Genomic DNA, 144,179 nt, shown 5'->3' with positions numbered 1-144,179 from the left:
GACCCTTCAGCCAACCATCTCTGACACTGCACTAATCCCATTTCATTCTCACCCCCTCCCCATCAACACCCCCTAATTTCTATTCACCCATTCACACATTAAGGATAATTTATGTAACAATAACCAATTAACCTGCCAAAATGCATATAATTGGGATGTGTGTGACAAAACTGGAAAATCCAGAAGAAACTGCAAACTCCACACAGACAGCCCCTGAAGTTAGGATCGAACCCATGCTCCTGGAACTGTGAGGCAGTGGTTGCACCTTTATGCCACCCTCAAAGGTCACTCTCATTTCACCTCTGGATTTCATTCCCTTTGATATATGTTTGGACCAAGGGTTTATTGTGAGGTGGACTCGAGCACGAAAAACACAAACAGTGGAAGGTCCTTGAAAAGTACGAGGTGTTGGATGGCACCTTCCATCACGTTATTGATCAATGAAAATAAACGGGCGAGAATTAGGCATTGGGTAAAGAGCTTAATGCCTGTCCAGTGTGGCCTAAACCTTGGGCGTCTGAAGTTTTACAGTAAACCCATGACCACAATTATTCTTAACATGTCACTGCAACTTGATATGCAAAATATGCATCAGGCATGCAGACATGGATCGAGCCAGTCAGTGACTGGTTAAAATTCCAGAGTGAGGATCAATGACCTAGAAATGATCATTAGCACATTTCAATCTGTTGTAAGTAGATTTTCAATTACATAGGGCTGATGTAAATAGCACTGCATGATCTCATTTCCAAGCCATTTGTTTTTGCGCTGTTTGCACTGATGCCAAATATAGTACAGGGGGGAGTGAAACATCAGAACATCATTTGGGATTGCAAAGTCAAAATTGACACTAATAGATAAATATTTACATTCGAGTGTGAATTAGAGTATACAAACGTTCATTTAATGAGAAAAGAAAGCTCAGATTCCAAGTGTCTATATAAATACGTGAAAGGTGCTAATGTGGGAGATAAACTTGCCTTTGTATGTCCTCAGAACTCTTCAGAATACAAGTTTGGTTAATGTCATGTAGGGCATCCAACAAACAGCAATGAAAACATGTCCTGTTTATATTAAGGATAGGGAATATCCCCAGAACTACTCCCTGTATAATGCAATGGCACCATGACTCTATAAATCCAAAAGTTTATTGCATAAATGCAATTCTAACTCTTGGATGCAATAAACTTTTGGATTTATAGAGTCATAGTGCCATAGCGTTATACAGCTTGAATAGAGGCCCTTCAGCCCAACTTGCCCATGCCATTCAACATGGTATGATTCAGTCTGAAGAAGGGTCTTGATCCGAAATGTCACCCATTCCTTCTATCCAGAGATGCCGCCTGTCCCGCTGTTACTCCAGCATTTTGTGTCTATCTGCACATTTACCTGATCTATTCCTCTCATAATTTTGTACACTCTCATTATTATGTAGAGTGTGGTCTGATTTGATTGGATAGCATGCAAGCAAAGATTTTGACTCCACCTAGGTATGCGTGACAATAATAAACATAACCCTAAACCTGAATCTAAGCTCTGTTCAATGGCCAGAGATTTCAGGAAGACAACTGGTTTGTAAAAAGCAGATTAGAAACTGACCTGAAACAATGGGCTTTCAGGAGCCATACAGAGTATTAAGATATTTCTTGCACTCTGCTCAATTTAAGTTGCACTGTGCTGAGGTTTTTGAATCATCAATTTTACCAATAATATGCTTATCATTCTCAATTTTCCACTAAAGTATTTGAGAATGATGTGTTTAGGTTGCACAAAGCAGTTCAAACCCAACAAGTCTGAGAATATCACCAAAAAAATCAGCAAAACAAAATGCTCAATAATTTTACAACTTCAGTCTTCACACCTTCCCCAGCCAACAATGGGCCCACCAGGACACCATCCTGCCTGAGGTCAATTGTGGCTAGCATTGATTGAGCCTGGTCTGTTCTTGTTTCCTGCTCCACCCCCCACCCCAACTCCCTACATTCAGGTTGAAGAAGGGTCCTGACCCGAAACATCATCTATCCTTTTTCTCCAGATATGCCTCCTGACCTGCTGAGTTACTCCAGCATTTTTTTTTCTACCTTTGGTGAAAACAGCATCTGCAGTTCTTTATCTTTGTACTTATGTGTCTGCTCCATGTAACCCCATTATGGTTTTCTGCCTAGGCTTTTCCAATAATAGGCTTTGATTCCAAACAAAAATTCAGGGCCTTTATATAGGCAAATAATACACAGTAAACCAAATGTAATGGTAACGGTTTTTGTAGTATCCTTTGCATTACTAAAATTAAAACTAAACGTTATTCCCTTATCATGTATCTGTACACCATGGCTTGATTGTAATCATGTATTGACCGGTTAGCACCCAACAGCCTTTTTCACTGTACTTCGGTACACGTGACAATAAACTAAACTGAATTATTCAGTTACCTGGAACAATCAAGAAGGCAGCTAATATCATCCAGAATCCGCACCATCCTGGCTGTCCCCTCATTCCATTGCTACCATTGGGAAGTAGGTGCAGGAGGCTGAAAACCATTACTCCAGGGTCAAGAACTTTCCATCAATCATCAAGCTCTTAAAGCACCCTGCACATGCCCAACCACATCCCTAATCCCTCTCTCAACACCAAGCTACTATGAACTTTGTATAAAGTTGCACTGCATATCTCTGTTTGCACCGTTACAGTCTAGTTACCTAATATCAATGACCATTTATTGTCCATTATATATTTCTTGGTTGTGTGCAACATTCTCCCCTCTCCCCCTCCCCCTTCCCCCCAACCCCTTCCCTTCCCCCCCTCCCCATCCCCCCTCCATCCCCTCCCCCTTCCCCTCCTTCCCCTCCCCTCACTCCATCCTCCTCAACCCCCTTATCCTCCCTCCTCCCCCCTCCCTCCATCCCCCCCTCCCTCCACCCCCTCCCTCCCTAGGAGATCGATTTAAATTTGAAAATGTGAATAACTTTAAAAATATAACACCGATTTCAATGAAACATCTTCCATTAGCACCAAAGAGACGACGGTGAGTAAAGTGGGCCTAAAATTGTTGCGCTATCGTGTACCGTTTTGGCTGTAGTTCAGGAACAAACAAACAAACAAACGAGAGTTTTAGATTCTACATATTAAAGGCATACTGTACAACACACTTTAAAGCAAATGGAACATAATTCCAGGTGTGGAATTCAACAGGTATAAGTTACAACATTGTGGATATAATGGAATCATAGGTCTATCCTCCGATCATTCAAACAAATGTATCTTATTAGTACAACGTCCATTTACTGTGTATTTAGATATTTTGGTCAAAATAACCTGCCCATTCTTCTCTCTATTCGCACAACATTAAGAAAATGAAGAGATAGTGAAGATATAATTTCAAAAATGTGGTTGATGTGTTGGCTGCCTACATTTTTCTCTTCTATTTTCCACCTTTTATTTTGTTACATTTACACATTTTTATATTTGATTAACTATGTATGAAATGAGTGTTTAAAGGTAATTGAGGTAACTCTCAGGCCATTCAATGAAGTGCAATATCATACTGTAGATTCCAGGGTTTCCGCTGTATATTGTCAAACCAAATAGTTAAAGGAAATAGAAAAAATAAATGGGCACAAGCAGCTTTCTTGCTGCAGCATAATAACAAATATGAATCAAACATTGACTAATTCATCAAAAGCCTCATAGATAAGGGAAATCATATCTTGAAGTAACATTGGAATGTGAAGTTTTGAAAGTAGGTTCAGATTTCGCAATGTACGAACTTTTCATCTTATCTGATTCTCAAAGGATTTGCTATGCCTTAAGTAGATCAGGAAGCTGCAGCAAATACTTTGCCAAGGACACAGTCACCTCCTGCAGGTACCTTTCTTGTTACTACATTTGTGTTGGGCTCTTGGATCTGTAAAAATTACATAGATTTTCAAGTTCAAATTGAAGGTCACTGTGATAAATATGAACAGCAAAACAAAATACAAGGTCTTTGCCATCCTGAAAGCTAGGAAGGACCTAACCAGGTGAGATTATTTTTGTTATGAAATGTAATAGCAAAATTATGCTAAATTAAAATAACCACATAAATGGTAATGTTATTAACATATTAGCGTTCCTTGTGTAAACTATGAACAAAACATTTTTAAAAACATTTTATTTATCTAGATTTAAATGCAAAGAACATATAATTGCAAAATAAAATTTGGCTCTCCTTTAGATTTTAATGAACATTTTATAACAACCAAGTACACACTATTGTGGAGTTAGAGATAATAGGGACTGGGAGACGTTAAAATAAAATCACAAGACAGATAGAACTGATTAGTCCATAACTAGAAATTAGTTGTTCAATCTTTGTAGAGGATCTTGGCTATAAATAGAAATGTTAGGAATCTTGAATGCTATTAGGTTAAATAATATGACCTCAACAGGATATGTTTAAATAAGTGTTTTAGTATTTTGTTATTGTCATGTTTTTCTGTTTTGGTTTTTCTACTCCCTGATAAAGACTTACACTTCTCAGTAAAACTCACTGGCTGGCATCCAGATAAAGACTTGACAATACATAAGGATCATCACTGAAATGAAACAACACCATCTGGATGCTCATATCACAAATCACGTTGTAGCGGCACTGGATGCCTGCGGCTAAATAACATTTTCAAAAACTGAAGTTGATCTAAGAGCATAACAGTAGTCTGAAGCTCTGCGATCTTAAAACCAAGAATTGGCCTCTGCAATGTAAATTAAATATTTGTTGCACCAAAGAAATAATAAAAGCTGAACTTCAAAAGGAACTGTGGCAAATCTGACAAGAGGAGTTCAAACTATAGCTCCTCGTCCCTGAAAAGAAATTCAAATATTGGAAGCTAAATGCCTGGGAGACAGAGGCAAAAACATTTTTAATCTACAATGTCAAATGAATAACTACACATTCCTTTCTGAAACAAGGGGGTTGAGAAGAAAGGTGAACTAGAATTTAAAATGATATTAATAATGCAGGTAAATTTGAATCCAGGTTGTCCTCTGTGAAATAATGTTGCAACATGCTAATTGCTGATTGTAATTGACACTAATTGACAGTGTTTTTCAAACTTGAACTGATTATCATTTTTATCACTCTTCTACAAATGTGGGATGGAATGGAATGTAGTTTAGTTTAATTTAGTTAGAGAGACAGCGCAGAAACCGAGCCCTTTGACTTCGGCCCACCAAGTCCACATCGACCAGTGATGCACATTTTTAACACTATCCTACAGACACTAGGGGCAATTTTAACGTTTATACCAAGCTAATTAACCTACAAACCTGTGAGTCTTTGGAGTGTGAGAGGAAACCAAAGTTCTCGGAGAAAACCCACGCAGTCACGGGGTGAACATACAAACTCCGTACAGACAAACACCCATAGCCAGGATCGAACCCAGGTCTCTGATGCTGTAAGCGCTGTAAGGCAGCACTGTTAGTACCACTGACTTTATAGGCATTGACACTGCCTAGAAAATATTAGAAAATAGTGACCATGTAAACATCTGACATGGAGCACACTGGATATTATATTTATAAAGGGTTCAAGCACATCCTCTCAATGATTGTCCATGGTATGAATGGCATCAGTTGGTGCATCACCGATGGCAAACCAGCATTACCTTCATTGAGCGTGATGCCCAAATTACACCAACCTTTAATCTCATACAGCAGACCGCAGGAGAGAAAAATATTTACAAGAATGATCCCAGGAATGAGTAGGGTAACCTATGACGAGCATTTGTCGGCAGTGAGCCTGTACTCGCGGGTGTTTAGAAGAATGAGGAGGAACTCATTGAAACATACAGAATAGTGAAAGGGTTGGATAGAGTGGATGTGGAGAGGATGTTCCCACTAGTGGGAGAGTCTAGGGACTAGAGGTCATAGCAGAATTAAAGGACGTTCTTTTAGGAAGATGAGGAGAAATTTTGTTCATCAGAGGGTGATGAATCTGTGGAATTCTTTGCCACAGAAGGCTGTTTTGTCAGTGGCTATTTTTAAAGCAGAGGTAGATAGATTCTTAATTAGTACAGGTGTCAGAGGTTATGAGGAGAAGGCACGAGAATGTGGTAACAAGGGAGAGCTAGATCAGCCATGATTGAATGGCGGAGTAGATTTGATGGGTCGAACGGCCTAATTCTACTCCTATCACTTATGACCTTATATGTGGGCCTTCCCATCAGTCATACCTAAAGTAGGGTTGCCAACTATCCAATATAAGCCGGGACATTCCGTATATTGGGCTGAATTGATTTGTCCCATAGTAGGCCCGGACAGTGTAGGTCCGGACTGTGTAGGCCTGCACACTATAGGCCCGGACAATGTAGGTCCGGACAGTGTAGGTTCAGACAGTGTAGGTCTGGAGGCCCGGGCGCCGCCTATCGGAGGTTGCAAAGCAACCCGCCTCCCAGCCCGGGCCGCTTCCATTGGTGGAGCGGAAGCACGTGGCCGCTGGCTGGGTGAGGTCACGTGGGGCACGGGGCGGTGACGTCACCTTGTCCCTTATTTGGGAGTGAGATAGTTGGTACCCCTAACCTAAAGACACCATGAATGCTGCTCGGTTCATTACAATTATTTATTCTGGCTTTTTGTGCTTTTGCATTCGTCTAAAGTAGCAGTGGTCTACATGGGGCAGCTTGGCTAGTGATAATATCTTTGTGATTTAAAGCCTTGGTTTCATTTGAGATGGGTTTCTGTGCCATCATTAAAATTACATTTTTGCAATTTTGTAGCATCTCTATTCACACAAATGATATGATGCCCTTTTATGTACCTTTGGTGGTCCTGACCTTCAATAGTCTATCTTGCTGATCACACTCATGATCTATACATTGTAAACCCATCACTAAAAGCTCTGATCCCTGTGTCTGATCTTGCACCAAATCCCATCACTCAATATGTAGGAAGAAACTGCAGGTGCTGGTTTCCCCCACCCAAGTCGCACCAGGTTCTCGTTTTCACCCAACAAAACAACCTGTTTCCTTTCTCATCGTTACTTTTTTGCATATCTTTCATTCATTTGTTCTCTACATCACTGTCTATACCTCTCATTTCCCTTTCCCTTGACTCGAATCTAAAGAAGGGTCTTGACCCGAATCGTCACCCATTCCTTCTTTCTAGAGATGCTGCCTGTTCCGCTGAGTTACTCCAGCATTTTGTGTCCATCACTCAATAGTCTTATTCCCACCAATCTACACTTGTTGCAAAATGTTATACTTATGTTCAAATCCTTCAATTGGCTCATTCTGCCCATCTTCTGTAGTGATGTACAGCCTACAACCTGTTGAGATTTTGTCTCCAATTATTGGAGACAATATGGAGGGCTTCACGGTTGTCCCCTTATACTTTTGTTCCACAATTGGTGGCCATCTCTTACGCTGTCAAAAGCTAAATTCTGGAATTCCCTCCTCAAAATTACTGCCTCCTTATCTAAAGATATTCCTTCAAACGTACTCTTTGAATAAACATTTGACCATTTGCAAAGTTCCTTATGTGGGCTCTTTTTTTTAATGATGATCCTGTGGGCTGTTTAACATTATTAGAAATCTGCAGCGATTAACACCTGGTGAACCAAAATTGACCATAGATTCCATCCCAGCTTTCCATGAGGAATCCAGACAGTGGGTGCTGAAGATTTTATATGTTTAGTTCAGGGATACAACGTGGAAACAGCCTCTTCAGCCCACCAAGTCCACAACGACTAACGATCACCTGTACGCTAGTTCTATGTCAGCCCAAGTTCACATCCTACACACTAGGGACAATTTACAGAAGCCAAATAACCTACAAACCTGCACGTCTTTGAAATGTGGGAGGAAACCAGAGCACCCGGAGAAAACCCACATAGGCACAGGGAGAACATACAAACTCCATAAGGACAGCACCCGTGGTCAGGATCAGACCCAGTTCTCAGGTGCTGTAAAGCTGCAACTTTATACTGCAACACTGCCTCCCTGAAAGGGACAAGCTGGGAGGAAATCCTGAGGAACCTGTTCATCAAAACTCAATCATATTGTTTTTGAACCATACAGTATGACTATCATCATAAATAAACAAGTCAATTTATGAGAAACAAATTATTGCTGAGCAGTCTGATATTGTCCCCAACAGTCCTAGAGCGTAATAAACATTAGATTTGTTACTAGAATGAAATCCTTTCACCAAGCTTTGAGAATTTTGATAAGCTCAGCATTTTTCCCATCAAAGCATCTTTGTTGTGCTAATGTTTGAACATCAAACATTTCACATATCGGGCAGTTCATGGTCTTACAGCTGGAAAACAGGAAGACGGTGAAATCAAAGAGATAATTTGCATCAATTAAATTGTCTTGTTTGTAACTGCTGTATTGTAAAATAGGAAGCAAATGCAATGCTAGCGTTTATTTTGAGAGGACTAGAATATAAAAACGGGGATGTAATGCAGAGCCTTTATAAGGCACTGGCCAGACCTCATTTTGGAGTATCGTGAGCAGTTTTGGGCCCCATATCTGAAGAGGGATGTGCTGGTGTTGGAGAGGGTCCAGAGGAGGTTTATTAGAATGATCCCAGGAATGATTGGGTTAATGTACAATGTGCATTTGGCGGCACTGGGCCTGTACTCACTGGAGTTTAGAAGGATTAGGGCGGCCCACATTAAAACTTATTGAATAGTGAAAGGCCTGGATAGTGGAGAGGATTATCCCACTAGTGGGAGAGTCTTGGGCCAGAGGCCTCAGAATAAAAGGACGTACCTTCGAAAGGAGATGAGGAGGAATTTCTTTAGTCAGAGGATGGTGAATCTGTGGAATTCATTGCCACAGAGGGCTGTGAGGCCGTCAATGTATGTATTTAAGGCAGTGATTGACAGATTCGATGAGTAAGGGTGTCAGGAATTATGGGGAGAAGGCAGGAGAATGGGGTTGAGAGGGAAAGATAGAACAGCCATGATTGAATGGCGGAGTAGACTTGATGATCTGAATGGACTAATTCTGTTCCTAGAATTTATGGAGAGATGAAGGCAGACTTAGCAGTGAGCTGCTAGCTGCAGGTGGAGCTGATTGCCCATACAGAGTCAAAGAGTGAGTAATACCTAAAGTTAATGAACAGATTGCAAGAGAATTACAGAAAGGGGAGAACTTCACGGTATAATCTGAGAAGTATATGTATGGTTCCTTTCGTGGGTTTAAGTCTGAGTATGGTACAGAGTACACAGTCATTGTAGTGTGCAATTATTTGCTTTAGTTTATATCATGCAATCTTTGGCAATCTCATATAATGGTGCCTGTGTTTATATTATTTTATTTGTGGTGCATGTTTGGTTTTAATAGCTCACTCACTTATTTAGGTTATGCTGCTCAAGGAAGCTTGGCTAATTTTACCCCACCGGGATGGATTTAAGCTGAATTCTGGAAATAGGTTGATGAGAAAACCACCCATAACATGTTAAAAAGTACAACGTAAATGGAAATAATTGATAGAAGCCACAAATTGCTTCAGGATGCAAGTGAAGAGAGTTCATGCAGTGGAGGGCAAGCCGAGAGAAAAGAGAGGAAGATGGAGTATAAGAATAAGAAGCAAAGCCCAATTCTGCCCAGTTCCTGGTTTGGTAGCTGGAAAACTGGATGAAGACGGGAAAATCAGAGAGAGAATTTGCATCTGCAGTCCAATTCTGCCCAAGTTATGGTCTTTGTAATCAAGTACTACGTGAGTTATACCAATGTCTTCACTGATAGCTCATGTATCATGTGCTTCTTACCTTTTCCCCATTACAAGACATCACATCAATTTATTTTACATTAAGCAGAAATTGCTAAATATAATATAAAAATGCAAATTCCATTTCGAAATAAAATCACTTACCATATATGGAAATTACATGAAATAGCTTTGTGTATTCCCTGTCATGTTTCCTTAGGCAGTGCATCTCCTTTGTAGGAGGAAGGCTCTGACTTTCAAAAGGTGAGCTGCAGATGTCCTTCAGATGGAAGCTGAGGTGTTACACATCAAAAACATCTTGGTTTGTCCATGGGTGAACATGAGGAGGTGACCATCCTTCCCAAGCTGGAAAGGAAGAAGTTCATATTCTGCACAAAACTGGACATCTCCACTTTCCTTAACATTGAAAACAGGCAGTGAGAAATTCAACCATTTTTTTAGACTGTGTGATCATTATTGGTCAAATGCTTTAATACCACAATGCTTGCTTTGGAACACTGTAATATAATCCTATGCTGAGTTTTAAATGACACAAAGTGCTGTAGTAACTAAGCAGGTCAGGCAGTACCTCTGGAGAACATGGATGGGTGACATTTCAGGCCGGGACCTTTCTTCAGACTTCGGGTCCCAACCCAAAAGTCACCTGTTCATTTTGTCCAGAGATGCTGCCTGACCTGCTGAATTGCTCCAACACTTTGTGTCCTTTTGTGTAAACCAGCATTTGCAATTCCTTGTCTCTACTCAATGCCGAGCTTTGCCCCTTTGCTCTCCCTCCTTGCACAACCCAATCCCTAAACTGCAATCTTGCTCCTGCTAATTTCATTTTGTTCATGGTCCCTCGAACATTTGAGTGTCTACATCTGTGGGTATTTTCTGCAACATGGTTTATAAAAGTCCTCAGCTGAGGCCTCTGCAGTAGAATTCAGTCACATCCTCTGGGAAGCAGGCACCCGCGCTAACTTTCCCCCTTACCTTGGCTCCTACCCTTACACACTTTTCCAATGTCTCACCATGGAGCTCTCCCCTCTATCCTTGCCTCTAAAATACCTGCACTGCCCATATCTGAGCAGCAGTTATCTCTTTTTTTTTCTTTTCTCATCCTTTAACTCCTGGGCAGTTTCCATTTTTTGAAGACCTAAAAATGAGGAAAAACAAAGTTTCAATTATGTAGAGATGCAGTGGCTCAGTTGGGAGAAATTGTGTGATGAGAGAAAAACGGAACAGGGAGAGGATTAGGTGTGTGGATTTATAGGATGCTCACAGTATAAGATCTTCTGGAGATGCGTGCAGACTCTGCAGGCATGCTAACTAATTGCAGTTAGCGTTAATTTAACATTTCTGCCTGCAATTTGACAAATCTTGCTTTCGCCACCCTCTTTTCAAACAGAGCTGATTCCACTTGTACAAATTTAGACTTTAGACTTTACTTTAGACTTTAGATTCAGTGTGGAAAAAGGCCCTTCAGCCCACCATGTCCACGCCGAGCAGCAATTACCCCCATACACTTGCACTGTACTGCACACAAGGGGCAATTTACAATTTACAGAAGCCAATTAACCTACAAACCTGTACAACGTCTTTGGAGTGTGGGAGGAAACTGGAGCATCTGGAGAAAACACACGATGTCACAAGGAGAACGTACAAATTCCATCCACAGACAGCATCTGCAGTTGGGATCGAACCCGGGACTCTGGCACCGTAAAGCAGCAACTCTACTGCTGTGCCACTGTGCTGACCATGCCACTTCCCACTTGCCATGAGATTTGCCACTTTCTTTGGGTACTTTCTCAGTAAGAGCCATAGCTGTTTTAAATCTCATTGTTAGAGAAAGGCACACTTTTGTTTTTCTTTTCTGTGAGAAGAAGCAGTTTCTATAAGCTATTTCCAACAAAACATTCTGTCCCGAGACAACATCTCATTCTTTACCTAAAAGTTGAAATTTACAAATGATGTTAAAAACCACCAAAGCCTTTGTCACTTTTAGCAACTTAACTCACTTGCCTGCAACATGCTACTATAACTTTTTAACGTTTTTAAAGTATAACTTTTAAAAGCTATAGTATATACAAGGTACTTGTATCTTCAGTACATTCCTCTTTGGTTAAGAAGACTGGATCATCTTCTTCACGCAGGTGTGGAGTTTGCACAACTTGCACATTTAATGTCTCGGTGAAATCCTTGGAGATACCTGTGACCAAAAGATCACCAAAAACAAATCCCTGGGTTGGTGATCTGATCATCTGCCCAAATGATCAATTTAAATTCCCAACTTAGAGCAATGCAGCAAAGTCAGTGGATGGAACTTTCTTTTGTTACTTCAACTGGACAGATGCTTGATAGTGGGTGGATGATGTGTAGAGATAATCGTCTGCTCCTTTTGCTTTCTCTTATTTTCTCTTTCTCTTGGATAATGTTGGTTAGATATGAACTTACATTCTCACAGGCTTGGATAAACATCACATAGGGTTGAGTAGGACATCAGACCAGGACCTATGTGGGGAGAAGGAGAGGGGGGTGGGGAAAGCATGTATCTACCATAAGAGGGTCAGGTTCCTTGTACTAGGGTGGGATCTGCTCAGAGAGGCCCCATTAAATCAGTTACCATCGCTACTAAAACCTGCCCAGCATTAAATGTATTTCAGTTCTCTGTGAACAAATTTTCCCATCAAGGCACAGTGAACAATATCATTAAGTGCACATCTGATAGAGGAAACATATTATTCATGCAAGAGTGATTTCCCCAGTCAAATTTCCAAAGTGGTACAATTCAACACTGCAAAAGGAAAATAATGGTTTTCATCCAAATAATACTGAAAAGAAAACAGCTGCATACATCTGATTTTCTAGGCCAGGATAGGACATCCCAAAGCATTTCAGAGTTCAAATGTATAATAGGCAAGCAGAAAAATAATTGTATAAAGTGAGGCCTTCAAGATGGAGATACACCGATCAGCCAAAACATTATGACCACCTGCCTAATATGCTGTTAGTCCTCTGTGTGCAGCCCCATATGCAGCAGGGTGCGATGCACTGTGTATTGTGACACATTGCTTCCATGACCACCATTAAAATTTTCTGTGATTTGTGCCACAGTAGACCTTCTGTTGGTTCCGACCAGAAGGGATAGCTTTCATTGCCCTTACGCATCGATGAGCCTTGGGCGCCCAACACCCTGTCGCCGGTTTGTGGTTTGTCCCTCCTTGGACCACTGTCGGTAGGTACTCACCACTGCTGACCGGGCGCACCCCACAAGCCTTGCTGTTTCAGAGATGCTCTGACCCAGTCGTCTGGCCATAACAATTTGGCCCTTGTCAAATTCACTCAGGTCTTTACTCCTGTCAATTTCTCCTGCATCCAACACATCAACTTCAAGAACTGACTGTTCGCTTGCTGCCTAATATATCCCACCCCTTGATAGGTGCCATTGTAACAAGATAATCAATGTTATTCACTTTGCCTGTCAGTGATCATAATATTTTGGCTGATCGGTGTGTTTCAGCTGTAGTCTAGGTACATAACATCAGGGAGAAAGGTAGGGAAATGCAAGACAGAACTCCATGATGACCATAAAGTTAGTAATTAAGAGCAGTGGAAAAAAAACAAGCATATGACACTTACTAAATTGTTTACTCGATTGAGAACCAGACTGATTACAAAACCTTCAAAGGGAAAATAAGAAAGGAAATATAATAGAAAAAAAAATGTGTGAAAAGACTGGCACTCAACATAAAAGAGAATCCAAAATTACTTCACTGGCATGGGAAAGAGATCAAAAGCAGAGACCAAAGAGGAAACATACTCAATGAAGCAGAGAACATGACTGAGGTACGACACGAGTACTTTACATCAGTCCTCGCTGAGGAAGGCAATGCTGCTGGAGTCTTAGCAAGCCAAGTTGCAGTTGGGATTGCAAGTGGGTTAAAAAGTCTTAAAAGTGGAGGGCCCAGAAACATTAGTTGCATTAATAATGCAATTAGGATGCTGAAGGAAGTAAGGGAAGAAATTGCCGAAGCCCTAACCATCATGTTTCCACACATGGAGAGATTCAGCAAAGGTGCCCTCAACCAAAACAATACAAACGTCCTAAATCAGCATATGGGGATAAAATCAGTAACAATAACCAGTCAGTCTAACTTTGCTGGTGGGAAGAAATCTAAAATCCATAAGCAGAGACAAAAAAAACAATCATTTGGATAATTGTAGATTGATTAGGGAAAATCAGCATAGATTTGTGAAAGATAAATTGTGTCTAGCTAACTTGATATATTCTTTATTGATAAAGTTGATTGATAAAGGAAATGCAGTTGGATATGGATGTCCCAAAGCCATTGGAATATCCATGGAACATCCAAAGCCATGATAATCATGATTCAAGCCCATGGAAAAGAGGATTTGGCAGTATGGAGAGAAAATTGACTCCATAGCAGGTAACCAAGTAATAATGAAAGAATGTTAATAAGACTGTAGGAACATTTACAGTGGAAGTCCTCAGGACTTGGTACTGGGATCATTGGTTTCATTAATAGCTATTCACAATTCGAATTTGGGTGTACTAGACACATTTACCAAATTTGCAAATGTTACAAAAATTTGAAAACATAGTAAATAATGAAGCTTCATTGCTGAGAAATGCAACATTTATATTTTGCTATGGAGAACAGGAAGAGGTCATTTAAGTTAGAGGGCACAATATTAAAAGTGATAAAAGAGCAGAGAAATCTGCGACTTTGTACACAGTTTGGTGAAAGTGCAGGGCAGTTGAGAAAACGGTTAAAAGAAATTGTGTGGGATCGAGAGCTTTATTAAGTTTAGGGGTAAAGAAATTATGATGAAGAATCATAAAACCTTGGTTCAGCCAGTACCTTGTCTGGTTCTGGACTCTACTCTGGGGGACCGGACAGAAAATGTTTACCAAAATGATTCTGGGGATGTGGGACTCTAGTCATGTGAGTACACTAGACAAATTCAGATTTTCTCCTTGGTACAGAGAGTTACGAGGGGATCCAAAAGAGGTGTTTAAAATATAGATAGAAGAAAGAAACTGTTCCCACTAGCATGCAGGTTAAGAATTAGAGGGCAGATGGTGATTAAGTATTGAACAAAATTGAGGCAGAATTTAGTTTTTTACTTAGCTAGTGGTCAAAATCTGGAGTGCTGGCCAGGGACTAATTAAACTTACATTCAAAAAGAGTTGGATAGGGAATGAAAGGAAAGAATTGTCAGAACAATGGGGACAAAGTGAGGAGAGAAGCTGGCTGGATCGCCTTCACTCAAAGCTGGTATGTACTTCAAAGGTCTCAAAGGTCTTTTATTGTCATGTGTCCCAAATAAGCTACAGTGATATTCCAATTACCATACAGCCATACTACAAAAAAGCAACAAGACACACAACTACATAAAACTACTTGATGGGCAGAGTGGCCTCTACATTTGCTGTAATCACTGTGATTTTGAGCTGCTGTTTAAGGTGTGTCTTAATTTATTTAAGCCACCAATTTCCACAAAACAAAGTCCAGCCAAGCAAAAAAGGTGAATAATTACTTTAACTGTTTTGAGCCCCATTGAAAAATTGGAGATTAGGATTTCTAGATATTTTGTTGAACGGTGACATAGGATCTTTAGCAATTAATCGAAAAGGGAACATATATTTAATATCTCACTCTGAAAATAATAAAATTCTCAGAATCCCTTTCCACGATATCACATATCCCATGTTGCACTTAACGTCTCATGTTACACAAGACATTTGTTGGTTTTGTAGGGTTGCCATAGGGAATATAACGTCATACAACCAAATTTACTCTTGCATATAGGTATAGGAATGTTGCCTTATTTCTTTTAATACAAATTAGGAGACATTTTGAGACAAAATTCTCAATGAAAGTACAGTACTACTGGTTCTGATGACCCCTGCTACAAACCATTTTGCATTATTCAGGGCGAATCAATAATTTAAATAGCAGGTGTGCTACTCCAGTTAGCACATGCCAGTGTTATCAAGAAAGGAGCAACGGCTTATTCAGTTGTCATGAATTAGTTGTTTGATGCTACGCCCATTTGCCATAAATCCCTCTATTTACCTAGGTTGAACATAGGCAATGCCAGACTTGTCAAATATTAAACATCTCTCACATCTGTCTCTCACATTTCCTCTGTTGCACTTTGTTAGTAATTCTGATATCATTTCACAATTCTGCCAAATCACTGAGCACTGTACCAAGAAATATCCTAATCTCCTGTCAAGGATACCGTGTCAAGGATGGAGTATGAACTCCACAAACAGGTATCATGCTTATACATCATCCATGTAAAAAACTCTGTGCAGATATGCAAGATTGGCTCCAAATTCTCATTCATGTAAAAGCAACAAAGCTCAATTAAAATAGCCTTAAAATCCATCTGCTAAGTTATTTAAAATAAAACTAGACATTCAAAAATAGTTATAGGTGTAAAAAGTAAAATATTTGATAGTCTTTCGTGTAAAGATTAATGCACCATTTTCTTATGCATTTGCAGTTTTTATTTATCTACATCATAATAATTTCAGGCAGAAGATGACCTGTGTTTATTACTTTTTTATTTCATTGCTCTAACAATAATATTTTCCAGTTACTCCTTACAATGAGTAAAAAATCTTTTTTTTTTTTTCAGGTGGCATTTATGAACAATTATTTCCACATCATTTCATTGCATCTCACTAGTAGTCTCACACTAGAAGTCACCAATTACTCATCATAAGCAACACCGAGAAAGTCTTCTAGTAATAGAAATTAAACAATTAATTGATTCCTAATATATTGGCATAAATTTAGTACCATAAAAATAAATTCTTCGCCACTTCTCCTCCTTTCATCAATTCCTGCGAACTAAAAACCAAGTTTCTTATAAATAAAGAAACAAGGAACTGCAAATGCTGGTTTGCACACAAAAAGACACAAAGTCAGACAGGGGGTCAAGCAGCATCATGGGGAACATGAATAGGTGACAGATCAACTCTGAAGAAGGGTCACGACTCAAAATATCATCTACCCATGTTCTCCGGGAATGCTGCCCAACCTCGCTGAGTTACTCCAGCACTTTGTGTCTTTTTTTATAAATGATATTATCGATAATTGATGAAATAGCTAGGTGTTTCATTCATGGAATCAGACTTTCACCAGCCATTACAATGCGGCAACTTAGAAGCAACATTTTTATTAAACATTGAAATGCATCATGCTATAGAAAGTCTTTGCTAAATGTTATCAGAGCTGTTCCACACTCCACATTGAGTTGCCAGATTGCTAAAGGGAATGGAGCTTTGGTCAAATACAATTCCAGTTAACATATTAAAAAACGCAATACAAAGCACATTCAACAGGGCTGGGTATTTGAAATGAAGCGGCAGGGAAAATGATTACTGCTTGCTTGCGAATTAAGAAATGGATTGATTGATTTGATATTGAAAACAAAAATGAGAAATAAACAACATAAGGTTAGACTGGGTAAATAAAAGGAATTGGGAAAGCTTTTGTAATAACTAAAGGCTGTGCTGCAATGATGGAACTGAGGAATTGGAGGTGTGGGTTGCAGGCTAAACATGAGTACAATGATGCCAAGAGAATATCTTGAGGTTAATGTCAGAAAATGAGGAATTGTCCACTTTGGCAGGAAAGACGAGAAAAGAGATAATAATATAATTTGGAAACAGGCCCTATGGCTCCACTTGCTCACACCGACCAACATGTCCCATCTGTGCTAGTCCTACCTGCCTACATTTGGCCCATATCCCTCTAAACCGGTCCTCCCCTTGCGTCTGTTGAAATGTTTCTTAAACATTGCATAAAAGTATAATGTAAATGGTGATAGATTGTAGAAACCTGGCAAATATAATTTGAAGCTAGAAATAATTAGGGACGTTAAGAGAATATTAACATTTACTGCTAGGGGAATAGAATAGAGAATCAGGATGGTATACTTCAGTTAAGTCGAACATTAGTGAGACTGTATTGGAATATTGTGGAGTATATTTGTAAGGATGTAAATGTTTGAAAGGAGTACAGTGCAGATTTGTTACCTGAAATGGGAAGGCTGTTGTTGACATGGTTAGACAGGTTCAGCTTTTATCGTAATAAGGGTCCTGACCCAAATTGTCACCTATCCATGAAATCTAGAGATGCTGCCTGACCCACTGAGTTGCTCCAATACTATTTTGTTCGATGCAAGATTGCAGCATCTGCTGCTCCTTGTGTATTCTGCTTTTATCCACTGTTTTTTTTAGAAGAGTTAAAAGTAGCTTGATTGAAACATGCAACATCCTAAGAGGGCTTGATTTGGTGGATGTTGAGAGGATGCTTCCTTTTGTAAAGGTCTCCCGGATATGGCCCCTATCTCTTGGTTGCCAGTTCAATCTTTTTATCCTACTTCACTGCATTTTTTTGATATTTTGGATATAGTTTTAACCATCATAATAGGGAAGCACCTGTATCAAGTAAAATGTTAAAATGTAAAAGATCTCTAACCAAAACCTGTCTTAAAAGTGTGCACATTGGGTCTTGGTGGAGTTAGAAACATAGAAAATAGGTGCAGGAAGAGGCCATTTGGCCCTTCGAGCTAGCACCGCCATTCGTTATGATCTTGTCTGATCATTCACAATCAATAACCCGTGGCTGCCTTCGCCCCATATCCCTTGATTCCGCTACCCCCTAGAGCTCTATCTAACTCTCTTTTAAATTCATCCAGTGAATTGGCCTCTCCTGCCTTCTGTGGCAGAGAATTCCATAAATTCACAACTCTCTGGGTGAAAAAGTTTCTTCTCACCTCAGTTTTAAACGGCCTCCCCTTTATTCTTAGAGTATGGCCCCTGGTTCAGGGAACATTTTTCCTGCATCTAGCTTGTCCAGTCCTTTTATAATTTTATATGTTTCTGTAAGATCCCCATTCATCCTTCTACATTCCAGTGAATACAAGCCCAGTCTTTCCAATCTTTCCTCTTATGACAGTCCCGCCATCCCGGGAATTAACCTTGTGAACCTACGCAGCACTGCTTCAACAGCAAGGATGTCCTTCCTCAAATTAGGAGACCAAATCTGCACGCAATACTCAAGATGTGGTCTCACCAGGGCCCTGTACAACTGCAGAAGGACCTCTTTACTCCGATATTCAAATCCTCTTGTTATGAAGGTCAACATGCCATTAGCTTTCTTCTGTACCTGCATGTTTAATTTGCATGTTTACTTTCAGTGACTGAGTTGCAGTGGGTAGCGAGGGCGGGCAACAAATCCATCATTCGAAATGGAGATTGATCATTGAAGCATTTTAATGAGACCATGTCACGTACTGGCGTCTTGAGAAACCCTGCAGCTAAAAGCAGGGGTATGAACTGCAGTATGACAGAGATAACAACCTGTCTAGGACATACTTCATTTAATTTAAAGATATAGTGCGGAAACAGGTCCTTCGGCCCACCAACCCACTAATCATCTTACTAATCTGTACATCTTTGGAGTGTGGGAGGAAACTTGATCACCTGCAGAAAGCCCACATGGTCACAGGGAGAACATACAAACTCCGTACTGACAGCACCCATAGTCAGGATCGAACTCGGGTCTCTGGCACTGTAAGATAGCAACTCTACTGCTGCGCCACCATGTCGCATGTTGGCTAAGGAAAGCAGAAAAGCTTTCTCCTGACCCAAAGAGCAAATCTCTATCTCTCCCTGTGATCTCCCAGCTCAATGACAAATCCATTTCTATCTGACCACCACAATCACTCTATCTTCCAAATCATGCTTTTCTCCTCCCTCCTACAATTTCCACACTGAGCAGCAAGAATCTATTTGCCCTTGAGCTGTGGCTTCTTCTGAGTATGTTCCTCACCTAAAAGGGTTGTTGAGCCAGTCAATCAGATTGGGAATCACCATTAACTAGCAGGACCTCTGTCTTGTAAAATATTTATAGACTTAAATATTATACTTATTGAAATGGAGCAAAGTTAAAGACTGCAACAGGAATAAGTGAAAGCAACCAAGCAGAAAAAAGGCAGTACGTGAAATAAAAACAAAATAGCTACTTTATCAAAGTTTATATCCCTCAGTGCTGGTTGTTTTAGATAATGTGGATTTAGAAAGGATTTACTTCCACTTATTTCAGGCAATTTTTTCAGCAAATGCTAGTTGATATAGGATTTGAACTCAAGGTAAAGGAGCAATTACCCACTCAAGGTTTCAAGGGAAAGGAGACATTCGGAGGTAGTGACCATAATATGATGTTTTAATCTACAATTTGAGAGGGAGAAGGGAAAATCAGAAGAGTCAGTATTACAGTTGAGCAAAGGGGACTATGGAGGCATGAGGGAGGAGCTGGCCAAAGTTGACTGGGAAGAGACCCTAGCAGGGATGACAGTGGAACAACTATAGCAGGTATTTCGGGGGAATAATACAGAAGGTGCAGGATCAGTTCATTCCAAAGAGGAAGAAAGATTCTAAGGGGAGTAAAAGGCAACCGTGGCTGACAAGGGTAGTCAAGGATAGTATAAAAATAAAAGAGAAAATAAAAAAGTGTTGGGTAGACTGATGGGACTGAAGGCTGATAAATCCCCAGGGCCTGATGGTCTGCATCCCAGGGTACTTATGAAGGTGGCTCGAGAAATCATGAGTAGAACTACAGGACACAGAGGGGACATGGGTGAAGGATCTATCTACAACAGCAATGGGGAAATCAAGTTTACTTGAGAAAGAGGGCTTCTTGGATATCCTAGAGTGGAAAACCTCAGTGGGAGCTGATAGGGCGGAGATGGAGAAATTGAGAGTAGGGAATGGCATCCTTGCAAGTGGCAGGTTGAGAGGAGGTGTAATCCAGATAACTAGGAGTCAGTGGGTTTATAGTAGATGTCAGTAGATAGTCTATCCCCTGTGATGGAGGCAGAGATATCGAGAAAAAGGAGGGAAGCTGGAAGAACTCGATGGATCAGGCAGCACGTGTGGAGGGAATGGACAACCAATGTTTCCATTTGGGACACTTTAGATTGATCGAGTAGGGGGCAGAAAACTGGAAAAGAGAGATGTCCTAGTAAGCACATTGAACATAGAATAGTACAAAAACAGCCCACAATGTCTGTGCCAAACATGATGCCAAGACCAACTCTTATCTGCCTGCACATGATCCATATATTTTCCATTCCCTGCATATCTATATGCCCAATCTAAAAGACTCTTAAATGCCACTATCCCATCTAATGCCACCATCGTATCGTAGTGAGAAGTGGATACAGGTGAGAGGGATTGATTCGCAGATGGGTGGAGTAAAATGACAAAGGCTAGAGGTGCAAATGGGGCAACAAAGTGTCAGATAAGGAAAGAAGGGGAGGGTTGAAATGTAAACCCGGAGGGATAAGAGTAGATGGTGACGAGCCGGAGAGAATACAAGGGTAATATGGGACTCGGGGTTGGGAGTAAATGGTCTTTGTTGATATAGAAACTCTGTCTTTGAACTATTTTTTCTTGTTACAATTTCAGGTAGAGAAGTGTTGCAGATATTCCCATCAACATTATCAGATATTGATGGAATTGTATAGCTGAAAAGGCATGTTGCAACATCAACATTTGCTTCCACCAACACCCCTGGTGAGAAGGAATGTCTATTTTCCTGAAATGTAAATCTATTGAGACAAATGTAAAACCTTGCAAATTCTAGTGAAATCAGGAAACCAGGCACTCGGTGAACCGGTTAAACTGGTTGAACAATGAGAGTGCCTCACACCGAATCCTGTAGTTCAACTGTAAAGGTTAAAACCACTAATCTATATCCAGGAGAAATCGTTGCAGAATGTAGCAACAAGGAACTGCAGATACTGGTTTACAAAAGAAGACACAAACTGCTGGAATAACTCAGAGGGTCAGACAGCATCTCTGGAGAACATGGATAGGTAATGTTTTGGGTCAGGACCATTCTTCAGACTTATTGTAATGGGTGGTGAGGGGTGGAGTGGGAAGAAATTTGGAAGAGATTAGGAGCAGGGCAAAGCTCAGAAAGTGATCGGTATATACAGGTGAGCAGGGTTTTTGATAGGCTGATTTGCCTATCAAAACCTCCCTCACTATACACCTCAAAGGTATCACAAAATGCTGGAGTAACTCACCGGGTCAGGCAGCATCTCAGGAGAGAAGGAATGGGTGACGTTTCGGGTCAAGACCCTTCTTCAGACTGATGTCAAGGGAGGGGGTGGGACAAAGATAGGATGTAGTGGGAGACAGGAAGACAGTGGGAGAATTGGGAAGGGGGAGGGGAAAGGGAGGGACAGAGGAACTATCTGAAGTTAGAGAAATCAATGTTCATACCGCTGGGGTGTAAGTTGCCCAGGCGAAATATGAGATGCTGTTCCTCCAATTTGCGGTGGGCCTCACTATGACAATGGAGAAGGCCCATGATAGAAAGGTCAGACTGGGGAGTGGGAGGGGGAGTTGACGTGCTGAGCCATCGGGAGATCAGGTTGGTTAAGGCGGACTGAGCGAAGGTGTTGAGCGAAACGATCGCCGAGCCTGCGTTTGGTCTCACCGATGTAGAGAGGTTGACATCTGGAACAGCGGATACAATAGATGAGGTTGGAAGGCGTGCAAGTGAACCTCTGCCTCACCTGGAAAGACTATTTGGGTCCTTGGATGGAGTCGAGGGGGGAAGTAAAGGGACAGGTGTTGCATCTCCTGCGGGTGCAGGGAAAAGTACCTGGGGAGGGGGTGGTTTGGGTGGGAAGGGACGAGTGGACCAGGGAGTTACGGAGGGAACGGTCTCTGTGGAAAGCAGAAAGGGGAGGAGATGGGAAGATGTGGCCAGTAGTGGGATCCCGTTGGAGGCGACGGAAATGTTGGAGGATAATTTGTTGTATACGCTGGCTGATGGGGTGGAAGGTGAGGACAAGAGGGACTCTATCCTTGTTACGAATGGGGAGAGGGGGAGCAAGAGCGGAGCTGCGGGATATAGAGGAGGCCCTCGTGAGAGCCTCATCTATAATGGAAGAGGGGAACCCCCGTTTCCTAAAGAATGAGGACATATGTGATGCCCTAGCATGAAACACCTCATTCTGGGCGCAGATGCGGCGTAGACGGAAGAATTGGGAGTAGGGGATAGAGTTTTTACCGGAGACAGTGTGGGAAGAAGTATAGTCAAGATAGCTGTGGGAGTCAATAGGTTTGTAGTAGATGTCGGTCACTAGTCTGTCTCCTGTGATGGAGATGGTCCACTCGTTCCTTCCCACCCAAACCACCCCCTCCCCAGGTACTTTACCCTGCAACCGCATGAGATCCAACACCTGTCCCTTTACCTCCCTCCTCGATTTCATCCAAGGAACCAAACAGTCTTTCCAGGTGAGGCAGAGGTTCACTTGCACGTCCTCCAACTTCATCCATTGTATCCGCTGTTCCAGATGTCAACTTCTCTACATCGGTGAGACCAAACACAGGCTCGGTGATCGTTTCGCTCAACACCTTCGCTCAGTTCGCCTTAACCAACCTGATCTCCCGGTGGCTCAGCACTTCAACTCCCCCTCCCACTCCCAGTCTGACCTTTCTGTCATGGGCCTCCTCCATTGTCATAGTGAGGCCCACCGCAAATTGGAGGAAGAGCATCTCATATTTCGATTGGGCAGCTTACACCCCAGCAGTATGAACATTGATTTCTCTAATTTCAGATAGTTCCTCTGTCCCTCCCTTTCCCCTCCCCCTTCCCAGTTCTCCCACTGTCTTCCTGTCTCCCACTACATCCTATCTTTGTCCCATCCCCTCCACTGACATGTCTGAAGAAGGGTCTCGACCCGAAACGTCACCCATTCCTTCTCTCCTGAGATGCTGCCTGACCCACTGAGTTACTCCAGAATTTTGTGATACCTTCGATTTGAACCAGCATCTGCAGTTATTTCCCTTCACTATACACATCTATCATTTGCCAGGCTTTATCCTGCTCCTCCTCTCTTCCAGCTTTATTCCTACCCCACTCCACCCCCACCCCCAAACACAATGACTCATGACTCTAAACATCACCTTTCCATGTTCTCCTGAGATGCTGCCTACCACTCTGAGTAAATTGTTTGCCTACGTTGTCTCATTGGTGATGGATTGTAGAGCACATCTAGTCTGGTGCGAGTTTAGAGGTGCTGACTGACTCATGTACTTTATATAATCCAAGACATCCGTACTCGTGGAAGGTCACTGAGTGAGGAAACGGAGTCTGCTGAGCCGGATGGCCACATCGCACAGTGATCCGGCACAGATCTACTTGCACTTTATTCTGTCTTAAAACTGTTACAATTTGTTTCGTTGGGTTGTTGTTGTTTAAATTAATTAAATTATTGCATCGTATGGGAGGCGCATTCCCAATCTCGTTGTACCCCTGTACAATGACAATAAAGATGTATTGTATTGTATTGTATTAAGCATCTGTTCTAATCTTTCGCAAGTCATGGAGGCAGGTCAAGTGCCATCATTTTCCATCTTCCCACTTCTGCCTCTCTGCCCTCCCCTTCAGTCTGTCCAATTTTCATTCTTTTTTCTTGTTCAGTTGTCCATATGACAGAATGAGTGAAGGCTGCTAAAATATTATGTGAGAGATTGGAAGCAAGCCACGGACACTGAACAACCTCCAACACCCCAGAGTTAACAGTGTTCAAGTTTATAGATACAGTTTAGAGATACAGCGAGGAAACAGGCCAATCGGCCCACCGAGTCCTCACCGACCAGCGATCCCCACAGATGAACATTATCGTACACACACTAGGGACAATTTACAATTATACCAAACATGGGAGGAAACCGGAGATCCCGGAGAAAACCCACTCAGGTCAGGGGGAGAACGTACAAACTCCGTATAGACAGCACTCATGGACAGGATCAAACCCGGGGCCCAAGCACTGTAAGGCAGAAAATCTACCGCTGCGCCACCATGCCACTCAAGTTCAAGTTCAAATTACTTCTTTTTATTGCGCTGTCACCATATTACAAATATGCACTTTCAGTCACAATGAAATGCTGAGGCAAAATCATCTCATCATTCGGACATGTAAAAGTTTCAATTTTCAAACTAATTGCTTAATCTTTGAAATCATTTAACTTGCACGTGGTTTTCATGATTCCACGTTACACTCCTGCTATGGAAGATCAGTCATGGCAATCAAATTAACCAATGAAAAGGCACTGTCAGACAAAAGGGTTCAGAAAGATGGTGACTTCAGAAGTTGTACCCTGTAAGGAGTTACGTCTTCAATTTCACAGGCCGGAGCACACATTGTATCCAGAGCATATTAAAAATCATGATTAATGGAGGTGTTACACTTAAAATGGGCTTACAAAGCGGGGAAATAGTGGATTAAAATAAGTAGCAATGTTGTTATATTGAATGTAGAGATAATTAGATTTGTTAGACTTTGGGTATATGCAGATATATGAGGCACTCTGCAGCTAGCCAGTGGTTCCATTCAGACCCGCAGGCTACCCTGATAACAACTTAAAGTTAGAGCCAGCGCACAACATGAATCAGCTGGCGCAATCTTTTTTCCTGCCCATGAGCTGCACAGGCTTTACTGGAGGGTCGAAATATTTCTCAGCATTAGTTTGCGGAGGTGCTAACATGCTAGCCCCTGTTGAGATTCTGAGCTGCCCATTATCTTCAACACTGGTCCTCCTTTAAGTGTTTTTCTTAAATATTTGCTTCCATTATTATCCAACCCACCCCCCCCCCCCCCCCTACACCCTCAATTCACTGCCGATGTTTAGTTTTAGTTTAGAGACACCACACATAAACCGACCCTTTGGGTCACCGCGTCCACACCAACCGGCGATCCCCGCACACTAACACTATCCTACACAGACTAGGGACAATTTACAATTTTACCAAGCCAATTAACCTACAAACCTGTATGTCTTTGGAGTGTGGGAGGAAACCGGAGCGCCTGGAGAAAACCCACACAGGTCACGGGGAAAACATACAAATTCCATATCAACAGTACCCAGAGTCAGGATTGAACCTGAGTCTCTGTAAGGCAGCAACTCTACCACTGCCCCACTAAGTCTTCAAGGTCCTTTGATTACCTGCTCTTCTGAAGCAGACCCTGGTTCAAATAGTTCAGTTTAGTTTATTGTCACATGTTACGAGGTACAGTGAAAAGCTTTTGTTATGTGCTGGATACCTCTCCACCTGCCTGTCCCTGCCACCTCCCCTATCACATATCTTTTTTCCTAGAAACTCCACCAGTGTGTCTTGTCCGAACAAGACCCTCCCAAACTGGCCCACAATCTTACTTGTCTCCCCATCTGCCTTTCCACTCCCCGTGAATTCTATACTTCCCTAATCTCCTCAATGCACCATCTACATCGGCCTCCACCCATCCCTTCACCACCTCCACAGTGACCTGCAGCTCAACAGGTTTCTGTTCTGGGCACCAAACAAGCAAGATGGGCAAGAAACAAGCAGAAACGAGGAACTGGAGAAGCTGGTTTACAACAAAAAAAAGGACACAAAGTGCCGGAGTAATTCAGCAGGTCAGGCAGCAAGTCAGGAGATCATGGATAGGTGGTGTTTTGGTCGGGGCCCTACTTCAGATCTTTTTGGGCAACAAGCATGAGCATTGTGCTGCATGTGGCCTTGCTGCTTGTGTGCAGCTCCTGCAGAGCCACCCTTTCCACCTCATCGTTTGAAGCACCATACCATGGATGTAACTTTGAGGCTCTATAAGACGCTGGTAAGGCCGCATTTGGAATATTGTGAGCAATTTTGGGCACCATATCTGAGGAAGGATGTGCTGGCTCTGGAGAGGGTCCAGAGGGGGTTTACAAGAATGATCCCAGGAATGAGTAGCTTAACCTATGATGAGCGTTTGTCGGCACTGTACTCGCTGGAGTTTAGAAGAATGAGGGGGGACCTCATTGAAATGCACAGAACAGTGAAAGGTTTGGATAGAGTGAATGTGAAGAGGATATTTCCACTAGTGGGAGAGTCTAGGACTAGAGGTCATAGCCTCAGAATTAAAGGATGGTCTTTTAGGAAGGAGATGAGAAGAAATGTCTTTACTCAGAGGGTGGTGAATCTGTGGAATTCTTTGCCACAGATGGCTGTAGAGGCCAAGTCAGTGGATATATTTAAGGCAGAGATAGATAGATCTTTGATTAGTGCAGGTGTCAGAGGTTATGGGGGAAAGGCAGGAGAAGGGGGTTAGGAGGGAGAGATAGATCAGCCATTATTGAATGGCAGAGTAGACTTGATGGGCTGAATGGCTTAATTCTACTCCTATCACTTCTGACCTTATGACCTTTTGTAGTCTGTGTACCCTGCTTTAATCTATTCAATGATAGGATGGATTCACTTCAAGTCTAGTTTATTGTCATATGCACATTTACGGTGAGGTACAGGTACACAGATTCACAAAACAACAACAGCATAAATTATACGTAAACGTTTATATATAAATAAATATATATATAATGCATGAATGGATTGGACACTGCGTGGATTCACCCTCTTGAGGGATGATCTGGCATCGGCCTCAGAATGCAGTGTCTTCAGGGGCTGTGGAAGCTCATTTAGGTGTGTAATTGTTCTGCATTAAGCCTGCATAGAAAGGCATTGAACAATGCTATCTGGAGATTCACTTCCAAGATGTATAATATTGAATGAGATGATAGGCCACAACTATCTCATTAATAAACCTGGATCATGGAAGGCAAACGTTGTATCCTTAGTTAAACCTGCAGGTTTTTATTCTGGTCATCTCACAGTTCTTTGGATACAGATTTAGAAAAAATGGTAAAAAGATAATAGCCACTAATGATGGTGACATTCACACCTGAGAAGAGAGCAGAATCAATTATAAAGATTGAGGGAAAGCATTTTATTAAGGGGGTTATTGACAGTAGCAGTAACAATTTTTTTTAATGTGCTCGTAAATAATAGATTTTTCGCAATAAGGCAAGCAATTCTGGGTTTTTAGGCATTTCAAAATGATGAATATTACCCATCCTGTGTATTTATGGAGCTGGGTAGCACTGTTATTCTTTATTCACTTTGGAATGTCTACAGTTTATATTTAATTCTCCTGCAGAATTTGTACAAACAAGTTATACGATTAGATCTAATGGAAAAGTATTTGCCTGCAGCTTCGTCAATCAAATGTTATCATTGTTTCATATAATTCTTGAGGCAATATACTCCAATGGACCTTGTAATATTGTTATTTTTATGCAATATATATTGTTCTGAAACAGCAGTCAGACAAATGGCCCTGAAAGGATAAATAAATACTTGTCATGTCACTAACTCAAAAGGAGAGTTATATTTCCACAAAAGGTCAACGCTTTTTGCCTCCTGACAGGACAAAGGCCATACAGATCTGTTCACAAAAGTCATCAGATAAGCAAATACAATTTGAAACAACCAACCTATTCCCTATCTTTTTTGTTAGGCCCTCAGGCTTGAAATTGTTTAGCCCAATTTATTTTTATGATAAATCTTTAATAGGAAATTATACCCCAGGCCAGAAAAAACAAACACGTATTTACTGAGTTCCTTTTCACGGTCATAGGATGATCTCACAGTGTTTCACGATCGGAGATTTAAGGTCAGAGAGTTGTGAATCTGTGGAATTCTCTGCCACAGAAGTCAGTGGAGGCCAATTCACTGGATATATGCGAGAGAGTTAGATATAGTTCTTAGGGCTTTCTCTTATGGAATCAAGTTATATGGGGAGAAAGCAGGAACGGTGTACTGGTTTTGGAAGAAAGCAGGAACGGTGTACTGGTTTTGGATGATCAGCCATGATCGTATTGAATGGTGATGCTGCCTCAAAGGGCCAAATGGCCTACTCCTGCACCTATTCTCTTTGTTTCTATGTTTCTACAGCACAGAAATGGCCCTTTCAGTCCACCACAATCATGCTGGCCTTTTTACCATCTACATTATTTCCGTTTGCCCATGTTGGGACTGTATCCTTCTATGCCTTGTTTAAATATGTCATAAACATAGGAATTGTATCCCATTCCACCCACTCCTCTGGCAATGTGTTTCAGACTTTTAAAACATAATCCATGCTCCATGCATCCAGGCTTAGGAAGTTCAGCATGTCCACAACAACTCTCACTAACTTCCACAGATGCGTAGAAGAAATAATTTTATCGGGATGCATCACAGCATGGAGGGGGAACATCTCCATCTAAGACCACAGGAAATTGCAGCGAAATGTGAACACAGCCCAGTCCATCACTTAAACCTACCTCCCTTCCATTGACACCATCTACACTTTACACTGCCTCGGTGAGGCCACCAACATAATCAAGGACGAGTCTCAGCCTGGTCACATGCTCTTCTCCCCTTTTCCATAAGGCAAGAAGTACAGAAGTGTGAAAACGTACAACTCGAGATTCAGGGATAGTTTCCTCCCAGCCGTTATCAGGCAACTGAACCTTCCTATCAACTATGAGAGAGCATTTCCTGAGCTGCTATATCTTGCACTCCCCATCCCCCAGAGAATCCAATACAAAATCCTCCTCATGACCTACAAAGCCCTCCATAACCTGGCCCCATCCTACCTGACTGACCTCCTCCACAGGCACACTCCCACCTGCACCCTCCGCTCTGCTGCTGCCAATCTCCTATCCCCCCCCCCCATCCGGACCAAACTCAGATCCTGGGGGGACAGGGCTTTCTCCATCGCTGCTCCCACCCTATGGAACTCACTACCCCAAACTGTCAGAGACTCCTCCTCACTCACCACATTCAAAACATCACTGAAGTCTCACCTGTTCAGTACTGCCTTCAACCACTGAAGGTCACCTCACCTTCTGTCTCCTTTCTCTGTTCGTCTACTTATTTATCTATTTATTCACTTCCCTATGTTCTTTAAATCCCTGTAAAGCATCTTTGAGTGTATGAAAAGCGCTATATAAATGTAATGCATTATTATTATTATTATTATTCCCATTATCATTTATCTGTGCACTGCAAATGGGTCAATTGTAATCATAAATAGTCTTTCCGCTGACTGGTTAGCACGCAACAAAAGCTTTTCACTGTACCTCCGTACATGTGACAATAAACTAAACTAAACTTTCATAAAGTGAAGAAAGGACTTGTATTTATCCCAAAATTTCCCAAAGTACTTTCAAGCACTGAAGGGCTTTGATATTGTAGCTCTGGCTGTACTGTTAGAGTTGTTACAGCCAATTTGCACGCAGGTTCCCACAAACTAAAATAATACTTTTTTCAAAGTCCAAATGAAAAATGTTTAGGCTGCATCAATTTACAAACAAATTTAAGGTGGACGCAAAATGCTGGACTTGTGAAGGAATGGGTGACGTTTCGGGTCGAGACCCTTCTTCAGTCTCAAGAAGTGTCTCGACCCAAAACATCACCCATTCCTTCTCTCCTGCCTGACCCGCTGCGTTACTCCAGCATTTTGTGTCTACCTTCGATTTAAACCAGCATCTACAGTTTTTTTCCTACAAACACATTTAAGTAGCCTGTACTTATTACAATGTAGGTATGGTGCCGGAACTGACATAATACATGGTATGCTTTGCAGCATGAATCGTGCTTTAAAATGTTGAGCTTGCCCCATCATATATTTGCTTTACAAACCTTAATGCCTGAATCATCTTCAAAGTATGCAGAGTTGCTTTGGTCAACAGAGTTAAATTTAGTTTAGTTTAATTTAGTTTAATGAAAGCCATTGCTCACACAAGGTGTTACCCAGCAAGTTAGTTAAAATATTAATTTGATATTTAGAGTTGAGATACAATAAAATAACTACCGAAGAAAATATTGGCATCCACAATCGAATCTATCAGGTGAATCACAGTGAAGAAATAATATATCAAACATTAACCGATAAGAACCTGCTGGGTTGGTCAGAACTGGCTGGGCTGGGCTAATCTGTTTTCCCTATTAAGCTCCAGGTATCATTTTGAACTGCAAATTTCCACCATCAGGCTATGACAAACGTCTAAAACAACAAAATGATCAAACGCAATTACTTTGAATACCCTGATCTGCACCTTGATGGAAGTGATTCTGTTTGGAAATCTCAGTCCAGTCCAACAGAAAGCATAAAGTCTCAAGCAAGGTAAGTTTTAAACTTGTTTTTCCAAGATTATGACTGTAAGATGTCTCCACACTCCAATTGTCCTCAAGTTTTCTCCTTTCATAATTCTTGGTATTTTCTGTGGATTGATTCTATTTAAAGAAAATATCGCAGCAACAGTTTGTAGAAGCAAGATGTAAGTTCTGTACAAATGATCGGCAATTTTTCCATAATAAAAGTTTTGACTGTGTTATAAAGATTAAAACAGTCTTTTGACATAAAACACAACCAAATTTCCATAGTGTCTGGATATGATGGCTTGAGAGGCCATCAAAACATCACTGTGACATGGAAATATCATTCTATACAAATTCATTTCTGAGATTTGTACATGTTGTATGCTTTTATTTCTTAGCTTGTTCAATGCAACAAATTGACAAAAGGATGGTGCTTAATTCTTTATTTGGAGCAGATGGTTTAGGGGTAACATGAGGGGGAACTTCTTTACTCAGAGGGTGGTGGCTGTATCGAATGGGCTTCCGGTGGAAGTGGTGGAGGCTGGCTCGATTTTATTATTTAAGAGTAAATTGGATAGGTATATGGATAGGAGGGGATTGGAGGGTTATGGTCTGAGTGCAGGTAGATGAGACTAGGTCAGGGAGAATGGTCGGCGTGGACTGGTAGGGCCGGACAGGCCTGTTTCCATGCTGTAGTTGTTATATGTTATTGTTATATATGTTATATGGTTGTTGATCTTACTTAACAGACCAGGTCCACTCGTGTGCAATCTCCAATCATTCACTCACTGACATGGGCCAGAAGTGAAGGCCAATTTTGCTGGTCCTCCACGCTACCGAATTGAGCAACTTGATCTGAAAGGCAGTTGGACCTTAAGTAGTACAGGTGGAGGTCCTACCTCCACAACATTTTGACTGCCATCAAAGGGTGGTGGGGGGAGGTGAGCGTTAGGCATTTGACATTTGTGGAAGTTGTAATGGATCCTTTATTTTTTTAAAGTGTGACACTCAGACATTTAAAGCCAATTAAAATAGATATAAATAATTAAAGTGTCAACTAAAACTACAAAACTTAAGCAATTAAAATCATTTGACGAAAGCAAAATAATAATAAAAATGAACACGTTTCCCTTTGCCTCCTAAATCTATGGCACAATCGCTGTTGAAATCAATGGGATCTTTGATCCTGCACCTGGCATATGTTCAGGATGGAAATCTCCCAGCAAAACTGGACTCTGCTGCTGCACTCTGCAAGGAGTCTGGCTACAGAGTGAACAGAAATGTGAAGCATTTCTGAGTGCTTATGAGAGGTCTGTGCTTGGCTTTAATTTCATTGCAATTGTTCCAATTGGAACCTGTGCAATGCGGAACAATTCTGCTTATTTAATTTTTGAACAGGCGTCTGAGTTGCAGATGCAGTTACATGCTGTGGGCCAGATGGAATGGTGGAAAGAAAACCTCCATGCCACAGTGGCTTGGCTCATACTTGCCCAGAAATACACTGTAAAACACGAGCCAGGAAAACATCAAGCAGAGTCTCCTTGCTTTTTATGGAATTTCTAAATGATTGGAATCAAATGTAAAGGATACAATGTGCATTTTGCAGCATGGTAGTGAACCAGAACATTCTTGGCTGTAGGGACATGCTAATCAAATGGATAAATGTACATAAAAGATTAAAATTCTGAATTTTCTGCTTTCATTTTATATTTTTAGCATCCTCAGTATTTCCTTCTGCTAATTTCATTGAATGATTCTGCTTCTGCCGTTGGAGATTGGTCTAGACTAACTTTCAATGTTCCATGAGCATTCTCTCTCATCTTACTCCATTATCCCTTATCATTTAATCTCCTGCAATCTATTCTATCACCCACTTTCCCTTTTGTTTCCACATTAGTCTAACTCTTTCTGCACATCTTAAAAAAAACATTTCTTGAACTACTTCCAGTTCTCTGCACGTAATCATTAACAGACGGTGCTACCTGACGTGCCGGATATGATATTACCATCTGCCTTTTGTTTTTATTGTTAACTTCAGTATCAAGTCCAGAATGCTGTAATCTGCCTAATGAAAAGATGAGGTGCTATTGATTGAGGTCCAATAAATAGTATAAGAAAATAACTGCAGATGCTGGTACAAATCGAAGGTATTTATTCACAAAATGCTGGAGTAACTCAGCAGGTCAGGCAGCATCTCGGGAGAGAAGGAATGGGCATTTATTCACAAAATGCTGGAGTAACTCAGCAGGTCAGGCAGCATCTCGGGAGAGAAGGAATGGGCATTTATTCACAAAATGCTGGAGTAACTCAGCAGGTCAAACATCTCGGGAGAGAAGGAATGGGTGACGTTTAATTCTGAGGCTATGGCCTCTAGTTCTAGACTCTCCCACTGGTGGAAACATCCTCTCCACGTCCCACTCTATCCAAGCCTTTCACTAATCGGTACGTTTCAATGAGGTCCCCCCCTCATTCTTCTAAACTCCAGCGAGTACAGGCCCAGTGCCGTCAAACGCTCATCATAAGTTAACCCACTCATTCCTGGGAGCATTCTTGTAAACCTCCTCTGGACCTCTCCTCTCCAGGGCCAGCACATCCTTCCTCAGATATGGTGTCCAAAATTGCTCACAATACTCTGAATGCGGCTTGACCAGCGCCTTAGAGAGCCTCAGCATTTCATCCCTGTGTTGATCAGCTCACTCTGTGATTGTTTGATGTGCTGAGCCAAGCTGTGATCTTCAGAGGTATGCACATCTAGGAATGAAATTGGGTTTGTGAATCGCTGGCTTTCCTTTCCTGAAGTTAACAATCATCTACTTGGTCTTGCTAATGTTGAGATCAATGTTGCTGTCCTAGTACTATTCAATCAGATTATCAGTCTCCTTCCTGTACTCTGACTCAATGTGATCCATTATTGGCCAAACTTGGTTGATCGTCGGCAAATTTAAAGATGGCTTTGGAGCTGCTTTTGGCTGCACAGTCATGGGTAAAACGAGAGAATAGACCAGGGGACTGAGTAGATGTATTGATGGTTATCGACGAGGAAATCTCATCACCTTTCCGTACTCTTTGTGGTCTGCCAATGCAAAAGTCAAGGGTCCAATTGCATAGGAACTTAAATCTATGAAGAATCTTCGACCTGAAATGTTAACATTAGGTAATTTTGTCACATTTGAACAGAGATATTCCCTTTGTTCATCTCTTCACCGTATTCCCCAACTATGTTATTTTCTTTTTCCATTTTCCAGTTCATATGATAGATCCTAGATCTATGTATCTTTTATTTATAATGAATGATCTCTTGCTCTCTTGCTATCCACTTTGCTGCTGTAACACTGTAAATTTCCCCGGTGTGGGACGAATAAAGAAATATATATTATTATTATTATATTGGATATAAAATGTTAACTGTCCCTCTTTCCACAGATGATCCAATTTTTACATTTATAAAATTCATTTTGTGTTTTCATTATTTTTCTATTTTGAATTCAAAATTATAGAAAGGCTCTTAATTAAATCATCTTAAAGAAACCTTAGAGATATACAGACCCTACGATGGGATTCATAAATTACAAAAAGAAAAATGAAGATAGAATTCAAGAAATAAATGAAAAAACAGAGAAAATATTTTTTGAATAGTCAAAACTAGCCTGCAAACGAACCAGACCCAACAAACAATACCAAGGTTTTGCTGCAGGCAGATTATTTGGCTTGGCAGTACATTATATATTTTTTCTCTCGCAGTCCCTTGGATGACTTGCTTCTATTCAAGTTCTATGGGTTCGGAGGTGGCAGATGAGACAGATGTTGGAACCACAGACACTTTCACAGATTAGTTAGGAAGTGGCCGATGGAGCAAGTGAACAGATAGTTTGTAAGTTGATGCACTCCTTCCATCATTTATGCCAGGGTTCTTTGGCCTCCCAATAAACTGACAAGATCTTCAATGCATTCCAACATCTTCCTTCTGTTTATTGAGCGGTTATGAGCTTAGAATTCTAATGGGTTTTCAAGAGTTTATTTTTTGTTCTGTTCACCTGATATTCTCTATCCAGGAGCTCCGGGCAGAGTGTCTGTTTTGTGAGTCTGGCATTGGACATGAAAGTAACATGGCCTGCTCTTCTGTGCCAACTGAGTGTAATTAGGTTCTCAATTCCAGGAATGTTGGCCTGGGTAAGGTTGCTGACGTTGGTTTGCTAATTCTGCCAGTGGATGTGGAGGATTTTCTTGAGGCTGCATTGAAGCTACTTCTGCAATGTTTTAAGGTGCCTGCTGTAGATAGTCCATATCAACATAGAAAAACTTTAATCTTATGTCCATAGAGACAAATATCACTATGGCCAAGTAGATTATGCATTTGCGCAAGGTGATAGACCTTCAAATGGTCATTAAGGTGATGGTGAATTTCATCCTCAATGCCTGCCTTCATTGAGTGGTGGTGCACAAGATATGGGAAGGGCTCATATGTTCCAGGATTTCATTATTGGACCTCTGTAATTGTTTTTAAATTCTAAGGTCATAAGTGATAGGAGCAAAATTAGGCCATTCAGCCCATCAAGTCTACTCCGTCATTCAATCATGGCTGATCTATATCTCCATCCTAACCCCATTTGTTGTACATTAGGGACATGTTTGTGGAGGACATTTGTTTTGTGGGTGTTGAGTACGTGGCCTATTCTTTCCTTTGCTTCACTGAGTGACTCAAAGATCTCTTGGAGCTCAGCCTCCGAATAAGAATGTAAGCATCACCTTTTCACTGCAGCTTCGTGACTAATGTTACTATCCCCATGAATGTCTCATGTCACTGTTGTACAGGAAGGAGATAGAGATATTGGTGAGATGGTGGTAGGACATTAACCTCTCCCTCAATATCACCAAGATGAAGGAGTTAGTTGTCGACTTCAAGAAGCATATTAGAGTATATGCCCCCAATAACTCTTATAAACTACAGATGCACCATAAAATCATACTGTTGGGCTACATCACAGCTTGGTTTGGGAACAGCTCTGTCCAAGATCACAAGAAATTGCAGAGAGTTGTAGATGTAGCATCACACACACCAGACTCCCCACCATTAACTCCAACTACACCTCATGCTGCTTGGATAAGCAACCAACATCATCAAAGACGTGTCCCAACCCAGTTGTTCCTACTCATTGCTCCCATCTGACAGAAAGTACAGAAGCTTCAAAACACGTACCACCAGATTCAGGAACAGCTTTCTGGTTTCTGAATGGTCCTTCCATAAGCTAGAATACTGTCCAATTCACCTCTCCCCCATTGTGGATATTGGACTTTGTCTATGGAACTGATGCGCTGCAAAGCTGAGAACTATATTTACACTCTGCATCTTGCACTTTGCTCCAAGTATTTACGTGAGTTTGACTTGATTGTATTTATGTATGGTACATTTTTATCTGATTGGATAACATGCAAAATAAAGCTTTTCACTGTATGTCAGTATGACAATAATAAACCTAACTTATTAAATCCTCCTGTTGCATTCATTTACTTATTTCATTTTCCTACCTTCTCTCTTTCCTGTGCCCTACTTGGATTTGCACCCATTTCCCCCCTTCACCCTCCCCTTCAACTATGTTACTCCCTCTGGCCTCACAATTTGTACCTCTTCTATACTCATCTCATTCATTTTCTGTTTTCATCCCTGGCCTTTGTTCAACTATCTACCTATCAAAACCCTCCCTCCATGTATCCATCTATCACCCGCCAGGCTTTGGCCTGGCCCTTAAGATAGAGCTCTTAATGATAGCGGAGTCAGGGGGTATGGGGAGAATGCAGAAACGGGGTACTGATTGTGATTGATCAGCCATGATCACATTGAATGGCGGTGCTGGCTCAAAGGGCCAAATGGCCTACTCCTGCACCAATTGTCTATTGACTGCTCCTGTCACTACCAGCTTTGTTCCCCCACCACCACAAACAGTCTTAAGAAAGGTCCTAACCCAAAACGTCACCTACCCATGTTCTCTAGAGATGCTGTCTGACCTGCTGCGTGATTCCACCACTTTGTGTCTTTTTTTTGTATAAACCAGCATCTGCAGTTCCTTATATCTACTTTAAGAGATGGATTTGGTTGTTATTGACATTCATTTGTTAAAAGCATTATATAATGCCATTGGCATACGAGAATGTGGGTATATCAATAGACAATAGACAATAGGTGCAGGAGGAGGCCATTCGGCCCTTCGAGCCAGCACCGCCATTCAATGTGATCATGGCTGATCATTGTCAATCAGTACCCTGTTCCTGGCTTCTCCCCATACCCCCTGACTCCGCTATCCTTAAGAGCTCTATCTAGCTCTCTCTTGAATGCATTCAGAGAATTGGCCTCCACTGCCTTCTGAGGCAGAGAATTCCACAGATTTACAACTCTCTGACTGAAAAACTTTTTCCTCATCTCCGTTCTAAATGGCCTACCCCTTATTCTTAAACTGTGGCCCCTGGTTCTGGACTCCCTCAACATTGGGAACATTTTTCCTGCCTCTAACGTGTCCAACCCCTTAATAATCTTAATAATCTTATATGTTTCGATAAGATCCCCTCTCATCCTTCTAAATTCCAGTGTATACAAGCCTAGTCGCTCCAGTCTTTCAACATAAGACAGTCCCGCCATTCCGGGAATACCTTTCCTTTCTGAACAAGACCCCATAGCATTTTACCTAAATTAATTAAAGCTGTGGATATTCAAGAAACAAAAATATATTTTTGATAGATGATAGCTTTTTGACAATTTTGGAGATTGAGTTGACCTAGCATTGGGCTGCACAGTGGCACAGCTGTAGGGCTGCTGCTGCCATACAGCGCCAGAGATCCATGTTTGATTCTGACTATGGGTGCTATCTGTATGGAGTTATACATTCTCCCTGTGACCGTGTGGGTTTCTCCAGGTGCTCAGGTTTCCTCCCACACTCCAGTCGTATAAGTTTTTCTGGTTAATTGGCTTCAGTAACAATTGTAAATTGTCCCTAGTGTGTACGATAGTGCTAGTGTACAGGGTGATGACTGATCAGCACGGACTCGGTGGACCGAAGGGCTGTTTCTGTGATGTACCTCTAAAATCTAAAGCAGTAATCACATCAGAAAGGAAAATGGAAAGAAAAGGGGGAAAACTATTCTTATACATTTCCAAGTGGCTGAGTCATGTCTTTGTTGCTTAGATCAGTTATCACACACTTATTACACATTCACTCAGCAATCCACACTTCATGCTTCAGACTGAAGCTGTAAGAACATCAGAGCCTAAGACATGGACACAAAAACACATTTTAAAAAGCTTTTCATTCAATGTCACTATGAGTAATGTATGGAGGAGTACATGTAGGTGAGGATTTTATACCATGCCAGTTTTATGGCTGTGCGTAATGCAATGAAGATTGAATCTTGAACTTTATGCCATAAAAAGCGAACTTGCCTCCTAACTTATATGGATATTATGACTGAATATAAATATTATACATATGTACACAACATTTTTACCCTGTTTTTAACATGAATCTTTTAACAGTAGCTTATAAGAAGGCACCAAACAGTAATTCCATTTGAGGTGGAAGACACGTCCCATAAACTATGGTATTATTGATGAAATAATTTTAACAGTCTCTATTGATGTGTTTAATTATTGTCAAGGGATGGTGAAGGAGCAAGATGTATTTAAATCACCTTTTCAATGTGCCCTCTCCTCTCAAAATTCTAGAGGTTAAATCATTTCATTTTTTATTATTAGAGTTTACATTATTAATCTTCTGCATCCTGACAAAATTAAGTTTAAATTATGGAACCACAGGCCAGCTATATCTGAAGCACAGGGTGACGAGTTTACTGTACCAGTTCAAGGTGATTGCACATATTATTTCATTTTTGTCGATGAATTTTTAATTAGTACATTGTCAGTGATACCATCATTCATACCAGTAATTTCCCACCAACAATACTAATTAAAGAATCTTTCTAATTTAAGTCAACTAATTCTGTTTCTGAGCATAAATCTGTCTTGTTTTCAACAAACTAATCACGCATTAATGATTACCAGGAGCCTGCTTTAAATAAGCAGCAGGAAATTTACTTCAAAATTCAAATGTTTCATCAATTCAAATGTGTGATTTGACATTATGTAAATATGCATGTTACAGCAATGATACATTATTAGGAAATTCACACTTTGAAAGGCAGCTGAAATACTTTGCCCAAATTAAACATTATCTTCAATTAACATCAGCCCAGAACAACAGTGCTTCAGTGGTTAATATACCCCTGTAAACAATAGACAATAGGTGCAGGAGGAGGCCATTCAGCCCTTCGAGCCAGCACTGCTATTCAATGTGACCATGACTGATCAATCAGTACCCCGTTCCTGCCTTCTCCCCATACCCCCTGACTCCGCTATCCTTAAGAGCTCTATCTAGCTCTCTCTTGAATGCATTCAGAGACTTGGCCTCCACTGCCTTCTGAGGTAGAGAATTCCACAGATTCACAACTCTCTGACTGAAAAAGTTTTTCCTCATCTCAGTTCTAAATGGCCTACCCCTTATTCTTAAACTGTGGCCCCTTGTTCTGGACTCCGCCAACATTGGGAACATGAGATCATGGGCTAATAGGGGACATTGAATGGGATATTTGATCTCCTTTACTGACACTCAATCTGTTTCAGCATTGTTTGGGAAAAGACTCTAGAATCTCCAGCATCTGCAACTCCTGTGTCCCCTCAGTCTGTTTGATTCAGTCATTTACCAGCTAAACTCCCGAGTACCATCAAAAACATTTTTTTAAACCACAGCATTCACCCAGTATTTTGATTGCGGTGGAGGTAGTAGAACTTTTGTAACCACAATACCAACATGATCATGAAAATTTCACAGCCAAAATTATACCCTGAATACAGAAACAAGGAACTGCAGATTCTAGTTTACACAAAGGGGCATAAAATGCTGGAGGAACTCAGGGGTCAGGCAGCATCTCTGGAGAATTTGGATAGGTGACGATTCCGGTTGTGGCCTTTCTGGTCACCTATCCATGCTCTCTAGAGATGCTGCCTGACGTGCTGACTTACTCCAGCACATTGATTCCTTTTTTATACCCTGATTATATTGGAGTGGCAAAGAACCATTTACTAATGTTCAGTGATTGAATATATAAATGATAAGAGTGTAGGGGAGTTGGTGCATAGGGATGAATTAATCGTTAGAAACTTTAACTGACAACTGATTTGTTGCATTGGCAACTGATTTGTTGCAAAGTTGGAATAGTAACTTTTGATATATAAATAATAAACTTAAACGTTGACAGAAAATCACACCCTATAAGCCAACACGTGGAGTGTGACATAAATCTGTGTGAAATCTCTACCCAGATTGTAAAAATGTAACATTGAACAGTTGTCAGTCTAGTGAGTGCTAGTATTTATAGCAAGTATTCCACCATTTTCATCCCAATCTCCATTAATGCATCTGCAGAAATTTTTTACTTCTAAAATACTCAATCATTTCCTGATTTAACTATTTCCTTCACAATATTCTTTTTTTTCTTTATATTTTTTTCTAATTATCTACAAGTTATTAACCTATTGCCGTGTTATTTGAACTGTTCAGCTGCATTCTTGTGCATGGATAAGCCCATACCTAAAGTGCCCATTTAGTGTTCAAAATAATATTTTAGCTGTAGCAAACACAGAAACATTTGCAAACATTCAATAATTTGGACAGTATCTGTGGAGCATGCAGCAGAGCAAATTTTACAGATTGATGACCTTTTCAGATACGTACTCCTCAACTCATTCTCCCAATGAGTGGCTTTTCAGCTAATACAGAGGCACAGAAAGATCCAAACAGTTAGTTTGAGATAGAGTGAACAGAAGTAATTAGGTGCCTAAAGGGAGCAATGGTAGCAGAAATAAAGGAGTAAAAAAAAGGGTCAGGGCAATGAGTAAATGGTTATCTGAACATCGTAGGTGGAAAGCATTGAATTCTGGCAGAGACAACGTTTCCGTGAACAAAGAATGTGACAATGAAAAGAGAGATAAATCCCAACAGTATGGTCCCTACTATAGTTTGATTGATGACTCAAAGACCAACCCATTTTCAGTGTCCCCGTAGAAGTCATTCTCCATTACCGCTATCCAAGAAAATAGAAATTGAGATCTAAAATCATTAAAAATTATTTCCTGTGCCCAATTAAGGGAGAATAATCAAGACCAGGATGTGTGCCTGGACCAATCCAGCTATGCTACTCAGAAATCTATGGAAACACCAAAATTAGAGTTTTTGTAAACTTACAGTATAACATACATTTTTTTTCCCCACAAAGATAATGCAAGTCCTCTCCAAGTGAAAGATAATCCCTGCATATTTCCCCCCCCCCCTTGAATATCTTTTGGTTCTAATAACATGCTTTGGTTCAACATTTAATATATTTTCTTCATTTGACTGCCAGCTGTTCACAAACTGGATTAGTCCAGCCCGACGATGATGGTGGTTACCCAGAGTCATTAGTACCAGGATGTATCAATCACTCTCAATGGTTATTTAGGCAGTTCAATGAGGATCAAATTACATAGTGTGCAAACTTGATCGCCATCTTAATTGGACATTAATGTCTCTTCAACTATTTTCGCTCCCATGCTGTTTTGTTACTGAAATAGTTTGTTTGCTTATTGAAGGAATTATGCTGCTGTGATTGTTTTCCTCGTATATTCTGAATCAACAAGATAAAGTTGAATATACATGGGAAAACAGTTTGGTTTTCATTTTTACATTTTATGACTCAGTGATTGAGTGCCTAAAATGAAGAAAATATGTTGACTACAAAATTAGTTTGTTATTCTTTCTCTTAACAATAGATTAAGACTAAAAAGGATTGAATGGTACAATAGGGTAATTATTATCTCCTTCCGACAATGACTGTAGATTAAAAAATGCCCAATATAATCTTCCATTACAGAACAAACAAAAAGACTGTGTTGACATGCTGGCCCTTTTGCCAAATGATTGGACTTGATCTGCCAAGGCCTTCTGGATCTCCTGGTTGCTAATCATTTTAACTTCCTATCCCATTCCCATACTGACCTTTCTGCCCTGGGTTCCCTCCATTGCCAGAGTGAGGCCACACGCAAACTGGGGGAACAGCACCTCATATTCTGCTTGGGTAGCTTAGTTACCGCTGAATTACTCCAGCTTTGTGTTCTTTTGTGTAAACCAGCATCTGCAGTTTCTTGTTTCTACTCTATCTTATAATCTGTGCTTTCAATAAGAGCATCTTAAGTTCTTCTTTGCATCAAATGTTCTATCCATCTGAACCCCATGTCACCTTTAGTATGTGTTTGGCTTTCATTGCTCTGAATTTGAATTTAACAGTGACATGTTTGTTGCCAAATTCTGAGCATAGGCAATGTGAATAATAGAGAACACACACCATCCATTGTTGGCCATGTGATTTCATTGATGCGAATGGAATTAAATGGAATCCTTATGGGTTTCCTTTTGGTTTTTAGTCATCATCTCAATAAATCAAGCATTATACTCATGTGAAAGTTGATGGGACAATATCCTTATTCTACTCTCTATATATCCATGACTGTGCAGACCAAAACAGCTGCAATGCTATCTTTAAATCCGCTGACATCATTGGACATTGGACATCATGGGTTACAACAAATTTGAGTACAGGAGAGAGATTGATATTGTGGTTGAGTGATGCCAGAACAACAATCTTGCACTCAATGTTAGCAGGCCAAGGAGCTGATTTTTGACTTCAGGAAGGGAAAACCGAGGGAGCAAGCACCTGGTGGGATGGTGGTGGAGAGAGTCCACGGCTTCACGTTCCTGGGTGTTCACATCTTTGATCTGCCCTAGGCTGAGCACATTGTTGCAATCTAAAAGATTTTATTTCCTCTGAAGTTTGAGGAGATTTGGCATATCGCCGAATACTCTTTTGAACTTCCCCAAGTGTACGGTGGAGAACATATCGACAAGTTGCATCATGGCCTGGTTGTAAAATTTGAACACTTGAGAGTGAAGAAGTATACAGAAAGTGGTGGTAAAACATGGTACTGCACTGTGGTGACATTTTGGCAGCAGCACAACAGCAAAAATAGTCCAACAGGATCCCAACACTAGTCACATCTTCCCATCTCCACAACTCCCTGGTTGACCCATCCCTTCGCACCCAAACCACCCCCTCCCCAGGTACCTTCCCCTGCAACCGCAGAAGATGCAACACCTGTCCCTATGCCTCCTCCCTCGACTCTGTTCAGGGACCCGACAGTCCTTTCAAGTTAGGCAGAGGTTCATTTGCACCTCCTCCAACCTCATTTACTGTATCCGTTGTTCAAGATGTGGACTCTTATACATTGGTGAGACCAAGCGCAGACTGGGCGATCGTTTCGCAGAACACCTTTGCTCAGTCCGCCTGAACCTACCTGATCTTCCGGTTGCTAAACATTTTAATTCTCCTTCCCATTCCCACACTGACCTTTCTGTCCTGGGTCTCCTCCATTGTCAGAGTGAGGCTAAACACAAATTGGAGGAACAGTATCTCATATTTCGCTTGAGCACCTTACAGCCCAGTGGTATGAACATTGATTTCTCAAACTTCAAGTAACCCCCGCATTCCCTCTCTTTCCATCCCTCCCCCACCCAAGTCGCACCAGCTTCTCATTTTCATCCAACAAACAGCTTACAATGGCCTGTATCCTTTATCATCATTACTTTTTTGCATATCTTTCATTCGACATCATCATTTATATCTCGTTTCCCTTGCCCGTGACTTTCAGTCTGAACAAGGGTCTCGACCCAAAACATCACCCATTCCTTCGCTCCAGAGATACAGCCTGCCTCACTGTGTTACTCCAGCTTTATGTGTCTATTCACAGCAAAAGATATCCATTCTGAACTTATTTGGATAAAAGAAACAGCCCAAATCCGTGCTGTTTATTCACAAAATGCTGGAGTAACTCAGCAGGTCAGGCAGCATCTCGGGAGAGAAGGAATGGTGACGTTTCGGGTCGAGACCCTTCTTCAGACTGATGTCAGGGGGGCGGGTCAAAGGAAGGATATAGGTGGAGACAGGAAGATAGAGGGAGATCTGGGAAGGAGGAGGGGAAGGGAGGGACAGAGGAGCTATCTAAAGTTGGAGAAGTCGACGTTCATACCACCGAGCTGCAAACTGCCCAGGCGAAATATGAGGTGCTGTTCCTCCAATTTCCGGTGGGCCTCACTATGGCACGTGCTGTAACTGACAAGCTGTTAGTCCATTTGAAAGTTTTAGCCCTATTGCAGTCTTCGGACGGTAACAGAGTCACCGATTGTAAGGGATTTCATGATGCTGGGAAATCCTCGCCCTCATGGAGGATCTCAGTTAAAGTGAGTACAGTGAATACCAGGGAGGCCTCCAATACATAGAGAAATGTGGTGTACAGTGGCCTGCAAGTAAGACTGAAGGGCAGGGGACTACAACCCCCCCCCCCCCCCCCACCTTCAATTCTACTTATCAAAGTGAGATGATGGAATTCCGTGAGCACTGTTTCACAGAGATATGGCTCATCTCCCAGCTTCCCAGACTTAGCCCTCCAGCCCGAAGGTTCCTCCATGCAATGCATGGGACGAACGGGAGCATCCGAGATAGGGAGAGGTGGAGGCATCTGCCTTATGGTGCTGCAACTCCTGCTCTCCGCACCTGGAACACCTGGCATGGAAGTGTAATCCCTCTACCTACCAAGGTAACTTACCTCCATCATGACACCATCCCACTCCAGGCAGCCGTTAATCTAGCACCGGAGGGGCTACACGCCGTGGTCAACAAATACCAGATGGTGTACCCCAACACCTTTCCTAGACTTCGAAGATGCATATCACTTCATCCCTCGTCCTCACTTTTGGAAATCTGATCACCTGGATGTGCTCTTTTTCCTGCGTGAGGGCAGCGATTGATGTGTGCAGCCCCAGTGGTGAGATCTGCACAGAACTGGTCAGGGAGGCAGAGGCATGACCCCAGAATTGCTTGGAGCCGATAGACTGGGCGATGTTCAAGGACTCGGCAACGGGCTTGAAAAAATAGGCCACGGTTGTTACCGACTTTATAAGAAAATGTGTGGAGCGTGTGTTCCCACGAAAACCACCTGTGTTCCCCAAACCAGAAGCCTCAGATGAGCTAGAATGTCCACAATCTTCTGAGGACAAGATCTCAGTGGGGCATTCAAGTCTCACAGGGCAGATTCATGAAAGGTCCAGGTACGCCCTGGATAAGGCCATCAAAAAGGCCAACAGACTGTCACTCTAAACTGGAGGGTGTGATGGATGCTCAGCAGCTGTGGCAGGGCTTGCATGCCATCACTTTCAATAAGACAAAACCAAGTAACAGCTAAAATGACAGTGAGGCATCACTCCTGGGCGAGCTCAATGTGTCCTACATGCTTCGAAAGGGAGAGCACTGATGTGCTTTCTCGGGCTCCATCGACTCTGATGGTATTGCAATCTCAATTACCAAGGCTGATGTCAAAAGATCCATCAAGAGGATGAACCCACCTAAAACGTATAGACCTGATGGTGTACCTGACCATGTTCACAAAACCTGCATGGGCCGACTGGCTGGAGTTTTGTGAACATCTTCAACCTTTCATCACTGAGATCGAGATCTGAGGTTCCCACCTGCTTTAAAAGGGCATCAATAGTAAGATCAAAGTGACGTGCCTCAATGGCCACTGACCGGTGGCACTAACGTTTGTAGTGATGGAATGCTTTGTGAGGTTGGTTATGGTGCAAATCAACTCCTACCTTTGCAATAACCTGGGCCAACTACAATATGCCTAGCACCAACATAGATCAATGGGGATGTGGTCTCACCGGCTCTCCAATCTGCACTGGACCACTTAGACAATAAAAACACAAGTCCGGCTGATAAAAGTAGACTACAGCTTGGTGTTCAACACCATAATTCCCTCCAAACTTGTCACCGAGCTGAGGGAAATGGGTCTGCTGCACGTATTTCATTGTTCTGTTTTTCCACATATGACAGTTAAACACTCTTGTCACCTGATCTCTCCAGCGTTGAAGGGATCTACAGGAAGAGCTGCCTCAAGAAGACAGCTAGTGTTATCCAAAACCTACACTCTCTTTGTGCTACCATGAGGAAGAAGGTACAGGGGCCTGAGAATCATCGCCTCCTGGTTCAATAATCACTTATTCATCTCAACCATCAGGTTCTTGAACCTCCTTGCACAACACTCACAGCAAATCTACCTCAGCACTGTAAGGGGTTTCTGCGCCGAGCTTTCGCCCGACCTAAGGTCCCCGTGCCTTGCTCTGATCCCTTGACCAGGCCGTGCACACTGGTTCCCCGTGAGTGGTTCGACCCACTCACCCCTTACGGTTCTAGACACTGGGCTTAGATGCAGGAGCTCTTATAGTGCAGAAAAAAATTCAACCAGACCAGATTTTAAAACCAGGGTTTAAATGAAAAAGGCTTTTATTCAGCACTTGGGACTATTGTCGATGAATACTTATACAGTTCTATAATACATGACTATGAAACACATACCGAATCACACGAATACTTATAACTATGAATCATAAAACACACACAGTTCTATAAGGCATATACACGAATACCTTTTACTTATGAATTCTTAAACACAGTTCTGCAAGACACATACACGACTGTCAGATGGGGAACGCACAACGCATCGCAACCTTGACCAACACATATTTTAGTACACACCCAACGTTTATTCACAACCACCCTCCCCTCTACACTAAACTATGTCCAGGATATGTAGGATTTGGAATGCATGCTCACCATGGGGCTATTACTGGGGTTACTGGCTGTTCGTTTGGCAGTATTTCTCCTCGAGTTGCGTGCCTGTTCCTCTCTCTTGCATCCGTTTTTCTTGCCTGTCTTTTCTTCCTCCTGCATTCGTTTTCTTGCCTGCTTGCGTTTCCTGCAGGTTTTCTTCTAGCTTCAGCTTCTTCTTCCAGTATTTCTTCTTTAGTTTAAAACCCAAAAGTAGTGGCCAGTTATACTGTTTCTGACCCGTCCTATCTCCCGCCAGATCTTGGAATCTCTTTGTTCAAAAAGATATGTATGAGGTTTTCTTCTGATCTGCGCTTATGTTCGGGGATACCGGGGATGGCCAGAAGGTGTAAATTGGGATTTCATTGTGAGGTGATGGGTGTTAACTGGTTTCCCATCACCTACCAGGTAGTTTTCTATGGGCTATTGTGCCCCCTCACTGAGATGAACTGTTTAGGTCGGCTTGGGGCATTGTGAGTATGCTGATGTCAGCGCCCCAGTGTCTGGACTCCGACCTGGTTTCGTAGGTTTCTGCATGGCCAATACCCATCCTTTGTTCTGGCCATGGCTTTGCAGAAAACCTAGAGACTGGGATGTAAGGTTTTTACCTTTTTTTGTGGCTGGTCACGAGGTCCTGCAGCCATTTTAGGACCCACAGATTGTGACATCCTTTGGTAAACTGACTGCAGCCTTTCTCCGCTATCAGCCCCAGTCTCCCGTTTAAAATGTCCAAACTGCAGCTCTTTGGTTTGCGTTGCTTTTCAAATGAGGGAAAACTTCTCAAATCTTACAGTCCCTCCTGTTGATTTGCATAACCCCAGCTTATCGAATCAATTAAATAAAGTGGTTGAGCAATGTTTTCCCGATTCTCCATATCCAGACCCCTGAGGTTTTAACTAAACTAGTGTTTCATTGTGAACGTACAGTCCCCATCTCTTAGGCTGATCTTTACTGCCCGTGTCCCGGGCAAAACTATATTACAAGTATGTACATTTTCATGTCAGACATATACACCTACATCTTGTCCCGGGCCGATGCCTCCGCCATCCTCCTACTGGTGTCAGCTGTAATGTAGGACATGAAAACAATACAACAGTAAAACGATACATTTTGTACATTTCTTCACAATCACTCTTGATACAAATTTGAAGAAAACAATACAAAAAACACAGTTTATACAAATTTTAAAGGGGACAATATAAAACACAGTCTACTCGGTGTGGAGGGGGGGCACGTCCTCCTAGCAGCTTGCGGCTGGGTCCTGCTCGCCCACCCGCACGTAACGGTCTCTCCATTCTCCTTGATATACCCGGTAAGTCTTTCAGTTTCCCTGGGGCACCACTCCGGCAACCGCACCTCGGTGAGGTTTAAAATCACCGAGGCTACCGCGTAGTGCACCCCCTGGTACAATACCTGGTCAGTCAGTATCAGTACCAGGCCATTCCCGGGCCCCTTAGTGGTTTGTGGGCAATCACCCTCCTGTGCTACTGCCAGTGGAACTGTGGGAGGTGTCATGCGTGGTCTGGTGATGAGTTCAGTGGCGTTTACCGGGATCGGGGAAAGGGGGACCCCACAAGCCCGCGAGCTAACTTCCCACCTCATCCCCTTACCGTCATCCTGCCACTGTCTCTGGAAAAATATGCTGTTGCCCGTGGGGCAGCGATACCTTGAACCCCACATACACATATAAATCCCCTCATCCGGTTCCCACCATTTGTCCCAACACACACTCAACTGTTCTGTAGTCCCAGAAATAGTTCTGTGAGTGTTGTTGTTGAGTCTCTCCCACTCAACAGTGGAGTTGGCCATTGTCCTGCTCGTTTTCCTCAGCCACCACCGCCTGCTCGCGGGGACCTTCCCCGTGCATACCAGGCAGATCCTTTTGCCAACGGTGGCGCTGATCTTTTGGGCGATGATCTTGATCCTCGGGCACAATAATGAAGCGTCCCGATAAGCAAAACCTGGGGCGCTGGAATACTCTGAAGAGTTCGATCCCAGCCACCCCGGCCACCGGCCTTCATGGAAGTAAACTGCGGTCTCCTCCGCTTCTCTCCTTCCAGTCCCATCGGTCGCGATGGGAGCCGTGTCCCCGGAGCAGCCGTAGATGATGATGTCCTTGGTGCGGCCCCGATAGGCCCACCCACATCCGATCGCCGTGGCAAAGATCCACCATACGAGTGCCTCCTTCCACTCCAGAAAATAGATAAAGAAGAATGGTATAGCCAGCCTCTTGGGGAGCGCTTGGCTTTGTTAAACGCCTCTGCGGGCGGGACTCTTGACCCCCAGCCTGCACCCCACACCCACACATCCTGGACGCATCAACTTTATTTAAACTCTAACTATCCCCACAAAACTTATCTAAAATAGCTTATCCTTATCTAAAATAGCTTATCCTTATCTAAAATACCTATCCTTATCTATATTACCTAAAATATCTTAAATAGCTTATCCTTATCTAAAATAGCTTATCCTTATCTAAAATACCTATCCTTATTTATATTATCTAAAATATAATACAGTGCCGCCTTCCCCGGGCGGCTCAGCTAATCCCTGTCAGGGCTGCAGCGGGTCGTCTCCTGCGGCTGCACCACGCTGTCTCCCACCTTTGATCCTCCGCAGCCTGTCGCTGCCTGGCGGGGGCTAGGTCCCCTCCGGGATGTAAGCTCCCTCCTCCCTACTTGGCTCCCGTATCTCGGGGCGTGATTGACCTCTGGCCAAAACTTCCTAAGTTGGGGTTTCCTGCTGGACCTACGGAGGATCACCTTAGGCACTGCCCCCTGGACAGCCTGGCTGAGGACCGGTTCCTGCCGTGCCGCAGCTCAGGTACCCCCCGCAGCTGCCGACCCTGGCCCCGTCTCATCCAGCTCTGCCCCCTTGGTGCTGGGTATACCCGCGGCATCCGGCCTCACTCTACCTGTATCTACAGGTGGTGAGCCTTCGCTCGCTACCCCCGCCTTCCTGGTGCTTGAGTCGGGGACGTTACTGTCGTCCCCCTCCGACTCCTCTTCCTCCGTAATGGGATCCAGCCCCTGGTCGAGCTGATCAGGCTCTTCCTCACCTGAATCCCACCCAAAACGGGAGACCCTCCATTCCTGGAGAATGTCCTCCCCCCTCACGCAGGCAACCTTGCCTGTCTGCGTGACCTGCCTCATCCTTGGCTGTGAACGCGCGCCAGCCTGTTCCTTCCCTGTGAACCCCGCCAGTGCGAAAGGGACCCCCGTGGACAGGGGAGAGTCAAAGGGTTCCTCTGTGTGGACCACGGTGCATGAAGCCCCCGTGTCCAACAGATAACTGCCCCGTTGCCTCTCCACTACCATCTCCACAAGCGGTCTCTTCCACGCATCGTAGCGGAGAGGACACAGATAGGCAGGCTGCGTGGGCTGATGTCATTGGGGAATGTCCAGTGCCCCCCTCGCACCCGGGGAACCGGTAGCGACTGCCACCTTCCCCTGGGCGGCCATGAGGGACTGCATCACCTCAATCATCGTTTCGATGATCTCGGGCTTAACTGGGACCTCGGTGCGCTGGGTGGTGCCAACCCTATCTTCCTTGGTGTGGGCCCTGCAATCCTTCTGCCAGTGTCCCACCTTACCGCACCTGAAACACTTGGACTGTGCGGTAGGGTTACCCTCCTGTCGCCACTCCTTTTGGGCCGGTGCAGTAGCCTCCGCTACGTGCACCTTCCCTTTTACTAACCGGGTGGTCGTACTCCGGGTATTCCTATACCCTACCGTGAGACGGTCCAAAACCGCCTCCTCCGTGCTATTTGTGGGATCAAACCAGGCTTTCGCCTGTTCCCTGACGGCCGCCAGGCTGTTTGATACCAAACATCGGAGCCACTGGGCTCTCCCATTCCCGGCCAGGTCATCCCGCGCGGGGACGTGCGGGCAACTACTCTGATATACTGTCCATAGTCGCGCCGCAAAAACTCTTGGGGGTTCTCCCTCCATCTGGAGGGTCTTCCCTAATCGGGCAAAAGGACCCTCATCCCCCACCCCCAAGACTTCCAGGACCTCGTCCCGCAGGAGATCGTAGGTCCTGGTCCCTCTTTTACTCTCGTCTGAGAGGCATTGAAGGATCGAGCTGTCCAGGGAGAACAGCAACATTTTTGCCCGTTCTCCCTCGTCGCAACCGTTGATTGCGGCGGTTTGCTCGATCTCCCTGAAATGTATTGAGGGGTCCCCTGATCTGGACAATTTTGTTACATGCCCGATCATGGCTCTTAAATGCTGGGAGTTGTGGGGCACCACGATCTCGCTCTGAATGGGTCCGGCGTCCCCATTCAGCGCGGTGGGTCCCCGTCTGGTTTCCAGGACCGGGCACATGGGTGCCGGTGCCGAGTATTCTACCGGGAGCTCCTCTCTCTCTCTCTCCCCTACACTACCCCTTTTCCAGGATGCCTCGTAGCTAGGGGAATTGTGGAGTCTGGGGGCTGAAGCCACCATGGTCTTTCTAGGGATCGGAACCGGGACCTTCGCACCCGCTAGTGACTGGCCCGCGGGGGGGTTCATCAAACAGACCAGCCCGCTTGCTTTATTTAAAGCACCCCGCAGACCCTCTATCTCCTGCAGGCAGGCCCCGTGGTCGGCCCCTTCCGACCTGTCCTCCAAAACCATTTTATAGGCTGCCCTAACTCCCTTAAGTTTCTCTTCCTGGGTCTCCAGCTGGTGGCTCAGGGAAGCGCACTGCTCCCTGAGCTTGCCCTTACTGCGCATAGCCTCAGTGATCTGGCACTCCATCAGCTCTACCCTGGCTTCGTGGCGGTTGGTCACGACCCGGCGCTCCTTGTTTAAAGAGTCCAGAGCCTCAATCAACTGGTTCCCACCCGCAGCCTTCTCCTCTACCTCCTCCTGAAGGTCTCTGATCTGGGCTGCCTGTGCCACAACCACACGGTCCAAAAGCTGGACCTGCTTTTTATAGCAGGTCAGCCAGACCGCCTTCTCTACAGATTTCTTATGGGCTGTACTGGCCGTCCACCGGATTGCTGCATCCAGTGGGCGCTTGTCATCTAGTAACGCACACATCCATTGTTTGGTGATATTCACCTTACTAAAAACATAGTCCGCAATGCGCTCGTCCATTATGTCCCTAGTTTTAAAATCCTTTTCTGGTACACTATCATCCTGCTGCCAGTGTCCCTTCGTGGTCGCCATTATCTGTAAGGGGTTTCTGCGCCGAGCTTTCGCCCGACCTAAGGTCCCCGTGCCTTGCTCTGATCCCTTGACCAGGCCGTGCACACTGGTTCCCCGTGAGTGGTTCGACCCACTCACCCCTTACGGTTCTAGACACTGGGCTTAGATGCAGGAGCTCTTATAGTGCAGAAAAAATTCAACCAGACCAGATTTTAAAACCAGGGTTTAAATGAAAAAGGCTTTTATTCAGCACTTGGGACTATTGTCCATGAATACTTATACAGTTCTATAATACATGTCTATGAAACACATACCGAATGACACGAATACTTATAACTATGAATCATAAAACACACACAGTTCTATAAGACATATACACGAATACCTTTTACTTATGAATTCTTAAACACAGTTCTGCAAGACACATACACGACTGTAAGATGGGGAACGCACGACGCATCGCAACCTTGACCAACACATATTTTAGTACACACCCAACGTTTATTCACAACCACCCTCCCCTCTACACTAAACTATGTCCAGGATATGTAGGATTTGGAATGCATGCTCACCATGGGGCTATTACTGGGGTTACTGGCTGTTCGTTTGGCAGTATTTCTCCTCGAGTTGCGTGCCTTTTCCTCTCTCTTGCATCCGTTTTTCTTGCCTGTCTTTTCTTCCTCCTGCATTCGTTTTCTTGCCTGCTTGCGTTTCCTGCAGGTTTTCTTCTAGCTTCAGCTTCTTCTTCCAGTATTTCTTCTTTAGTTTAAAACCCAAAAGTAGTGGCCAGTTATACTGTTTCTGACCCGTCCTATCTCCCGCCAGATCTTGGAATCTCTTTGTTCAAAAAGATATGTATGAGGTTTTCTTCTGATCTGCGCTTATGTTCGGGGATACTGGGGATGGCCAGAAGGTGTAAATTGGGATTTCATTGTGAGGTGATGGGTGTTAACTGGTTTCCCATCACCTACCAGGTAGTTTTCTATGGGCTATTGTGCCCCCTCACTGAGATGAACTGTTTAGGTCGGCTTGGGGCATTGTGAGTATGCTGATGTCAGCGCCCCAGTGTCTGGACTCCGACCTGGTTTCGTAGGTTTCTGCATGGCCAATACCCATCCTTTGTTCTGGCCGTGGCTTTGCAGAAAACCTAGAGACTGGGATGTAACGTTTTTACCTTTTTTTTGTGGCTGGTCACGAGGTCCTGCAGCCATTTTAGGACCCAGATTGTGACATCCTTTGGTAAACTGACTGCAGCCTTTCTCCGCTATCAGCCCCAGTCTCCCGTTTAAAATGTCCAAACTGCAGCTCTTTGGTTTTGTGTTCATTTCAGAATGAGGGAAAACTTCTCAAATCTTACAGCACCGAACCACTATGGACTTTACACTGCTGTGGTTGCTCTATACGTTTTGTTATTGCGGTATCACGATCTAGTTTTAAAATAACTGATAATTTATGGATGGTTTTTTGTTGTTGTGCATTTAATGTGCCTGTAAAGCTGAAACCATCAAGAAAAAAATAGACACAAAATGCTGGAGACACTGAGTAGGTTAGGCAGCATCTCTGGAGAACATGGATAGGTGATGGTTTGGGTCAGGACTCTTCAGACTTATTGTGGGGTGGCAGGGGGAGGGGTGATTGTTTGATTGTTCCTTGTTTCTGCAACTATTAAGAATTTAATTATTTCATATCCAGTGCATATCAGAAATGAACTCTCTTGACTCTTGTATGCACAATACTTTCACAAATAAATAATGAAATAACAGGGTCAAAAGCGATTTGGGTACCACTACCAAGACCAAAATGTATCTTACATCCCTGGTTGCCACTTGGCAATTTTGAGGAGCATTTAATAGTCAAGATTTGTCAGCTGGCAGTAACATTCTTTTTTAAAACAAAATGGACAGCATGATCAATACACGCTTTTTAATTCTAAATTTAGTTAACTACTTGAATTTAAAGTGCCCAAAGGCCTTTGAGGGATTTGAACTCAGGAGCAAGAGTCCAGTACCATCACAATATTGTTGCTGTAAACATGTACTTACAAAAAAAAAATAGCATCCTATTTTCTCTCTCCCGAGTTCAAATTAAATGTACAGTCAGTAATTAATTGTAGTCTGGCTTGTGTGAAAATGACTTGGTTTTTGCAAGACAGCTTATGAAAACGATTAATATATCATAAGGAAAGCATAGGAGCTAACAGCTCATCAGAAAATAAGAATAATAAACACAATGCACGTTTCTAGACTAATGAGGGTAGATCATTAATGATCTGAAGGGTCTCGACCCGAAACATCACACATTCCTTCTCTCCAGAGATGCTGCCTGTCTCGCTGAGTTACTCCAGCTTTTTGTGTCTATCTTCAGTTTAAACCAACATCTGCAGTTCCTTCTTACACATTAATGATCAGCAAACTGTGTTCAAGTTCATGTGCAAATTAAATTAATTCTTTCAGCAAATATTATCTTTAATAGATCGATTTGTGAATAAATCGATTTGTACCAGCATCTGCAGTTATTTTCTTATATTATCTTTAATAGTGCTCAGTGTTAAATATATCAACAATCCGATAAAAGTACTGACAAGTTTAGATCTATCTTGTCCATTGCAATCTCTGGACCATTATCGTTCACCTTTGCAAGCTTATCGGCCGTGAGTTGTTGACAAACAATTCAGGTTAGGGAGCAAATGGTGTGCCTAATGCTCTGCTAAACTACCACCCCTGAGCACCTTATGAATTTAACACAGGAGTTAAATTTAAGGAAATTACTGGGGATCTAAGTCTTTGGAACAAACTCTAGGTCACTGTAGGCCAAAAGGAACATAGTACGATGCTGCTGAGAAATGCACATATGCACCTCTGACAACCACTATAGCTGGCAAATGACAAATGGCGTTTACTCCAGATAAGTGTGAGGTCAAATGTAAGGGAAAGTATAGAGTTCATGGTAGGACCTGCAACAGCTTCCTCATCCTTCCTTTAATGGGACAACCAGAACTGCACACTACACTCCAAAGTGGCCTAACCTAAGTTGTATAAAACTGCAAAATGACTTCCTGACCACTATACTCAATCATTCACTCTAAACTTGCTGAGAATGCAGAGCTGAGTAAATATTGGAGTTGGTCAATCCTTTTAATTTTCCTATTCCCAAGTTTTTTTTAACTGTGGGCAGCCATTTACTCCCACTCCCCTTGTTTGTATCAGATATTAATTAATAATTAATTAATTAACAATTAATTATTACATTAATAACATGATTAATAATTAATTATACATAAGTGGATCTTGGTAACGTAAAAGTGAGGTTCCCTTCAATAAACACGGCCCAGTAACAAATATCCAGCATTTTATCATTCTAGATCAACCTGACCTTGTGTTGTGTATGTGGACAAATTTGTCAATGTCTGTTGTCAATGTCAATGTCAATGTTGGCCATTATCCTAAGATGTACTAATCAGTGTTAAGCATTGTGTTTACTGACCCATGATAGTTCAGATCAACAATGTTCAGATTTAAAAGAACTCATTCATGTCTTTCCTGAATTTCTCCTATTCCAATGCCTGTAACCTCTTCTGACTCTACATGCCTTTAGAATATAGAGCAGAACAGCACATGAACGGGCTCCTCAGCCCACAATGTTTGTGCTGAACATTTTGCCTAACTGAACTAATCTCATCTGTCTGCATATGATCCATATTCCTCTATTTCCTGCGCTTCCATGTGCCTATCTAAAATCCTTTTAAACACCATTATTGTATCAGCCTCCACCACCACCTCCAGCAATCCATTCCAGGCCTACTGGGTAAAAAAAACTTGCTGCTCACACATCTATATATATATATATTACTCATCTTGTCTGTTTGTTTGTGCGTACCTGAAATACAGCCAAAACGGTACACGATAGTGCACCAATTTTAGGCTCACCTTACTCACCATTGGCCTGTGGTTCAAATGGTTGTTATATTTTAAATTGTTCACTTTATAAACTTTAACAAATCACTTTTAAAACTTTAATAAATTTGATTGGCTCTACCACCTCCCCCCCATGTGGGATCCGATGCGTCCTGATTGGCTCCTGCCGCTCCCCACCACGTGGGGTCGATTGATTGGCTCCGACCTTAACACCTGATTGGTCGCTGATCCGGGTCCCACATGGGGAGAGCACCGCCACCGCTCAAAGCAACGGCCATCACAGTCCAGCTGCCGCTGCAGGAGAGGTTTGCACCCAACGGGTCCATGGATCGCTCTGGCCGTCGCGATGGCCGCCCGGGGCCAGGGTGAGTGGCTCCCTCTCCCCTTTCCTCTCCCCCCTCACCCACCTCCAGCCCCGGGGGAGACTCCCCAGCCGGCAATGGGTCCACGGGTCGTCAGTTGGGGGAGGGTTGCCGGGCCCGCAGGAAAGGTTTGGACGGTGGGTTGCAGGAGAGATTTGGACCCAACGGGTCCACGCCCGTCTAGTCTCTATTAAACTTTCCCCCTCCTACCTTATAGCTATGCCCGCTACCGTTGGACATTTCCACCATGTTAAAAAGGTTCTGACTGTCTACCCTATCAATGCCTCTCATGATTTTATATACTATCAAGTCTCTCCTCAACCTCCAGCGTTCCAGAGAAAACAATCCAAATCTATCCAACCTTCCCTGTAGCTGAAACCTTCTAATCCAAGTGAAAACTGGATTGTCTAACTTAGCCCTCTTTAGCAACACAAGCTCCCTTCTTTGTACTGTGCTGGACCATGCTTTCAGCAACCAAGATCTGAAAGTCTAGAGTTATTACAGCTAGTAGAACACAAAATGTTCCTCATTTAAATACCTTTCTTAAAGCTTTAGTCTCCAACAATACATTTGGTTACCCTTCCTTTACACTGCAAAAGCAATTCAGTATCCATTTTGTCTGATATTATTCTTCCAGGTCTCACTGTGTCTTTCTGCATAGCCACACCAACACCAGAGTTTTCCACCATCTTGACAATTCTAGCTTGTGCTCCTGCATGGGCTAACATTGTCAAACCCCTTTAAGATGTCAATGTCCTTTAACCTTGCTCACCTCATCACTGTCCATTGTGTTCTACTAGCTGTTATAATCTAGGTCTAGGGTTGATTGTTGACCTGAATTGAACAGTTTACTGGACGATGTTGGGTCTGGAATCACAGACAGGCAGACCAGGATCAGGTAAGAGTAACAGATTCTTGGCTCAGAAAAAGAAAAGGGATTACGATGAATGAAGTGCAGGGTAATCGTTACAGGAATACAGGGCATTTAGATTCTAAAGGAATAATAAAGTCCTTAACAGTTGTGGAGTTTAAGTAAAGTAGAATAATACTTGTTGGTGCATGAAACTTTTTGCCCAAATTATGCTCTTTCTAGAAGTAAGCTAGACATAGTTATAAAGATGTAAACCCCTCTGTAATTTTGCAGAAGCTACTGAAGAAACAGTACAATGCTATGTTTAGTTCTGACAAATGATGTTGTCGACACCAGCTATGCTTAGTAAATTGTGATAATGAAATCACCACTGAGGTAGAGGGCTGCTGGTTTGTGCTGACAATCACATCCTTATTTGTCACAATGAAGAACTGATAATTATATAACACAGGGTTATGAATTGTATAAACATGGAGTATAGAAAAATTCTACAACTAGAAAACAAAAACCTCTGATCTTTCTTAGTTTGAGATTCTACAGCTTTTTATGTTCACACACAAGACTGAGTTGCACACTCCTTAAGTAGATTGTAGATTGAAATTGTAAAGTTGAGTTTATAGGACTTGGTATTACAATCCCTACTGTAATCAGCACGTTCTTAATCTCTTGAGTGGGGGTAGGGGTAATATCATCATTGAAGCATGATTGCAATTTATCCTAAACGAATTCACCACTATGCCGATCTTAAAGGAAGTTGTCCTGAGGGCCAGGAGTGATCAGGCAATGATGATTATTGGACAAGATTTCTTAAAACAGTTTTAACCTTTCTTGCAAGTACCTAGATTATTGGTTCAACTGATAGGTTAACAAGCTCAAAATGAATGAAGCCCAACAGTTTAAAAAACACAGCTGTACCTCACTTCTCACCCACTTTCCAGTTTTACAATGTAGAAAAAAGGAACTGCAGATGCTGGTTTACAAACAAGGACAGAAATTGCTGGAGTGACTCAGAGTGTCAGGCTGTATCTCTGGAGAACAGATAGATAATGATTCGAGCCCAGACCCTTCTTCAGACTGATTGAAGTGGGAGGGGGAAAAGCTGGGAAGGAGGCAGGGGCAGGACAAAACCTGGCAAGTGATAGGTGGATACAGGTGAGTGTTTTGTGTCTATAATTTCCTTATCTTTGACCCCAGGTTACTCTGTAATATTAATATGGAAAATTCTAAAACACAAAAGAAAACAAAATCTGTTTCAAGTTAAACATATATATATATTTAATCAAAACAAAACTATAAAAGGTAGGACTGGCACCAAAAACATACACTGGCACCATTCCCTCACTCTCTCTCCACTACATTGATGACTGCAGGCAGACCAAACACTTGCACTCGGCCCATCAAGGCCTACTGGATTTCCCAGTTGCTAACCATTTTAACTACTCTTCCCATTACCACACTGACCTTTCGGTCCTCGGCCTCCTCCATAGCTAGAGTGAGGCCACACAAAAGTTGGAGAAGCAGCTTACAACCCAACAGTTTAAACATTGAATTCTCCAATTTTAGGTAACTACCAAATTCCCTCCCTCCCAAAAAACCTTCACCTGCATCCACCTATTACTTTCCAGGCTTTGTCCTGACCCTCCCCTCTTCCAGCTTTCTTTCCCCAGCACCACTCACAGTCTGAAGGGTCCCGGCCCAAAATGTCACCTATCCCCGTTCTCCAGAAATACAATACAATACAATACAATATATCTTTATTGTCATTGTACAGGGGTACAACGAGATTGGGAATGCTGCCCAAATCTCTACATTTAAACCCGGAATTTTAAGACCTTGCTGATTATTACTACATTTTGTTGCGATTTCTGGGAGCCCCCAAACGGAGGTTGCGTAGCAACACGCCTCCCGGCCCGAGTGGCCACCATTGGTGGGACGGGAGCACGTGGCCGCTGGCTGGGCGAGGTCACGTGGGACGCGGGCGATGAGTTACTCCTGTACTTTGTGTCTTTTCCAGTTTTACAACCTGTTCTATGTAAGAAAGAACTGTAGAAACTGGTTTATACTGAAGATGGGCAAAAAATGCTGGAGTAACTCAGCGGGTCAGGCAGTATCTCTGGAGAAAAGGAATAGGTGATGTTTTGGGTCGAAACCCTTCTTTAAACTGAAAGATGGGGGGGAACTGGAGGCGAGAAGAGGCGCAAACTTGTTTTGCTCCCATTTTGCTAACCTGTCAAATTAACTGTATTAACATTCCTGAGGACAGCAGAATATGCAGAAGAATATGTAATTAAACAAGATAATATGGCCATTTCACTGCAATAAGAAATGGATCTGCAGATAATTCTGACTTGGAAATATGCTGTGGTTACTTTCGTGACACTGCATCTAAATCCTCAAACTCAGTACTCAGCAGAACTGTGAATGCGCCTTCAGCAGAAAGACAGCAGGGGCACAGGAACTCAGGTCAGGGCCAAAGTAATAAATGCAGGACTTGCTTTTGATCTCCTCATTCCACAAAATGATTTTGTTTTTAATTTAAATATGAGACGAATGAGAAAAAAGATTCAAACTCCCTTGAAATGGCAAAAGAACAAAGACAATGGTTTAGATCATAAGTAATAGTAGAATTAAGCCTATCAAGTCTACTCCACCATTCAATCATGGTTGATCTATTTCTCCTTCCTAACCCCATTCTACTGCCATCTCCCCATTAGCTGTGACACGCGTACTGATCAAAGTATTTAGTATTGCAATCAGATTATTTTCTTTTCAAGAAACTGGTCATTTTATTTGATGTTAATGAGTAATTTATCAGGTCATGACCAGAAATTTTTTAAACTAGATTCTAAGATTTCTCTCAGCAATTCTAAAAAATCCCTAGAAAGGCAATTACTATTTGAAAAGGCTAATCTACCTGCATCTTGCACAAATTGGATCTGATGGCAGTGCTGCTTTCTTCTGGCAAAACTTACTTGAGTAACGAAAACCAAGCTGCCGCAAGGAATTAAACCAGACTGTCAATGGGGAACCTCTGAGGGAGTAACATTAAATCAGTGCTTCCAAGTCTCGCCGCGGTTACAATCCACTTAAATTGCTTAAACATGCGGGAATTCGTCCAATCCACAAAAAAGTCAGAAACTGAGCCATTCTTTGACACTAATTGCAGGTTCCCCATTGACAGTCCAGTTTAATTCCTTGCGGCAGCGGGTAAACCGAGCTGGACTCTGCTGTCTTGGAGGGCATGTTTGGTTGGTTGGTTGGGTGGGCGGGAAGTCGCCGTGTTTTTTTATTCCTTTCCCCTCCCCAGAACGTACAGACTAAGGCAGCGTCCTTGGTAAACCTGCATACAATGCCAGTGGAGTTTGTGGTTGAAGCGGGCAAGCCCGGCTCACAAGAGAGGGAGGCGCCGGCCGCCAGGAGGAAAAGGGGGCCGAGCTGCCACAATGGGAACATAGTGCGCAGCCGGCATTATTAACACTGAGAGAGCTGCACTTGATGTCTCCAGTGCCATTATATACATGGAGCAGGCGCTGGCCGCACTCGCTCACACTGCAATCGCCACCCAATGAAGGGCGTGATGTATTTCCTGCCCATATTCTGCAATAGACAATAGACAATAGGTGCAGGAGTAGGCTATTCAGCCCTTCAAGCCAGCCATTCAATGTGATCATGGCTGATCATTCTCAATCAGTACCCTGTTCCTGCCTTCTCCCCATACCCCCTGACTCTGCTATCCTTAAGAGTTCTATCTAGCTCTCTCTTGAGTGCATTCACAGAATTGGCCTCCACTGCCTTCTAAGGCAGAGAATTCCACAGATTCACAACTCTCTGACTGAAAAAGTTTATCCTCATCTCCGTTCTAAATGGCCTACCCCTTATTCTTAAACTGTGGCCCCTTGTTTTGGACTCCCCCAACATTGGGAACATGTTTCCTGCCTCTAACGTGTCCAACCCCTTAATAATCTTATACGTTTCGATAAGATCCCCTCTCATCCTTCTAAATTCCAGTGTATACAAGCCTAGTCGCTCCAGTCTTTCAACAGTCCCACCATTCCGAGAATTAACCTAGTAAACCTACACTGCACGCCCTCAATAGCAAGAATATCCTTCCTCAAATTTGGAGACCAAAACTGCACACAGTACTCCAGGTGCGGTCTCACTAGGGCCCTGTACAACTGCAGAAGGACCTCTTTGCTCCAATACTCAACTCCTCTTGTTATGAAGGCCAACATTCCATTGGCTTTCTTCACTGCCTGCTGTACCTGCATGCTTCCTTTCAGTGACTGATGCACTAGGACACCCAGATCTCGTTGTACTTTCCCCTTTTCCTAACTTGACACCGTTCAGATAATACTCTGCCTTCCTATTCTTACCACACACTTATCCACATTAAACTGCATCTGCCATGCATCCGCCCACTGCAGAGATCCGCACATGTACTTTTGAAACCACCTTCCTACAAGGAGGCACAATGCTCCACCGTCCGACTTAAAGCGATTTGGGAATGACGACCGGTCGCCAACTCGAAACATTAACTCTGTTTCGCTTTCTGACCCGCTGAGCTCTTCCCCGCGGCATTTCTGTTAAATTTTACACCAAGTTAGCCCAAATCTCTACATTTAAACCCAGAATTTTAAGACCTTGCTGATTATTACTACATTTTGTTGCGATTTCTGGGAGCCCCCAAATGAAGGTTGCGTAGCAACACGCCTCCCGGCCCGAGCGGCCGCCATTGGTGGAACGGGAGCACGTGGCCGCTGGCTGGGCGAGGTCACGTGGGACGCGGGTGATGACGTCACCCTTTGTCCCTTATTTGGGAATGAGGAAGTTGGAAACCCTACTAATACGGGACAAGGGCGGTCCCGTACGGGACAAACCAATTTAGCCCAAAATACGGGATGTCCCGGCTAATACGGGACAGTTGGCTACCCTAGCTTCCAGCTGCATCGTGTTGTGCTCAGGCTGCCGGAATCAAGGGCAGTTCCCTACGTCCGCTTCACGAATAGTGTTAGAAAATATGCCCTGGAAACAACTGCCTCTTGATTAAAAAACAAATTGCTCGAGGAAGTAAGCAGGTCAGGCAGCATCTGTGGGGGGAATGGACTGGTGACCACTTTTCTTCACGCTGCTACAAGTCTGAAGATGGGTCCCTGCCCAAAATGCCATCTGTCTATTTCCTTTCACAAATGTTGTTTGGCTCATTGAGTTCCTCTAGATCTTTGTTTCTTACTCAAGATTCCAGCATTTCCTGTCTCTTTTGACTTGAACAAATGCCACTTATCATTTTACTAAAGTACTCATACTTCAAGTTTACTGTCAGCTCAAAGGTGAAATTGCTTCATTTCCACACAAAAGCAAACATTTAAATTGAAACTGATTCCTTAAATGGAGTAAACTGGGATTCATTCCTCTGTACAGTTGTACTGTGCTTCATTTGGCTATCAGGATCTCAATTGACACTCGATTTAGGCTGCAATAAAACTGTAACATCATGAATGTACAACAAATTCTCCCAACAAAAACATTTGACTGGAAGCATGCCTAGTCATAAATTATAATGACATGCTCAGGCATTTTCACTGAAGCAAGATATAGAAACTTGTTCATTATTTATACTCTTACATAGGCAACCCCAGGACATTAGTGAGTAATTAACAAGATAATAATCTAACTTTTATGGTTGTTATGATGGCACAAGTATCAGTTATCATTCCCATTACTCTGTGAAACTAACAAGAATTTCAGATGTCTGCACACAGACAGCCACAAGCAAAAATGCAGAGGTTACCATCACTGAATCTCTGGTCCTTTGCAGGAAACAGTATTGCAGTCTTGCAGTTGCAATCAATTAAGTAGTTTAATGTGAAATCTTTGTTTTAAAAAGTGCTTGGTATTTTTGCTGCTGAAACAGTAAGAACTTTAAGCTCACCACATAAAACATAACGTTTTAAATTATATATACTGGAATAATTACTGAATAACCTCTCTGACTCTGAAAAAAGTATATGATACGTGTCATTTATTTTTGGAAATTGGTTAAAATGGTGATTATTTGCCATCCTGTTACCTTGTGGTTTACCAGCCTGATAACTTCACAGTTCCTGCATGTCATAGTTTATAGATGTTGTTAGATTGACCATCGTGTCAAAATTGGGGCTGTCATGCCACAAAACCCATAATCTTTGTGGGCAGCTTTTCTAAGAACAAAATTCCTTTGCTACAAGCTACAGAATCAAATGATCATATAATAGCCCCTTGTCTGAGACATGGTTTTCTGCAAGAATCCAAGTGTTTATTTCTTCATTTTCTTTCCTATTTGGAAAGACACTACACTTGAACTTAATTTGAAATTGCAAAAGGTTACACATGGATAGAAAATTAGCTTCATGGAAGGCTGCTTTTCAGACTGGAGGCCTGTGACTAGTCGTGTGCCTCAGGGTTCGCTGCTGGACCCATTGTTGTTTGTCATCTATATCAATGATTTGGATGAGAATGTACATGGCATGGTTAGCAAGTTTGCAGATGACACAAAAGTGAGTGGTATTGTAGATAGTAAAGATGGTTATCAAAACTGCAGCAGCATCTTGATTGGTTGGACAGGTGGGCTGAGGAATGGTTAGTCATAGAGTGATACAGTGTGGAAACAGGCCATTCGGCCCAACTTGCCCACACCGGCCAACATGTCCCAGTTGCACTAATCTCACCCTCCCGCGCTTGGCCCACATCCCTCCAAACCTGTCCTATCCATGAAATTTAATACAGAGAAATGTGAGGTGTTTCATTTGGGAGCAATAACAATGGCAGAATCTACACAGTAAATGGTAGGGATCAGGGTAATGTTGTAGAGCAGAGGGATCTAGGAGTACAGATACATGGTTCATTGAAAGTGGCATTTCAGGTAGATAGGGTGGTCAAAAAGTATTTTGGAACACTGGCCTTCATCAGTCAGAGCATTGAGTATAATAGTTGGGAGGTCATATTGCCTTTGTACAATACAATACAATACAATATATTTTATTGTCATTGTACAAGTGCAACGAGATTGAGAATGTCACTTCCATATTGATGCTATAAAATATATAAATAAATCACGGCAAAAAACTAAAATAACATAAGGGGGGGTGGGAAAGGGGGAAACAAGGTAAAGTGCCAAAAAAATGGTTCATGCAAGGGTCAGTTGTGCCAGATGACCCTGGGGGCAGAGACAGATCATGGCGGGCGCTCAGCAGGACCGACTTGGCGAGGCTGCATTAGAGTATTGTGTTAAGTTTTAGGCACCATTTTAAAGGAAAGAGGTTGTCAGGCTGGAAAGGGTGCAGAGAAGATTTACGAGGATGTTGCCAGGACTAGAGGGTCTGAGCTATGGGTCGAGATTGAGTAGGCTGGGATTCCTTGGAGCGCAGGAGGATGAGGGGTGATCTTATAGAAGTGTACAAAATCATGAGTTTAGATCAGATAGATACACGGTGTCTTTCACTCAGAGTAGGGCAATCAAGAACCAGAGGGCATAGGTTTAATGTGAAGGGGGGAAGATTTAATAGGAACCTGAGAGATAACCTTTTCACACAAGGGGTGGTAGGTGTATGGAACATGCTGCTAGAGGAGGTAGTGGAGGCAGGTATAATTGCAACATTTAAGAAACATTTAGACAGCTACATGGAAATGACAGGTTTAGAGGGATATGAGCCAAATGCAGACAGGTGGAACTAGTGTAAATGGGACATGTTGGCAAGTGTGGGCAAGTTGGGCCGAAGGGCCTGTTTCCACGCTGTATGACTCTATGATGCTAAGGTGCAGTTGTGGATGTTATTGATATATGTAGATTCCCTAATCTTACAGTAGAAACAAGGAATTCAAGATGCTGGTTTACACAAAAGTACACAAAGTGTTGGAGTGACTCAGCAGATCTGGCAGCATTTCTCAAAAGACATTGTTTAACCCGCTGAGGTACTCCAATATCTTGAGTCCTTTCCCCAATCCCACTGGTGTCCATAAATCAGTTTATGGTGGATGTCCAAGATTTTCTCACCTGGGAAACCCATGAAGAAATGTAGTCATACAAGTGGAGAGCCTGACAGTCTGCAGGCTGGACCGACTTACTGATGGCTAATTTGGTCAGACATAGGAATGGTTCCATTAGGAGTTCCACAGATCTGCACTTCACCTCTGGGCCAAGGAACCAGTGTTTCAGGTTGAAGGATGACCCTGCACTGCCCAATGTTTAATTTTATCATGGTGTTACACTATGGGGTCTGTTTATGATTTGCACTGAATACTTATGTATTTTGCACATTCATTTGTTCAATTTCAGTGAAGACGAAGCAAGCAATTATTTTAGTGAGATAAGACCAGTAAAATCAGTCAGACCCACACTAGCACAACCACTGCCCAGCAACTGTTTCACAAAGCAAAATAACAAGCTGCTGCAGGCACTCATCTGCATCTGCTTCAAAAATCTGCCCAACTCCTTGTGGCTCTGATGGTAATTTGAATGTTGTTTTATTCAGGTAAGCAATGGGCGAAACATACATGGCAGCCAGCCAGTTATTTGTTTCCCTTGGAGACCTGGTCTGTCTTGGATCAGATCCATTTGGTAACATGGGATCAAGCTGCCAGCATGAACCATGCTCCCAGTTGGCCACCGTGAATTGGAAACCAGCCAAATGTGATGCATTTATAGCAGCATCTGAAAAACACGGCAGAGAGAGCAAAAGCAAACTCCCTCTCAGAACAGCAGAACCCACAGTGATAAGTATGTTACATCTGGAAGTCTTCAAAACTCCAAACCCCACACATGTTACAATCTTCTATTTATCTCAGGAACATTTGATTTTTTTGTCACATTTTGGTAGAGCCATACAATAAAATTAGACTTTTTCTTATGCAGCAGATATGTGATGTTTATTAATTGCTAAATCAGACATGGAGGAAATAGTATTTTAACCAAAACAAAACTGCTGGAGGAACTCAGCGGGTCAGACAACATCCATTGAGAGAAATGGAGAGCCAGTTTTGGATCTGATGCGGCCTGATCCACTGAGGTCCTCCGGCAGATTGTTTTTTGTTCAAGATTCCAGCATCGGACACCATCACGCTGAGTACGGGGGCCCCACAAGGATGTGTGCTAAGCCCCCTGCTCTTCACCTTGCTGACCCACGACTGCACACCCACCCACAGCTCCAACCACTTCGTCAAGTTTGCGGACGACACAACCGTGGTGGGTCTCATCAGCAACAACGACGAGACCCACTACAGGAAGGAGGTGAACCAGCTGGCCGCGTGGTGCACAGACAACAATCTCTTCCTGAATGTGGAGAAAACAAAGGAGATTGTTGTCGACTTCAGGAGAACGCACACCCAACACCCCCACCCACTGACCATCAATGGTGCTGCTGTGGAGCAGGTGAGCAGCACCAAATTCCTGGGGGTGAACATCACCGAGGATCTCTCCTGGAGCAACAACACCACGTCTATCGCCAAGAAAGCCCAGCAGCGCCTCTACTTCCTCCGCAAACTGAAGAGAGCGGGAGCCCCCACACCCATCATGTACACTTTTTACCGAGGCGCCAATGAGAGCATCCTCAGCAGCTGCATCACTGTGTGGTTCGGAAGCTGCACAGCCTCCAGCCGTAAGACCCTGCAGCGCATAGTGAACACTGCTGAGAGGATCACTGTGCCTCACTCCCAACACTCCTGGTCCTTTACACCACCCGCCTCACCCGCAAAGCATTGAGCATTGTGGGTGACCCCTCCCACCCCTCCAACAGCCTCTTCACCCTCCTGCCTTCAGGGAGAAGGTTTCGCAGCCTGAGGTCGAGCACCACCCGACTAAAGAACAGTTTTTTCCACCAGGCTGTCAGGATGCTGAACTCTCTCCCCTCCCTCCCTCCTCTCTCCCCTGCCCCCATTGGACTTGGACTTTAACACCCCACACACACGCACATCCAGCACCACACTTTTTTTTTTAACGCTGCTATGGACAGGCTTTGCACTACTGTTCATTATTTTTTTATTGTAATATATTCATCTTCATCTTTTTTTCATTGAAGTGACTATATTTTATATTGATTGTTGTTTGCTGTGCCTTTTTAATTTTAACTTAATTTAATGCACTTTATTCCTCGGGATTGTGGGAAACGGTATTTCCATTTTCTGTCTGTGTAAACTAACTGGAAATTGACAATAAAGTTGACTTTGACTTGACTTTGATTTGCAGTTTCTTGTGTCTTCATGTTTTTTAACCAGTTGTTACCTCAAAATATTTTCCTAAAATATATGAATACAGTGTATAACAACTAACAGACTGCAGATGATAGAAATCTGAAACAGAAACAGGAAATGTTGGAAATATTCAGCAATTTACATGGCTTCCATGGAAAAGGAACTAGAATTTTAAGATGAAGATTACATTTTAGGATGAAGATACTTCATTGGAATTAAGAAAATAACTGCAGATGCTGGTACAAATCGAAGGTATTTATTCACAAAATGCTGGAGTAACTCAGCAGGTCAGGCAGCATCTCAGGAGAGAAGGAATGGGCGACGTTTTGGGTCGAGACTGAAGAAGGGTCTCGACCCGAAACGTCGCCCATTCCTGCAATCATTGGAATTAAAGGTCTTCGACCAGAAACATTAACCCTTTCTCTTTCCAAAATGCCACCTAATCTGCCAAATGTTTCCAGCATTGCCAGTTTTGATTACTGTATAAAATACATTCAGAAAAACATGTTTTTAAAGTTATAGTTTTTAAAATTATTCAGTGGGAATTTAAATGATAAGTGTGCGTAAGTAAAACAAACTGCAGTAGGAAATTTCCCTTCAATGTCTTAATTTTTTAACTGCAAAATATTGAGAAAGCACTTAAAAACTATTCTCTCTGGAAATGCTTGAGCTTTGCAACCAGTTTTGCCATGAGGGAATGGTTCATCTATGCACAATTGGAGCCGGTGTGGTCCAATAGTTAGCAAGATATAAAAAGGAAAAAATGCTTGGGAACAGAGAAACACAGCAAGCCACTCAATAAATGAGCACAATTTGCTCTTGGAGAACCAGAATAGTGTTCAGTACATTTAAGAAATTCATATTACAACAAATTATTTGTAATGTTAAGGGCCCATATTTTCAGATCTCTGAAATCAGGATAAGAATAAGGTTTTCAAAAATGAATATGCATCCGCCTTTGGCCACCTGTCCAATGCAATCAAGGACACAGTTTGTGTTGTATTACGGGATAACTCCTACAATTTCTGATGCTTGTGCGCTAATAAGTTATCAATGAGGATCCAAGATGACTTGAAATAGAAACAACTGCAAAGACTCAAAGCCTACTGCAAAGTGAGGCCAGATTCCAGAGGGTAAGAAATCCTATTTGTGGTGCAGAGATACCCAATATCCACATCGCAACCTTGCAGAACATGAGGGTGCCTTTTCTCCTATTTGTGAGTTTTCTATAAAATTAATCATGAGAAAATGTAATCTTTTCTCTGACAAAAATTTGCTATTAGAATTCTATCATATAATCCTCTAGGCATTAAAATGTAATCAAAATACATTTATATATACTCCATGTAATATGCTCTCCAAAAATATTAACTTTAATATCTACAATATTAATGAAAGAGAGTGTGGAAACTGTGAAGGTGGAAACTACAGCAAGTATCAGCCCAGTGCTCATCATATGTTAACCTACTTATTCCTGGGATCATTCTTGTAAACCTCCTCTGGACCCTCTCCAGATCCAGCACATCCTTCCTCGGATACGCTGCCCAAAATTGCTCACAATATTCAAAATGCAGCTGGACCAGCACCTGAGAGAGCTTCAGCATCACATCCCTGTTATTGCTAGCATGTATTTCGAGATGGCTTGTATATAACAAGCCATCTCAAAATACATGCTGGCAATAATGAAAATACTGTGCACAGAAAAATCTTTCTGCTAATTGAAGAAAATATCCCTATAAAATGTTCACACCTTTAATCTTTGTAATTTTATACATCTGATGCTCAATATGAGAAATCTTAGAAATCACAGGCACACCATTCTACAGAACCTCGAGGAGCCTGAACTCAATAGAAGTGCATTGAATGGCGAATTAAATTACTGCCTTGGATGCAATGAAGCTTTGCTAAAAAATATTCATTTTACCATGCGGAGGCACCTTCCTTCAAAGGAATACAAGATCCTCAAAGTTAACACAAAAAAATAGTCCAATTGAACCCCACAATCCTGCGCAAGTCGTCTAAATGACTCCTATTATTTCACCAGCTATTTGGTTGTAAATGTGAATACTGTACCACCAGGGGAAACCATCCTGTATTCTAGCCACTAGGGGGGCTGATCTACTCACTCCAATATTACAAACCATTCACAGAGCTGGGATATTTCAGGTGATTAAGAGATTCTCCGCAGAGGTAAAGCTTTTCACCATTTCATCAGACTTTATGTTAAGAAAATCGCCATGAATTGGTATGCGTTCTCTTCAGTCTGCCATGGAACTCCATAGAGTGGGGGAGATAGTCACATTGGCTTTAAATTGCTTTGGGTGCAACGTCATTGAAATCTGTCGGAGAATGGGACAGACTTCTTCATGTTACTGACTGACTGTTCTCCAAAGTCACATTGAAGAGGCCTTCAAGGATTTTTAACAAACCCAACAAGTCCATCTCGCCGAGTTAATCTACACAGGAAAACTACGCAATGGAAACGCAAACCATTTGCCGTTAATTAGTAGTTTCCTGTAAAAAAAAAAGTGCCTCTTGTGTGAGTGCGTCTTTAATTTCAGAAGCTACGAGTGTAGTGGGGAGAAGGTTAAATACCCTGGCTCTGCACCCAGTCTTACGAAGGCTGAAAGCTGTCACTCAAAGATCAAACTTTGCATATGTACCTTTGTGAGGCGCCAAAAGTTTTTTGTTTTTTTTTAATGTGTCTTTCTTATTAATAGTGCGCGTTGCTTGTCATTTCGGAGTCAACTTCTATGGAGTTATAATCGGAATGGACAAAGGTATAACATTGAGACTCTCGGTTACCTCGTCGACGGGTGGAAAAGACTGGCGTGCTGTGCGCCACCTCTGTACGTCTGGGGAGCCAGCAATGATGTTCACAATTGGATGCAGACTCCAGGAGGAGGGACGCATTTCTCATGAGCTGCTGCAGGTGTTCCTCCTGAGAGATTATAGCAGGTTGCCTAGAGAGAGAGGAGAGATAAAAACGACACCATAAACTTCCCTCCAGTGAGTAGATAACTTTTTGCAACAGTCGCTTTTCCTACGAAGTTTCTCCCTGAGAGGTTGTTGAGCAGTTTGTTTTTCTTTGGCTCCATTGAGGGGAAGACTGCCTTCACTTTTTGGGCTGGGCCCCGTGGTATTAGTTCAAGCCTGTTTTCATCTGCTAGAAACAGAAAAACAAAACTTGCTCACCCCGCCTTTCTGAAGTTCAGGAAAGTTGTATGGTTTGCTGAAGACGACTTGATGTGAGTTTAAGTGTCAAGAAACAGTCCCAATGACTGAACAAAACCTAAATTCGATTACTGAGGATGAAGAGAAGACTACAAGAATTTATAATAAAAAAGATTCTAAAAATGTTTCTTTTAAGTAAGTATTATTGTTACTCCAAGTATGATATTTTTATGTTGTTACTGAGGAATGTTGAGTTTTGAATCTTCGTGTTCTGTTTTAGCTTGAGTGGGGTTGTGTATTTGTGCAATCTTATAGTCAACTGTATACTCGAGTAAATATTTTTTAAATAGTAATCAATTTGTTTTTTTGACTTAAGTTCCTTATAAGGCTTTATTGTTTCATAACTCTCCTGAAAGCAATGCTTTTGTTCAAAAAGACTGAGTCTTTGAAATGCTCGGCCTAGATTCTCTCTAGTCACGGAGTCAGAGATTGAGGGATTTGATTAGATCTTGTCCGATGTTTGGGCTGACGCCCAAATCTAGGTCATCCTCCAGCTTCTGACTTGGTTGCAATGAACTGGTGGATTGTGTTCTGCCACTAAAACATAGATCAAATCATGTTGCTGTGACAATGAATTACAGTCATGGTGAGCACATGTCTGTAAATATAGTACACTATCTTTATGTCACAGTCACAAGGCAAGGGTTATCTGCTTTGCACTATCTGTGTGATGTCTGTTTTGCACACATTCCAGGAGTGATGGGTCTGAGAAGGTATTTTGTACAGGTTCCTATAGTGATGAGAAGACCTTGAACTGTGGCCTTTTTCTACAGGACCTTTACAGTAACTGCACCAAGATCTGGTGCATCCCTCAACATTTAGTCTTGCGTCTTTTAGTTTAGAGATACAGCATGGAAACAGGCCCTTCACCGAGTCCACGCCGACCGGCAATTGCCCATACACTACTTCTATCCTATACACTCTGGACAATTTACAGAAGCCAATTAGCTCACAAACTTGCACGTCTTTGGAATGTGGGAGGAAACAAGGGTACCCGGTGGAAACTCACACGGTCACAGGGAGAACATACAAACTCTGCACCGACATCACCTGTAGTTAGGATTAAACCCACTGTAAGGCAGCACTTCTACCTCTGTCATTCTGTAGAATTTGTTTGTAAGCCGCTCCTTGCATTTGAAGATAAACATGTTTCACGCAGTCTAATGTGCATCATTTATTCAGTTGATGAGTTTACAGCAGAAGCTGATGTCTGTGTCTCCGTACGTCTCAGGTCATGGAGCACAGTCTTCTGCTGCCAAACATCAACAAAAACTATTGCATATCTTTCCTGATCTCCTTGGGAAATGCACCTTCCAAGAGGAAATTAAATGATAGTCCTGTACACACTACAGCTCCCATGTGGGCACCATACAGTGAGACTCCAGCAGTGCATGAAGGTTCACAGGTAGTCTTTCTCACCACCAGTTCAGAACTTGCCTGAAAATTCAGAAAATGAGCCATGGTGTAAAATAGCTGGCACTCTGCTTATCAAACAGGATCCACCATCTTGTATGCAACAATTGTTGAAGGTAGACAGGGAGGGAATCAATCTGTCTTAAGCCAAATAATTCCCACTTCTCGCTGTAAGGACGAGCCAGCTTTGTCAATAAGCTGTCTAATTTCTGTTGTTTTTCTACTTGTTTGTTTGGTGTTACATTCTAAGTTAAGCTCTAAATACCATTTAGCTCTGCCAAGGAGGCCATGTGACTTTGACTTTACATAGGACTGTTCAAATACAACCCCATTTTTCTTGCCAGTCAGATTAAATGCTTTTAAAAAGATTAAGGAATCGTTGAAAAACAAAATGCTGCAGGTGCCGGAAATGAAAAGGAATATGACAATTGATTCGGGCAATAGTCAATAGGTGCAGGAGTAGGCCATTTGGCCCTTCGAGCCAGCACCGCCATTCAATGTGATCATGGCTGATCATTCTTAATCAGTACCTCGTTTCTGCCTTCTCCCCATACCCCCTGACTCCGCTATCCTTCAGAGCTCTATCTAGCTCTCTCTTGAATGCATTCAGAGAATTGGCCTCCACTGCCTTCTGAGGCAGAGAATTCCACAGATTTACAACTCTCTGACTGAAAAACTTTTTCCTCATCTCAGTTCTAAATGGCCTACCTCTTATTCTTAAACTGTGGCCCCTTGTTCTGGTCTCCCCCAACATTGGGAACATGTTTCCTGCCTCTAATGTGTCCAACCCCTTAATAATCTTATATGTTTCGATAAGATCCCCACTCATCCTTCTAAATTCCAGTGTATACAAGCCTAGTCGCTCCAGTCTTTCAACATATGACAGTCCTGCCATTCCAGGAATTAACCTAGTAAACCTACGCTACACGCCCTCAATAGCAAGAATATCCTTCCTCAAATTTGGAGGCCAAAACTGCACACAGTACTCCAGGTGCGGTCTCACTAGGCCCTGTACAACTGCAGAAGGACCTCTTTGCTCCTATACTCAACTCCTCTTGTTATGAAGGCCAACATTCCATTGGCTTTCTTCACTGCCTGCTGTACCTGCCTGCATCCTTTCAGTGACTGATGCACTAGGACACCCAGATCTCATTGTACGTCCCCTTTTCCTAACTTGACACCATTCAGTTAATAATCTGCCTTCCTATTCTTACCACCAAAGTGGATAACCTCACATTTATCCACATTAAACTGCATCTGCCATGCATCTGCGCACTCACACAACATGTCCAAGTCACCCTGCAACCTCATAGCATCTTCCTCACAGTTCACACTGCCACCCAGCTTTGTATCATCTGCAAATTTGCTAATGTTACTTTTAATCCCTTCATCCAAGTCATTAATGTATATTGTAAATAGCTGCGGTCCCAGCACCGAGCCTTGCGGTACCCCACTAGTCACTGCCTGCCATTCTGAAAGGGACCCATTTATCCCCACTCTTTGCTTTCTGTCTGACAACCAATTTTCTATCCATGTCAGTACCGTACCCCAAATACCATGTGCTCTAATTTTGCCCACTAATCTCATATGTGGGACCTTGTCGGCTTTCTGAAAATCAAGGTACACCACACCCACCGGCTCACCCCAGTCAATTTTCCTAGTTACATCCTCAAAATATTTGTATTGGGCAATACTCAGTTTGGGCAATATTTGTGGAGAGAGAAACTGTTAATAGTTCATGTTGATGATCTTTCATCAGTTATGAGGTTGGTAGCAAGGAATACAAGAAAAAAATGTCAAGTGGAGCAGGACAGAATGGAGGTGAACTCAACCAGAGCAGCAAGGAGTAATTTTGAAATTTCTGCATGGTAAATAACAGAGGAGTTTATTCCACTGAAGATTAATGCAGGTGTTCAGGAGACTGAGAATAATCTGTTGTTCTTCAAAGTAGTGTCATCGTGGCACAGGAGGAGGCCATTTGGGCAGATACATGGATAGAAAAAGTTTAGTGTGATATGGACCAAACGCGGGCAGGTGGGACTAGTGTAGATGGGTATCTTGATCAACATGGGTAAGTTGGGACAATGGACCTGTGTCTGTGTGTAAGACTCTGTGATGCTCTTTTGCCCTTGATCATGATGAACCGTGTTTCTGCCACACTTGATCACAGGACGGTTCAGGTAAATACCTCTTGCTGTGAAAGGAACTGACAACATTGCGTTGGATCAGACCAATCCCTGGCTGACACCCTCCATCATTGATATTCCCACGCTCGCCTAGTGCTGCCAGGACACCAGGCGTTAAAGTTACTGAAGCAAGAAATTACGAAATGCATACCTGTTTAGATTTGGCCAAAGTCCAACTCGATATTTGCATAGTCTTGAGACTGGATAGATGCAAGTTGGCACTGAAGTGGGGCAACCCTTTAAGTGCTGTCCCAGAAGATCGATGATCATCTATTACTAATGTTCAACTCTTGCCGTGTAGGACTGTACTCTTGCACAGTATGATTTAACTGTATGGCACACAAAACAAAGTTTTCACTATAACTTGGATGGCATGGTGGCGCAGCGGTAGAGTTACTGCCTTTCAGCATCAGAGACCCAGATTTGATCTTGACTTTGGGTGCTGTCTGTATGGAGTTTGTACAGTCTCCCTGTAACCCTGCGTGGAATTTCCCTGGGATCTCCAGTTTCCTCCTACACTCCAAAAACGTACAGGTTTGTAGGTTAATTGGCTTGATATAATTGTAAATTTTCCTTAGGTGTGCAGGATAGTGTTAGTGGGATCACTGGTCGGCGCGGACTCGGTGAGCCGAAGGGCTTGTTTCCGCGCAGTATCTCTAAACTAAACTAAACATGACAATAATAATAAACTGAACTGCTAGCTCACTTATATCATCTTAAAGCCAATCAGAGTCGTCCTCACTGGGTGCCACCCTTGCAATTTTTATAATCACTGGACCATTTGCAGATTTTATTCTGTACTTGAATATCCTCATCATTTTCACATTAGTCAAAAAAGCACTGATGCACTACAGTCTACTGATGCACCACTCTCTATCATCCTTTAGTCTGCAACGCTACCTGGTACCACAACGCACTGCTGCTTGTCTACGAGCCATTTTTTAAATCAAGCTGACTTTGACACCCCTGCTAAGTTTTGTTAAGCAGTCTTTCACATGGTGCATTGTAAAATGTTATCACAAGATCCACATAGGCAACATGTAACTGCAATCCTTTCATTAATCATTTTTCAGTTATATTATCTATGTGTATTGTATTTACAGGCCTGTTAAGCTGCTGCAGGTACGAATTTCATTGTTCTCTTGTTGGTACATAGTTCAATGAAACACTCTTGATTGTTGAATGTTCAATTAGAATGGGTAAACGTGGCCTGCTTTTTATAATCCTATGCAGGCTGTCTTCTTGTGCCTGTTGACCTTTTTCTTTTTCTCTGATTTTGATTTATTATTGCTGAAACTCGACCCAAAGTCACAGGTTACTTGCACCATTTTATTTTTGAACCATGATGTAATTCACCTTTGTCCATGAAAGATTGAAAGGTGCCAGAAGGCTGAAGGATGGGTAATGCTGTGGCCTTATTCATTTAAGAAGGGCTGCAAAGAAATTCCTGGCAACTATAGATGACTAAACCTAACTAACATGAGTAATTGGAAAGTTATTGGAAAGGATTCTGAGGGTTAAGATGTACATGCATTTGAAAGACAGGTTGATCAGGGAGAGTTGGCAAGGCTTTGTGTAAGGTAGAATTTGATAATGTTTTTGAAGAAGAAAGCAAGAAAATCATCGTTTGTGCAGGCTTCAGCAAGGTTCTCATGGTAGGCTGCTAGAAGGTAAGATCATATGTGGTCCAGGGAGAGCTTGTTAATTGAATATATAATTTTCTTGATGGTAGGAAGCAGAGGGTGATGATGGAAGGTTATTTTTCAAACTGGATTCCCTTGACTAACGAAATATACCAAAGGGTTCTTTGCAGGACCCATTGTTTTTTCTCATCTATCTCATCGATTTAAACAAGAATGTTCAAGGCATGGTTAGTAAGTTTGCAGATGACGTTAAAGTGAAGAAGGTTATCAAGAATTACAGCGAGATCTTGATCAGCTGGGAAAGTGGGCCAACAGAATGGCAAGTGGGGATTAATTCAGATGTGTGTGAGCTATTGGTTTTTGGGAAGTCAAACCAGGTTAGGATTTAAACAGTGAATGATAGGATCCTGGAGTGTTGTAGAACCGAGGATCTGGAAGTACAAGTACATAATTCCCTCCTGTAATGGGATGACCAAAACTGTATGCAATGTTCAAAATGCAGCCTAACCAAAGTCCTATAATGCTACATCGTAACTTACTGACTCTTATGCTCCATGCCCTGAACAGTGAGGATAAGCATTTTGTATGCCTTCTTTCCCACATTAAAAATGCCATTTGAAATTGTCTGGCAAATGTACTTGCAGCTTTTTTCCTTTCGCTCTGCTCAATACAGGCAGTTGTAACAGAATACAGTCACATTGGCTTATTATAAATGTTTGGTTTTAATATAGCTTGAAGTTCACCACGGATGAAGCTGAGTTTACATGGACATTGAATACAAACATTAAATGTCATACAGACATTTACCCAATCTCGGAATAGTAAATATTATCGCTTAGAATAGATAAGGTCTTGCGGATGTGTCGGTAATCAGACTGAGGCACTGCTGCTTATACAGACTTGTACTCTGCCAAGAACCTGACCTGAACTTGTAACAATTACACACATGCTTTGTATTTAAAAGCAAAACTGTTAGTTTGCAGAACAAACTGAATCTCAACAATATCACATCTCAAATAGTCATTTCACCAGTGCATTTGGAATATTTTTGCTGAAATATACCTTTCCTATAGCAAATTGCCCAAGAACAACAAATATGTTTTGATGACCTTTAGTCATCTGTCCTAAATACATGAGCAGAGTTGGCAGCAAATATCTGGCTCATTTAAAGTGATTCCAGTGAACTTTTATTTTGGCCATTCTGCAGAGAAATCGTTTATGGTTTACATTAAATGTTATACCATTTATCTTGTATCTGTACACTGTGGAGAATTTGATTGTAATCGTCTATAGTCTTTTCGCTGACCGGATAACACAAAAAAGCTTTTCACTATACCTCAGTACACATGACAATAAACTAAACTAAAGCAATGTAGTCGCCATAGGTTGCATTGGTATTACTGTGGAACTGAAATCTGCATGGTAATTTGTATATGTTTGTACACGAGGACAAGAGAATATTGGATTGTCATGGAATAGTATTTGTTTGGACATAGCTTCATAATGCCCTGAAAAACGTTGATAATAGGAATTGAGGATAAATCTCTCCACAATTTTTGTTTAGTTTAAAGATACAGCATGGAAACAGCACTTCGGCCCACTGACTCCCCGCCAACCAGCGATCCCCGTACTCTAGTTCTATCTTAAACACCAGGGACAATTTACAGTAGCTAATTAACCTATAAACATGCACATCTTTGGAATGTTGGAGGAAACCAGAGCATCTGCAGATAACCCATGTCATAGGGAGAACATACAAATTCCATACAGACAACACCTGTAGTCAGGATGGAACCCAAGTCTCTGCCGCTGTAAGGCAGCGACTCTACCGCTGCGCCACTGTAGGATTGATTCGTACCTACCATAAATGATGGTAATCCTGGTTATTTAAAAGCCAGTAATATTATACTCTTAGGATGTTCGTGCAAATGCTTCGCTGGTCAAAGTATGCCAATTTTGAGCTGCTTTATCATTCCCTTCCCTTTATCAACCATCAGAGTCTGTGATTATTGCTGATGGTAGAGCATTCACTTCTATTCACAAACTTTCAGATTAGAAAGGACTCTGTGACCATATGCATCAATATTCAGGGCAGGCTCATAACAGTAAGTAACAGCAAAAATGTCAATGATGGCATTTGTCTATGTGGTGGGGGTGGCATGGTAGCACAGCGGTAGAGTTGCTGCCTTTCTGCTCCAGAGACCCAGGTCCGATCCTGTCTACAGATGCTATCTGTACGGACTTTGTACGTTCTCCCCACGACTGCGTGGGTTTTCCCTGGGTACTCCACTTTCCTCCCACATTCCAAAAGGTGTACAGGTTTGTAGGTTAATTGGCTTTGGTTGTAACTTGTTCCTAGTGTGTAGGATAGTGCTAAAGTACAGGGATCGCTGGTCGACTCGGTGAGCTGAAGGGCCTATTTCCACGCTGTATTTCTAAACCACACCCATCGTTCACTGTCTCCATCTTGCTATGGGTGTAGTCTACATAATGCTCTGCAGCTACACACCTACCCTCCAGTTCCACAACTTCTGCCACTTAAAACTGTGTGAGTGCTAAATATCATAACCTGCAGAGCTCTGGACCAAGAACTGTGAAGTGGGAATAATCTAACTTTTCCACTTCTGTTCCTATGAATAATTCAGGATCAGACTAATTCTGCTCCTATGATTTATGAACTGATAAGACGAAAGACTGATCAGGCATGATTGAATGGTAAAGTAGACGGGTCAAATGGCCTAATTCTGTTCCTATGATTTATCAAGTCAAGCCGAGTCAATTTTATTTGTATAGCACATTTAAAAACAACCCACGTTGACCAAAGTGCTGTACATCTGATTAGGTACTAAGGATGATTATGAACTAAGCTAATTTTTTCCCGTGTAATTATGATGGGCTGACCTGCTGAGTTACTCCAGCATTTTGTGTTTATCCTGCGTGATCTGGCCATGTTTGGTCTTTCAGATCAATGTTTTTAACGTAAATGTACCATTTATGGGACTGGTTGTGTGCAAAATGGGTGACATTTTTCTCTTTAAATTTTTGAACACTTTATACACTTAAGAAGTGTTTTGTTGGATGTCTGAGACGTTTCCATGGTCAGAATGTCGTCAACATGATGAAATAAATATCTATGGTCACTCCAAGGTATTAGCGTAAGTCAACGTGGGAAATGCAATGCCCTCTGATTACACAACGTAATATTTTGAATAAAAGTAAAACGCAAAGGGCTAGATTAATACGAGTCAAAAGTCGTCAAGAGTGTTTTATTGTCATATATCTCAAAACAGAACAACGAAATTCATACTCGCAGCAGCACAACAGATTTGTAAACATAGTACTCTGTGAACACCATTATAAACAACAAAGTTCAGTATATATAAAAAAGCAAACAATAGGAAAGACAAAAACCATTCTCTCAAGTCCATGAAGTTCATAGCATATTCAGTGACTCAGACAACATCTGTGGAGGGAATAGATACGACATTTCGGGTCAGGACCCTGCTTCAGACTGATTATTGTGGGGTGAGGATCTTTTACAACCCACCATTACAATTAGTCGGAAGAAGGGATCCGACTGAAATGTTGCCTGTCCTTTTCCTCCACAGATGCCGAGTTCCTCCAGCACATTGTGTGTTTTGCTCAAGATTCTAGCATCTGCAGTTCCTTGTGTCTCAACTAAAAGTTTACACGGGATATTTTCTGTGGAGTTGAGTTGGGGCGTGAACAAGCGTTAGTTGTATTTTGAAGATAGACACAAAATGCTGGAGTAACAAATTCTTGTCACTGGACCTCGGGTACACGTGGCAGTAAACTGAAGTGGGACTCTGTGGGACAGGCGGCAGGCATCTCTGGAGAGAAGGAATGGGTGGCGTTCCGGGTGGAGGAGACCTTTGTACTTAGTTGTATTTCCGAGCATGCAACTTCCCGCGTCCTCCCGCAACAGCGGGGAATCAGATTACAAGGGCGATGTGATACAACACTGCCCGATATGCAGCCGGAAGTAAGTCCAACATTTTAAAGTTGCATCGGACTCATTGGAAAAGTCCTCGCTCGGACCGGAGCAACTCCAATGAACGTGGGGAGGTGGGTGGGAGTAGCTTTCCTGTTCGCGCTCGCTCGCTCGCTAGCTGACGATGAGAGGTTTGTTTTTGCTCGGGTCGGGGTTGTCGTGGTGTGTGTGTGTGTGGAGCTCATCTGGCATCGCCCAGCAGAGCAGAGCAGAGGAGGGGAGAGGGCTGCTATCTGTGCACACCAGAGTACATTTGGTGCACACTGCGGCCCGTCACCACACACTAAACAAAGCGGTGGAGCGAGCTCGCGTCTAAAGTCTCAGGACTAGTTAACGTGCTAAAGTTGTACAACCCCCCCGCTCACTTGTAGCTGAGCTGGGAAACTCTGGGGTGTTGGTAGCTGTTCGCAGCAAATAGATAGTTCGCGACAGTTTACACATTGGCTGAAGTTGAGACCTTCTTTCTCCCCCCTCCCTCCAATGTAAAAGGCACGTAGTTGAAATATTAATTTGCGTCCTTTGTCCAAGTGGGGCGTGATCGGGACTAAACATCGCTGTGCAAGTTGGTGCAGGAACAATTGATGTCATTTGCCGCGCCTTCACGTTATAATGTTGTTTCCAGTTTGCCAAGTGAACCCGGGCAAGAGGTGGGTGTGTTTAGTTGAAGGGCTGCGGGGAGAAGATAATCGGCAGGACAAGAGGGTTTTGTTTTTTTTAACCTCGAGTGCTGGAGGAACTCGGCGGTTGGCAACATCTGCAAAGTTTCGGGTCGAGACGCTTCATCGGTCTGAAGAAGGATCCCGACCCGAAATAACTTCTGTCCATTCCCTCCACATGTACTGTCTGACCCCCTGAGTTCCTCCAGCACTTTGTGTTTTGCTCAAGATTTCAGCACCTGCACTTTCTCGTGTCTCTCCAGAGATGTTGCTGTCCCGCTGAGTTATTTCATTTTTTGTGTGTCTATTCTCAGTTTTATTGATTTAAGAGATTGTGAAGAAACTGGGTTGAAACCACAGTCAAATTCAGCAGTTTGAGGTGTGTTTTATTTTTAGATTGAGTTCATTTTCTGTCTTGTAGGTTGTAACTTGTGTGCAATAATCCAAATTATATCTACCTACTACTATAGGGGGGCTATGGGCCATATTCTTCTGCAGCTTACTGATGGGGAACTTTTGAGTCCATTTTGAATTTCTACAGGTTCAGCCCATGTCACTTAAAAAGAGCTACCCAGCCCAAAGCCTCCTGCCAGTGCTTGATTTACTATTTGTTCAGTTTGTGGGTTCCATGCTTCTGTGCAGAAAATCCTGATATGTCCCTTGTAAGACACACAGAGCTGGGGTAACTCAGCGGGTCAGTCAGTATCTCTGGAGAAAAGGAATCTGACATTTCAGGTCGAGACCCTTCAGACTAATCTTTGTAATCCTTCCTGCCGTTACTTTAAATATTCGTGGTGAAAGTTTCCTGATGCTTTTCTCCTAAGTGGTAGATAAAGCCTCCTCGACAAGTCACTGGTTTAATTTGAAGGTGGTGCATTCTGTTTGTGTTGGAGGGAAGGAATGTTCAGGGTGGTGGATCAGGTGCTAATTAAATGACTTGTTTTTGTCGGTAATGTTGACGACCTCATTGTTGATGCTGAACTCATCCAGGCAAGAAAAGAGTATTCCACAACATTTGTGCTTTTGCAGATAGTGGAAAGGTTTTGGGAGGAAAGGTGGTGAATCATTTGACACAAAGGCCAAAAGATGGTCTGCTTCTGTTGTGACAGTAATTGTCTGATCCACTAGAGTTTCTGGTCAGTGGCCTGGCCTCAGCCAATGTAAATGATGAAAGCAGACCCGTGTGAAGGTAATGTATCATGAAAAACTTGTTGTCTTTAACTTGCTGGTGATGATCACTGCTTGGATTTGTGTAGTGCACACTTTAACGATCTGGATGCACAACCAGATTCCATGCTGCCTGATCTTGTTATATGTAGACATGATCTGCTTTGTTATCTGAGCACAGTTAATCAGAAGTGACCCCAATGGAATTAACAGCAAACAACACCACTTTTTACCTTTTTGATCATAGATCATTGAACCAGATGAATATATTAGGGTGTTGGGGTGTCCTGAGGAACCTCTGCTGCAATATCCTGGACTCGGGTGGCTGATTTCCAACAGCCAATTTATCTTCCTTTCTGTGTAGAAAGGAGCTGAACTGAAGTTTCGGGTCGGGATCCTTCTACAGACGGAATATAAATGCAAAATGCTGGAGTAACTCCACGGGACAGACAGTATCTCTGGAAAGAAGGAATGGGTGACGTTTCGGGTTGAGACCCTTCTTCAGAATCTTCCTTTCTGCTGAGTGTGACTCCAGTAAATGGAGAGTCTTTCCCTTTTTCCCTCTTTTAACATAGAATACCAGCTGCCACCATTCATATTTTGATTAGTTTATTGCCATATGTGCCAGGGTGCAATGAAATTCTGAGTTCCCATGAAGTTCAGAAGAAACAGTAAATGCAAGGCCGAAATGCCAGAATGTTGTGCAATCTGTAGTAGCATTAAAAATACTGAAGTGTAATAACAGAATAACCAAATGAGGTAGAGTGGCAGCAACCTAGGGGAAGGGAGCGTGAAAGGTAATTGGTTCATAAATCTGATGGCCTTGGGGAAGAAGCTGTTCTGAAGTTCAAATGTCTGGACATCCTGTATCTTCTCCCAATAGGTAGAAGAGAAAAAGGGAATGGCTAGGAAGGCATTAATCCTTGGCAATACTTCAAACCTTTCTATGCACTGTGAAGATGGACTTGAAGAAAGGAAGTGACAAGCCCATGATAGGCGGATCAGTATTCACCACTCTGCAGGTCATGGCACAAATAGACAATAGACAATAGGTGCAGGAGTAGGCCATTCAGCCCTTCGAGCCAGCACCGCCATTCAATGCGATCATGGCTGATCACTATCAATCAGTACCCCGTTCCTGCCTTCTCCCCATACCCCCTCACTCCGCTATCCTTAAGAGCTCTATCCAGCTCTCTCTTGAAAGCATCCAACGAACTGGCCTCCACTGCCTTCTGAGGCAGAGAATTCCACACCTTCACCACCCTCTGACTGAAAAAGTTCTTCCTCATCTCCGTTCTAAATGGCCTACCCCTTATTCTCAAACTGTGGCCCCTTGTTCTGGACTCCCCCAACATTGGGAACATGTTATCTGCCTCTAATGTGTCCAATCCCCTAATTATCTTATATGTTTCAATAAGATCCCCCCTCATCCTTCTAAATTCCAGTGTATACAAGCCCAATCGCTCCAGCCTTTCAACATACGACAGTCCCGCCATTCCGGGAATTAATCTAGTGAACCTACGCTGCACGCCCTCCATAGCAAGAATATCCTTCCTCAAATTTGGAGACCAAAACTGCACACAGTACTCCAGGTGCGGTCTCACCAGGGCCCGGTACAACTGTAGAAGGACCTCTTTGCTCCTATACTCAACTCCTCTTGTTACGAAGGCCAACATTCCATTGGCTTTCTTCACTGCCTGCTGAACCTGCATGCTTCCTTTCATTGACTGATGCACTAGGACACCCAGATCTCGTTGAACTCCCCCTCCTCCTAACTTGACACCATTCAGATAATAATCTGCCTTTCTATTCTTACTTCCAAAGTGAATAACCTCACACTTATCTACATTAAACTGCATCTGCCATGTATCCGCCCACTCACACAACCTGTCCAGGTCACCCTGCAGCCTTATTGCATCTTCCTCACAATTCACACTACCCCCCAACTTAGTATCATCTGCAAATTTGCTAATGTAGTTGCCATACCTGGCTGAGATGCAACCTGTCAAAATACTTATCATAACACATCTGTAGACGTTCAAGAACATCCTAGTGGACATGCCAAATATCCTCCGATGCTTAAGAAAGTTTAGCTTAGTTTATTATTGTCATGTACTGAGATACAGTGAAAAGCTTTTGTTTGTGTGCTATCCAGTCAAAGAAAAGATTACACACGGATACAATTAATCCATCCACATTACACAGATAAAGGACAATGGTGCAACATTCAGCGCAAGATATAACATTAGAGTCCAATAAAGTTTGATTAAAGATAGTTCAAAGGTTCCAATAAACTAGATGGAAGGTCAGAACCTCACTAATTGATGAGAGGACTGCTCAGTTGCCTGATAACAGCTGGAAAGAAACTCCCTGAATCTGGAGATATCTGTTTTCAAACTTCTGTAAATCATGCCTGATGGGAGAGGGGAGAAGATGGAGTGACCAGGGTGAGACTCTTTTATGATTATGCTGGGGCCTTGCTGAGGGAATGTGAACTGTAAATGGAGTCAATGGAAGGGAGGTTGGTTTGTGTGATGGTCTGGACTACATCCACAACACTCTGAAATTTCTTGCGGTCTAGGATGGAATTTTTCTCAAACCAGGTTGAGATGCATCCTGATAAAACGCTTTCTATGACACATCTATAGAAGTTGTGTAGGAAAATAACTGCAGATGCTAGTACAAATCGAAGGTATTACAAAATGCTGGAGTGACTCAGCAGGTCAGGCAGCATCTCAGGAGAGAAGGAATGGGTGACGTTTCGGGTCGAGACCCTTCTTCAGACTGAAGGTCACCAATTCCTTCTCTCCTGAGATGCTGCCTGACCTGCTGAGTTACTCCAGCATTTTGTGATACCATCTATAGAAGTTGGTGAGGGTTGTTGGGACATACCAAAGCTCCTAAACCTTCTGAGGCATTGGTGTGCTTCTTGGCTGTAGCTTCGATGTGGCTGGCCCAGGGCAAATTACTGGTGATATATATTCTCAGAAACTTTAAGCTTAAAACCATCTCTATTTCAGCACCATCAATGTATACTGGAGTGTGTGCAGTGCTTCCCTTCCTGAGCTCAATCTCAATCTATTTTGTCCTGACATCGAGAGAGAGGTTGTTGCCTTGGCACCAAGTTACAAGGTTCTCAATCTCCTTCCTGTACTCTGTCTCATTATTATTCGATGTCCAGCCTACTACGGTGACATCTGTGAACACGTCATTTGAGTTGGATTGGTATTTGGCTGCACAGTCATGAGTGTATAAGGAGCACAGTAAAGGGCTGAAAATGCATGCTTGCGGGGCACCAGTGTTGTGAATGAATGTATGATTTGTCACCCATCTTTACTGATTGTAATCTGTTGCTCAGGAAGTCGAACATTCAGTTACAGAGGGCAGTGCTAACTCTCCTATGTTTCACGACTTTGGAGATGAGCTTGGTTGGGATAATGGTAGTGAAAGCAGAGCTATTGTCGAAGAATAGGAGACTGACCTAGGATTCCTTCTAATCCAGTTGTTCTAGAGATGAGTGTAGGACCAGGGAGATGGCATCAGCCGTGGACCTGTTGTGGCAGAAAGTAAATATGATGATGTGCCTGCTTGATCATTGCACCAGTGTGAAGGAACCAGGTTAGGTTACTGTTGATATGCATGTCAAGAAACTTGAAACTGAACTATCTCTCTAAAAGTGCACTCCGATCACTCCCACTGCCCTTCATCCCTACTTCCTTAGGTCAACAACCAGTTTTCTCTTGCTGGTGCTTAGGCCACCATGACACTAGGTATCCACTTGGGAGCAGATCAAGGGTCACCTGTTGGGTATTTCCTGTCTGTGTAGCCAACAAATGAAGAGGGTCCAGGCGTCTGCTGAAATTCCTTCCCGTTAAATGTGATCATAATTTTTAGTTAGTCCTTGGCTCATCTGGAAAACATAGGCTCATGTACAAAAGAATGTATAGACCTTATAAAGGAAAATCAGTCGTGAGATTTGTGTCTGTTAAAAAACTTATTGTTAGAGGAAAAAATAGCATTTTTAAGTAATAAGTAAAGTGACACCCTTTTAGTCTGTAAACCTCTAACTACTCTTGCAAGCTTTAAAATGTAATTTTGGAATTTGCATTGATCATGAAAATAATTTTATAAACTTGATTTTGTTTTTGCAGCTAATCTGTTGACATCTGTAGTTCCTCTTCCTCTTTTTAGCTACTGACCTTAAGATCTCACTGATATCTAGTTTCGATATGAGTCTTTTGCAAGTCTTTCAATCGGTGAAAGCCATGGTCTTGCACATGTTGTTCATTCGGTTGCAGAAGGCTTGTCTGTTAACTGTCATGTTCACAAGGGTTTATCTTTTTTGTTATACCTCTGAGGAAAAATCTGCCCTTTTTTCCCCATGCCCCAGGACACTGTGACCAGCTTATGGCAAACAGTGCGATAGTTCACAGTAAAACTTGTGAAGCCTGCTCTTACCCTTGTGCCATTCCCTCAACCTTTTGTAACTTAGTAGCTTATTTATTGGAAAATAGACTAGTACAGCACAAGAACGGGCCCTATCATATCATATCATATATCATATATATACAGCCGGAAACAGGCCTTTTCGGCCCTCCAAGTCCGTGCCGCCCAGCGATCCCCGTACATTAACCCTATCCTACACCCACTAGGGACAATTTTTACATTTACCCAGCCAATTAACCTACATACCTGTACGTCTTTGGAGTGTGGGAGGAAACCGAAGATCTCGGAGAAAACCCACGCAGGTCACGGGGAGAACGTACAAACTCCTTACAGTGCAGTACCCGTAGTCAGGATCGAACCTGAGTCTCCGGTGCTGCATTCGCTGTAAAGCAGCAACTCTACCGCTGCGCCACCGTGCCTTGGGCCAACAATGTCTACGCTGAGCATGCCAAGTTAAATTAATCGCTGCTTGCACATGATCCGTAACCAGCCAACCCCTGTATGTACGTGGGCCTATCTAAGTCTCTTAAATACCACAATCATATCTGCCTCTACCACCATTCCAGTTCGAGGCACCCACCATTCTCTGTGTGGGGAAAAAAAAGTTTTTAAAAGCTTGTCCTGCACATCTATCTATCTATCTTCTATATAATACTAAAACTCAGATCTTGTGTATATTTTTTTTTGTGGTTTGGCCTGATATATTCGTAACCGCGATTGCAGCAAAACGGCGGACCGTAGCGCGACGGTTTTCGCACCGCCTCAATCGTCAATCTCGCGCTCGCTCGGCCGTGATATTTTCATTTAATTTGGTCGCGTGTTTTTTAAGTTAGAGGTTTTAAAGCGCTGCCCCCCCCCCTTTTTCAGGGGGGCGCTGCGGTGCAGATTTAGTTTTCAGCTTGTGGCTTGTGACGGCTACATTGTTTCGAAAAGTTTCCAGAAAAGGATTTAGTTTTCAGCTTGTGACGGCTACATTGTTTCGAAAAGTTTCCAGAAAAGCACTGATTGTTTTGTTATTGCAAGTCAAGTCAAGTCAAGTCAAGTCAATTATGTGTATAGCACATTTAAAAACAACCCATGTTGACCAAAGTGCTGCACATCTGATTAGGAAAAAAAAAAAAAAAGAAGGTTATAGTGGTCACTTGACATACACAGATCAGGAGGACGGGCCCAACGGGCACACTTGGAGAGTAAGAGTGGGGCTGGGGGAGGAGAGAATGGGGGGTGTGGGGACGGGCCTAACGGGCCCGCTTTGAACGGGCACACTTGTTCTAGTATATAATACTAAAACTCAGATCTTGTGAATATATATATATATATTTTTTGGGTTTGACCTGTATCGTATGTATATTTATTCGTAACAGCGATTGCAGCAAAACGGCGGACCGTAGCGCGACGGTTTTCGCACCGCCTCAATCGTCAATCTCGCGCTCGCTCGGCCGTGATATTTTCATTTAATTTGGTCGCGTGTTTTTTAAGTTAGAGGTTTTAAAGCGCTGCCCCCCCCCTTTTTCAGGGGGGCGCTGCGGTGCAGATTTAGTTTTCAGCTTGTGGCTTGTGACGGCTACATTGTTTCGAAAAGTTTCCAGAAAAGGATTTAGTTTTCAGCTTGTGACGGCTACATTGTTTCGAAAAGTTTCCAGAAAAGCACTGATTGTTTTGTTATTGCAAGTCAAGTCAAGTCAAGTCAAGTCAATTATGTGTATAGCACATTTAAAAACAACCCATGTTGACCAAAGTGCTGCACATCTGATTAGGAAAAAAAAAAAAAAAGAAGGTTATAGTGGTCACTTGACATACACAGATCAGGAGGACGGGCCCAACGGGCACACTTGGAGAGTAAGAGTGGGGCTGGGGGAGGAGAGAATGGGGGGTGTGGGGACGGGCCTAACGGGCCCGCTTTGAACGGGCACACTTGTTCTAGTATAATACTAAAACTCAGATCTTGTGAATATATATATATATATTTTTTGGGTTTGACCTGTATCGTATGTATATTTATTCGTAACAGCGATTGCAGCAAAACGGCGGACTGTAGCACGACGGTTTTCGCACCGCCTCAATCGCCAATCTCGCGCTCGCTCGGCCGTGATATTTTCATTTAATTTGGTCGCGTGTTTTTTAAGTTACAGAGGTTTTAAAGCGCTGCCCCCCCCCCCCTTTTTCAGGGGGGCGCTGCGGTGCAGATTTAGTTTTCAGCTTGTGGCTTGTGACGGCTACATTTGTTTCGAAAAGTTTCCAGAAAAGGATTTAGTTTTCAACTTGTGACGGCTACATTGTTTCGAAAAGTTTCCAGAAAAGCACTGATTGTTTTGTTATTGCAAGTCAAGTCAAGTCAATTATATTTGTATAGCACATTTAAAAACAACCCATGTTGACCAAAGTGCTGCACATCTGATTAGGAAAAAAAAAAAAAAAGAAGGTTATAGTGGTCACTTGACATACACAGATCAGGAGGACGGGCCCAACGGGCACACTTGGAGAGTAAGAGTGGGGCTGGGGGAGGAGAGAATGGGGGGTGTGGGGACGGGCCCAACGGGCCCGCTTTGAACGGGCACACTTGTTCTAGTATAATACTAAAACTCAGATCTTGTGTATATTTTTTTTTGTGGTTTGGCCTGATATATTCGTAACAGCGATTGCAGCAAAACGGCGGACCCTAGCGCGACGGTTTTCGCACCGCCTCAATCGCCAATCTCGCGCTCGCTCGACCGTGATATTTTCATTTAATTTGGTCGCGCGTTTTTAAGTTACAGAGGTTTTAAAGCGCTGCCCCCCCCCCCCCTTTTTCAGGGGGGCGCTGCGGTGCAGATTTAATTTTCAGCTTGTGACGGTTACATTGTTTCGAAAAGTTTCCAGAAAAGGATTTAGTTTTCAGCTTGTGACGGCTACATTGTTTCGAAAAGTTTCCAGAAAAGCACTGATTGTTTTGTTATTGCAAGTCAAGTCAAGTCAAGTCAAGTCAATTATATGTGTATAGCACATTTAAAAACAACCCATGTTGACCAAAGTGCTGCACATCTGATTAGGAAAAAAAAAAAAAAAGAGGGTTATAGTGGTCACTTGACATACACAGATCAGGAGGACGGGCCCAACGGGCACACTTGGAGAGTAAGAGTGGGGCTGGGGGAGGAGAGAATGGGGGGTGTGGGGACGGGCCCAACAGGCCCGCTTTGAACGGGCACACTTGATCTAGTCTCCTTTAAAGTTTGCCTCTCACCATAAAGCTCTGCCCTCTAGTCTTCGACATTTCCACCCTGGGAACAAGGTTGTACGTCTACCCTACCTACGTCTCTCATAATGTTATATACTTCTGTCAGGTCTCCCCACGGCTTTTGACACTTCAGAGAAAATGGTCCATATCTGTCCATACTTTCCTTATAAGCAAATACCCTCTAGTCCAGGCATTATTCTGGTAATCTTCTACACCATTGCCTAGTCCTCTACATCCCGTAAGGGGGCAACCAGAACTGCATTCATTTTTTCCAAATGTCGCCCCACCAATGTCCTATAAAGTTGCAATATGACCTCCCGCTCTTCTACTCAATGCTCCGACTAATGAACGCAAGCAGACAATACGCCACCTTCACCAATCTATTTCAGGTAGTTTTGGACCGACCCCAAGATTCCTCAGCACATCAATCCTATTAGAAACATAGAAAATAAGTGCAGGAGGAGGCCATTTGGCCCTTCCAGCTGAGCCAGGTGGTGTATTGTCTGCTTGCGTTCATTGTGATCATGGCTGATCCTTCACAATCAGTAACCTGTGCCTGCCTTCTCCCCATATCCCTTGATTCTACTAGCCCCTAGAGCTCTATTTAACTCTCTTTTAAATTCATCGAGTGAATTGGCCTTGCCATTAGAACATAATCATAGGACAGTCCACCACCAAAACAGGCCCTCTGACCTACGATGTCTGTGCCAAGACCAACTCTTAAGTGGATGCGCATAATCCATACCCCTCCATTCCCAGTATAGCTATATGCCTATCCAAAAGTCTCTTAAATGCCACTATCGTATCCACCTCAACCACTACCCCCCGGCAGTGCATTCCATGCACTCTCCACACCTCTGTGGGGAAAAAAACTTGCCCCGCACATTTCCTTTAAACTTTTGCCCTCCCACCTTGAAGCTATACCCTCCAGTAGTTGATTTTTCCATCCTGGGATAAAGGTTCTGTCTGTCTATCTTATCTCTGCCTCTCATAATTTTATACCCTTCTATCAAGAGTTCTCCCCACGAACTCTCGACGATCCTGAGGAAATAATCCAAACTAGATGATCATTAAAAAAGTTACGGAGAAGCACAAAAGCTATTGGATGTTGACTTTTGTTTGGAGGACTGGAATAAAAGTGTGGGATTGTGAGAGATAGGAGCATTGAAAATACATTGTGAGTATTTGTATATATACACACTGAACTTTTAAAATCTCATTTATCATATTGTTTACAGTGTACTATGTTTACATATTTTGTTGTGCTGCAGCAAGTAAGAATTTCATTGTTCTATCTGGGACATATGACAATAAAACACTCTTGACTCTTGACAAAGTTGTACAATAGCTATACAAAGGTGTCCCTAGTTGATGCTTGCTGTGGTGTCAACAGTTTAGAACAACACACTGCATGAAGGAAACCCTTACAGAGAGTGCAGTGTAGATTTACTAGTTTAGTATTGGGTCCCAGAATTAAAATACAAGGAGACTTTATATAAACCCTGGCTTCTTGAATTGTAAAAAAAAAATAGGCAGTGATTTGAATGAAGTTTTCATGGGAGAAAGATTTTTTAAATCTGGTGGAGCAAGTTTAGCAGGCAGGAGGCTTAATCTTAAATAAGAGCCAAACTTTTCAGGAGTGAAATTGAAAACACGTGCACAGAGAATAGAAATCTGAAAAATAGTTTCAGAAATGACAGTTGTGGATTATGCAACAGACCACGTACTGAAATCCTCACTTGTGCATTGAGAAATTCAGCTATTCTCACTCGCTTCAACTGAAGTCCTCCCAATTCTACTGCCTGTCTCCTAATTTGCACCATGCTGTTCATTCATCATATGTGCATTGTTGCTGGTTAACCTGTATGTGTGACAAGCATTGATGCTGGCACCTCATTATTAAAGCCTCCGTCTTTTGTTTTGAAACACCCCAAAGCTCTTCTGTTCCATGACTTTATAACCTCTTCCAAGGAATACACGATAAACCTTTTGAAATAGAATTTTGGGATCTAAAAGCTTGCATTTCCAAACATATAAGCTTTACTGTGCACACAATTTAGGTATGCAATGCATACGTTAAAATATACCTGTAGTTCTGTTCTAGTGCTTAGTTCCGCACACATTGGATATAAGGCTAGTGATGAATTGGGGAACACCACTTGTATTGGTCATAATGCGATTTTGATCAGGAATTAGAGAATCTACTTAAGTTACTGTAGACATTCATAAGCAGAACAATAGCTGTATTGGATTTAAACAGGATAGGCGGGGAAAAAACCTGTTTGTATATAATCACCCTGCAGAAATCAGACACCACTGTCAACTCAGCTGCTCCTTAACCACAGATGGCCATTAAAATTGATAATTGATACGTGCAATGATACTCTTATTAAACAATGTATCATAGACTTCAGTATTTTTAACTGATAAACATAGACTTCAGTATTTTTAACTTTATTGCTATTAAAAAGACCTTTGCATTTGAAAGTTCGATGAGAAATATAACTTTGTTATGAGTCTGAAACTCTCTAGCCCCTAACCCCCTCTCCCCCATTGACATAATTGTCTTCAGAATGATATCCTTTAACACTATGTAGTATAAGAAAATAACTGTAGATGCTGGTACGAATCAAAGGTATTTATTCACAAAATGCTGGAGTAACTCAGCAGGTCAAGCAGCATCTCGGGAGAGAAGGAATGGGTGACGTTTCGGGTTGAGACCCTTCCTCAGACTGATCCTTTAACATAATGTTTCTTGGGTTCACAACTGTTGTGTTATATATAGCAGAACTACCTGTCCTACATTTTTATAAAATACATTTAAAATTCCAGTGTAAGTGACTTTATGCAAACAACGCTGACCTTATAAAATAGCATACCACAAAACAAAATGGAAGTAGGAGAGTTAGTTGCAGACGCTCTTAATTAAAATTTTATATTATTTCTTGCTAAATTTACTTTGTTAAACTGAACAGAGCAACAAAAACAAATCTGTGAATCGTAAAGCCAATGAAAAGAGGAGCAAAGAGGTCCTTCTACAGTTGTACCGGGCCCTGGTGAGACCGCACCTGGAGTACTGTGTGCAGTTTTGGTCTCCAAATTTGAGGAAGGATATTCTTGCTATGGAGGGCGTGCAGCGTAGGTTCACTAGGTTAATTCCCGGAATGGCGGGACTGTCGTATGTTGAAAGGCTGGAGCGATTGGGCTTGTATACACTGGAATTTAGAAGGATGAGGGGGGATCTTATTGAAACATATAAGATAATTAGGGGATTGGACACATTAGAGGCAGGAAACATGTTCCCAATGTTGGGGGAGTCCAGAACAAGGGGCCACAGTTTAAGAATAAGGGGTAGGCCATTTAGAACGGAGATGAGGAAGAACTTTTTCAGTCAGAGAGTGGTGAAGGTGTGGAATTCTCTGCCTCAGAAGGCAGTGGAGGCCAGTTCGTTGGATGCTTTCAAGAGAGAGCTGGATAGAGCTCTGAAGGATAGCGGAGTGAGGGGGTATGGGGAGAAGGCAGGAACGGGGTACTGATTGAGAGTGATCAGCCATGATCGCATTGAGCTGGCTCGAAGGGCTGAATGGCCTACTCCTACACCTATTGTCTATTGTCTATATTATGATTAAATGATTAGTTGGGATATTAAGTATTTTTATCTTGACTGAAAAATGTCCATGGTGCAGAAATAGAAGTTAGAGGAAAGCAATGGTAAGGAACTTTAAAAGTAAGTAAAGCCATTAAAGATTGAACATCAGTGAAACAAACACGTTCGATGGTCCCAGGTCCCGATACCCTGGGTTGCAACGTTCTGAAAGAGTTAGCTGCTACTATTGCAAATGTATTAGTGATGAACTTTAAAAATTCCTGAGATTCTGGGAATGTGCCAGCAGATTTTTGAGGTAACCACATGATACATTTTCTCTCCTCCCTTTTAAGCAAAATAGCAAACAATAGATTGGTTAGTCCACCGTCTATTGTGGCAACTCAGACACAAGAGACTGCAGATGCTGTAATCTGGAGCAAAAAACAGACTGCTAGGGGGCTCGGCATCATCTGTGAAAGGAAAAAGATACACATTGTACTGGATAATTAGTGAGTCAATATGGTTTTTGAAGGAGAAAGATATGGTTTGACAAGTTCTTTTTGAGGCTGTCACTAAGAAAGAGAAACCTGTGAAAGAAGGGATACCAGGATTTTAAAAGGATATTCGATAAGGTGCTGCACAAAGGTTGTTCTATCTAGTAGGGGCTCGTGGTATTAAAGAAAACAGCATGGAGAGATAATTAATTAAAGGATGGAATAAATGGAGTAATTTTCAACTTGGCAGACTGCTGGTTGTGAGTTGCTGCAGGGAGCAGTACTGGTCCCTGAGCTATTCATTCTATATTAATGAGTTGGAAACGCTACACCCTTTTCTCATCCAAATTTATTGCTGAAATAAAACTTGGTGGCAAAATGAACTATGAGGAGAAAGCTAAAGGTAGACACAAAATGCTGGAGTAACTCAGCGGGACAGGCAGCATCTCTGGAGAGAAGGAATGGGTGACGTTTCGGGTCGAAACCCCTTTTCAGGTCTGTAAATACCTAAAGCTAGAGGCCTGTAATGAATTTTAAACTAGTTGAATGAGTGGACTGTGAAGTGGCAGAAATTTGAGGTTGTACAGTTTGGTATGGAAGAATTAAAACCACAGACACTGAGAAAATAGTAAATATTTGTGTTATTGTGGTAGTTGTGTGCTGGTTCACATTTCTGTTGCAAAATCTTAGTTCTTTTTATTTGGAAATGCTTATTTCAAATATCCCACTAAAATTGGATCTTGCACAAAAAGAGAAAATGCCGGTAACACTCGCCATGGCAGGCTATATCTGTGGAAAGTGAAACCATTAAAGTTTCAGGTCCACGACCCTACATCAGACCTGGGCTGAAGAGTAATCAAGTTAATATTCAGTGGCAGAGAAGAAGAGGGAAGGATAAGGCGAACAAAGGGAATATCTGACAGGGTGAGAGCAAATAAGTCAAAGTAAATGTGGGTGAAGCAGTTCATACGAGTTTGTTCTTCGTTGTGCAATGTGTTGCTAATAGCAAGGCCTTGGATCTGCCCAGCATGCCAGAGTATGTGAAAAAGAAAAAGTGAACAGATGAAACGTACCCGTTCCCTAAAGCTGGAGAATTTGATATTGAGTTTGGAAGGCTGCAACATGCAGGGCAATTCACTAGCATTTTCAACTAAGTTTCTGCATTTGGTGTTCACAATGTGGCCTCCTCCAGATTGGAAAAACAAAATGCAGGTTGGCCGATTGCTTCGCAGAGCACTTCGTACAGTCTTCGGAAAAGACCTAGAGCCCCCGGTTGCCTGTTAAGTTAATTCCCTGTCCCTATTCCTCTCTAACCTACTTGCCTGTGATCTTCTGCACTGTTACACTGAGGTTTGAAGTAAGCTCCAGAAACACAGATAGAACAGGTTTAGTAGGTTATGGGACTAGTATAGATGGAACATGTTGGTTGGCATAGGCAACTTGGGCTGAAGGGCCTGTTCCACACCATATGTCTCTGACTATAACACAGATCTTATTCTTCCTTTGTATCCTTCCAGACTCTGGAGCACTCCACTTATATGCAGACTTTTTTTTGCATCAGAGCTGGCCAACCCCCCCCCCCCCCCCCCCCCCCTCCCCATCGCCAATTTGACTGCTCCAAATGAGAACAGTCTAATCTCCTGAGCATGAACCACATCATTGATTTTAACACTGCGCACACATAGAAGCATAATCTGATCCTAATGGCTACTACATTTACTTGTTTGTATAAGAGATGCTACCTTTTAATTCTACCCATCCCTCCCCCACCTTATCTACTGTTCCACCTAAATTGCTTTTTCTGTCCCCATGCAAATGAAGGGACATGAACATGTTAACCCTTTCTCTTTCACTGATACTGCCTGATTTAATGAGTTTCCAGCAGATTCTGTTTTGTTTCAGATTTCCAGCATTTGCTGGTATGGCAGCTATCATTTATGTTGTCATCAGGGACATTTCCCTTCCCATTTTTAGATTAGCAAATTTGTTGATGATGCAAAAGTGGGTGGTTTTGCAGATCGTGAAGATGGTTGTGAAACTTGATTGGTCAGGTGGGCTGAGGATTGGTTGATGGAATTTAATACAGAGAAATGTGAGGTGTTGCATTGTGGGAAGTCTAACATGGGCAGGACCTACACAATGAATGGTAGGGTTCTGGGTAGTGTTGTAAAGCCGAGGGATCTAGGAGTGCAGGAGCATGGTTTCTTGAAGGTCGAGTCGCAGGTAGGTAAGGTGGTCAAAAAGGCTTTTGATACATTGACCTTCATCAGTCAGAGTATTAAATATTGAAGTTGGGAGGTCATGTTGCAGTTGTATAAGACATTGGTGAGACAGCATTTAGAGTATTGTGTTCAGTTCTGGACACCATGTTATAGGAAAGATGTTGTCAAGTTGGAAACGGTACAGAGAAGATTTAAGAGGATGTTGCCAGGACCAGAGCGTCTGGGCTATAGGGAGTGGTTGAGTAGAGTGGGAAAAATTCCCTGGAGTGCAGGAGGATGAAGGGTGATCTTAAGAGGTGTATAAAATCATGAAAGGAATAGATCGGGTAGATGTGCAGAGTCTCTTGCCTGGAGTAGGTGACTCAAGGACCAGAGGACATAGATTCAAAGTGAAGGGGAAAAGATTTAATAGGAATCTGAGGGGTAACTTTTTCAGTCAAAGGGTGATGCGTGTATGGAACGTAGGAGGTAGTTGAGGCTAGGACTATCCCAACCTTTAAGAAACAGTTAGACATGTACATGGATAGGACAAGTTGGAGAGATATGTTGTAGTTCGTGACCTATTAACAGAAACAGTCAGATAACCGAATTTGTTTAACCTCTTTATTCTACTCACCCTGGTGGGAGAGAGCCTAGGCACTGGAGCGTTCAGAAACGCTCAGGCAGCTAGTGTAGCCTCTCTCTCCGAAAACTCATATTCACACACATTTTATACCCGTAATACATGTGCCAGTACTTTTCCATCGCTGCCTTATATGGCAAGTTTACAATGTCCTATAAATCTTTGTGTCCTTCGGGACCTCCGTGTCCATCGTGACCTAGTGACCTACGTGTCCTCTTCTTTCTTGGGAACAAAGGGCAGTCCATGTGGCAAGATGTTCGTAACACATGAAAGCTTTGAACGCTGGTTGCTGATATCAGAGGATGGATCAGCCATAAACAATGCTACATACTGCCAAACAGGATGCCTCAGCAATATAACCAAGCTGGAACATTTTACACTCCTGCAATAGCACCCACATAGCTGCTTACCCAATGGACCAAACCCAGGCAGATGGGACTTGTTGGCCAGTGTGGGCAAGTTGGGACTAAGGGCCTGTTTCCACACTATCGCTCTATGACACTGACTCTTCCATCATGAAGCACTTGCAGTGGGACATCCTGACAGGCTTGTTATTTTTGAACTTGAAAGATGGAGGATGAGCATATAGAAAGCATGTTTTTAAAAAGGCCATACCAGATAGTAAGCAATGAAACAGTGGGCACCATTCATCATGTGCTCTCAAACTTATAGCTGAAGTATGCTTATGGACAAATAATTTTGTATAAGGCTAATGTGGAATTTTACGTCTAGTTGCAAGCCGGTGAATGTATCATGAAGATGTGCTTTGCACAATAATGAATTTTGTATTAATGAGGTGTTTCCAGATCAGCAACTTTCTGATTTTAAAATATCTTGTCTTCAAATGTTTTGTTTCCATCGTAACACCAGTCCCAAAACTATTTATTCTTTTATTTATTTTCCAAGTTTGACTTCTTGAGCATTCCCAAGTAATCATGGTTTGCCTTCAGCTTCCTAATGCGCTAAGTTCTTTCATTCTCTCCTCGCGTCTCTGTGCCACTAAACCATTACTTCCTCCTGGAAGATTTACTTTGACCAAGCTTCTGCTGGCCTGCCTTTTAATATTTCCTTGCCTGATTCAGTGCCAGATGTTGGTTGATTGAACTCTTGAGATTCTTGTGTTCTGTTGAACGTATTTTATAAATTGGCTTTTGGCATTGGGTAAAAATCAATAAAACCTTCTGAATTGATTTAGTTGTGCATATTACCTACAGTCATTAAAGTTTTACAGTATATATTATTGATTAGCTTTTTTTTTAATGGATCCCCCCCATAACATTTATTTATCGTTATATTTTTCGTCAGATTATATATTAATTAAATTATCGCCTGAAGCTATGATCAGACTGCCCAATGATGGGGTGGGTTGTAACTTAGGCGATTTTAAGACCCCAAATTTTTAAGTTACTTTTTTTTTCTGCTGACCATAGAGAACACAGTAAAGCAAATTAACTGCAGCTTTCCCATGCAATGTGTGCAAGCTTACAAGCAATTTGTCTGATGAGAGCCAGGGCAAATTCTGTAGTTTTACATCTATTAACTGCAGATGGTTGCACATAAAAGTTAGTAGTAGAATGTCAGCCTGTGCTGTATTTGCTGATTTCAGCTAGGAAACCTGTTGGGTTGTCTCAGATGTCTTCAGCACATCTGGTGTAAGGAAAGGAAAGTCACCAAGGGATGCTATTCTTGATCATTATCTGGCAAACACTTTTGGAAAATGTGCCAGTTTGAATTTTGGATGAAGACATTCAGGTTGCAGCTGGCTGCCTAAGTCCCACGTATCAAAGCTTGTACAATTGGTATGGGTCTCATACAATATAAAACCAATTTGTAAGTCTGCTTCTGAAATGAGGGAGCAAGATTTATCGGGATGCATGCCAAAAGCTAGCTCGCAGATGTTGGCCCCACAGATTGAAATTAAAATGAGGGCCGTATGAAACAGCTATATTGTCGCGCATCTTCTTATAATAGTGCACACCACTGTTCAGGAAATCAATGGATGTCATTATATAACAGGATAGTTGTGAACCATAAGCACTCAGCTTCATGAACCTTATTAAAATTCACCAATGCAATAACAGAATTGCCATGGTAACCTGCGCGGAACTGTATTTTTCTTTTAGTAGAATGTTTCTTTTGTACTTGACTGATCAGTAATCTAACGATAAATCTGTCTGCAGTTCAGAGCCAGAAAATGCAGGAGTGGAAGAAAAGACGAAGAAAAGTGGCAAGTTGCTTAATCAACAGTTACAATCTTTGAATCTGGATGCAGAAATCTTTGAAACTAAAAGGAAAACTAGTCTGACCAGGTAAACGCTGCTTGACAGTTTCTAGTGGTAAATAATGTCGTTTGCAGAACACTTCACTGTGTTCAGTGTTTTAATTCTCCATAACGTTATTCACGTTGAGCAATATTCTTCCATAAAAGACGAGTCTTATTGAAGCCTAAGTTTTGTCTCCTCACTCATCTTCCTACACACAAAAAATTAACTTGCTCCAATTTTCAGTATAAAACTTCAGAATGGTAATTAAAACACTAGATTTCTGGTTTCTCCCATCCAACAGAATTATATGCAACATAGACACAATGCTGGAGTAACTCAGCAAGACAGGCAGCATCTCCGGAGAGAAAGAATGGGTGGTGTTTCGGGTCAAACCCCTTCTTCAGACTTGTATGCAATCGGTTTGATGACTGTCAAATAGGGAATGGTCACTGCCACCACTAACCTTTTTCTGTTCAGTAATCAGAATGACAAAGATTTAAATAAGGCATTTTGACCACATTAAATTTTTTTAAGTGAGACCCACCAGTGAATAATAATGCCAAAGAATAAAACTTGGCAATATTGTATAAAAAAATCGGAGTAAGCAAATTGTGTCACTAAATTTTATAATGCACTGAAAGCAGAAAGCTGGTGGCAGAATTGGTATTTACTTTATTTAGAATATTAGCATAAATTTCCATAGGCATTCTGCAGTTTAACTTGTTAAACATAAAACATAAAGCAGCAGATGAACAGGCCCCTTGGGCTCCAATTTCAAGGCCGAGCATGATGCCAAAATAAACCAATCTCATCTGCTTGCACATGATCCACATCCCTCCATTCCCTGCACAACCATGTGCCTCTCTAAAAGCCTGTTAAATACCACTATTATACCTGCCTCCACCACCACTCTTGGCAGCGAATTCCAGGCTCTGAACGTTTTTTTAAAAAAATTACTCCACACATCACTTTTTAAATGTTGTCTTTTCTCCTTAAGGCTATGCCCTCTAGTTTTTGACATTTCCATCCTGGGGAAAAGGTTCTGACTGTCTACCCTTTGCCTCTCATAATTTTATATACATCTATTAGGTCTCCCTGCAACCTTGGGTATTCCAGAGAAAACAATCAAAATGTGTCCACCCTCTCCTAGCTAAAGATAGACACAAAAAGCTGTAGAAGAGTCTCTACCAAAAAGGTCACCCATTCCTTTTCTCCAGAGATGCTGCCTGTCCCACTGAGTTACTCCAGCTTTTTGTGTCTATCTTCGGTTTAAACCAGCATCTGCAGTTCCTTCCTACACTCTCCTTGTAGCTAATACATTCATCCTGGTATTATTATGGTAAATCTCTTCTGTACCATCTCCAAATACTCCTTCCTGTAATTGTGTGACCAGAACACTACACAAAACTCCCAATAAGGCCTGACCAAAGTCCTGTAAACCAGCATTAAGACTTCATGACTCTTATACTCAATGCCTTGACCACAAGCATACAATATGCTTCTTTTCCACTCTATACACACGTGTTGCCACCTTCATTGTGTGTAAATCAAACCAGCGGCTAAATTCTATTCTACATTTCCTTCTCTTCCCTGTCTAACCCATCTTCTGGGATTTTGAATGTATTTGATTTGTGTACTATATAGCTTATTTCGTTCAGATAATATTCCCAATTATTTAGAATGCAGCAGGTGAATTTGATGGTCATTCATTTACACACACAATTTTATCAATAAATTATTCTCCTTTCACAAACAAAAACTATATACAGGAATAATTGGCTGCTGTTTTTATTTTGGGATCAGGAGAAGTGGAGGTTTTAGCCTGAATTTTGCAGTCACGCAGCAAAGGAATTATGGTCTCCACTGATTTTAGAGTTGTTCAAAAATGTTCAGAGGGTGTTTTCACTCTGATGTATATTTAGGCTGGTATTATTAATGGGGGTTCTGTGAAAACATCAAAACTTGACACCAATCAGATTAAAGAATTCTCACAGACTAAAACAGGAATTAAAGTACTGATTGTAATTTGCATTTTTAATCATTTTACAGAAAGGCGAGATAAAGACTGGGCAGTATGCATGGAATAATGAAAAGCTAAAATATCACATTTATTTTTTTAAAACCAGAATGGATGAAATGAGTCTAAACTTCTATCAATTTTTCAAGGCTATCAGTATTGCTCAATGGCTTTCACGGTGAAAATACCTGTAAATAGTAGAATTTCATCATATCGTTAATTCTGTATCAGTTGAATCTGCAGAGAAATGCATTATGTCCGACAACTGCTTCTAAATCTCTGCAATTAACTGTTTGTCCTGTCACAGAAGTTGTTGATATTTTGCAAAATAAGGACATGATGCTGACAGTTTCACCATCATTACAATTGCAACTTCTAAGCCACTATTTGTCATTTATTCCATCAATGTCCATTTTCGCTTTTCCTCTGTATATCTCCAGCATGGTTTCAAAGGCTATGGGGCGTGGAAGATATGTTATTCCAAAGTGACACTACCTCTGCTGCTCTGAAATTTGGTTCCATGGGCGTCAGCTTGTTCCGATGCCATTGTTAAATAAAACTTTGCATACATTACTGCGTGATCAACTATTGTTTATCCTAAAATTGTACAACAAATACAATTAGGTCATTTCGACCCACCGTGTCCATGCCAAGCATGATGCCTATTGACACTCGGCCCATTTGCCTGCATTAGGCTTCTATCTTGTACAGCTTTTCTAAGTACCTCTCCAAATGCCTATTAAACATTGTAATTGTATCTGGCTCTGTGACTTCATGTAACAACTTGTGCCAAATAATCACCACCCTCTGTGTGGAAATACTTACCCCGCAGATTTCTTTAAAATTTCTCTCCTCTCACCTTAAGCCTGTGCCCTCCAGTTTTACATTCCTCTGCAGTGGGGGACAGACTCTATTGATCCTCTATATGCCCACAATAATTTTACCTTTATAAGTAGTGCGGTCAACATCTTGCATTCCGTGATAATAAACCCTCCATTTCTAAAATGTGGTGACCAGAACTTGTCCCAGTATTCTAAGTTTGGTCAAACCATTGTTTTGTATGGCTCCAACTCTTTATATTCGATGGCATGGCCTAGAAAGGCAAGAATATCAGATGCCTTCTTCACAACCAAGGTCCCTCTGTACATCAACGCTCCCACGGTCCTTGCCATTTAAAGTTTAGAACTAGAAGGCAACTTTATTGATTTTACATAAAAACTGTAAATGCTAATCAGCTTAGAAATAATTGAGAACTTTTTGGTTTTCAGATCAAAGACTTATGATTCAGTTTTTCCATCTAGTCCTGCAGACTTTGAAACAAAACCTGAAAGGAAGAAAAATTCCAATGTGAGTATTTTACTTTGTTTTAAGTTTGTTTATTATTGTCACATATATCGTGATACAGTGAAAAGCTTTGTTTTGCATGCTATCTAATCAAGTCAGATAATACCATAAATAAATACAATCAAGCCAAACTTGATGGTGGTGTAGCAGTAGAGCTAATGCCTTACAGCTCCAGAGACCAGGGTTTGATCCTGACTGTGGGTGCTTGTTTGTACAGAGTTTGTACGTTCTCCCCATGACCTGCATGGGTTTTCTCCAAGATTTTCGGTTTCCTCCCACACTCCAAAGACGTACAGGTTTGTATAAATGTAAAAAGCTTGGTAAAATTGTCCCTAGTATGTGTAGGTTAGTGTTAATGTGCAGGGATCGCTGGTCAGTGGGGACTTGGTGGGCAGAAGGACCTGTTTCTGTTCTGTATCTCTAAACTAAATTAAACTAAACTTAAGTACAATAGGTAGAGCAAAAGAAAAGATACAGAGTACAGAGTAGAGTTCTCGGCATGTAATGCAATAGTTCTAGAGACAAAGTCTAATGTTCGCAATGAGCTAATCAGACCGTCTCCTAGCTTGTCGAAAGACCATTCAGAAGCTAATAATAGAGCGGGGAGGAGCTGTGTCAGAGTCTGGTGGTACGTGCTTTAAACCTGTATCTTCTGCCTGATGGCAGCAGGGGAACAAGGAATGACTGGGTTGGGACAAGGCTTTGATTATGTTGGCTGCTTTCCCGAGGCAGCATGAAATGTAGATAGAGTAATTGGTGGAGAGTGTGGTCTGTGTGATAGACTGGGCCCCATCCGCACAGTTATGAGTGTTTCGGGGAGTATAGTAGGGGACTGAGAACACATCCTTGCGGCGTGCTCTTATGTCTTGTTTGTCTTTCCCTGTCATGTAACTCCCATCATAAAAATAATTAACCCAGTTAATTACTGCAGATGCGTATTCATATTCCATATGCATTCTCGTCTGAAAATTGGTAGCTTAATATAATCTTTTCCTTGATGTGAAGAGTTTGATATTTAAAGTGATAGACTTTAATTAGCTGCATATCTTTTTTTTTAATCTATCCTTTGAAACTGCATTTTTATTTAAACAGAAGGTATTCTGTTACACGAAAATAATTAAACCAGGAAAGCAAAATGCACATGGAAGTGATTTTATTTTTTAATTGTAATCTGTGAATTTGTTACTATGATGATACTTTTATACAGTTCTTTATGATCTGAATATTTTTCTATTAAGCTTTTGAAAGATGTTTTCTCAAAGAGCAATGCAATAGACATTCCAACTGGACATTTTCGGTATTTCTGCCAATGTCATAGTTTAGTCTCTTCTAACAATAGTGCATTTTCAAACACAGGTCATATTAAAAAAAATAATAAACACATCATTTTCTTTCTCCTTTCTCACCTGCTCCAAAGCAATTGTAGTGTCATCTGACAGTCTAAGACTTTCACAGATTCCACATGACCAGCAGTTGTAAATTTACTGTGGGTCACAATATGGTTTGTCGGCCATGGTTCAATCTATTTCGATCACTGAATGTGCTGACCAGTGCGTAGCTCATTAGCTGCACAGTATAACATTACACAGAAACAAAGAACTACAGATGCTGGTTTATACCAAAGATCGATACAAAGTGCTGGAGTAACTCAGCAGGTCAGGCAGCATCTCTGGAGAAAAGGGATGGGTGACCTTTCGGGTTGGGACTCTTCGTCAGACTGAAAGAGGGTGATGAGGGAGGGGTTGAAGAGCTGGAGGCGAGAAAAGACTAGGTCCAATCAGGGCCAGCCACAAATGACCTCGGGCAGGGCGTTTCCTGGTAGGTCCATTTGTTCTGCTCATTTTTCTTCATGACGTAGCAGGCCATTCAACCTATTGATTTCTCTTGGACCAATCCTACTTTGCTGTAAACTGTTCTCTCGCACATGCTCATTAACAACCCTTGATTATCCCACCAGCTACCTTTGCTGAGGGTAATTTACAGTAGCCATTCAGCCTAACAGCTAACAGGTCTTTGGAATGTGAGAGGAGTCAGAACAGTAGAAAGTGCACATGGTTACAGTTCGAGCATGCAAATTCCACACAGTCGTCACTGGAAATCCTGGAGGGACGGGCAGCTGACAAATCCTGGAGGGTCAGGCACCTGCAGTGTCACTGTACAGAAATATATGGACAAGCTGCCAGATGAAGTAGTTGAGGCTGGTACAATAATAACATTTGGCCAGGTACATGACAGGAAAAGTCACTCCAAGTTGCTATTGAATCTTACCACTCTCACCTTAAACCTATGCCATCTATTCTTGATGCTGTGCTTCAAGGAATAATGTCCTAACCTGCCTAATCTTTCCCTATTGCTTAGGCCTTCGAATCCTGGCAATATTCTCGTAAATCTTCTCTGCACCATTTTCAACTTAATGACACTTTTCTATAGAAGGTTGACGAAAACTGAACACAATACTTCAAGTGTGGCCTCACTAATGTCTCACTATGTAACAACATAACATGAAGTTTTTGAGACAGCGTTTCCTGTAGATCTCTTCAATGTTGTGGAGGTCAATATCCACAATGGACTGATCAATATCCACCATCCTGAATGTCCTAGATTTCATATGAAGATGTTCCTTGAATACTGAATTTCCTCCAACATTTGCCCATGATATATAATGCCAGTTGTTTTCTGAATTGTACACCATATTGAGACATATGTGATTGGTCTGCTAGATTCTTAACTACATGGAAGATAGACACACAAAGCTGGAGTAACTCAGTGGGACAGATAGCATCTCTGGAGAGAAGTAATGGGTGACGTTTCGAGTCGAGACACTTTTTCAGACTGTTGCCAGCAGCACAGCAGAAAATCATCAAATATTATAGTTCTCAGCTTACCTGTTTTAAAGAAACAGCAGAAACCAGCGATAATGGGGAAGATGCTTGAGTCGATTGTTAAAGGTGTTAGAGCAGCGCATTTGGAAAGCAGTGACAGGATCAGTCAAATTCAGCATGGATTTATAAAGGGGAAATCGTGCTTGACTAATCTCTTGGAATTTTTTGAGGATGTAACAAGTAGAATGGATAAGGGAGAGCCAGTGCACCTGGTGTATCTAGACTTTCAAAAAGCCTTTGACAAGGTCCACACAAGAAATTACTGTGCAAAATTAGAGCACATTGGATAAGGGGTAGGTATTGACATGGATAGAGAACTGGTTGGTAGACAGGAAGGAAAGAATAGGAATTAACAGGTCCTTTTCCGAATGGCAAGCAGTGACAAGTGGGGTGCCACAAGGCTTGGTGCTGGGACCAAAGTTATTTACAATATATATTAACGATTTAGACGAGGGAATTAAATGTGACCTCTCCAATTTTGTGGATGACACAAAGCTGGGTGGCATTGTGAGCTGCGATGAGGATGCTATGAGGCTGCATGGTGACTTGAATAGGTTGGGTGAGTGGGCAGATGCATGGCAGATGCAGTATAATGTGGATAAATGTGAGGTTATCCACTTTGGTGGCAAGAACAGGAAGGTAGATTATTATCTGAATGGTGTCAAATTAGAAAAAGGGGAGGTGCAATGAAATCTGGGCGTGCTTGTACATCAGTCACTGAAAGTAAGCATGCAGGTACAGCAGACAGTGAAGAAATTCAACTAACTTTGTTCCCCAAGTCAGTAAATGAAATATACATTTACACTCAGCAAATCATTTGGCACAGACAATACCCAAGGACACATTTCTTCTGTACTCTTTTGGTTATTCAATGGCTGGATAACTGGGATACGATGAAAATCCTGGATCCAAGATGGCACCTGTGTGTGGCGACATGTTGCCAGCAGCACAGCAGAAAATCATCAAATATTATAGTTCTCTGCTTACCTGTTTTAAAGAAACAGCAGAAACCAGCGATGCAGCTGACAAGCTGCTATTGCATTTAACGCATTAGCGCTATTGCGATCTACCGGCAGCAACGGAGCTGCCGACTGTAAGGGAATTCCCGATCGCAGGGGAATCCCCGACCTGGTGGAGGATCGCAGGAACAGTAAGTTTTGCACCTGGAAACACTGGAGAGGCCTCCGTGGTGTCCGGAAACGTGGCCGGCGGGCAGGACCACAAGTCAGACTGAAGCGCTGGAGACTACGACCCCGTTTCCCTACCATCCTACTAGTCAATGTATGATCACTGGAAAATAAAGTGGAGGGCTTAAGGTCAAGGCTGCTTTACCAAAGGGAGTTGTGGGAATGCTCTGAGACACGGCTCACCCCCAGACTCAGCCATCCAGCCTGAAGGTTTCTCCATCCATCGTTCGGACCGCACGCAGGTCTCTGGGAAAGGGAGAGGCGGGAGCGTCTGACTCATGGTCAACACTTCACGGTGCCCAGACGTGGCAGTTCTGTCTAACTCCTGCTCTCCGCACCTGGAACATCTGGCGGTGATGTGCCGCCCCTTCTACCTCCCGAGGGAATTCACCTCCATCATCCTGACCGCAGTCTACATCCCACCCCAGGAAGATGTCTGTCTGGCATTGGATGAGCTGCACGCCTTGGTCAACAAGCACCAGACAGTGTACTCCGAAACCTTTACCACCATAGCTGGGGACTTCAACAAAGCCAACCTGGAAAAATCACTCCCAAACTACCACCAACATGTCGCCTGCGGCACCAGAGGATTAAACACCCTTGACCACTGCTATACGGCCATCAAGCCTGCCTGTCGCTCCATCACTCGCCCTCACTTGGGGAAATCCAACCATTCAGCGGTGCTGCTTCTTCCTGCAAACAGGCAGCGACTGAAGAGCGCAACCACAGCAGTGAGGACTGCACAGAACTGGTCTGGGGAGGCAGAGGAACAACAACAGGATTGCTTGGAGTCAGTAGACTGGGCAATGTTCAAGGACTCGGCCATGGACCTAAATGAACATGCCACAGTCGTCACAGCCTTCATAAGGAAATGTGTGGAGGACCGTGTTCCTACAAAATCCTTCCGAATGTTTCCTAACCAGAAGCCTTGGATGAACCAGGAGATCCGCATTCTTCTGAGGACCAGATCCCGGGCATTCAGGTCTGGTGACGCAGAGGTCGATAAGAAGTCCAGATACGACCTTGACAAGGCCATCAAAAAGGCAAAAAGGGACCTGCTCAAAGCTGGAGGATGAGGTGGATGTTTGGCAACTGTGGCAGGGCTTGAATGCCATCACCTCCTACAAGGCGAAACCAGGAGGCAGCTCAAGCGTCAGCGAAGTATCACTCCCTGACGAGCTCAATGCGTTCTACGCACGCAGTGATAGGGAGAACACTGATGTGCCTTCCCAAGCCCCCATACGCCCTGATGGTATTACAGTCACAGAGGCCGATGTCAGAAGATCCTTCGGGGGCTGAACCCTCGGAAAGAGTCTGGACCTGATGGTATACCCGGTCGAGTTCTCAAAACCTGTGCAGACCAACTGGCTGGGGTTTTTGCGGACATTTTCAACCTCTCACTACTGAGGTTCCCACCTGCTTTAAAAGGGCATCAATAATACCGGTGACTAAGAAGTATTGACCAGTGACACTAACGTCTGTGATGATGAAGTGCTTTGAGAGGTTGGTTATGGTGGATATCAATTCCCACCTCAACAAGAACCTCGACCTGCTACAGTTTGCCTCCCGTCACAACAGGTCAACGGAGGATGCGATCTCACTGGCTCTCCACTCCATCACTGAACCACTTGGACAATAAAAACACTTATGTCAGGCTGTTGTTTATAGACTACAGCTCGGCGTGGAATACCATAATTCCCTCCAAGCTGGTTACCAAACTCACGGCACTTGGTCTCTGCGCATCCCTCTGCAATTGGATCCTCAACTTCCTCATCCACAGACCACAGTCTGTTCAAATTGGCAGAAATACTTCTTCCTCATTAACAATCAGTACAGGAGCACCTCAAGGCTGCGTGCTCAGCCCCCTGCTCTACTCACTCTATACTCATGACTGTGTAGCTGGACACAGTGTGAACTCCATCTTCAAGTTGGCTGACGACACCACCGTTGTTGGACGAATTACACATGGTGATGAGTCAGAGTATAGAAGTGAGATTGACCGATTGACCAAATGGTGCCAGCACAACAACCTGGCTCTCAATATCAGTAAAACCAATGAACTGATTGTGGACTTTGGAAGAGGAAGGATGAGGACCCACAATCCTGTTTATATCAATGGGACGATGGTGGAGAGAGTCAAAAACTTCACATTCCTGGGAGTGCATATTTCCAAAGACCTTTCCTGGACCCAGCACACTGATGCAATTATAAATAAAGCACATCAACAATTACGGATGTTCGGTATGTCAGAGAGGATTCTCTTCAACTTCGACAGTTCGGCAACTTGAACGCCCAGGAGCGAAAAAGACTGCAAAAAGTCGTGAACACTGCCCAGTCCATCACCAGCTCTGACCTCTCCACCATCGAAGGGATTTATCGGAGTCACTGCCTCCAAAAGGCAGCCAGCATCATCGGACATCCACACCATGCTGGCCACACACTCATTTCATCCCTGCCATCAGGAAGAAGGTACAGGAGCCTGAAAACTAACATCCAGGTTCAGGAACAGTTTTTTTCCCGAGAGCCATTAGGCTATTAAACACTACAACCTCAAATAAGCTCTGAACCTCAATAGACATTATTATTGCACTATTATTGTTTGTATTTTGAGTTTGTGTATGTATGTGTATATATGTGTACTTGTGAGTATGTGTATATATACACACTGAAATTTTTTCTCTCGTTTTGTTCATATTGTTTACAGTGTACTGTGTTTACATATTCTGTGCTGCAGCAAGTAAGAATTTCAATGTTCTATTTAGGACATATGACAGTAAAACACTCTTGGCTCTTAAATGGTGCATCCAGATTTTAATGAGCTCTCATGCTTTTACATATTTCTCTCCAACCATTTACATTATAGAGGAATAAGAATGAATTATTTTTCTCTTTGATTTTCCTCCAGCCTTCGAAGACAAATGCAACCTATCATAAGATCTTTAAAGATATTGAAAAGGATGAATCGTTAAAACAAAGTAAGTAGTAAACTTACAACATGAGCTCGATATTTTCAATGAGCTAACAACTATCATCAATGGAACACTGGCTTGAATCACAGTGCTACATTCTAAATGAATTTGATCGAGTAAAGGGTTATTCTCTGTATATCTTAAATGTGTAATGTAATAATGCCTGTGCGTTGAAGTCCACATCTGACATTTTGATTCAATCGGCCTTGATGGAACTGAATTCCAGAAGTTCAATTTAACATGCATATCACATGTTATTTTGTTGTATATGCTAAACAATTTATTTCCCACTCTGTTCTCCTGGAAGGTAAAATAAGATCAAATCGAGCATGTTCACATTTATCTTTTTTTTCCTGTAAAGCTTGGCATATAGCGCATGCTTTCATGATTAGCTAGTATCTCCTATCTTCTCATAAGTAAACACTGCGAACATACAGTAGTTGATGCAGCAGTTAATTTGAGATGCACAGCTTTATTTATCATTGCCTTTCATTGCTGACACTGCTGTTCTTGGTCAGTTGGAATCACTCAAGCCCATAGCCTGGCTTCCTCTCCCCAGACAAACACGATGAATCAATTTTGTTTCTTTACTCGCTCTACCCCAACTGAGAGCATTAACTTGCCTGCAGCCAGTAATTCGGTGATTCAACAACATTAGTTAGATGTTTGTTCTTGAGTGGACTTTTTCCCTATTTACCAAAGAAAATGTTGGGGAAAACAAATTGAGAACAATATAACATTTTGTTAGCTTAAGAACCAGAAATGCAAGAGTATTATGTTGTATTGCCTAATGAATAAACCCTGCATTAAACATTATTTTATTTTCTAGGTTTTACTTGTGCTTTGCAAAAGGACATTCTATACCAAGGAAAATTGTTTGTGTCTGAAAACTGGATTTGCTTTAATTCCAAAGTCTTTGGAAGAGATATAAAGGTTTAATTTTTTTTTTTAAGGGGAGAAAGGAAGACCTTGCTAAAACTGACCATTAAAATTACATTTAATCAGAAATGTCAAGAGAACAACCTTCAGTGAGAAGTCTAACACACTGTTACTGTACTAATTAATGAATGAATGAATAAGTTTATTGGCCAAGTATGTACACGTATCAGGAATGTGCCTCGGTGCTCTGCTCGCAAGTAACAACACGACGATACAGTAAACAATTACGAATAAGCTTAAAACATTAAGAATACATCATTACAGTTTAAACATGCGAGTGAAATAAACCAGAGCAAAAAGAGACTACAGACTTTTGGTTATTGAGTAGAGCTACTACTCGCGGAAGAAAGCTGTTTTTATGTCTGGCTGTGGCTGCTTTGACAGTCCGGAGTCGCCTTCCAGAGGGAAGTGCTTCAAAGAGTTTGTGGCCAGGGTGAGAGGGGTCAGAGATGATCTTGCCTGCTCGCTTCCTGGCCCTTGCATTGTAAGGTTCGTCAATTGGGGGAAGGTTGCAGCCAACAACCTTCTCAGCTGATCGAATGATTCGTTGCAGCCTCCATATGTCGTGCTTGGTGGCTCAGCCAAACCAGACCGTGATGGAGAAGGTGAGGATGGACTCAACGATGGCAGTATAGAATTTGGACCTTCATTGCCTGTGGCAGTTTGTGTTTCCTCAGCTGCCACAGGAAGTACAACCTCTGTTGGGCCTTTTTGACTGGAGTCGATGGTCCCCCCCCCCCCCATTTAAGGTCCTTGGAGGTGATGGTTGCAAGGAACAAATGAATCCACAGATGTGACTGTGGTGTTGTTGATGATGAGTGGGGGGAGGGGAGGGGGAGCTCTCCTAAAATCTAGTCAGTTCCACTGTCTTAAGAGCATTGAGCTCCAGGTTGTTGCGATGGCACCAGGACGCCAGCTGTGTCACTTCCTGTCTGTAGGCAGATTCCTCCCCATCCTGGATCAGTCAAATCAGGGTTGTGTCATCCGCAAACTTGAGAAGCTTGACAGAGGAATCTGTGGAGGTGCAATCGTTGGTGTAGATAGAGTAAAGGAGAGGGGAGAGTACGCAGCCTTGCGGTGTTCCTATGCTGAGGGTCTGCGATGTGCTTTCCCAGCTCACATGCTGCTTCCTGATTGTCAGGAAGTTGATGATCCACTGACAGAGGGGTTCAGGCACAGTCAACTGGGAGAGTTTGGAGTGTAGTAGCTCTGGCACAATGGTGTTAAATGCAGAGCTAAAGTCCACTAACAAAATCCTTGCATAGGTCCCCTTGCAGTCTAGGTGCTGGAGGATGAAGTGTGGGCCTAGGTTGACTGCGTCATCCACTGATCTATTGGCCCGGTATGCAAACTGCAGAGGGTCCAGCAGGGGGCTTGTGATGTTTTTCAGCTGGGCCAGTACGTCTTTCAAAGGTCTTCATGACTACAGAGGTCAGTGCGACAGGGTCTTCATCCCAGCTCCTGTAGGCCGCATCTTTTGACTGGCGGAGCTGTCTGAGTTCTGCTGTGAACCAGGGCTTGTCGTTGTTGAACCAGATCTGGGTCTTAGTGGGAATGCAACTGTCCTCACAAAAGCTGACGTAGGATGTCACAGTGTCGGTTTACTCATCGAGGCTTGTGGTTGCTTCCCTGAACAAATTCCAACAGTGTAGTCAAAGCAGGACTGTAGTTTTTCAATGCCCTCACTTGTCCACCTTTTCGTTGTTCTGACCACAGGCTTAGCAGATTTTAATTTCTGCCTGTAGAAACTAAATCTGTTAATTAATGGGTATTAAATCCCAGTTCAAAATATGAAAAGTAATTTTCACATATTCTAACTAATTCACTAAATTTTGGGTTTCATGTTTTGACAACTCTCAAGTTTTTCCTCAATCTTTTGGAATTAATTCTTAATCACCAAACTTTGGGTATAAAGCTTTGTTAGATAGGACCATAGGTTGGAGATGAGCATTGCAAAATTTATCCCTTAAGTCGCGTGGCCTAAAAAAAAAATTATACTTAACTCAGCAAAATTTTCAATTATTTCAGAATTTGGCAGCTGATAATAAACTGCACAATTGTAATACCGTGTTGCTTTATCCATCTCAGGTTACCATACCCTCATTCTCTGTGACTCGGATTAAGAAACACAAAACTGCCTTGCTGGTGCCAAATGCTCTATGCATATCCACTGAACTTGAAAAGGTGAGTCTCCAGTTGTAAAACAACTTTCTACAGAATAGTTTAACTGGTTGCAAAAGACTTGCAATTAAATTTCGATCTTCCCAATTTGCTGAAGTTTAATATCGCTGCCTCACACTTTTTATTGCAGTTTATGTTTGTTTCACTACTGTCGAGGGATGCAACCTATAAGCTTTTGAAATCTGTTTGTTTACATCTGGAGGTGAGTACAGATAATTGAAAATGATAATTTAAAGATTTGTTTGCTGGAGATTAAAGAGAATTTTCAATGAAACACAACCTCAAACTTTTCTTCACTATTCTGGTGGAGGATATGGGGTGGAGATGACAGCGCCTGTGCACTAATCACCGTCCTGACTCAATTAAAACTCAGTGTCAGGTTGACTTATTTGACCTGAACAGGTGCCATGGCCCTGATTTTTTTCTTTGTTCATTTAAAATAGTCCCTAATCTTGATTCCTTTACATTACAGCTTTACATTAAATTTTGCAAAAGCTACTCGTGCTAAAGACATTCAGCACAAACATCAATATCAGAAAAAGGAAATGAGTCATTAGTCAGGTGTTTGTCCTTTTTCCTTATTTTTCAACAAAAAAAGTATTGGGAAAAGCAACCTATTAAAACAACAAAGCAATTGTTGACTTAAGAATCAGATGCTGACAGTGGTGGATTTTCTTTCTAATACATTGATTTTTTTTTTAGAAATCTTGTTCTACAAGTATCCAGGTGGTCTTGCTGGATTATGTTGCATCCCAATATTTCAAATATATATCCACTGATTTTTAATTTGATTTCTGTGGAACTTTGATTTCTACTAGGCTTCACTTTCAAGTCACATCCTGTGACCTGGACTTCTTGTATCTTTGATTTAAGGAGAGAGAAATAAAGGCTATTTATTTAGCCTTGCTTTGAAAATATCTCCAACCTTTCATTGGGACATTTCTCCAGTTGCATCAAAATCATCCGTCACCTACACTTGATCCTTGCAGTCTGCTGTGGCCCCAGGCACCATCTTGTGCTGGGAGCCAGGACCCCAGTATACAGTATTAGCATAGCCTGTGCAACATAACATAGCGGAGAGTCTCCCTCAATCAAATAGCTTTAATGCCCAGTAAAGGCCCCATGTCCAGACTCGCCAGCTGCCAAAGTCGTCACTGAAAATGAATGATCGTAAAAGTCTTTTTCACATGAAATATTAATAAATATTTTTAAATTCTATTTCAACATACAATATGCCTAAACAACAGTTTTAGTCAAGACAAAAATAAGTTTGCTTACCATTGTCTCAGCAGCCATTTCTTCCCATTTGATTTCAAGGGCACAGCTGCTTTTGCACTGATTTACGCTGATATGGTTTCATCAACAAAACTTTTCATTATTAGAGCTGGGGAGGTTTGCTGAGATTTGTGCTCCATGAGGATTAATAGCTACATCATAATTCCTGTTTGAAGGTTCAAGCCATTGTGCTTTTCCTTATCTGAATTTCTTGCTGGTTAAAATGGCACATTTCAGATAAATCGTATTTTACCCTTTGCTTCTTAAAACAAACAATTAAAGATAACAATTATAGGCATTGTAATTGCAGTATCTGTGGATTTGAATAAATAAGCCTTGCATGTAGCAATAGAACATTTATTTTTATGCATGGGATAGAAGCAGGGAATGAACCCAGATCCCTTGAAGGTGTTCCATTGCTCCTCAAACCATGGCTTTTCCTGCAGTAGAAAAGAACCGTTGTCATATCCTTGAGTAAACATAATGGCTTGTCATTCACTGATCTCTGGGGCAGAGAATTTCTAATAGCCACATACACCTGAGACATTTCTCCTTCTCTATCTCAATCTTAACCCTGAGTGTCCCGTGGTTCAGGACCTCCGCCAATTGAAGCATCAACATTATCTCGCACCCTCAGAATTTTGTATGTCAATATATTATACGTTTTGAACAAAGTTTGTACCAAATCCAATATTCTAATTTTGATTTGTACGTTTAACTTTTCTTAGGAGAAACCTGATGATATCAGTCCAAATCCATCCCTTGCTGAAAATAATTTCAGGGTTGAGCGTCCAACATCATTGCCTCTAGTAAGTGGAACATTACAGTGTCCCGAAATGAGCTTTTCTACTTTGTAGTTTGCAGCAGGATGACTTGGCAGAATGACTGATTCAAGGGACTGGTTACTATGGTTATATTTGTGCTAATCGAGATCCACCTCAATGTTTATACCATATTATTATGTTTTTTTTAATAGATATTTTAGTCATACAGCTTGGAAACAGGCCCTTTGGCTCAACCTGCCCACACCAACCACATGACCCATCCACACTAGTCCCACCTGCCTGCATTTGGTCCATATCTCTCCAAACCTGTCTTATACATGTAGCTGTCTAATTGTTTCTTGAAAGTTGCAATAGTCCCTCACTCAACTACCTCCTCTAGCAGCTCGTTCCATACACCCACAACACTTTGTGTGAAAATGTTACCCCTCAGATTCCTATTAAATCTTTCCTCTTCACCTATGTCCTCTGGTTTTCGATTCCCCTACTCTGGGCAAGAGACTTTTTGCATCCATCCAATCTATTTCTCTCATGATTTTTTATATTTAGACTGATTTAGACAGATGTCACTTCAAACCCAATTCTAAAAAGTAAACCTGAAAAATGCCTGTGTTTTATAGTTCATTTGAAGGTTATTGCACTCACTTCACCTAATCCTAATGCATGTGCCATTTTTCAGTGTGTATAAGCAATCAAAAATAATGCAAAGTGCACTGGATGCTAATGTTATCCTCGGGCTAAAATGATATTGGACATAGAATTAAAATTTCTAATGGTGCAGACTTTAGTCCATGAAAAGTTTTTTTGATTTTACAGCTACATATTCACCCTGTAAGAATAACAAAGGATCAAAGATATGTAGCAGGAACAAGTACTTTTTTGTTTTGAAAGAGACTAATCAGAGTATTAAGATCAATGATTTTCTATTTGAATTTTAAGTGTTTTGGGCAATATCTGGACCCCCAAAAAATGTTTCAATTTTTTTTAACTTCAAAAGTATTCCTATAAGGACTCTGATTACATTAATTGAAAAAAGGCCTGAATATGAGTTGAGCAGTTCTGAAAAGAGTTGAGCAGTTAATTCACTGCGAACTGCATATGCATATAGACAGTTCGGGAGCAACGCAGTTCAGTTAATTGAAAGATCTCAAATATTTGGGAGTCGATTATTTAAGTATAATAATAGGAATGGCAAAGAATTTAGTGAAATCAAATTATCAGCTAATTTGAAGAGCAAATTATGTTTTGCCTTGAGATGGTTATTCTAGCTTTCTTGAGTCCATTCCAAGTAGGAGCTGTTTCAATGGTCAGTGCCATCACAGCAATGGAAAACAGAAGCCTGCAACACCATACAAGAAAGCTGGTTAAATATAAATAACAAGATCCATAGGTGCTTTGCTGGACCTTTTTACTTGATACAATTGAGATGAGATATTAAAGTAGTTCTTCCAATTTGTGTGTGGAAACTAATGCAGACGCATCTTTACCTGGGGAATGAGAAACGAAAATGACAATGCTGGAGTAACTCAGCGGGGCAGGCAACATCTCTGGAGAGGCGGAACGGGTGATGTTTTGGGTCGAAACCCTTCTTCAGACTTGTGTCAGGGGAGTGGGCGGTACATAGATAAGGAAGTGTATAAATAAGGAAGTATAAGGTGTGAAAACAAGACAAAGGGAACGGAGATCAAGGAAAATGTAAAACGGTTCATTGGTAGTTGGGAGAAGGTAACAACAAAGCAAACAGAGATAAAATGTAGTCAAGACATTAAGACTGGTCGGAGAACTGAAAAGGGGGAGGGGATGAAGAGAGAGGGAAAGCGAGGGCTACTTGAAGTTAGAGAAGTCAATGTTCATACCGCTGGGGTGTAAGCTGCCCAAGCGAAATATGAGGTACTGTTCCTCCAAATTGCGCTAGGCCTCACTCTGACAATGGAGGAGGACCAGGACAGAAAGGTCAGTGTGGGAATGGGAGGGGGAGTTAGTGTTGTACAACCAAGAGATCATGTAGGTTTAGGCGGACTGAGCGGAGGTGTTCAATGAAAAAAGATCGCCGAGCCTGCACTTGATCTCGCCAATATACAGGAGTCTACATCTGGAACACCGGATATAGTAGATGAGGTTGGAGGAGGTGCAAGTGAACCTCTGCCTCACCTGAAATGACTGTCGGTGTCCTTGGCTGGAGTTGAGGGGAGAGGTATAGGGACAGGTGTTGCATCTCCTGCGGTTGCAGGGGAAAGTACCTGGGGAGGGGGTGGTTTGGATGGGGTGACGAGTTGACCAGGGAGTTGCGGAGGGAACAGTCTCTGCGGAAAGCGGTGGAGATGGGAAGATGTGGCTAGTGGGATCCTATTGGAGGTGGCAAAAATGTAACAGAGGATTTTTGTGCTGTACACGACGGCTGAAGGTTTGGAAGGTGCGGACTAGAGGGACTCTGTCCCTGTTACGGATGGGGGAGGGGGAGCAAGAGCGGAGCTGCTGGAAATCGAGGAGACCCTAGTGAGGGCCTCGTCTATGATGGAAGAGGGGAACCTCCGTTCCCTAAAGAATAAGGATATCACCGATGACCTGGTATGGAACACCTCATCCCGGGCATAAATGCGGTGCAGACGGAGGAATTGGGAGTAGGGGATAGACTCTACAGGACACGGGGAGGGAAGAAGTGTAGTCTAGATAGCTATGGGAGTCGGTATAGATGTCAGTTGATAATTTGTCTCCTGTGATGGAGATGGTGAGATCAAGAAACGGTAGGGAGATGTTCAAGTGAATTTGAGTGCAAGATGGAAATTAGTGGTAAAGTTAATGAAGTCAGTGAGCTTTGAATGGGTGCAGGAGGTAGCACCGATGCAATTGTCAATGTAATGAATCAAAAATGAATCGGCTTGGCTTTTCAGAGTGGGCTAAGAATATACTCCTTGTCACTTTCTCCTCAGCTAACAATAAACCATGCTTCATTGCCTTACCATCGTCTACTTTAATTTGTTGTTTTCACACCTTACCCCTCTATATCTCTAGACTCCCGCTCGCTGGACTCTCAGTCTGAAGAAGGTTCTTGACCTAAAATGTCAACCATTCCTTCTCTCCAGAGATGCTTCCTGTCCCGCTGAGTTACTCCAGCATTTTGTGTCTATCTAAGAATACATATTCAAACTTGCAGACCTCCCAACCCTTCCGAATTTGGCGGAAAGTTTGCGCTTTTTTATTTAATTTCCGCCATTCCGATTTTGCCTCACATTTTTCCGCAAAACACATGCCTCGCCGCTCGCCCAGCTCTTCCGCCCGCCTCCGGCCTGACCGCCCACCTCCGGCCTGGCCGCCCCCCTCCGGCCTGGCCGCCCCCCTCCGGCCTGGCCGCCCCCCCTCCGGCCTGGCCGCCCCCCCTCCGGCCTGGCCTGATAAAAAGCAAAATAGAAAAAAAAGAAAACAAAACAATTTTTTCTTTGTGTTGTAAAAAGTATTTCTGTTCAATAACCTTTCTATAAATAGCAGAATATACTCATGATAGGCCTGACATTGTACATGTAGTCCAAGAACACATGAATGTAGCGCAACGCGTATGCGCATTTGGCATGCATACTTTTTTTGCTGAAAAGTTGCATTACGCGCCATATTATGAATTTTGCTATAAAATTCTGAATTTTGGCATCAAAATTATGAATTTGTAAGATCAAATGTTGGGATGTCTGAATCTTGTATAGATAAGCAAGTCAAAGGATCACACTAGAAGTGTGTTGAAGATTTACAAATTATACTGACGGCATGTATAAATGCTAAGTGCTGTAGGATTTTTTAAACAGTAAAAATAGTCTCTGCTACGGTTATTCCATTGTCAAGTGAGGTCAATCCTGAGCTGATCAGCAAGGCTTGTAGAATACAGGCTTGTCTGCCTTAAGCTGCAAAAGCAGTAAACCTTAACAGTAGTAAACTATTATTCCAAATTTAGAGAGCTGCTGCAGATTTTCTGGAGAGGAGAAAAGAAATTGAGCGGTGCTAAGGATCCTATCTCAGCAAAGGCAGACGTCCTATGCTGCCAATTTGTGTTATTCCTCTTTGATGCAAATTTACATTTATCAGTGGGAATTGAATTTGAATGAAATATGGAAAGGAGGTTGTACTTTAAGTTTATACATTTAAGCCTATGACTCCGTTCATGGTTTGAATGCTCAAAGCTTAAATGTCATCAGTTTGACACAAGCTGCACCCTCCAGTCTAAATCATATCCAAACCCCCTCACTTAACTTTCAACTATTGCTTTCTGTTATGTAAAACAAGAAGTCTCCTTTCATGGGATTTCCCCTTCTACAATTCATGAGAGTTTTGCCTTTGAACATAAATTCTGCTCCGTGATGAGATCATGTAATTTGGTCCGTGTAAATTATTTATGCAGCACTTGGCTTTATACTTGCTTTCAGCCAAACTTTTCTTTCTGACTTGCTACTTGCATCATTATGCTTCAGTGTAGTTTTCTTCACTCCTTTTTTGCTACTTTGTGCACATTTCTGATAATTTGTATCATGTGGTTAGTACAACTAGATGTTGCAGATTTGTTATTCATTACAAGTTGCCAAATTGTGTTCGTTCTTGTAGCCCTGCTCTCTAGAATCTAATCACATGCACAGTCTTGTTATTTGCCAGTTAGTCATTTTCCTGAAATGTAGGAACTGCAGCGTTCATAGCTTATGGGCTGCCCTGAAGTCCACAATAATTGGCAGCTATTTCTTTACCAAAAACTGTCACACTGGCCAGGAGATTGAAGAGATAATTAATATCGACTTGAGGTTGAACTCAATGCTCCTCCATTTTTTTTTAAGGAAACAAAAACTGCTTTTGCAGCTTTCTGAAGCCAGAGGTCCTGCAGAAAATCCATGACTGAAGACACACTTAATGGCTAGAGAGAGCACGAAAAGCTGATTTTCAGTCAAGATGTACATGGGTTCTTGAACACTGTCAAGGTCACCAATGGCAGCCATGTCCAAAACCCACAGAGAACCAAGAACACAGGAAATCACAGTCAGGGAGGTAGTCAGTGTGCATTGGAAAGGGTACTTTGAAGACCGCCTTGGCTTCAATTCTGTCCTTGACGAACTTCCTCGACTCCATCCCACAGCAATTTATTCCCACCCAACTTTTATGCAGTTAATGGCAAGAGTCTTAAAGCATTGATGTGCAGAGGGATCTTGGTGCCCAAATTCATAGTTCACTAAAGGTGGCATGCCCAATAGACAGGGTGGTAAAGAAGGTGTATGGTATGCTTGCCTTCATAGCTTGGGGCATTGAGTATAAGAGTCGGAAAGTCATGATGCAGTTCTTTAGGATTTTGGTTAGGCCGCATTTGGAGTATTGTGTGCAGTTTTGGTTGCCCTATTACAGGAAAGATGTGGAGGCTTTGGAGAGGGTGCAGAAGATGTTTACCAGGATGATGCCTGGATTAGAGGATTTAGCCACAGGAAGAGGTTGGATAGAATTGGATTATGCTCTCTGGAATGTTGGAGGTTAGGGGAGACCTCAGAGAAGTATATAAAATTATGAACGGCATCTATAGGATTGACAGAATCATTTTCTCAGGGTGAAAATGTCCAACATAGAGGGTTTCAGAAAGAAAATGTCCAACTATAAGGTGAGAATTGAATGGAGATATGCGGGGCAAGTTTTTAAACAGAGTGCCGGGAGCCTGGAAAGCATTGCCAGTGGTGTTGGTGGAGGCAGATAGGGGGATATAGATAATGTACAGGCAGATGAGATCACTTTAACTAGGTGTCATGTTCAGCACAAGCATTGTGGACCAAAGGGCCTGTTCCTGTGATGTACTGTTCTATGTGTTCCATATACTAACTTGACATCATTCCTGACTGACTTGAAATCAAGAAGCTGTGTTTTTTTTTATTTTTTATTTAAAGGCCTTTGGAATAGACTGCACCCTGCTAAAATTTAAAAACAGCGGTGAAGAACTTCAATCATGGTTTCATAATGTCATTGTTCACATTTGGGGAGAAGGAGAATATTTCAGCGTACTGCCAAGATTAAGTTTAAGAAAAGGGTTACGTCCAACTGATTATTTCAGTAGGTCTCCCTGCTGCCTGCCATAGTTCAGAAAGATTATATATACATATACACACACACACACACACACACACACACACACACACACACACACACACACACACACACACATACGCACACGCACACACGCGTACACGCACACATACACGCGCACACACACACACACACAATCGTGCTTCCCAGGCATTTACATAATATAGCTGTTTTCAGAATGGTTAAAGGATTGTTCTAGCTGAATTATCGGTTGTAACTAATATTATTATCCTTCAATATTGCAGCTTAGTTAATTCCAGTTAATTCCAGTTTCTGCTACTGAGTTGTTACACTACCAGCCAAAAGGCTAGCATCAGAGTAGGATTCAAGGCAGGACCTTCAGTAAAGGTTTTATTCAAGCAGAGCTCTATAGTATCTGAAGACACCAGAATCTGCAGATGGTGAAATCTCGAATAAAAAAATGAAGTGCTGGAGAAAGTCAGCAAGTCAAGCAGCATTTGTGGAGGGAAACGGACAGACGATGTTTTGGGTCAGGACTCTTCTTCAGGCTGATTGGAGTATGGGGGGAGAAAGCTGGAAAAGACAAGTTTGGGTGAAGCAAAGCCTGCCGAGTGATAGGTGGATATAGGTGAGGGACAGGGGTTGATTGGAGAAATTAGCACTGGTTCTTCCAGTGTACATGCAGCCTCATTCTGGCAATGCAGGAACCCAAGTTAGTTAGTTAGTTTATTTGTCATTCCACTCCTTACAGATCATGCAGCGAATGGGACGAAACAGAATGCCTCCGGGGACCATAGTGCAATACAAATGCAAAACATATAGCCGGGATGACAGTGCAGTACCATATGATACAGTACAATACAATTAGACAGTGCAATACAATACATATAGACAGGGGATTAAAGCATGTAAAAGGTAAAGCAACGGTAAACCCAAGGACAGGAAGGTCAGTAAAGGAAGGAGAGATAAAATTCTTTGAGTTTTTTTACTTAAGATTCCAGCATCTACAGTTTCTTGTGTCTCCATTTTACTGTTTCATTGCAAAATCTCCTCATGGTATACCTACTTTGAAGTTCTCTTATCTCTGATGGAAGTTCTGAGACACCCCCCCCCCCCCCCCCCCCCCCCCTCTCTGTGCTCCCCATCTGAGATTCCTGCTGCTTCCCAGCTCTTTGGTCATGTTCTGACCCAGACTCCTTCCGACCACAGCCTCCTATTTTTCCTCGGCACTTTCCATGGCTGCCATCTTGTCCCACTTGGCTTTCAGCTCCATTTCCAAGGCTCCCAATTAGGGCTCAACCAGGATCTTGGGTACCTACACTCCAGTGACCGCTTCTGACTGGTTCTCCCTCTGTACACTGCATTCTACACTCTTTGCCATGCAACAGTAGCATCAGATCTTCACTCAGTTTCTCCCACAGCACTGGGACTTGCTCCCTGTGCCATGGGCCTTAACAGCACTTCATCCTCTCTTTCCATGCCTTCAACTCGTGTTTCTTCACCTACTTTGCATCCACCAAGGATCACAACTCTCCCACTTCCACCCTAGAACCCCTGCCCTAACGCTTGCAGGATACAACCACCCCCAGACCAGAGGCCCCACCACCGAATAATGCCACGGGCCCAGCTGCCTCCAGCATGGGACTCACGACACCATTGTTGCTGGCACAAGCATTGGCCCCAACACCCACAACAACAAATACAGCCGCTTAATCAGCTGCACGCAGGCCGGGCAACTGATAGCACCAGCTCTCACCGCCTCCCAGACTGCTCCCCCAGCTATGGCCACTGACTTCACTGGTCCTTAATCCTCAAGGACCATGGCCACCGACTGCGCCAATCCTCTCCTCCTCCATGGCCGTCTGCCAGAGTAGCTTTTGTCACTATTGCCACCCCTCTGTTAATTACTGTCTCTCGCCTATAACCACCTAACACTAGCCAAGTTTTGCCCTACCCCCATCTCCTTTTCAACTTTCTCCTCATTTCTCCATCAGTCCTAAGAAGAGTCCTGACCTGAAACACCTGTCTATTCCCTCCGCAGCTGCCGTCTGACTCACTTAGTTCCTGCACTACTTTGTTTTTGCACACTGGAGTAAATGTTCTAAAGTTTTTTAAAAATCCTACCTGAGGAAAATAAAACTTGTTAAAGCAACTTCTTCCATTAAAGTTTAGTTTGGAGATACAGCAGGAAACAAACCCTTCGCCCCACTCAGTCCATGCCGACCAGCGATCCCCGTACACTAGCACTATCCTACACATTAGGGACAATTTTAACAATTTTTTACCGAAGCCAATTAACCTACAAATCTGTACGTCATTGGTGTGTGGGAGGAAACTGGAGCAGCTGGGAGAAACACACATGGTCACAGGGAGAACATACAAATACCTTACAGACAGCACCTGTAGCCAGGATCGAACCCGGGTCTCTGGTGCCGGAAGGCAGCAGCTCTACTGCTGTGCAACCGTGCTGCCCCGAAGGAAGGGTAATTTCAACAAATTTAAAATGGAAATGTGAATCCAAAGGGCAATAAGCTGCAATCTGATTCTGGCAAGGATGGATGGTGTCACTGTGTGCAGGTGGCTTCTAAACTATGCATCTGATAAATGAGGTAATTACCAGAAGTTGGTTGCTAATTTGACTGTGAACGCAGAAGACATTTGCACAATAAAACTGCAGTAAAACTCCAATAATCTGCTGCCTGACTGTTTGGAATTCCTGGGAGTTAAAGTCCGGGTCACTGGGTGGGAAATCTCGTCCTCCTTTTAAACCCACCTGGTTCACTGCTTAATATCTTGTTTCTTGTAAGTGAACTGAGTGTGTTGGAACATTAATTAGAGTAACATGAAGTAGTCTGAAAAATCTGCCAGTAACCAGCAAGCCAGATTAATGGACTTTTATTGTACCTGGGACATCTTGTGCCTGAATGGATCTGCGTTAATACATTTACTTCAGATGGAATCTTGATCTTAAAAGTTCTTTTTTTTTCGGAAAGGAATTCCATACAGAAGATTTGCCAGATATTCCAACAGAATGCAGAAGACGGGAATTGGAGCACTCCAGCAGTTCTGGTTCTCAAACTCCAGAGTCTGAAAATTCGCAAGGTTCGTATTTATTATTTAAGGCAATTCCTAATAAGATGCCACTTTTGAAACTAGTACAGTCAGATTACTTAAATCCAGAAAGCAAGCAGCAAAAGGTGATATTTTAAATGCATGTAGTTCTCTAAAATGCCTGCACAAATCATTCATATTGGTGCAATATAGGATTGGAACACGGGTTACCCAGGGAGGCCAGTACTGCAACTGTGTTGTAAACATGAGTTAAAAAAATGGGCAATTAAATACATTAAAGGTTAATGATGAAACAGAAACCAATTTCATCTTAAAAAGTATTAGAATCTCTTTTTGTAACGTGCATTAGTTTAATAGCTCACAATGATGAGGCAAGTGGGCTTTCTGATGGAATTAGAAATTAGTGACTAGAATTAATCTGTTTCCCACTGATACATGGGGCTGAATATTTACCAAGCAAGAGGGGATGCACTGGGCAGAGTCACTTATTCAAAAGATTGCCAAAATATTAACATAATGCTTCATTTCAAACTTTGTTTCAAACAAAGTTTGAATATTTGTCTGCAATATTGAATACAAAAATGTTAATTTTTCTGCCTGCTTAGAATATTGTTTCCTTTGGAAAATGTTCAGATGCAAATAGCTATTCTGTCTGTTCAGAGTTTCCCAGTGGATCCCAAGCATTACTGAAAATGGAAAAGAATACCATTCCTGTGCATGCTGATGTTCATGTAAAAGAAATGTCCGATGTGAAGAGAAGAAACTATCATGAGGGCAGTGAGTACTAGTAATCTTTACATTTGTTTTAATCGTGAACGCAGGTTCATTCTCAGTAAGGTAAGAGCAATGTAACAGCAATTGTTGTTCCTAGAAGCTCTAGCCTCCTCTAAACTTCACAATATAACTGACTGCCTTTTTACAAAAGTAGTTAAAATCTAGTTTAAAACACAGTTCTGGAATAACTCAGTGGGTCAGGCAGCATCTCTGGTAGAAACAGATAGGCAATATTTCATGACGGGACCCTTCCTCAGACTTGATCTGAAAAGATATCCTTGCCTCTCGCTTTACATTTTGCTCCACTTCTCTCCATATCTGATGCCCTTTTGTATCCTTTTCATGTCTAGCTTTTGTCCATCCATCTGCCAGTCAATGCCCCCTCACCTGTTTCCACCTATCACTTACCAGGCTGTGTCTTGCCCCCACCCCTTTCCAGCTTTATCATTCCCCCACTACATTCAGTCTGAAGGGTCCCGACCCAAAATGTCACCTATCCATATCCTCCAGATATGCTGCCTGATGTGCTGAGTTACTTAGCACTGTGTGTTCAATGCAAGATTCCAGTATCTGCAGTTCCTTGTGTTCCGTTAATATCCATTTTTTTCCCTCTTTTCGAATGTAGGCATTTAACACCTGTCCCTAATTGCTCTTGAAAGTGCCAATGAGCAGTCTTCCACATGTGAAGTAGGTCTCTTAGGATGACCACTTACACATTTAGAGGCTATTTAACCATGCACTTACTAGCTGCCATGTTGCTTTGGATCTAGAGTCCATATAGGAGACTTGGTGAGGACGGAAGATTTCCTTTACTGAAGGACTTTAGTGAGCTTAAACATTTTATTATGGCAATCTGATAGTTTTATGTTACAATTACTGAAACAAGGTTCATTTAACTAACTGAATTTAAATATCCAGACTGTTATATTATGATCCAAACAGGTGTTATATCATATCATATCATATATATACAGCCGGAAACAGGCCTTTTCGGCCCTCCAAGTCCGTGCCGCCCAGTGATCCCCGTACATTAACACTATCCTACACCCACTAGGGACAATTTTTACATTTACCCAGCCAATTAACCTACATACCTGTACGTCTTTGGAGTGTGGGAGGAAACCGAAGATCTCGGATAAAACCCACGCAGGTCACGGGGAGAACGTACAAACTCCTTACAGTGCAGCACCCGTAGTCAGGATCGAACCTGAGTCTCCGGCGCTGCATTCGCTGTAAAGCAGCAACTCTACCGCTGCGCTACCGTGCCGCCCAGTGTTAATGAATATTTTTGTAAAAACCTCCTTGACTGCGGTCCAATATTAACTATTATGCTGCTTCAGTTTATTCTCTTTGTTCAGTTTACTGCACATAGAGAGATGAACAATGGGCTTTGTGCATTTTTGAGGTAATGTTGTATTGATATTGGTTGTGCCCTTGCAGGGAATTCCTTGGTATGGGGCCTATTATACAAAGTGGAAGCTAATGGTGAACAGCATATTTCTGTGAATACCTTACTGGTGCTCTATCTGGTCATGTGAGTATTGCTTTCAATTAAGATTTCCAGAATTTTGGAGCTACTAGTTTATAAATTTGACATGGCTCAGGGTGTACACGTGTTTAAATATGGTGGGTAAATTTGGAACTGAGTGTTTTATCTTTGTATCAAGAGATGCATTTGAACCTGATTTGGACTGGTTAGTGCATTTGTTGACCACACAACCTTGTGTTAAATAAATCGTCTCAACCTCAATCCTGCCGTAAGCAGGTTTTGGATCCTCATACCAAGATTCCCACGAAGTGGAATCCTTTATTTTTAAAGACTGTTGAAGGATGACTTAATGCAGTCAGATGCAAATTGGAGTAAATACCAATATTATTTTACACTGGCCACTTTCAGATCCTCGTAAAATCTCCCCGACATTGCAACATTACAGTCTGACAACTGTACTCTGGCTCAGAATCAGATCATTGGATCCCAAACCACAGATGGAATGCAAAGATCAGAGGATTGTACGACCAGAGGTTACTGAAATTGGGACAAACTCACACAAGGGCGTGAACACAATTTAAACAATTTTCTGGTATTTTAATGTAGATTATTAATGAAAACATTTTCCATTGGCCCATTTAGAATATTGGCGTTCTATTAGTAAAAGTGCAATTAAAACTATGATTAGCTCATTAATCTTTATAATTGCACAATTAGTTGCTTTTATTTTTGTTTAATGTTAATATTAATGGACAAGATAAATTGTGAAGCTTTTCTGCAGGTTGTTAATAAATTAGCTAAGTGTTTTTTTAAATGTTAATTTAAAAGTTGCAGTCAATTTTTTAAAGCTTTTGAATCCAATGTTTACTTCCATTTGTGAACACTCAAGCTTATCTTTTATACAAGCACATAGACATTGGTGGAAAAAAATGTGAACAAATATTTTGAAATGCAAAATGAAAAATCCATTGAAAATTGTCTATTTCAAAGATGAATGTAACTGTATCAAGAAACAGAAAATATTTGTAATGAATTACTTCCTTTACAGAGTCATTGTGTTAGTCCTTTCATCTTTCTACATGGGCATGAAAATCTTTGCTTTGGAGCAGCGCCTGGCTTCGCTGGGAGCATTGCCAGAATATCATGCACATCACAAAGAGTAAGTATGTGCATTCAGTTGGCTCACCCATGGTCTAGAAATTGGCAAAGGGGAGCATGCTAAATAGTTATTGAGCGACATGCCAACAACCTTTTAGTTGTTGGTTCATGGACTTTTCTAATTTTTGGCAATACCAACATTTTATTGTTCGTTGTTATTCGCCCTTGAGATGAGGATGCAATTGATCACAATCACACTGCTGGATTTGTCAGTCTGCACTGACTTTCATCAAGTGTGGAGTTTGCACTGTTTCTCCCTGTGATCTCCAAGCTTGCGGATGACACAAAGCTGGGTGGCAGTGTGAGCTGCGAGGAGGATGCTATGAGGCTGCAAGGTGACTTCGATAGGTTGGGTGAGTGGGCAGATGCAGTATAATGTGGATAAATGTGAGATTATCCACTTTGGTAGTAATAACAAGAAGGCAGATTATTATCTGAATGGCCATATTGAATGGTGGTGCTGGCTCGAAGGGCCGAATGGCCTACTCCCGCACCTATTTTCTATGTTTCTATCTTCTGGGTGTCCTCCGTGTGTTCCGATTTTCTTCCACAGCCATAGAGTGGGTTGGACATAATTAACGGGAAAACTTGATCATATTTACTGATAACATGCTGCAAGTAATTATGTACAGCACCATGTTTGCAGAAAGGCCCAATCCACAATTATCTAATCATTTACTGGTTTATTCTTAGAAGCTTACCAGAAAACCAAACTATTACAGCTATAGTGAGTCCACTCTTTGGAAAAACTAGTACATCTAACTTTTCCGATCAGTGTTTGACAAAGTGATGTAGCATCAAAGAATGCTGGTTAACACACAAAATGAACCAAAGTGCTGGAATAACTCAGCAGGTCAGGCAGCATCTCTGGAGAACATGGATGGATTTTTCAGGTCAAGACCCTTCTTCAGACTCTGCCCTTTTGATAAAGTGATGCTACATTGTCTCTGCAAATTAAATCTGGAGCAATATTGAGCCAAATAAGCAGTGCTGAGTTGCCCAACATCTCGCAAGGCATCCATACAGTTATATAGCTGGTGGAATGGATTAATCAGACAGGTTTGCAACTTGTGATTTGCAACTTGTGACCAGTTTAAGTGTTTTTCTTTTTGGGTTAACCAACCCTATTTAGTTTGGCTTTGCAGAGTATGGTCTGTTTGGCAAGTGCTGGATAGAGGCTGATGAATGATTGCACAACAGAATTGCTTACATTGAATTGGAAAGGTTGAAATATGTAGAGTGAAGAAATCGACCTGAACTCACTAAGATACTTATTTGAATATCTACTGAGCATGCGCATAGAGTATATCATGAGTAGAGGAGAATTTGCCTTATCCCATACCAATACCCTTGGGTATATTTGCCCAGCAGCTCCTAACATGGCTTTAAAGCATAAACAGCCTTGACCCTCCCGATAAACCTTAATTCACAACTTCTATTTGTCTGACATTTGTTTGGCTCATACAGGGTTCTGCCTTCTCTTCACAGTCAACAAAACCTTTGAAGCCAAGTCATTATTATAATGATGTGGAGAGGATTTTCCACTAGTGGGAGAGTTGAGGACCAGAGGTCCTAGTCTCAGAATAAAAGGGTGTACGTGCCTTTAGAAAGGAATGGAGGGGAACATTTCTTTAGTCCAGTGTGGTGAATCTGTGGAATTCATTGCCATCGTTGGCCATGGAGGCCGTGAATAGATATTTTTAAGCTGGAGATTGATAGATTCTTGATTAGTATGGGTGGCAGGAGTTATGGGGAGAAGGCAGGAAAATGGAGTTGAGGGGGAAAGATCTGGCACACCACAGCACAGTACAGCACTCAAGCTGCAGTAGAGATATAGAAAGCAAAGAGATGCCAAATAACAAAGGGAGATTGTGTGGCCATTTCCAGTGTCATTTCCAACCATGACAAACTGGCTTGAGGATTTAAAAGGCCATTTGGCTTGTTAGGAAATGTCAATTTCTACTGCTCAATATTTGGTAAACTAACAATTGTCAACAGCTTTCCCCCCTGTCAGACATACAACTCGGAAAAGCCAGATCTTTCCCCCCTGTCAGACATACAACTCGGAAAAGCCAGATCACGCATGATGATGGATTTATAACCTGACACTTTCAGTTCCGAACACGAATAATTTGAGGAAATGCATTTCCAACTCTTGGTCGATGCTATTTAGCAGAGAGTAAATTCAAATCATTACTTTCAGAAAGCATTGCTTGCCTTTTAGGCTTTTTTTGAAAACAAAAAGGGAAATATCTTGATATTTAAAGTTATCCCTGCATCAAGCTTCTATTTTCTTTTGTGTAAGATTTATTGCACAAACAATTTTTGGGGAGAAATGATCCTGTTAATGTCGATTTTATTTCCTTGCAGTGTTGTTCACATGGATGATTTTTTTTAAAATAAAGAGTAAATGGATTGTAGTAGATGAAGTCTAATAGGTGATATATTTAATTTTGTATTCAGTTATTATTGTTGAATTAAAGGAAAGAATTAATTGCATTAGTTGATTTTTTCATAGATCCTTTATTCAGCGTGACGTGGGTTTGCCATACCAAATCAACACAGATGTGATTTATGATGAATTGACAGAAAATCTTGCAAAACTCGAAAAGGTGAGCAGAAATGTATTTTAAAAACTGTGGACAAATATTGCAACATGCATGTCTATTGCCCAATGGTTTGTTTGCTGCTTATCCTTGTGATAAGATATCTTTGTGTTTCATACATGATTGCACCATACACTAAAGGCACAAAAACAGTTAGCTAAGATGCTGTTTGGATTCTATGTTCAGCTTGTGCAACATTGGGGGTGGCATGCGAGATTTAATATATGGAAGTGGAGGAGCAGGGTTCCAACTTTTGAAAAACTGCATGTCCAACAGTCTTGCAAATCCCCTGCTGACATCTGACAAGCGATAACCAGTTATAAAGAGCTTGTGTGAAATTCTTTGAGCTGCTGGTGTCAGTGAAATAACATGCTGGTAAGTCATTGCAAAGAGAAGAAAATCTTTAGGGCAGAACGATGAGAAACCAATGTCCTATAAGTGTCTACTTCATAGAAATTCATGGCAGAGAAAGCATGCCATAAAGGACAGCATCTCAATTTGATCCTAACCTCCAGTGCAATCTCTATGGGATTTGTGTGTTTTCCTGATTGTTACATAGATTTCTCCTGGCTTCTAAAGGTTCCTCCCAATCCCAAAGACATGCAAACTGAGCAATCTTCTCTCCATGCCCATCCATTTACGCCATGGACTATAGTTCTCATGTGTCCTTTCTGTAACAAACTCCATTTTAAAATTGCTTCTAAGTGTAGGTAGTTTCTGAAAGAATCAGGAGAGTTATGGGCATGTGAGTGAATGGATTACTGGAATGTAAGTGACCGGCATTGACTTGGTAGGCCAACTGGGCTCCATTTGGTTGTAAGGGAATATAACCCAATCCTATCCATCCCATTTCCATGCTATCTGCCCTTAACTTGGTACTGGTATTGGTTTATTTTTGTCACTTATACTGAGATACAGCGTAGAATATTGCTTGCATGTTATTCAGTGAAATCATGCTCTACACGTGCAATCAAGCCATTACACAAGTACAACAGGGAGTGCACCGTCCACCTAACTGGTGAAGCATGCTCAAGGATCCTCTTGGGTACTGTATGGCAGGAGGTAATCTTGCTGTCTCAGGTTCAAGGACTCTGGTTCAATCCTGACTTCACTCCCTCCTGTGTGGAAATTGCTCTTTCTCCCTGTGTATGTGCATTTTTGCTAGAGGCTCTGGTTTCCTCTCTTATCCTAAAGGCATGTAAGTAGTTCAATTGGCTATTTTAAATTACCCATTGGTGTAGGTTAGTGGCTAAAGATTCAAGGGGGGGGGGGAGGTGTCATGTTTATAATACAGAAGTGATGTTGCAGATATACAGGGGAATAACGAGAGCTGGAACCTACTGCATAGTGAAAGGCTTGGATAGAGTGGATGTTGAGAGGATGTTTCCACTAATGGGAGAGTCTAGGACCAGATGTCATAGCCTCAGAATTAAAGGATGTTCCTTTAGGAAGGAGATGAGGAGGAATTTATTTAGTCAAAGGGTGGTGAATCTGTGGAATTCTTTGCCACAGAAGGCTGTGGAGGCCGTCAATGGATGTTTTTAAGGCAGAGATACAGTCTTGATTAGTACAGGTGTCGAGTTATGGGGTTAGGAGGAAAATATACATCAGCTATGATTGAATGGTGGAGTAGACTTGATGGGCCGAATGGCCTAATTCTGCTCCTATCATTTGTGACCTGATGGAAGGTGGTAGATATCTGATACACCGGATGGCATCTTGTGTTGTAATAAGTACTCAAATCATTTGATTTTAGTCTTTGTTAAAAATATTTGCTTCTAACCTTTCAGTGCTTTCTTTGAATCTGTTGCATATCTCTTCCCCAGCTCAGTACTGCTCATCACATGGTGGTTGCAAATTGCATCGTCTTTAAGGTGGCCTGTTGTGAAATAAACAGATTTGGTGTCTTCAAGCGGAAACACTTCCAGAAGTAACTCCTGAAATCTGACATAGATTATTGGGCATGGAGGAGAGAGTGTATGTTATCAGAGTGCTCATCTATAAAGGTTCACTGATTGCATGGATCAAGATCGTACAGAAAACTAGATGAGAAAAACAATTCAAAATACAATTAAACCCAAAGAGGCATTTTAGAAAGAACCAGGCAGCATCTGCACACATCCAAGGACACTGTCTTTTATTTATGAGGATAAAGTTAAATTTAAGTATTTACTTAAAAATCATTTGACACCATCTGAAATCTTTTGTATGGTGGTAGAAATATTTAACTTAAACACTTAAGCATGCCTTTATTTCCTACCATGCCTAAACTTATTCTTTCTCTCTCTATCCTCTCTTTCAGATACAGAAGAATCTACAAAAGCTTCTTGATGGAACTGGATGAGATTCACTTTTAATCATCAGTACATGTTGTGCCCAGCAAGGTCATAAATTAAAGGAATGTAATATGGACTCTGCAGGACAGAGTGTAGGATTGTTAAACTTCAACCATGTATTAATGGAATTCTGTGTGGTCTTTGAGGAAATATGCACATTATCTTCCTGTAAGAAAGAATTCCATTAATCAGCAAGCCCTTTATTTAGAAATTAAACTTTTGGAAAGCAGTGCACAAAGTTGAAGGTGTTTATGTACTTCCACTACCATGTACATTACAATAAATCAACCATTTAGAATTGTCTAGTGAGTGAAAGCACTCCATAAAGGTTATTAAGCACAAGTTGTGTAAAGTACACTATCCCTTTGTCTACTGATTTGTTTAGGGAACCAGGCCTTTCGGCCACCGAGTCCGTGCTGACCTGTAATCCCCGTACACGAGTACTATCCTTCACTAGGGACAATTTACAATCTTTACCGAAGCCAATTAACCTACAAAACTATACGTCTTTGGAATGCGAGAGGAAACCGGAGTACGCAGGGAAAACCCACGTGGTCACGAAGATTGGACAAACAGCATCTGTGATCAGGATCGAACCCGGTTCTCTGGCGCTGCGCCACCGTGCTGCCCTGATATGAAATAACCTTTGGACCAGCTACAAATTGTTTCTGCAGTGCAGCAGTCTCCAAGGATATAGTACAAGTTTTTATCCTTGGTATCTGAGCAGAGCTCAGCGAATAAAACATTGGGCAGAGATAATCACTTTCACAATATAAAACCTGCTGATTTTGTTTTTTTGAAACAGCAGGAAATGTGCACTGGCAGAAAAAGACATAAGCTGCCCTATCTGCTTTACACCTCGACAAACATTTTAGATCTAGATTAAAGTCTACTGCAGTGCATCTGCTTCCCAGGTGCTTGCACCATGGCAGGAGGTGCACAATAGATACTGTACTGAATAAATATATAACTATTTGCAATCTGATATTTATACAGTTAAAGATTAAAATCCCGAGTATTCACTTATTTAATAATAATATATTCCTTTTTGTCCCACACTGGGGAAATTTAGTGTTACAGCAGCAAAGTGGATAGCATGAGATCATTCATTATAAATAAAAATAAAGACAAGGATAAACTGTATTCCTTTGCTGTTACTGTTGACTGGTCTGCTAGGAGCAGTGCTGGTTGTGCAGTCTCACAGCAGCGGGAAGGAAGGACCTCCTATAACTCTCCTTCACGCACTTGGGGTGAAGGCGTCTGTCACTGAAGGAGCTTACTCAGTGCAGTGACAGTGTCCTGTATGGGGTGGGAGTCGTTGTCCAGCAGCGATGTTAGCTTTGCCATCATCATCCTCTCTCCCACCGCCTGCACTGAGTCGAGGGGGCATCCCAGGACAGAGCTGGCCTTCCTGACCAGCTTGTCAAGTCTCTTCCCTTCCGCAACTGAGATGCTGCTGCTCCAGCAGACCACTCCATAGAAAATGGCTGATGCAACCACCGTGGTTGAAATTAAAGTTTGAGCATGTTAAAATGTACACATCTTTCAACCATTAAGTAGAATAGACATTGCAGAAATTGTTTCATAAGGGTCATTTTCAAATTAATGTACACAGCATCCACATTAATCAGTTCTGTACATGAACAGTTGTTTATGGGTTTTGAAAAGCAAACTAGATTGGTGTATTGTGGTCTGAGGAAAGTTTTAAGAAAAATTAATAACTATAACTATCATAGGATATGAGTGAAACAATTGTTTCAATTTTAATATTACAATCCTTGGATACAATGAGGTTTTTTAAAATTCAGCTATGGGATCTGTGCAATGCCATTGAATCCAGCGATTATTCTTCATCCATGACATAGAAAATAGGTGCAGGAGGAGGCCATTTGGCCCTTTGAGCCAGCAGTGCCATTCATTGTGATCATCTACAATCAGTAACCTGTGCCTGCAACCTCCCCATATTGCCCTCGAGTGTGTGGTGCCTCACCACTTTAAACCACATCAATTCTCCTGTGACATCAACATAGCAGGACATCAGCTGCTGAGCAAATATTGTGGGTTCCCAATTACAATTTACTTGCACACCATCAAGTTGATGCATTTATTCACAAAATGCTGGAGTAACTCAGCAGGTCAGGCAGCATCTCAGGAGAGAAGGAATGGGTGACGTTTTGGGTCGAGACCCTTCTTCAGACTGAAGAAAGGTCTTGACCCGAAACATCACCCATTCCCTCTCTCCTGAGATGCTGCCTGACCTGCTGAGCTACTCCAGCATTTTGTGAATAAATACAATAGACAATAGGTGCAGGAGTAGGCCATTCAGCCCTTCGAGCCAGCACCGCCATTCAATGCGATCATGGCTGATCACTCTCAATCAGTACCCCGTTCCTGCCTTCTCCCCATACCCCCTCACTCCGCTATCCTTAAGAGCTCTATCCAGCTCTCTCTTGAAAGCATCCAACGAACTGGCCTCCACTGCCTTCTGAGGCAGAGAATTCCACACCTTCACCACTCTCTGACTGAAAAAGTTCTTCCTCATCTCCGTTCTAAATGGCCTACCCCTTATTCTTAAACTGTGGCCCCTTGTTCTGGACTCCCCCAACATTGGGAACATGTTTCCTGCCTCTACTGTGTCCAATCCCCTAATTATCTTATATGTTTCAATAAGATCCCCCCTCATCCTTCTAAATTCCAGTGTATACAAGCCCAATCGCTCCAGCCTTTCAACATAGGACAGTCCCGCCATTCCGGGAATTAACCTAGTGAACCTACGCTGCACGCCCTCAATAGCAAGAATATCCTTCCTCAAATTTGGAGACCAAAACTGCACACAGTACTCCAGGTGCGGTCTCACCAGGGCCCGGTACAACTGTAGAAGGACCTCTTTGCTCCTATATTCAACTCCTCTTGTTATGAAGGCCAACATTCCATTGGCTTTCTTCACTGCCTGCTGTACCTGCATGCTTCCTTTCAGTGACTGATGCACTAGGACACCCATATCTCGTTGAACATCCCCTCTTCCTAACTTGACACCATTCAGATAATAATCTGCCTTTCTATTCTTACTTCCAAAGTGAATAACCTCACACTTATCTACATTAAACTGCATCTGCCATGTATCCGCCCACTCACACAACCTGTCCAAGTCACCCTGCAGCCTTATTGCATCTTCCTCACAATTCACACTACCCCCCAGCTTAGTATCATCTGCAAATTTGCTAATGGTACTTTTAATCCCTTCATCTAAGTCATTAATGTATATCGTAAATAGCTGGGGTCCCAGCACCGAACCTTGCGGTACCCCACTGGTCACTGCCTGCCATTCCGAAAGGGACCCATTTATTCCCACTCTTTGCTTTCTGTCTGTCAACCAATTTTCTATCCATGTCAGTACCCTACCCCCAATACCATGTGCTCTAATTTTGCCCACTAATCTCCTATGTGGGACCTTGTCGAAGGCTTTCTTAAAGTCGAGGTACACCACATCCACTGACTCTCCCCTGTCAATTTTCCTAGTTACATCCTCAAAAAATTCCAGTAGATTTGTCAAGCATGATTTCCCCTTCGTAAATCCATGCTGACTCGGAATGATCCTGTTACTGCTAACCAAATGCTCAGCAATTTCGTCTTTTATAATTGACTCCAGCATCTTCCCCACCACTGATGTCAGATTAACTGGTCTATAATTACCCGTTTTCTCTCTCCCTCCTTTCTTAAAAAGTGGGATAACATTTGCTATCCTCCAATCCACAGGAACTGATCCTGAATCTATAGAACATTGAAAAATGATCTCCAATGCTTCCACTATTTCTAGAGCCACCTCCTTAAGTACCCTGGGATGCAGACCATCAGGCCCTGGGGATTTATCAGCCTTCAGTCCCATCAGTCTACCCAAAACTATTTCCTGCCTAATGTGGATTTCCTTCAGTTCCTCCATCACCCTAGGTTCTCCGGCCCCTAGAACATTTGGGAGATTGTGTGTATCTTCCTCAGTAAAGACAGATCCAAAGTAACGGTTTAACTCGTCTGCCATTTCTTTGTTCCCCATAATAAATTCCCCTGCTTCTGTCTTCAAGGGACCCACATTTGCCTTGACTATTTTTTTCCTCTTCACGTACCTAAAAAAACTTTTGCTATCCTCCTTTATATTATTGGCTAGTTTACCCTCGTACCTCATCTTTTCTCCCCGTATTGCCTTTTTAGTTAACTTTTGTTGCTCTTTAAAAGAGTCCCAATCCTCTGTCTTCCCACTCTTCTTTGCTATGTTATACTTCCTCTCCTTAATTTTTATGCTGTCCTTGACTTCCCTTGTCAGCCACAGGTGTCTCTTACTCCCCTTAGAGTCTTTCCGCCTCTTTGGGATAAATTGATCCTGCAACCTCTGCATTATTCCCAGGAATACCTGCCATTGCTGTTCTACCGTCTTCCCTGCTAGGGCCTCCTTCCAGTCAATTTTGGCCAGCTCCTGCCTCATGCCTCTGTAATCCCCTTTGCTATACTGTAATACTGACACTTCCGATTTTCCCTTCTGCCTTTCCATTTGCAGAGTAAAACTTATCATGTTGTGATCACTGCCTCCTAATGGCTCTTTTACCTCTAGTCCCCTTATCAGATCATTCACAATCAGTAACCCGTGCCTACCTTCTCCCCATATCTCTTGATTCTGCTAGCCCATAGAGCTCTATCTAACTCTTTTAAATTCATCCAGTGAATTGGCCTCTACTGCCTTCTGTGGCAGAGAATTCCACAAATTCACAACTCTCTGGGTGAAAAAGTTTCTTCTCGCCTCAGTTTAAAATGGCTTCCTCTTTACTCTTAGACTGTGGTCCCTGGTTCTGGACTCCCCCAACTACTTGGTTTTCTCATTGCTTTCCACCCAAACCACCCCCTCCCGAGGTACTTTCTTCTGCAACCTTTCCCTATACCTCCCTCCTCCCATCTATCCAGGGACTCCAGCAGTCCTTTCAGGTGAGACCAAGGTTCACGTGCACCTCCTCTAACCTATCTACAGCATTCGGTGGTCCTAAGACGATACGATAGAACTTTAGTTATCCCAGGAGGGAAATTGATCTGCCAACAGTCATAAAAACACAAAATGCATGTAACCTGAAATTAAAGTGTAGAGTGGAAAGGATTGGGGATATGCAAAGATTGAGAGAGGAAAGGGGGGGGGGGGGGGGAGAGGAGAGGAGTCGGTCTCAGTCTACCCCACAACAGAAGGGGGAAGAGTTCTACAGTTTAATAGCCACAGGGAAGAAAGATCTCCTGTGGCATTTTCTGCATCTTGGTGGAGTTTTGATCTGTTGCTGAAGGTACTCCTCAGGTTGTCATGGAGAGGGTGAGGTGTATTGTCTAGGATGCTCCACAATTTGAGGAGCATCCTCCCCTCCAAGACCACCTCCCATGAATCCAACTCTGCCCCCAGGACGGAGCCAGCCTTCCTGATAAGTTTGTTAATCCTTGTAAATGTGGCCACAATCCTAATGTAAATGTGGTCTCCTGTACATCGATGAGACCAAGCATAGACTCGGCGAGCATTTCACTGAACACTTGGGCCGGGTCTGCCAAGGCCTACTGGATCTCCCAGTTTCACTCCCCTTCCCATTCTCACACTCAATTTTCTATCCTGGGCCTCCTCCATTGCCACAGTGAGGCCACATGCAAACGGGAGTAGCAGTACCACATCTTCCATTTGGGTAGCTTACAACCTAATGGTATGAATATTAAATTCTCTAATTTAAGGTAACTAACCTACAAACACCATCCCCTCTCCCATTTTTCCCTCCTCTATGCCTGGATTTGAACTAATTTCTCTCTTTTGGCTTTACAATTTTTTACCTCTTCTATCCTTATCTCACACTTTGTCTTTTCATCAACTGTTAACCTATCAAAAATAACCCTTGCCTGTATCTACTTATCACTTGCCACAGCTTGATGGTTATTGGGAAGAAGCTGTTCCTGAACATGGAGGTGACACATATTAGATTCCTATATCTTCTTCCAGATGGCAGGAGTGAAATGAAAGTATGGCCAGGGTGGCATGGGTCCTTAATGATGCTGGCTGGTCTTTGAGGCAATGTCTCCTATAGATTCCTTTGATGGTGAGGAGGCCAGGACCTGTGATAGATGGACAGCGTTCCATCACTCTTTCTAGTCTTCCTTCCTGGGCATTTAAGTACTGAACCAAGTCGTGATGCAACCGGTCAATATGTGCTCTACTCTGCACCTGTTCAAGAACGTGTTTGTTGCCATGATCGTATCTCCTCAATGTTGCAAAAAATTAGTGTCTGATTTTAGTTTATTGTCAGGTGTACAATGAAAAGCTTTTGTTGCGTGCTAACCAGTCAGCGGAAAGACAACACATGATTAAAATTGAGCCCTCCAGTGTACAGATGCATGATAAAGGGAATAATGTGAATAATAGTTAGTATGAGGTAAAATTGATAGATAATCCATGGGTCTCCAGTGAGGTAGATAGTAGCTCAGGACTGCTCTCTAGTTGTTGGTAGGATGTTTCAGTTGCTTGATAATAGCTGGAAATTGTCCCTGAATCTGGTGGTGTGCATTTTCACACTTCTAAACCTTTTCCCGATGGGAGAGGGGAGAAGAGGGAGTGCCCATGGTGCGACTCGTCCTTGATTATGCTGCTGGCTTTGCCGAGGCACTGATGGGCTTTCTTGGTGAATTCATCAATGTGTTGGATCCAGGACAGATCTTCAGAGATATGCACACCCAGAAACCTGGAAGTTGTTGCCGCTCTCCACCACCAACCCATTGATGAAGACGGGTTAGTGGATCTTTCGCCTTCCTCTTCTAAAATCATCAATCAGCTCTTTGGTTTTATTGATGTTGACAGCAAGCATCAGCAGCAATATCCAATGGCTGGATATTGCTGCTAAGGTCTCTGTGCAACTTTAGCTAAGCAGTACCAGAAGACTGAAAATGATCAGTGTTCTAGACTCCCTTACTATTTTCCAGAAATGGCCATCACATGCACTTTTTGCATGTCAAATATATACACTATAGCATTGATGGTGCTGTGATTTCATTATTTCACAATGAAAAGAGCCGTTCTTCCTCGTCACAGCAACTTGGACAATAAATTGCAGCAGTTTCTCAGTTTTTATGTTTTCTCCATAAATGGCACAGACATAAACCTGGGGCTATAACATATCTTTCATTTGAGCTCTTGGAAGTTTGAATTCAGCCAGAGAAGAAGAAAAAAGAATGTGATTCCTTTATTGGCTAAGGAATCCTTCAACTTTCAAGTGAATTGCAGGCAAGAGACACAAATGTCCAATTAGCCCTGTAATATTTCTAAATATTATAAGGATATTCAGTCACAATTATAGGAATTCAATCTTGTTTTACAACTAGAGTGTGTGAAAGGGAAATGTTATTTAATTGTTTGTTTATATACTTGATGTCAATCTACATGTAAACATGTTTACACTAATTTTAGGATTTGGGAGGAGTGGAACATTTGGGTGGGAAGAAATGCATTGTTCTCTGTCAATGGTACTGATGATGAGTCATGAATTTGTACCTCAATGATATGTCATGCTGACACAAAAAACTGCTTGAACATAATTGCCCTAGGGCTGCAGTAAAGTCTCAATTCTTTTTAATCTTAATTATTTCCTCCTAGCAACTTGTTTGAATAATGCATAAAACAAATCCCCTAAATATGGTTGTCCTGTCAATGGAATAGATTTTGTAATGGTCAATTGAATAATTCATCGCTTGAACTTTATATACATTATTTAATTTACTCTTTGTGGGTATTGTTGTAAATCTGCATTAACTGGACATTGCAATGTCCATCTGAATCTGCTACAATCTCTGTTGTAGCTTCATCACAGTGATGCAGCTTTTCCAATTAGACTATTATTTTAATAAGATTTATAATTGCCAAAACAAAATTCTTGACATTATTATCTCAATGGAGTTAGGTTACGTTAGGGGGAGGTGCAGCGAGACCTGGGTGTCCTTGTACACCAGTCACTGAAAGTTGGCGTTCAGGTACAGCAGGCAGTGAAGAAAGCTAATGGAATGTTGGCTTCATAACAAGAGAATTTCAGTATAGGAGTAAAGAGGTTCTTCTGCAGTTGTATAGGGCTGTGGTAAGACCACATCTGGAGTATTGTGTACAGTTTTGGTCTCCTAATTTGAGGAAGGACATCCTTGCAATTGAGGCAGTGCAGTGTAGGTTCACGAGATTGATCCTGGGATGGCGGGACTGACATATGAGGAAAGATTGAAAAGACTAGGCTTGTATTCACTGGAGTTTAGAAGGATGAGAGGCGATCTTTTAGAAACATATAAAATTATAAAAGGACTGGACAAGCTAGATGCAGGAAAAATGGGGCCCAGAACCAGGGGGCACAGTCTTAGAATAAAGAGGAGGCCATTTAAAACTGAGGTGAGAAAACAAAATTTCACCCAGAGTTGTGAATTTGTGGAATTCTCTGCCACAGAGGGCAGTGGAGCCAAATCACTGGATGGATTTAAGAGAGTTAGATAGAGCTGTAGGGGCTAGTGGAATCGAGGGATATGGGGAGAAGGCAGGCACGGGTTATTGATTGGGGACGATCAGCCATGATCACAATGAATGGTGGTGCTGGCTCGAAGGGCCGAATGGCCTCCTCTTGCACCTATTTTCTATTTTGGATCAAATAAAACTGTTTAAAAAAGGTTGCTCCTTCCTATGCATTCGAAAGTGTGCTTGCATGACATTTTTAGTCAAACAGGTTGTCTCAATTTGTTAAGAGAAATAAGAGCAGAAGTTGAGTATAGGACCCTTCAAAAAAAAATGTTTAAAACCCAACTAGTGTCCCACTGTGGTACAACCTTCAGACTCTGTATTTCCAGTTCTTTCAAAACCAGGCAATCTACCTCTTGAAAGTTGGGTTTTTTTACCCTTCCTGGCTCTTCTGTTTCCTCAAATTCATTCATGTAATGAACTATAAAACCCTCTGAAATGGTTCAATGTTGTCATTTAAAAATAGTTTCCACCACAGCACTTTTCATAGGCTCATTGGGTAAAGAGGCAGATGAGATGGTTCTGTTAGGTGTTGGTGGAGGTTTGGTGAAATGTTTGACTAGATGAATACACAGAATTGTGTATTTAAGTAAAGTTCAGCTCAATATGTTTCAATACCAATTTAAAGTTAATGAGAGCATGCTGCTTTTATTGATGGGGTTATAATCTGCAGGTAATGGCCATTAATACATAGATATATAGATAATAGATGCAGGAGTAGGCCATTCAGCCCTTCAATGTGATCATGGCTATTCATCCACAATCAGTACCCTGTTCCTGCCTTCTCCCCATATCCCTTGATTCTGCTCGCCATCACTCTATCTAACTCTCTTTTGAATGCATCCACTGCTTTCTGAGGCAGAGAATTTCACAACTCTCGGTGTGAAAATGTTTTTCCTCATGTCAGTTCTAAATGGCCTTATTCTTAAACTGTGGCCCCGGTTCTGGACACCCCCAACATCGGAAACATGTTTCCTGCATCTAGCGTGTCCAATCCCTTAATAGTTTTATATGTTTCAATAAGATCCCCTCTCATCCTTCTAAATTCCAGTGTATACAAGCTCAGTTGCTCCATTCTTTCATCATATGACAGCCCCACCATCCCAGGAATTAACCTCATGAACCTAGGCTGTACTCCCTCAATAGCAAGAATGTCCTTCCTCAAAATAGGAGACCAAAACTGCACAAAATCCTCCAGATGTGGTCTCACCAGGGTCCTGTACAACTGCAGAAGAACCTCTTTGTTCCTACGCTCAACTCCTCTCGTTGTAAAGGCCAACATACCATTAGCTTTCTTCACTGCCTGCAGTACCTGCATGCTTACTTTCAGTGACTGATGTACAAGGACACCCTGGTCTCGTTGTACTTCCCCTTTTTCTAACCCGACATTATTCAGATAATCTGCCTTCCTGTTCTTTCCACCAAAGTGGATAACCTCACATTAATCCACATTATACTGCATCTGCCCTCTCACCCAACCTGTCCGTCACCCTGCATCCTCCAGTTCACACTGCTACCCAGCTTTGTGTCACCTGCAAATTTACTAATGCTACTTTTAATCCCTTCATCTAAGTCATTAATGTATATTGTAAATAGCTACGGTCCCAGCACCGAGCCTTGCGGTACCCCACTAGTCACTGAAGATGCAATAAAGAAACCAAATAAAAGTTGAATTAAAATGTATGCAAGGTATTGACCATTGTGTTAAAATGCAGGAAATCAAATTCTTCCAAGACATATTTTAATATAATGCACCCCAAATTGTAGCTGGATTAATGAATTTAAGGTGGAAGCCATCTTGCTAGTTTAGTAATTTTGTTTGAAGAATTATTAAACTGTGCCTGCTTATTCTTTTTGTTTACCGGATATGTTCTGATAACACCAGACAAACATCAGTTACAAAGATTAAACCTATCATTCTGACATTTTCTTTTTCTCTCAGCATCTTCAATCTGTATTGCATTTTGGGAAACTACAGTTCCTGTAAGAAAACCTCAAATGTCACAATCATTGGAGCTTACCTTTAAAAACATTAGTCACCGGGGGAGCCAGAAATTTGCTATGGAATGCATTATGTTAAAACTGTAATAGGAGCCAAATAGTGAATAGAACTGCAAACCTGCAGGAACTAATGCATGTACACTTTATTGCTGTGAAGGTTGCCAAGATAGAGCTCAGACACATTATTTGGTCAAAAATATGCTAAAATGTGATTTTTGTCTGTGCTTTTAAATGAGCAATCCTCATTAAATAATTTGCCTCATTTAAAAATTTTTAAACTTGCCTGTCCCAGAGAATAGAGCATGCCCAACTTCAATTTGGATCCCAACAAACCTTTCTTTTAGTTTAGAGATACAGTGTGGAAACAGGCCCTTCAGCACGCCGACCAGCGATCCCTGCACATTAACACTATCCTACACACACTAGGGCCAATTAAAATTTTTACCAAGCCAATGAGCCGACAAACCCGTAAATCTGGAGTGTGGGAGGAAACTGGAAAAAACCCACGCAAGTTAGGGGGAGAGGTACAGCCCCCTAAGTCAGGATCAAACCCGGATCTCTACCGCTGTGCCACCGTGCTGTCTTTTTGACCTCCTATAAGAGAAAGTCACCCATGGACATGATGTCCTCTTGGAACCATTTAGACGCAGTGACAGACAATTGAAATGAATCGATGAATTATTTCGCTACAGTTCAATTTGTTAATTGATACAAATTTATTTTGCTCACTGTAAATTTGATTACTCCAATTCTGATGTGCTAATCAACAGTTTGAAAGAAAATGAGGGACCAAAATGTTTTTAGTTTTTTGACTTGATAAACAAAACACTACTTGATCATTAGTGTGTCTATAGTTATTTCAAACAGATGGCATGACAGGTGTTTTGTGAACACCGCTAGTACAGCCAAGTGCATCTCACAAAGTGATGTATGCCAACAGAAGGCTGATTTTCCATTTTTTGTTGTTGCAGGATATCTGTTAAGTAATTAATGGAAGTGAAATCCTAATCAGGTATTCTTCAATTAAACACCTGTTTCTGAACACAATCCTAATAAACTATTTTGCTGTTTGGCAGAAATAGAATGAGTCAAAAGCTGCTCATTAGTGATGTGCTGTCAAATTACTCCAGTCTGTACATAAGCAGAAGATAGATACAAAAAGCTGGAGGAACTCAGTGGGGCAGGCAACATCTCTGGAGAGAAGGAATGGGTGATGTTTCGGGTCGAGACCCTTCTCCAGTGTCTATCCAGTTTAAACCAGCATCTGCAGTTCCTTCTTACACCTTGTACATAAGCAGAAGCTGAAGTATAAAAAATAAAATAAAATAAACTGCAGGTACTGGAAATCTGAAATAAAAACAGTCGAAACAAAAGGTCAGGCGTCTGCAGAAAACAGTTGATAGTTTCGTTCAGACCTTTCATCAGAATTCAAATTAATTTTAAAATCTAAATTCTTTAAAAGCAATCTGCATGTTTTGCTGCAATCTTTTGATTGACTGTAACAGAGGATATTATTTTGACATGAGACCTTATGGCGGTGAGACCATAGCAAAGATAAATGACCAAACCACATAATTAGAACACATTATTGTTCCAGAATGTGCTCCAGTATAGGCGGTGATTCTTTTAGCGGCTTTGAGACCTCCAGATACACAAGCAGATAACATAAAGAGCAGGTGCTACATGATCTGACTTTCCACTCTGCTTCTCAACTCTCGACTGCAGTTCGAGATCATACTGGGTAGACGAACCACAAAACTACCCACTGGTTTTATGCTAGCTCTGGCTGACAGGTAAACACAGACCCTATTAATTTAAACGGGTCCAGTGACATTCATAACTGAATGATAATAACCATTCAAGATACCATTTTCATTTTGAATTAGTTTTTTGCAAAATTCGTGTTGAATATTAGACACCTATTGAAGGAAGGGCCTGTTTCCACACTATCACTCCATATCTAAAAGTCAAGATTTTAAAAAGAAAGTGAAACTTGTCTTTGCTGGTGGAAACTTTCAAAGGCCTACTGGATTATCTGTGGGGGAGGACATGTTTCCATTGCTTGGAGCTCACCCAACATTACTGCCACACATCAAAGATCACTGGTGCAATGGATCTTATCAAGACAAAATTTGTGCCAAATCCAGCCATTAAAACAAGGCCTAAATCATTAATTAACTTTCTATATTAAAATGAAGTGCTGAATTCAGTTTAGATATGAATTATGATTTAAGGTTGGTTAAACTGGACTAACATTTGCCTAACAGGGAAGTTGTACTTGGGAGCGAAGTTCTCAGGATTTATCATCCAAATTGGTTCGTTCTTTATACTGCCCTATTTAAAACAAAGGGGAAAA

The 144,179-nt window shown here is 42.2% G+C and overlaps 1 protein-coding gene across 7 annotated transcripts; it reads left to right on the top strand.

Moving 5' to 3' along the window:
* The first annotated feature begins 30,592 nt into the window (after positions 1–30,592).
* On the top strand, positions 30,593–131,813 carry gramd2b (GRAM domain containing 2B). 7 transcript variants are annotated; one of them, XM_078397003.1, is made up of 15 exons: positions 30,668–30,786; positions 69,777–70,425; positions 98,132–98,260; positions 101,501–101,579; positions 108,551–108,620; positions 109,444–109,547; positions 111,642–111,737; positions 111,865–111,936; positions 113,738–113,818; positions 122,836–122,944; positions 123,575–123,691; positions 125,129–125,222; positions 126,226–126,336; positions 128,854–128,947; positions 131,244–131,810. In XM_078397003.1, the coding sequence occupies exons 2-15, from the start codon at positions 70,334–70,336 to the stop codon at positions 131,283–131,285; spliced, it is 1,290 nt and encodes a 429-aa protein (XP_078253129.1). In that variant the 5' UTR covers positions 30,668–30,786; positions 69,777–70,333; the 3' UTR covers positions 131,286–131,810. The 7 variants fall into 7 exon arrangements, with proteins under 7 accessions (XP_078253132.1, XP_078253128.1, XP_078253129.1 ...); XM_078397006.1 differs by lacking the exon at positions 69,777–70,425 and having other exon boundaries at positions 30,593–30,786; positions 101,534–101,579; positions 131,244–131,813; XM_078397002.1 differs by lacking the exon at positions 69,777–70,425 and having other exon boundaries at positions 30,593–30,786.
* Positions 131,814–144,179: the final 12,366 nt, after the last annotated feature.

Source organism: Rhinoraja longicauda, chromosome 3 (genome assembly GCF_053455715.1).
Source record: "Rhinoraja longicauda isolate Sanriku21f chromosome 3, sRhiLon1.1, whole genome shotgun sequence".
NCBI lineage: Eukaryota > Metazoa > Chordata > Chondrichthyes > Rajiformes > Arhynchobatidae > Rhinoraja > Rhinoraja longicauda.
Note: the sequence above shows the minus strand (reverse complement) of the source record. Positions and strands in the feature narration are given on the sequence as shown.

Coding starts and splice junctions, on each gene's coding strand:
- gramd2b (XM_078397002.1), top strand. CDS start 30,680: ATGATCAAACGCAATTACTTTGAATACCCTGATCTGCACCTTGATGGA. Junction 113,819..122,835: donor GTCCAACATCATTGCCTCTA/GTAAGTGGAACA, acceptor TTTTTCGGAAAG/GAATTCCATACAGAAGATTT. Junction 126,337..128,853: donor TATCATGCACATCACAAAGA/GTAAGTATGTGC, acceptor ATTTTTTCATAG/ATCCTTTATTCAGCGTGACG.